The sequence below is a fragment of the Ptychodera flava genome, chromosome 19 (assembly GCF_041260155.1).
Source record: "Ptychodera flava strain L36383 chromosome 19, AS_Pfla_20210202, whole genome shotgun sequence".
NCBI classification, from domain to species: Eukaryota; Metazoa; Hemichordata; class Enteropneusta; family Ptychoderidae; genus Ptychodera; species Ptychodera flava.
The window spans coordinates 38,939,536-39,083,714 of NC_091946.1; the positions used below are offsets into that span (position 1 = coordinate 38,939,536).

A 144,179-nucleotide genomic window follows, 5' to 3' on the forward strand; every position below is an offset into this window, starting at 1 on the left:
TGGCCTCGATCGGCCTGACCCATTGACAATGGGTCAGGCCGATTAAGTGGGGAAGGGGCCAATCGGTGATAAGCCAGTTGTCCAATGACAGCTGCCGCTTGAATTTGATTGACGTACAGAGCACTTAAAGTACGCATATAAAGAAAATTTAACGCAGGTTTTAATTGGAAAATTAATACTTAAGCTGTATTAAAAATAAATACGACAGAAAATACGTTACTAAACTGAGGAGAAGTGACCACAACTTGATGATTGAAAAAGGCAGGCAGAATCTGACAAACTCAGTTGAGTATGAGTTTTACTATATCATGTGTTGTTCGAAATATATGGAATCACCACAAAAGTTGTTAAATTCAATAGTAGTCCGATATGAAAATTTCACCAGCTTGAGCGATGATGGCAAATTTTGCTACATTATGAGCAATATTGATAGCATGAGATACCTCATCACATTTATACATACTATGTATGTATGTTGGCCGGAGGCGGAGAAAATAACCTCCACTTCAAGGTTTGGACCAGACGTTTGGAGAGCTATTCAGCGCTGGGACTATTCGCCCCATAGACGAGTGTGCAGAAGCGAGAAGGGGGTATTTCTCGCTTCTGCACACTCGTCTATGGGGCGAATAGACCCAGCGCTGAATAGCTCTCCAAACGACTGTGGTTTGGACCAGACCTGGAAGAGTTTGGGTACTCTGGGACATAGTATGTTAGTATGCCACAAAATGAAATTTGCATATCTATTGTTTATGATTTTAGTACGAGCTGTGATGAACACATAAAAGCCAAGAACCTCAACTATGCTACTATGTCAGTATGTTTATGATTTTATTGTGGGCTATGAAGGTAAGTGAGAAAGAATAAGGAACCTCAAGGACCTTATGTTTTTCCGATCGGCGTAACCGGGAGTCTGGTATGCCTGTATGTCGAACGCCGAAGCCGGAGTTTGGCATACCCGTAGGTGTGAGCACAGGGGGCAGATGAAAGTCTCCTGGGGTGGGGAGGAGGTTTTCTTTGTGCAACGGTTTACCTTTAATATTTGATTTTATTAATTTTGACTGTGATATTTCAAATAAAGCTTTCGACTCCAAACTGTCTGACTGTGTTTCCAATTCCTTATCTCCTCTTCAACCAGTGCACATACCACTCTGCGCAAACATTGCCAACTTGTTAATGACTGAGCGTATCAGCAACACCACAGCCGTGAAGCGTGTGGGACGGCTGTGGTGTTGACTCAATCACTTAATCCGCTGATACCGACAGCGGATTAGCAAGTTGGCAATGTTTTCGGAGCAATTACAGTGGCGTATACACAAGTTGGAGAGGAGATAAGGACTTGTCGGTAATATATAAAGCAGTCAGACGGTGTGGAGTCGAAATCTGTATTTGAAATACCACAGTCAAAATTAATAAAATTACTTTTAGTAATAAAGAAAGCAGTCAGACGGTTTGGACTTGAACTTTATTTGAAATATCACAGTCAAAATTAATAAAATCAAATAAGGTAAACCGTTGCACAAAAAACTACCTCCCCACCCCAGGGGACTGATTTCTTTCCCCTATGCACCGTACAAGTCCACTCGCACCACCACTGCGCATGCACAAGCGTCCACAAATCCAACATGGTCATTTCACGATGAGCTTTCAAAGAAGAAGCATCGTCGTCTATACTCCAGCAGAAGCTGGTCAAGATGTTGACATCTTCGGCAAAGTAAACTGTATCCATTACAGTACCAATACCTATGAATTTTACTTGGTTGAAGACCGTGATGAAGGAACTGCTCCGACATCTCAGCAGCGGTTACGCCTATGTGTATACTCAATTCTGCTAAGGATAAAGCAGAGTTTCTCGTCAGCGCTCACAGTACCGGTGCCGACCTGTGTCACTATCCTAAATTCCACTAACACATCACGTGGGGTTATATAGCTAATCAACACAACAATTACAACAAACGGGAGTTTTGGACAAACTTAAAGTCGACGACTGACGAGTTGGGTCTTGGACTGTCATCTCAGAATGTCCGACATCAAACAGGAATGGCGAAATATTTCCTGAAACGAGATGTCATCGGAGTTCACGGACAACACTTGAAAGATTTGGTTCGACTGGCCGAACAACAAATGGAATCAGCCGAAGTCGATGCAAACAACGAAGAAGATGGCAACGCTTCAGTAAAGTCGGTAGACAAAGAATACGATGTTGAAGATTTCACGTTTACCACTAAAGTGGTAGGTGAACCTCCACACTTTCTACCGGAACTGATGGCACGAGGAAAAAAGTTCAAACCAACAGTAACAGATTTGATAGACTTGAAATTGAAACGGGCATTGTATTTCCAACGGAACACGGAAAGTGGTATGCGTAAAGGCATACACAACTACTGTAAGCAAAATCAGGATATCACTGGAAAGTATGATCCAAATCGTCCAACGGGTCAACTCATATGGCGGTCATACCAGTATGCCACACATTACGGTAAGAAGAAAGAAGTATTCGATGAAATTGTGCCGTTAATATGAAGATGAACGTGTTGACTGGAAAGTGGAAGATGTGTTTGAAGTCTAAATGCGTAATGTAGACGGTTGTCCGATCAGAGCTGTAGACGACAGTATGTGTATGTCCGTGGATGAAACCCACATCGCTATGAGGAAATGGTCCAAGTTTCAAAGAAGGGAATCGGACGGCGTATTTCATACTTTAATCCTGATCCTCGGCAAACATCTCTACAAGCTAAATACGTTGCTGTTACCAGGTGCACAGAGTTCCGGTAAAACCACGTTTTTAAATATGATCAAAGCCATCTTTCCGTACTACGGAGAAGTAGATAGATTTGGTAACTGATTTGCTTTTGCCAGTCTGTGCGGAAAAGATGTAGGCATCCTGGATGAAGTTCAGATTTCAGCAGACATGGCTAATGACTACTTGAAACTGATGGAAGGAGACAGATTACAAGTCCAAGTTAAATACAAGGACAGTTATTGTGAATTGAGAAGAATGCCTATCATTATGGCTTCAAATCAATTGCCATTGAAACATCTACTGCGGCCTTGTCATCAAGGACCGATGCAAGACAGATTGTTTCAATTTGCAAATTTAGATTCGATGAAACGAGACATTCATGTCCGTCAACTCAATCCTGTCTGGTTGATCAAAGCCCATGATGCGTTCAAACGCTGTGCGTTGCCTGGTTGGCAAGAAATTACAAGAGAATGTAATTTAGTGGATAACAACATCATCTTTGATAATATGGAACGAAACGGTGATGTTCACATCGAAAAAGAAGACTCGGATTCAACAGACAGTTACAACCAATATGTAGTTGACGACAGTACTGACATAGCTATAAACAACGAATCAGTAGGTCAAAAACTGCCTGGTTTTGTATCCATGTTTTAATAACTAAGTGAAGCTGATTTGAAACGTAAACGGAAACCGATTGAAAATACGGATCCGACATGTACGCAGCCCAAACAAACTTTGGAGTTATGAAACCAAGTTGGAAGCTGTAGACAACGGAACGGATGTCATCGATGATTCCAAGACACCTCTGGTTTCACCGAAAACAGTCGTCGTAGACGAAGACGCCAAAGACATCCAGTCTGGAAGTGATCGCTGGAGTTACGAACAACCGTTTCCAGAAGATTGGGCTGTATTAAAAAAATGTTTACAGTATGTTGGAGAACCTGCAATCAAAGATCGACTCATGTTTAATCGATATGAAGCTTTTAGATTATATGAGAAAAATCAACATCAGTATGATGAGTCGTACGCTGACATGAAAAGAAAATTTTTGAGATATGAATACTGGACATTAGACGATGTTCAACTTGTTTCACCAAAATTATAAATCATGTATACTACTGTGATTGTATCTTGCTTTGTATCAAAGCATTTAAACTATTGTTAACACTACGTTGAAGTGACATTCGAGTTGAGTTAATAAACAGTTGAGTTACAAGTTATATTATTCTTTTTTTCATTGCGCACGCGCAGTGGTGGTGTGAATGGACTTGTAGGGTGATGGTGTGGTGGGTTGTTTTTACACACACACACACTTTTATTTTTCAGAGAAGATCCAACTCACACCCACGGGTATGCCAGATTCCGGCTTCGTCGTTCGACATACAGGCATACCGGTGTGTGGGTGTGTGTGTATATCAAAGACATCACATTTACTTTTTCCTATACGGTATTCTGTGTATTTCTTTTTTGAAGTCCTAGTTCATGACAACGTTCACCATAAATGTTGAATACCGTGGACGAATACGACAATTCTCCGTATACTGTTTTCTGCGAGTAGACAACTTCTCCATTCTAACAAAAAAGTGAAACATTCAGAAACATAGGAACATCCATCAACGAACTCAGCTGATTTTACGCAGAAAGTAACATAATTCAATTCGGTACGAATTCAACGCACCACTGGAGAAACGGAATCGAACATGTATGCAGAAAACAAGAAAGACAAAAATAATACGAGCCCATACAGAAAACTTGAGTGAACTGGAAAAAGACGAAACACCAAAAAATCGATCTGTTCCAAAATCAACCAATAATCGCATACAAAAGAAACCGAAATATATAAGCGACACACTTATAAATGCCAAATTTCACAAAAGCTGTCTACAACAGCTCGAATTCCGATTCACATGAGCATACACAAACACAACAAGACCGAACCGCAGATTTTCTAGCTAATTCCCTCCTTGAAGAACAAACTTCACGGTAACAGGTACAATCAATCAATCATTTTACCAACTGATGAAGAAATTCGTTTTCGAAACGTAGCGTCAAAGAGTCGCAGTGTCTCATTGGTCTCTCCACCCCAGTGCGAGTTGAGAGTAGGGGACACGAACGGTGGATTACGGCCGAGGGACTAGTAAGTTTCGTCGGCCGGGGAGGGGGGAGCGGAGCGATTCGGAGGGTTCATGATGGTAATTACCCTCGTTTTGACTTCTGTGATTTGAGATCACAATGTTTTTGAAATGCTCAATGGGGTGTCAGTGTGATTTTCAATTACCAAACGGGCTTATACTTACCTAAAATTTAAATACATCGTACCAGCCACGAACTTAATCATTCAGTCGCATTTTTCGGCGCTCTAGACGCGTAACTTTAATACCAGTTCCCATTTTTAAATTATAGAATCCTCATTTATAATTCATAATATGAACGACCAAAGTTCAGTCGTGAACATTCACAGATGTAATATGTTTTCATTATCTTATGTTTACATCCAAAATTACACTGTGATATCAAATTCTAGTGGAAAGAAATAAGCTAACAAACGGAAAAAGAAGTTTAAAAAGCCAAAAGTTGCTACATGTACAGGCAACAATTATACCCTTGGGATCGAGGTATACGAGGAAGATATTAAAATCTAAATATAGCACTCCCCAAATGCATTTTGCCAAAGAACCATTGTGTACCTGACACAGTCTTCAATTTGCGCCCGAAGGGCGCCCTGAAAAAAAAATGTGTTCCAGAAAGTAACTTTTGATGGATTTTTTCTTTCATCTTTGTGAGCCATGATCTTTTTTTCCTAAGCCCCCTCTGGCTGATTTTTTTTCATTGACATTCGCTTGGAATATTTTTTTGAAATCTTCCAGCCCCCCTCCCCAGGATATCATATGGTCTATCCCTAACCTCGAGACGGCGACAATCCTTGCAAATCTCTGATTTTTATAACTTACGTCATGCCAGATTCAACAGTATAACAAATATATTTTTTATTACTGACAAAAATCTATAACAATGCCAATTCCTGCCACAATACACTTACTGGACAGATATACAACAAATCAATCGATAACAAGTTCTGTAGAAAGGTAACATCACTGAACGCCGCACCGGGCAAGAACAATATAAATAGTGCGACAAATGTCGCACCACAACTGTCATACTCCACCTGACTACAGTGCCAGTCCATGCGAACTTGTTTTTTTAACCTCGTTCGCTAGCTGTATTTACTACTGTTGCAATTGTCAAATTTATGAATGTATATTTATACAGTGTTCCATAATTTATGCTACTTGTATATAGAAATAAGATTCAATAGTCATTATTAAGATAGTTTCGTTGAATTTGAAAAGAAATGCACATCGCACACACATGGAAAATAAATTACTCGAGCGAGGTTGGCCGGCCAGGTGACCCCTGAGAAAAATACAATCATGGCGGACACCAAGCAGCATATACAACTCAGAAGTGATTACCAAGAAAATGGTAGCATATGCCCTGTCCTTGGGTGTGTTGCCATGTATGTTGGCGCTATTATAGCATTTTCACTCGGTTTTTTCATCAGTGGAATACACGATCTTGAAATCCCTTTCCTTGGGACTCCATTTATTGAGAATTACCGCGACTCGTACATACCGGGAGATAGAGGACTTGGATTTGCACTCCTTTCGGTGTTGTTCTGTGGACACTTTGCAAAGAGGGTCATTGAAGTTATCTTTGTCCATATATACCAGCGACAGATGTCCCTTTTCGAAACTATTGGCGGTATTGTCTACTACTTCACGTTTTCTGCCTTCATCGGAATGTCTCTCCGTCCGTATGTAAGCGACAAGACCACGGATTTCCGTAACATGACAATCGGAGCATTGATTTTGATCGTTGGCGAAATCGGCAACGGACTGGCACACTACCGCCTGCGCATGCTGCGAGAAAATTCTATGTACAAGAAGGACGAGTTAGACGTCCGCCAGCGAGCCATACCTAAGGGTGGAATATTCGACTTGATCGACTGCCCACACTACTTCTTTGAAATAATTTCATGGACTGGATTCTATATCGCTTCGAAAAGTTTACCAGCGTTGATTTTCCTTATAGTTACTGTCATCGTTGTAACGCTGAGAGCACTAAAATACCATAACCAGTATAAGACTTATTTTGACGGAAAGAAGGGAAGAAAACTGTATCCAGCAGATAGAAAGGCTATCATTCCGTTTTTATTGTAATCGCCAGTGATGTTTTCCAAGACTGTCAATGGATTAACCAATAACAGTGTGATGAGTACTTAGAACCACCGCCGACCACGGACAAATTTGGAGACAAATGTCACATTTCTGTATGCTCAAATAGGTTTCCTCAAATACAGTGTCACTTATCTCAGGGTAGCTCTCTGCGTGGCAGGGCTGACCAGCTATAGGCCTCCAACCACAAGAGGAGGGGTGGCCTATAGGCTAGCCGGTAACACAGCCGTGCTACGCAGAGCTAATTTCAAGACTACATGGAAGACAACATGCACCTAACTTTATTTGCATAAGTAGGACTAATTGTAGATTCTAGTTTAATTTGTATAATCTGCCAAATTTTATAACCGTGACGTCGTCCAAGAAATGTAATGCAAGCAGTTTTTCTGTTTTAAGAGTTGGTTAACCGTCCAAGTCATTGTGAAAATATCCTGTTATTATGTAAACTGCATCTTAGTGCTTGTGTTTTTGTTTGTTCACAACAACCAACTTTATTTAGATTTTGTGATACTTGCAATATAGGAAAAATTTATCTGGTACTGTAAATGACATAAATCTGAATTCTTTACAGTATTCTAATCAAGCCTTAACAGTGTCAGTTGCCATGGCTACAGACTGCAGTAACTGACGTCATTTCCTGATGTCACTGTCAGTGTTGCATTTATTTCTGTCAGTACCAAAACTTGTACTACTGTGCTACATGCGTGTGCTATTCACAGATACAAATCATATCAGCATTTAGTCAATCTAACAGTTCTCGTCCTGTATCCTTTTGGATGGCAAGAGATTTATTTTTTAATCTGAAAAAAAAAGATGCCTGGTGTTTTTTGTGAGGATTGTCCTTGCCCTGTGTACAGATTCAATACAAACACTTTAATGGTATGATTAAGCAATAAAATACACCCAGCGATGGTATATTGCGAGATTTAGACCAGTTTATGTCATATATGCATGAGCGATAGTGAGGGCATATATGAAGTGAACTGGTAAAAACAGAGTGGTATACAATCGCTGGGTGTGATTTATTGCCATTATATCATAACAGTATATTGAAATTCTGGCATGGAACGTCAAAAACGGGATTTTCGCTCTTGCCGAGAGTTCGCGCGTGAGCCAGCCACGGTATATCGTGAATATACCACAGTTCTTCTCGAGTCTCAATCAATCAGATCGCTGTATTTGCACCATCAATATACTGGTATGATATAATTTCTTATACTTGTAAGTTATTACGGTACATCACTAAAGCCACTCATTTGACACAACTCTGACAAACCATATATTAAGTTTAGCATAAGTATATACGAAACTTTAGTAAACAATTATCATAGATGTTTACTACTTTCTTGTTTTGATGAAACTCTGATTTTTCATGATTATTAGTAGTATTGGTGCACAGTCCGTCCACCACAATGGCTGGCAAATACAAGTTGCTACCCTGGGACTTATCACTGTCATCAAAATTGATACACCAAGAATAAGGTAACAAAAAATAGTGGTGAACAGTTCCATGACACAGTAGAGTAAACATATGTAAAAATCCACAATTTGCTCTGTGTATGCTGTATACAAAATGCCCTGTATCTTTGTAAAACTGTCTCCACATCTGGTCTTTTCAAGGATCACACCCCACTACAGTGAGAAAACACTTTGAAATATCTCATTAAGGCCAAATGTAATTGTTTTTAGTGTATGTTAGCCTTACCAAACCGCATTAAACTTCAAAAATATGACATGCATGTGAGTTGGTTTTCGTATTATACAGCAGTCAGTTGTCTGATTTGACATGATTGACAAAGGTGATTGATATTTCATTACAGCGGTTTTTGTAAGGGTTGATGCCTTGGTCTTGTAAGGAATGTGATAATCAAACAAAGAAAGCAATTGTAATTTTATTGTGGATCATAGCTCAGTGCAGTGGTAATGATGTCACATTGGTTTCCAAAGTTCAAGCATTATTTAGAAAGTAATTCTCTTCAGCTGAATTCTGTTACCAGATGGACCTGTTTTCACCAAAACTCTGCCGGGTATTCTTCCACACTTTTCCGGAAACAGCCTGAGAATCTCACAAATCAAACATCAGTCAGTTGAATAAATGTATCAATCTTGTAAAAGGTAATGAAAGTCAAAACCGCTGATCAAATGTTTTCTGACCCTTCTGGTGTGATTGAAACTTGAGTCTTGTTTGATATTAAAAAAATACCGCAATTATACGGTGTCGCTCAAATTTGATCAGAATTGGTATATACCAGTATGGGTTACCAATGATCAACAATAAATGTTGTTTCTATCTGTTCAGTGCAGGAAAATTCTACGTTGATGTTATGACAATGATTTCTGCACAGTACAACCAGAAAAACAACAAGAAATATTTAAACCAGAAAAACAAGAATGACAAAAGTAATTAAGGTCTGAAACTTTAGGTACTGGAGGTCAACTTTAGCAACATGCATAGCAGAAAGGCAGCTAGCCCCCCTTAGTTTGACCATAGACGGTCTTCCTCCCCTCTACTGACGGTCTTCCTCCCCTCTACTGTCTATGGTTTGAGCAGGTCTGTTAATATGTAACAGTTCATAAACAATGACAGGAAATGACTCAAGTCAGAGGAGTAAGCCTGTTTCAAGCCTGTTTCAGAATTTCGCTTTTTCTTACCTCATTTGCACATTTTTGACACTGATGTGTTCATTTGAACAAATTCACATCTCAACCCCTACATCTACCTGTATACCAAATACTGAGACGGTAGCTTTGGCGGTATGGGAGCCTTTGTGTGTGACGGACATACATCCGCACATACCCACAAATATACAGACATTTAATAGACTCATCATATAAGCTCTTTTTGGTATTTATATAAAAACCAAATATGAGCTAAAAATCAATGTCTAGAGGACTCTGTATCCATGAAACTCTCAGTAATGAATATCAAAGTCTACAATAAATCATAGAAGCCTTAATAGTCTGAAAGGAGCCTATAAATTTGCATAAAAGTTCGTGTGTGTAGAGCCTCGTTTTCGTTACGCTGACCGCCACTGCAGTGAGGGATAAAATACGGCGAAAGGGCGGGCTTTAAATATCGACGTGCAGCAAAACGTACAATAACTAGAACTATAATTTTTGCTTTCAGTTGTAGCATACATACTAATGATCTGTATTCCTCGGGTAAACACACAAAAGTTGAGAAGATTTTATTTAAATCGCTACAAAGTGGGTGGCGAGGTCGACCCGCCAAATGCGGAAGTAAACTTCACCTTTTTCGTAAACAGCTCGATAATGACCTTAGAGGTCTTAAGCCAAGCCGAAAATTTCAGAAAAAATTCATTTAACTATTATCAACATTTGGTGAAATTTTCATGACCATGCGACCATGGACATGTATTTGCGGCAGTGTTGAATGTTGGCATGCAGTTACCGTATCGCTGTATACGTAGATCTCGAGGGTCTATGAGTATACGAACGCCCGTTACGCTACGTACACTCCACGCTGTTTATTTACTTGTGGTTCTCACGGCGCGGGCGTTACACGATTAATCTTTCATTTTTTTTAAAGTTTACTCCTATAATCGGGTCACTGATGTTATATATAAATAAAGTATTTAATTAATGTCACATTATGACCATCAATACTTTAAAAAAAACCAAAATTTTTGCTAGTTAGGGCCTACATTAGTTATAAAATGTGCCATCTAATTCAAGCACGCACGGCAATGCTAGCAGGGACGGTCGCAGCGCGCAGCTGTTTACCAGCTATCATTCTAGCCGCATCTATATTCACGTACTCGTGTGCGGGATACATGGTAGCCGTATTTATCCACGGAGATTTTTGCGGTCGATGTTATTTCCTACAGTTTTTGTATGCTTGCTAGCTACTAGAATGCGAAAACGGAAAAAATCACTCATAAACGAAACAGCACTGCTAGCGACGGGTGTCTACCACTAAGTGTACGGCCGCAGACAGTGATAAACGTAGCCCTTCTGTCACCGTAGTGTTTTTTTCCATTTGCGCTGTCCACAACTTTACCGAGAAGCCAGCCAGGCAGATTGTGTTGGCCAGTGAGGTAACACAAGCTTGCAGTTTGGCTTCCTCGTCACAATCATTGAAAACATAAATAGAACCGAAAAAAATCTACCAAGTTAGCCGGTGAGGACCGAGAAAGAGCTGAAGAGTCTACGTGTACACTCACGCTGCGGCATGCGCTGTACGCTGGTCGCTATGTTAGATTTAACACATGAACGGCGCTGCATAGTCAACTTCAACGAGACGTGTTTCAAAAACGGAGGCTTAAGCCACTGAGATTTTTTCAGATCGTATGGACCTACTCACGGTACGTCCCCTATCTACTTCTCATGGAAATTAGACTTTGGATTAGCCCTGCGTACGATGCTGTGTGTTCCGCTACAGCTAATAGCCCCGCTCAATGTTCCGCTACAGCTAATAGCCCCGCTCAATAGCGGGGCTATTAGCTGTAGCGGAACACACAGCATCGTACGCAGGGCTAACTTTGGATATGCTTTTGCGGCAGTGTTCAGTGAACGGCATTTTCGGTCGCTCGAAAACTATGAAAATAAGGCTAACGCAAAAACGAATCGATAAAACCCCACAAAAAATCATCGGCGAACACTAACTAAGAGTACAATTCAGCCGCTAACTGGAAACAGGACGGATGCTAAACGAAGGTTGAGATATCTGCGGATAAAATTCTGGCGAAAAATGCCATAACCGTCACTCACTGGCTAGAGGGCGCTGTTCGAATTTGAACTAAATCCCTAATTATGCATGCAAATGAAGTACCCTCCTTTCAGACTGTTAATTTCAAGAAAACTGCGATTGTGCATTTATCACTATAAATAGTACAGATCTGAAAGCAATGCCAGGTTGAAGGGCAGTTTTCATCATCAGATTTTAGAAAGATGGTAGTGCGAGACTGACATGTATTGGTGCATAACAGCAGGTCAAAGGTCAAAAATGGAAAACAATAAAGTATTTGTATTGGTCACGTGACACATCTACATAAATGACTCTCAGCTGGGACAAAATGCTCTTATCCAGAGAGACAATTTATCATTAGGAATAGGATGTAGTATTAATGGTAACATCATCCAACAGGCATTAGCCCAATTACAGGATGAGGTAATAACCCACTTTGGCGGAGTCCAGTTACTTTTGTATCCGCTAAGTGCCAACCACTCCAAGAAATAACCACCCTCAGTTGCTTTAGTTTAGGATAGGTTTATTCAAGAAGCGGTGAAAACTGGGTAAATAAAGAGATTAAAATACAAGGTCATTCATTGTCTACATCGAAGAGTCGAGGTAAATCGAGTTCAAAGTAAACGGAATAAAAGAACTAAATTCTATTAAAATATCTAAGCACTGCATTCAAAAAGGTCCTCTAAATAATTGGAAAGTCATAAAAGGAAATCAACTTACATCGTTGCGCCTACAGTCCTACTTTTGGCTGGAGTGTTTGTGAGATCCACGTGGCATGTCTACTTGCTTTAAGACAGTGGAGGAAAAAACGTGTCTGCCTGGGTGTAATTTAATCTTTAACCTTTTAATTGTTTTACCAAGAAGTTTCTTGACCTTTGTGTCAGAGGGCCTTAAGAAAGATAGAGGGCGATCTTCTGAAAATCTAGAAAGGGTCATGAAGGGTCAATTCAACACACTCCCCGTCTAAAAATGCGCGGTAAGCTGAATTTTTACTAATCATAAATTTCAAATAGAATAAATGCCTAATAATATTTTAGGTCTAAATAAATTCTAAAAGCTAAGAGTATATACGAAAGGGTTCATACTAAGAGAGTCCGTATATAGTGTTCATTGAATTCAATCACAGAGTTCAATTTGTACTTTCAATCAAAACTAATTCACTAATAGGTCTGAGGTAGGTTCGATGTTCGCCATCTTTGTAGATCATGACGTCTACTTTTCGTACTTTGTTGTCATCGCTGGGGTAGACCTTCACTATGCGAGCGAGGGGCCAGCTGTTTCTTGCGTATTCTTTCTCTCTCAAAAGAACCACGTCTCCTTCTTTGACGTTGATTGTAGATTTGTTCCATTTTGGTCGTGGCTGACGGCTTTGTAGATATTCTTTTCTCCATCGTACCCAGAATTGATCAGCTAGATACTGTACGCGTCGTCAACGTTTTCTACTGTAGATGTCTTGTTGGACAAATGAGCCTGGTGGTGGGGTCGGTGATTGAGTCTTCATTGTGAGTAGCATATTTGGGGTGAGAGCTTGAGGATCGTTTGCATCTGATGGTACAGTTGTTATAGGTCTGGAGTTGACGATGGCGCTGGCTTCTGCCATGAGAGTTGTCAGCAAGTCATGTGTGTATTGTTGCTTGCCTAGTTGATAGTGCATGGAGTCAAGAACGCGTCTGATGGTACCAATTTGTCGTTCCCATATACCGCCGAAGTGGGATGCGTGAGGTGGGTTGAAAATCCACTCACAGTCTCTTGTTGTAAGGAATTTCTTGATGCGGTCTTGATCCAGCTCTTTGGCTGCTGCCTGAAGTTCATTCTTTGCGCCGATGAAGTTGGTGCCCTGGTCACATCTGAGTTTCTTGATGTTGCCGCGTATAGCTATGAAGCGACGTAGGGCGTTGATGAAGGATGAAGTGTCCATGGAGTCTATTACTTCTATGTGTACTGCTGTAGTGTAGAGACAGACAAAGATAACTGCCCATCTCTTTGCTTCAGACGTACCGGCTCTGGTTTTGCGGGAAGCTATAGTCCATTCCGACGTTGGTGAATGGTGGGGTTTTCTCTGTTCTGTCCGACGGTAGGTCGGCCATGAGTTGAGTGAGTGGTTTTGCTCTCAGTCTTCTACATATCGCACATTTGTGTAGTATACTTCTTACCATGTCATGTACACCCATAATCCAATAGCCGTTAGCTCTGACGTTTGACAGGGTGAGTTGTCTGCCTTGATGTTGTACTTGTCGATGTACATGATCGATGATAAGTCGTGAAATGTGGTTGTCCTGTGGGAGGATGATGGGGTGTCGGCCGCAGAGGTCGATGTCGGATTGACGAAGTCTTCCTCCAACACGGATGAGTCCTTTTTCATCGATGAATGGGTTCATCCGGCTGATGGGGTTCCGTTTCTGTAGTCTGTTGTTGTCCGTGCCTGCTGACTTTGTTGCAGATAGTATCTCATATTCTTTATGAAACACGCTTTTCTGTACTGAGCGTAGGATGATGGTTTCTGCTTGTGCCATCATCTCAATTTTCAGTTCTTCTGGAGACTTCTCTTCTTCTTTTTTGTCTGTCTTTTCTGGTAATTTTCTTTGTCTGATTTTGCCTATTAAGTTGGCAATACTTCTCTTCAAGGATCTCCATGATGAGAATCGTTGAAATCGGTGAGCACCTAAGTCGTCTTGTTCTACTTCCTTCGTTGATGTGTTGAGGACAGCAAGTTGTTTGCGGACCTCAGGGTCTTCGTCACTTACTGTGTATTTGTGTTCTGTTTCTTCATGGTTGTCTTGCTCGTCTCGCTGCCAAAGGAATGCTGGTCCTGATAGCCAGATAGTTGAGTTGAGTTTTTGGGCTGGTACACTGCGTGATGCGATGTCAGCTGGATTTTCGTGTGTAGACACATGTCGCCACTGGTGTGGTGATGAGATGTTGTGTATCTTTTCTACTCTGTTCGCTACGTATACGTGGAAACGTTTCGAGCTGTTGTTTATATATCCAAGGACGATTTCGCTGTCCGTGTGATATATGACGTTGTCGATGTTCAGGCCGATTTCTGATATGATCTTCTGTGCGAGTTCTGTCGCTAGGACGGCTGCACACAGTTCTAGGCGAGGTATGGAGACTGCATGAGTCGGGTTTACCTTTGCTTTGCCAAGTATGAATGATACGTTGACGTTGTCTTCATGGTTAATTAACCGCATGTACGCTACAGCACCTATGGCTTCATTGCTGGCGTCAGCGAAAATGTGACACTCAGTTTTCTTTATGGGTCCGAAGGTGGGTGGAGTGTAGCATCGCTGTAGCTGTATCTTTGTGATGTAGTTGAGGTTGTTGCACCAGCGGGTCCATCTGGGCAAATATTTCTCTGGTAATGTTTCATCCCATCCAAGGTTTGATGAGTTGCGTCCGTTAGTTTCTGTCATGAGGCCTCGTAGTATTAGTTTTCCTTCTATGGAAACTGGTGCGAGTATACCGAGTGGATCGTATATTGAGTTGACGATCGCCAGTACTCCCCGCCGTGAGAATGGCTTCTCCTTCAAGTCTACTTCGAATGTGAATGCGTCCGCCTCTAGAGACCACTTGACCCCTAATGATCTCTGTGTCGGTAAGGTGTCTTGGTTGAAATCCAAACTCTGTAGATCTTTGGCTCGTACTTCGTTTGGAAGTGCTGTCATGACTTCTTCATCATTAGAAACGATCTTGTGGAAGTTAACGTTTCTGGTCGCTAGTAAGTCTCTTGTTCTATTGATGAGACTAATAGCTTTCTGTGCATCTGGTGCTGAGGTTAGTCCGTCGTCGACGTAAAGTTCTTGTCGATGAACTCTTTCACGTCTTCTCCGTATGTAGATACGCCGTCTTCAGCGATCTTTCTCAGTCCGAAGGTAGCAATGGCTGGTGAGGAGACATTGCGAACAGGTGTACGTTCATTCTGTACTGAATTACTGGTTTCGTGGGGTCGTTGTCTCTGAACCAAAAGAGGCGCAGATAGTCTCTGTGTTCTTTGTTGACGTGGAAGCTATGAAACATTTGTTCTACGTCGCCCATTACTGCTGTCTGCTCGCGTCGGAATCGTAGCAGGATACCGAGGAGGCTGTTCATTTGGTCAGGTCCCTGAAGCAATGCGTCGTTCAAGGAGACTCCGTTGTACTTTGCACTGGAGTCGAATACTACTCTGATCTGCTGTTTCTTGGGATGGTAGACACCGAAGTGTGGTAGGTACCATGCGTTGTCGGCATCTATTTCGTTTTCTGGAACGGGACTTGCGTGGTCACGTTCCATTATTTTCTTCATAAACTGAAAGTATTCTTCCATCATTTGTGGTTTACGCTGAAGCTGATTCTGTAGATTGTAGAATCGGTTCAGAGCTGATTGTCGGTTGTTCGGTAATTTCTTCGGGTCTTGCCTGAAGGGGAGAGGAAGTTCTAGATTTCCTTCCTCATTTACATGGACTTCTCGTTGCATGATGTCCAGGAATTGCTTGTCTTCAATGGAGGGTGCCTTTTGTTCGTCGTAAGGTGTCCGCTTGAAGACGGTGGTGCCGAAGTTGACGGGTTTCGGGCTTATTATGTCTTTGATGTGGATGTGATGATTACATTCGAGCGCTGATTCATCGTAGCTGTTGAGGGTTGCAGTCGTACGGTGTACTGAAGTGCGGATTACACCTCTTGCTGTCTCTAGGCACAGTTCGCCTGAAATTGTCCACCCTAGGTCGGTGCGTTGAGCCCAAGGCGAATTTACAGGTCCGTTTCTTGTTTCTCTGACTTTCAGTGGTTCTGGGCAGTTTCTGCCGATGAGGAGATGAATTCCAACGTTCTTTTTTGGTTCTGGAATGTAATCGATGATGGGCTTCAGATGTTTGAAGGCCTTGCAAATGTCTGGTGTGGGTATTTCGTTCTTGTCGCTCGGTATGTTGTCATTTTCTAGCAGGACGGGAAGAGAGAATTTTTTCTTTCCGTCATGTGATTCTATGATGACGCGGTTGCTACGTCGTCCCTTTCTGAGTTCTCCTTTGCCGCTGCATGTTGACAGTTCGTATTCAAGGTCTGGGCCGTGTATCTTCAGTGCGTCGAAGAGGTGGCTGTCACCCATACAGGCGTTGGACTGGTCGTCTAGGACTACGTAAGTTTCTATGTAGTCTGTTGGTCGGTCTTGTGTGTACACCTTTGCGAGGACTATCTTCCCACACGAACGTCCGGCTGGGCATTTCGTGAGTCTGGTACATTTTGTTGTAGCTTCTTGGGTTTCCTTTTCTTTATCTTCTGGTTTGGCTTCGGTTGCTTTCTGCTTAGACCTGTCACCGGGTGTAGCGTGGAGACAGGTGATGTGTTTCTTGCTCTTGCATATGGCGCATTCAATCGTTGATGTGCAGTCTTTGGCGAGATGTTTCTCGGTGCATTTAAAGCACAAGCCTTTCTTCTTACACAGTTCGATTCTGTCAGCAACTGGTTGCTTTGCAAATGCTTTGCAATCTTTCAGGTCATGTCCTGTAGCCTCGTGGAAGAGACATTGTTTTTCTTCATTTGATGATTTCGTTGCGTGTACACGCGCTCTAGTCTTCGTTTGTTGACTGGATTTTGACTTACTTGTTCCAGGGTGTGTGTCGTCTGGTCTTGGAATATCAGGATCGCATGCTGCTTTTGCTGTGTCTTTCAGGAAGTCTTTGAAGAACTTGAATGGAGGAAATGTTTTGTGGCGTCGTTTGTATGATGCCACGTTATCTCTCCACTTGTTGAGGACGAATCTTGGTAACTTCTCCATGACGGGCTTGAGTCCCTGTGGTGTATTGAGGGACGAAAGGTCAGGGAGTTTTCTCATGTGTGCCTCTGTGTTAGAGCAGAAGTCTTATAGTTCGAGTAGCCTTTTGCATTCGTCTGGTTCAACTTTCGGGAAGGACTTCAGTCTTTCCAGGATTACTGCAGTGATGACTGCAGGGTTGCCGAATCTGTCTTCTAGATCTACCCAAGCCTCTCTGTATGACTCGTCTGGGTCGTCTACGTAACGTTGTAGATGGTCTTCGACGATTTTCTGCGGATCTCCCTGCGTGTATTAATGCAGGAAGTCTAGTTTCTCAGGTGTCTGTATGCAGGCCGTTGTTACCGTGGCCTCGAATGATCTTTTCCATGACATGTACATGGTTGGGTCGCCTCCAAATGTTATTGGTTGTTGTAGTGGTAAACGTTGACGGGCCATCATTTGGGCTATCTCCGTCAGAGGTTGCATGTTGTTGTTGTTCTGGCTTGTTGAAGGTGTCTGTTGATTTGAAGTAGGTGTGACTGTCTCACCTGATTCTGTTGGTGTTCCCTGTCCTGGTTGTATCAGTAGAGGGGATGATTCTAAGTCTTTGTTTTGTGCTTTGGGTACGAACTCGGTAAAGTTCAGTGTTGGTAATGGTTCATGCTTCATTTCTCTTTTCATTGCAATGTATCGTGATACATGGTCGTTCGATGACTGGTCTGGTGTAGTAAGTGTCTGTACTGGTAAGGAATTTTCTTCCGCTACTTGTTGGAGGGTTTCTGCATCTATCCTTGCCTTTTCTGCTTTCATTTCAGCTTCGATAACTTTGATTTTTGCTTGATGGTGAGCAATTGTCTTCATATACTCTGCCTCTCTTGCTGCAGAGCGTGCCTTGCCTTGTGCCTTTAATGCGTTTGTTCTGGATGATGTTGATGATCTGGTTCTGTGTGAACTACGCAAGCTGCCTTGTGTAGATCCTCGTTCGGATGGTGATTTGAAGTTGAGGGCGCTATTTTCAGCTTTCCTTGTCTTTGCATCGTCACTGTATTCATTTGCCTGTTCAATGTTCCTATTGAAGCTTATTTCCGTTAATTCTGCCTGCTCCTTACCTTCTGGAGTCTTGTCTTGTTGATAAAGTCTCTGAAGTTTGTTCCAAGTTTGTTCGTATTCCTTGGAAAGTGTCTCTGCTGTATCAATTTTGCGTTCTGTTGGGTCCTGCATCCCCCTGAGGTCGATGAGAACTCCCCTTGTTTGGTTCCAAATGCTTGACAGGGCCTTTTCAGTGTTCAAGGTAGCATAGAGCAGTCCTCCTTCGTTTTTTCTACTGTCCTGTAGAGGGCGCCCTTCAGTTCGGGCAGCAGATCCACCTTCAGCAGTCCCACTGGGAACCGCCCCTTCCTTTGTTTGTTCTGTGGTATTTTCTGCCTTAGAAATATCTTCTTGATCTTCATTTTGAGATTCTGTGTGAGCTGGTTGTTCAGCTCCTTCGACTTTATTTTCTTCCATTATAGTTTCTTTGAGTCAGTTGTAGTTGGCTGTATATGTGTATACAGTTGGCCTACCTTGTAGCCTATATGCCAGTGTCCCCTGTGCACTCGAGCCAGTGTCTTGTCCAATGGTTCACTGGTTTTCACTTCCAACGATGTTTCACTTGCGACGATTTTTCACTGTGGCGGAGTCCAGTTACTTTTGTATCCGCTAAGTGCCAACCACTCCAAGAAATAACCACCCTCAGTTGCTTTAGTTTAGGATAGGTTTATTCAAGAAGCGGTGAAAACTGGTAAATAAGAGATTAAAATACAAGGTCATTCATTGTCTACATCGAAGAGTCGAGGTAAATCGAGTTCAAAGTAAACGGAATAAAAGAACTAAATTCTATAAATATCTAAGCACTGCATTCAAAAAGGTCCTCTAAATAATTGGAAAGTCATAAAAGAAATCAACTTACATCGTTGCGCCTACAGTCCTACTTTTGGCTGGAGTGTTTGTGAGATCCACGTGGCATGTCTACTTGCTTTAGACAGTGGAGGAAAAACGTGTCTGCCTGGGTGTAATTTAATCTTTAACCTTTTAATTGTTTTACCAAGAAGTTTCTTGACCTTTGTGTCAGAGGGCCTTAAGAAAGATAGAGGGCGATCTTCTGAAAATCTAGAAAGGGTCATGAAGGGTCAATTCAACACACCACTAACCCCCAATGGAGCACTGAGGAGTAAAGTGCCTTGCTCAAGGGCACAACACCGTGCTGGGGTCTCGAACTCACCATCCTCCGACAGTGAGTCTGTTACTCTGGACCTACCGGGCCTTGAACCGGGTCTCGAACTCACCACCCTCTGACAGTGAATTCGTTACCCTAACCACTGGGCCACGGTGCCTCCTTACGAACTCGGTGTCTAGTAAACTTTTGAAAACTGCTGTATACTACTATTCTACTAATCTGTTCTTAAGTTATTTTAAACGTAATAATGTAAAGCAAAGTCATAAACTGTTCACAGAAATTTTTATTTTTGGTTCCACTACACATTGCTCAATGTCCAACATAAGTGCTTATCCGTATCTAATGATGACCATGTAATGATTTCTGACATACAGTTTACGTCTCAACTTGTTCATTACAAGATGAAATTCTATCCATCCTGACACATTACAGTTGAATGACGTCATGTACCGATATGTCCATTTTCCCTGAAAAGTTGCAGATTTGATTGTGGTGAAAGGTGTGCAGACAACTCTTTGATTCTGACACTGAGGGCGCTATATGACCAACAGTTTTGTTGAAGAAACCATTTGAATGTGGTGTCCTGAATGCATTTTTATGATGATATGGCTTTCTTATTTGATATTCTCTTTCTCTTCTTTTAAGTGAAATGATGATTTTTGTCTGACAAGTTGCATTGCAAGTTTGTTCATTTGCTAGACACATTCACAGTTTTGTAGATTGTTTTATTCACCACTTTGTTGGAATAAATTTATCTTTTCCCAAAAAAATAAGAAACTAAGTGCCAAAAATCCATATGGATGAAATTTCCAAAACACCACGCTTCATTATAGTGAGAGCATACTTCATGATTAAATGTCCCTGATTTCAAAAAGTGAAATATTTCAGTAAATCATAGACCTTTTTTATGGTCTATGACAAATCAACTGAGAAAATAGACTAAATCAACTGAGAAAATAGACTATCTATTCATTTTTTACAGCCAGCCTGAAATACATAGACTCTAAAATAAGATGTGAACACAAAATAATAGTAAAGAAAAATTAAGACAAAAATATAAATATTGTCAAATCTTGCCAAGTTTCAAGGGAAATATGTTGGGAATGGAAGTTTTAATAGTCATTATGGAGTAAAGTTAATGTTGGTGCTATGTTGTTTTTGACATTGATTGTAATACGGATAGCATATTGAATTGTCATGTCATTGTTCTGAGGAGTGATACAATTGGAGGAATTGGAAACTGAAGTACATAAGGCTAGGAAACCACTCTGTAGAACAGCTGGAGTTGTGTTGACACTGATCACAGGATCATCAAATGCTGAATTCACTTGCTTAAAGTGGCTCATTATTTTGAAAAGAGGATCTATTTCAAAATCTGGTGTAAAATCCTTAATTTTCACACCTAATTCCATTACATGATACATTCATCTGATGACCATAAACAATCTATGACAAAAGATCAGCATAAATCAGTTTCTTTTCCATAATTCATCAGGAATCTATTGCCATGATGAAAATGAAATTTAAGAAGCTTTTTGTTTTCATATTTCATGGAAATAAGAGAATGGATCAGTGAAAAAACACCCACTTCTAGGGCCAATTGGAAAGAAAAGCACAGTGAAAATAATTTGGCATAAAAATAGACCAAGATTGCTGCTGTGACAGTAACTGGCATAAAATAAGACCAAACTAGCTAGCTTGTATATCCAGATGAAAGTTTTTCCAGAAACTCTTAGCCCATGGTTGCTGCTCACATTTTACATGTGAAAGTACAAATTTTAAACACTCAAATTTTGTTACATGAGTCTTCCTTCATTTTAATTCAGTTATTCTATTTAAAAAAGTTGTCATTGAAAATCATTCATATTGGCAAGTATAAGCGACTGATGACACTTTTGATAAAAATTTCATTTTTTTACCAATTTCCCCCACACTGAGTATCACAGATTAAATAAAAAGAACTGTAGTATTTTTTAAAGACCTTTGATGTTCTGTAAGCTGACAAAATATCAACATAATCCTGGCCACAAATTCACATCTTCCTCTTCAGATCAATGCATACATGCTCCCCTGATATAATCAATAATTTAGCTTGTCAATCAATCAACCTAGTTGACAAATTTCAAAGCACTTACACACATATAACAAAAATCTGTACTCAAAATTGACATGCTTGGTGGATCAAAAATGATTTGTAAGTTTCACAGAATTGTTAAAGCAGCCAGACAGTGCAGAGAGTCCATCGTTAAAGCAGCCAGACAGTGCAGAGAGTCCATCATTAGCTTTCCTTTGGTGAGCCTCGGAGTTTATGCCAAAATCTCATCAATGGTTCTCGATTTCCCCAGATCTGTTTGTGTCCATAGTTGGCATAGTACCTTGATGGGATAGGAAGAAGGGAAAAATATTAAGTATGAACATCAGTCTGGTGAAAAATTTAATAAAAGTACAGTCTGTATTCTATCAATGAAAATGGCAGGTATGATCACCATGATTTGTCAGTGTCTGTAGGGACACTCAGCATCTGTCATTCAGTGTATGTGTGTGTTTATCTTAGCTTGTTTGACAGAGGGCGTTTGTTTGCGCATTGTTGGTTTATATTTGTGGTATGCTGTGGTGTAGCATGTATGTATGTATGTATATACATGTACATGTATGTATGTATGTATGTATGTATGTATGTATGTATGTATGTATGTACCATATGAGTGTAAGCGCCTACCGAATATTTGGCAATACAAAACTGTTGTTATTTGGGAATTATAATTCAGCAACCTAACATTCTTCTGACACATATGTTTAATTTATGCTAATTTATGTATGATTACTGAACATCATTCAGATTTTCAATGACATTCAAAAATAATTGATGTAAAATTTGATAGACTATTTTCAACATTTCATGAACTTGCATAACACAAGTACACTGATTGACAACAATACCAAGAGACAGTGGAACTCAATGATGATTTCTTAGAAAAACTGAGTATTTTTCATCACTGTTCCAAATCCATCTTATTACACAACCCCTTGATGCAGCTTGAATTCATTCTTGGAATAAAGGAAGAAATTTTTGACAAAGTCCTCGTGTATTCAGCCAATCCGTATCATTGGACATAGTATGGGCTTATATGCTGATGTACAACATTTTCAAAAACCCTCTGAAAGAATGGGAGGGGCTTATACACGTACACTGAAGTGCAACATTTTTAAATACCCTCTGACAGTAGAAGAGGGGCTTACACAGTAGCATGGGTAAGACTCAGCTGTATAGTGTATGTTAGTAAATGTTGTATATAATAATTGCTCTCTATGCATATCCATAGCAGTCCAAGGTCCATTGGATGCAGTCTGATCATATATAATTTAAAGTTGAACGCGCCTCTGGGACAGAAATTTGGGCTTTCCAGTTTATCAATTCTCTTCTGACCTACCACTTGTGGGGGCTTATTTTAATATTAAAGCTCATAATAAAAGAAAAGTTTTCACCATCTAAATTTTTCGAAAATCGAAAATTTTATTTGTTCCCATAGAGTTAACACAGGAAGGATGGCCATTTTGAATTTCAAATATCAGGAAATCTTCAGTAATATGTCTCTCTAGTATCAAATTTTGCACAGTGACCCCTGATTTTCATTCTTGCTTAAGTAAGAGAATGTTCGAAAGTTTCTTGAGAAAAGTTTGAGCAAAATTTTAAGTCTTTCATTTTCAAGGCGCATACTACCTTAAGCATAGCTTCCTACAAGTGATGAAATGAGTAGCAATGTTCAAGTGTGTTGAATTTCAACAATTTCAATACTAGATAAATCAAAGGATCTCACCATCCCAACAAAATTCCTGCCAGATGTCCAGCATGATCAAAAAAGGTCCACCTCAATAAAACACCAGCAGTTTCTATTCCCACAATTGCCATCATACCCTGAAAGAAAAGAAATACTAGTAGTTTCACAAATGGTAAAAATACCACAATGATACGGTGTCGCTCACATTTGATCAGAATTGGTACATACCAGTATGGGTACCAAAGATCAACAATAAATGTTGTTTCTATCTGTTCAGTGCAAGAAATTCTACGTTGATGTTATGACAATGATTTCTGCACAGTACAACCAGAAATATTTAAACCAGAAAAACAAGAATGACAAAAGTAAATAAGGTCTGAAACTTTAGGTACTGGAGGTCAACTTTAGATACATGCATAGCAGAAACAGCTAGTCCCTCTTAGTTTGCGCAGGTCTGTTAATATCTAACAGTTCATAAACAATGACAGGAAATGACTCAAGGTCAGTGGAGTAGCCTGTTTCAGTCATTGGCATGCCACTGCTCCTGCACACATTTGCAGGATTTCCCTTTTTCTTACCTCATTTGCACATTTTTGACACTGACATGTTCATTTGAACATCGTCACATCTCATCCCCTGCATCTACCTGTACACCAAATACTGAGATGGTAGCTTTGGCGGTATGGGAGCTTTTGCGTGTGACGGACATACATCCGCATTTAAATACCCACATACATACATATAGACATACAGACGCCACCGACTCTCACCATATAAGCTCTTTTTCGTATTTATATAGTATAACCAAATACGAGCTAAAAAATCATATTTCATACCTGCTTAATTCGCCCAATGTGACAAGAAAGTCTAGAATTGCTACAAGCTACCAAAGCCATAAATTTGAAAAGGTATTTTGGAGTTGTTGACAGTTACAACACAAGCAAAACAATTAGAACTGGGTGTGTGTAGGGAAGCGACTCTTATTTTTCAAGTTTGACTAAATTATCAACTTGGTTGAGTGGGGCTGAAAAACCTGTATCCATGGAACATAGAGGAATTGGTCCCTGGAGGAGGCAGATTCACCACTATTCTATGTAGTATGAGTGATACGGTACATTTGTGTCTGATCTAGTTTCCTGATCATTTTCTCATGCCCATGCTAATTTCAGATCATACCAAGATAACAACACCACTATAATAAGATTGGTTCTTGTGATAAGCCAATTGCATCATAAGATCATAAGCCTGAGGTCTTTTGCTACGTTCAGACAGGTAAAAATTGAAACGCTTCTGCAACACTATTTGTGATTTGTAAACACAGGGGATTAATAGTTTGAGTCCGCTTGCGTCCATACTCACAAAATTAAGCCATTGTTTTGGTGTTTAAGACGTCTTAATGCGCCCTCTCGAGTTCAAAAGGTGTGTATGACCAAGCATACGGCATGGTAATAAGATGGCTGAAATGAACGACGTCGTACTGCTTGTCTTCTGTTTTTTTACCTGCTGCATATGCGGTCCAAACCGAGTCATCGTCGCTTTAATGATCTGAATGCAGACCAACCGATTTATCCTTGCGTTTGATGCGTTCAGAACTGTAATAAAGGGAAAACGGCTCCATGTTTCACCTACACTATTTTTCGTTCTCTGTGTTCATGTTTTATTTTGTGCGTTTGGCTATTGGTGTAGATATAAGCCATGGCGAGGCGTAGCCGTAATCTAGATGTCGAATGACAGTGTGATCCTTTGACGCTACGTTTCAAAACCAGTGTGTGGTCTCTTCCTCAGTCGCTTTTTGATATTTTCTCCCCTTGGATTTTTGTTTCACTGTTTGTGGCTTAATCATTGTCAGTGTTTTGTTCGTCCAGTAAGGAGGCTAGAATATTTATATTCGAGTCAGTTGATTGTGTTTCATTTTGTTCGGTCTTTTCTGTAAGATTATGTACTTGTACATTTATGAGCTTGTCGCCAATGTTTGGATTTCTTTTGTATGCGATGATCAGTTTCATCGTGAATAAATTATTTAGCGTTTGATCTTTTTCTATTTCTTCCTAGTTCTTCAGGAGTGCTTGTTTGATGTCTTTTGTTTTGATATGTGGACTATGTGTGGTAGAAAATATCACTTTATTAGTGTTGTTGCATGTGTTTTTTTGTGATTTAAATGTGTTCTTCGTGTTGCGTAATTTGTTTCCGCATTGATGTTCGATATTTCTTGTTGTGAATATCCTCGTTGTAGCAATTTTTCATTAAATGTTTTGACTTTGTTGTTAAAGTCCTCTCGTTGTTACATGTCCTCATGTACCTTAATATTTCGCCTTTGATTAGGCCCTTGAAGGTTGATTTTGGATGACATGATTTTCTGTGTAAGAACTGGAATGTATCTGCTGGTTTTGTGTGCGTTCTAGTGTCTAGTATCATGTTTTCGTTGTTGTATCGTTGACCTTTGTAAATGCCTAGGTTAAGATATGTTATTTCGTGTGAAGAACTTTCATATGAAAATTTGAAAGAAGGATGCATCTTTTAAATTACTGTTATAAATTTGTGGAGTTGTGATCCATTCCAATGAAGAAGATTAGGAAAATATCGTCTCTGAATCTACACCATAGTGATATTTTTGTTGTGTGTTCACATATGATTTCCTGTTCTAATTCGTGAAACGTGATGTCGATTGGCAATCTCGGGTGACGGTGACGATCCCATTGGCAGTGCGCACCAACATGTTTGTTGTAGAATTCGTTGTTAAATTTGAATGTGTTGTTTTTCAGAATAACGTTTAGCATAGCTAACAGGTATTCTGTTGGCGTTTCTACTGGGATTGACAGATGGCCGATTACCAAGGATCTGAGACAGTTATTCGAAGAAAGGCATCGGTATTCTGTCTTTGCCGCTCCGTTTGTTGGGGGGACACCGCGACATTGCACTTTATATGATATCCGATATTTACGGCTACTAGACTATACAGTATCGAAGTTAGATTGGCTTAGCTAGATCTATAAAGGGCTGAAATCTCCGATAAATATCGGATATTTAGCGCGATTTGACAGAATCTAGTATTGTCTAGTATAAAAGCAAGAGTCAGTCCTTGGAAGTCGGGTTTGACCAGAACTTTTAAGGTGGTGAAATCTCTGATGTATGTATATCGGATATTTACGCGCGATTTGACAGAATCTAGTATCGCAGGGTTTTCAGTAGAAATTTGCCCAGGCGGAGAAATGTAAATTATAGGTGAAGAAGGAAGCCGAGGTTGGAGTGGGGACGTCGTATCGCGGCGGCGGCAGCATAACATTGGCAAGGTATCTTGAACAGCACTTTATCCAGTTTTGTTGAATGTCAGTGTAAAATAAGTTTGTATTTTAAAAACAAAAACTGATTGCAGCGTGTTCATTTTCAAATTGACCGGCTACTTTCGTATTTTGGCTGGCTACTTTTCAGCACTGTTTCGCTCTCTGGCCCGGAAATTTTGGTTTCGATAATAATATTTTGATTTTTTTGATGGCCTTGCAAGCCGGAGATAATATGTCAGAAGTGCCGATGTGGCTACATCATGTAGTCTAGCAATTTACGCGGTGAACTTGTTCCTATCACTGTAGTACCGCAATCGGGAACGTGTTGTACTGGGAATCGCTCTCGAGGTCAACCTTACTTGCCCGATCACAGGCCGAATTATTCGAAATTCCGACGTTCACATCGGGTAAAGCCGAAAATTGGACTAACGTACAATTACGTTATGCCCGCGAATAGCCGACCATTTCCGAATGAAGCCGACTTTTGTTTCGCTCAAACGCGGAAGAGAAAGTCGACGCTTGAGAGCTTTGTTTTCTGCGTAAGAGTAGGGCCTTGTCTGATGGGTTTGGTAGGTTTTTGATCAAATCTAAAGCGTCCAAAGTTACTGAGTCTCATTTTTCATACTTTGAAACGCCATGTTAATCAATCCATGGTCAATCACGATGTCAATATTCAAGTCGATCGACATCGCGTTTTGTGGAGGGGCCATGGTTGTGTGCATCGCGGAAGAGAAAGTCGACGCTTGAAAACTTTGATTTTCTGCGTAAGAGTATAGGACTTTGTCTGTTGGTTTTGGGAGGTTTTAGATCAAATCTAAAATTACTTGGTCTCACTTTTCGTACTTTTGAAACGCTACGTCGATCACAGTGTCAAATTTCAGGTCGACCGATGTGTACTGTGTTACAATTGACTGCCGGTGCTTTGTACACACACGGTGTTGTACAGGCTGGCGTTCGGTGTCGTTAGTTTCAGGTTTTATCAAACATGAACACTGAAATTTAGCTCTCTTTTTCAATAATATTCAACATCACCAAAAAATCCATATCAGCTCGTTGATTCGTTTTATTGTGAAATTAGTACAGTGAATTAAAATCACTGAAAATTATGTTCCTATAATTCATTGAATTGATTAAACTGTTTGATTTTACTGTATCTATACTATCGTCTAGTATCGTAGCTGGAGTCAGTCCTTGGAAGTCGGGTTTGACCAGAACTGAAAGGTGGTGAAATCTCCGATATATCGGATATTTACGCACGATTAGAATGAATCCAGTATCGTCCAGTATCGCAGCCAGAGTCAGTCCTTGGTAGTCGGGTTCCACAAGAACTGTAAGGTGGTGAAATCTCCGACATACCGTAGGCCTATATCGGATATTTACTTGCGATTTGAATGAATCTAGTATCGTCTAGTATCGAAGCTAGAGTCAGTCCTTGGAAGTCGGGTTTGGCCAGAACTGTGAGGTGGTGAAATCTCCGATATATATCGGATATTTACCTGCGATTTGAATGAATCTAGTACCGTCTAGTATCGAAGCTAGAGTCAGTCCTTGGAAGTCGGGTTTGTCCAGAACTGTAAGGTGTTGAAATCTCCGATATATATCGGATATTTACGCGCGATTTGAATGAATCTAGTATCGTCCATGGGGTTCTGTCATAGTATCGATATTAGAGTCCCCAAATCGCCGGTAAATATCGGCAATTTCATAGACGCGGCTTCCCATGGAACAACCACAGTTCATTCTAGTATCGTCTAGTATAGATATTAGTCCCGAAATCGTCGATATGTCAAACTGCGATACTAGATTGTAAATATCCGATATTTAAAAATTGTGCAAAGTCGCGCCTTCATGGCCTGTTGCTGTCGACAACTTCTTTGTATTTTAGCTTCAGTGCCTTGAGCTTGCGGTGGCACTGATCTGCTGTCCGGTTTAAACCTCTCTGCAATTTTTTTGTACACGAGGCTGTCGCGACACGTTCTCTTTAGCATTCTTTGAATGCTTTGGTCTGTCGAGACTCAGATCAGCAAACCTATTCGGTCGTCTGACCAGTTATTTCCACGAGATGTATAGAGCTGTGTTCGGCAGCCATGACCAACGTGAATATTGTATGTTGGTTGTTGTTTGTTTATGTTACAAATACCTGTCGCGTGAGGGCGTTTGAAACGCCTCTGAAGCGGCTCGGTCCGTCCACACAGCGATTTGCGGATAGAGTTAATCCCTACAACGGCTCAGGTCGGGCCGACTAAACCGTCTCAAATCTGAAACGCTTCAGAACCACTTCGGAGTGTCCACACATAACTTTCTGTGCCACTATTGGCCAGAACCGTTTCAGAGCCGTTTCAATGGCCTGTGTATGAACGGCATATTTGTCAGTCATTCACTCATGGCATGATGTAGTATGTTTATGTCAATAAACAGCTAGTTACACTGGAGGGACTCTGCAACTGGGACAAGTTGCTTGGTGAGCTAGTATCTATTGCAAACACCTGAGTAAAGTTGTAGGCAAATGCCATGTGACAATAGTCTATGCTTGCCCTTAGTAAACTTACCGTGCCAGCAGAAAATGAAAAAAATGGAAGGAAAATAATTTGTAGCTGAGAGTCTGGAAACTTTGTACACACTGTTCCTAGTACAGCCATGATTGCTGCTGACTGAAATAAAACAGAACACACAGCAAAAGTATTTCAGAAAATATTGTATAACGTTGTGATTTCACAAGGTAGCCTCATTATCCTGTTACATGGTATGGTATTACTTAATGTATAAGTCTTCTGTAAATATACTTATTAATTTTGCTAAGATTAAAAAAACACATCTTCATACTTACAGCGCCAAGAGATGGGTTGTACCTTCCTATTGCTATCTTATTAACATAACTAGCCAGAGATGCCCAAACCCCTGAAAAAGGATTCAAAATTACAAAACGAGTAGTCGATATTGTCAATTACTGGGGTTTTCTTGGATACAACTGTTATCAAATCTTCTTATATTTAGAGTAAAATAAATTTCTTTCTTGATTTTTCATAGACTGTGGAACATTTCAGCTGTTCATCCCAATTCCACAATCACCATTGATAATAATGGATTAGAGACAAACCATGTTGGTGAAAGGCTTAAAGGCTGACACTCAATGAAGAGATTTTACGCTGTCAGTATTGGCAGTACAATACCATGACAACTGCTGATGACATTATCTTTCTTCTATCATGTTAAGAATTAATGGTAAAAATGCTGAACAACATGTTGAATTGACAATGTGAGATGTAGATATAAGTATCATGCTTGTCAAATTCATTCTTTGAAAGTAAACAGTCGTTGATATAATTGATGTCAGAAATATACAAACATCTTACCTGTTGATAAATACATTGCTAAAAATTGCTCCTTTCCAAACAGTTTACCAGCAGTATCAGCAAAGCTCCATAAAACATACATATTTATAAGTATATGCCATAGAGAGTAGTGGCTGAACGTTGAGAACAACATCGGCCAACATATAGCTTCTGTAAATACAAGAATAACATAAGTGTAAATATGAGAATCAGAGAAATCAATGATATTAAATATGAGGTGAATCAAAACACAACATTCACTGTGAACAATGTTACAAATGTGGAGATATCAATATTTAAATATTTGAATATGCTTTGTATGTAAATAATACTATCTTTGTACTCATTGCTGTCAATCCTAAACTCAGCTGGCAAGTCATATTACTTTGTGACATCATAACTACCTTAAAAGTATCAAGATAAAAGAATTAGACATTTTTAATTGTACCCATTTTGTGTTAGTGAGTGTGTGTATGTTTGTGTACATAAGATGGAAGACTTACTTGATGCAGGATTTGAAGTGAACCATTTCAACATGGTATTCTGGAATGCTGGTACTCGCCATGCCAAAAACACCATGACATTGGCCGCTGTGATGGCCAATGCCACTTTCCTGCCATCAGATAGCTGATTCCACCATTTATTGACCTGTCAAAGTCATCAGAGGTCAGAGGTCATTAGGTTATCTGGTGTCATTTTAGTGCAGTTTGTGAAACTGTATGACACCTGTATCATTTATAACAGAAAAGCAGAACTCTACAGGATATTTGGTCATTGAAAATTTGCATATATTTATGCACAGTAACCATAAGTGAGTCAGCCATGTTGACATATCAATGTCTGCACAAAACAGTTTTGGTAGCTCTGTTTTGCCTTTGCAAAAAGTGAAAATATTTAACTGTTGTACACTGGTGACAGAATTCCTAAACTGAAAGGTTATAAGCGGTGTTGTTATGATCATAAGTCACTACAAGAGTCTGACTGACTGCCATCGGTTTACTGAGGTTAACTATCAGTACATTGATGTAATCATAATGGGAGATATTGAAAGTATATGTGTTATCTCAATTCCTAGGTTACTTAATACTTATGTTCTGAACTATTATTAAAAACTATTATTAAAAACATTAACTATGCAGACTGTGCAGTACAAGTTCATGTTGTATAATGACATAGATAACTTCACGTCGCAATCAAAACTGTCGGGAAACAAATTGACAGTGTTTCTGTTCCTGAAAACATGACCTGCACGCTGCAACCTGACAAAGAATGTGTAATGAAACAGGAAATGAGAATGTTCAAAAGTTCTCCATTTTACATGTTGAATCACGGTCACGGTTGAATCAAACGAGAAATGAAAACATCGAAAGGTTCTCTGTTTTGAAGTAATATTTCTGACTTAGCACATCAAATAGCACTTAATTACAATTTTAAAATCTTCAATTTTTCCAAGTTCAGAAGGTTCTTCACTTTTCAATGATGTAAAAAGTGTGACAACTTCTGACACCAAACTGTATCAAGCCCTGTCCATGCAGTAGTTCATACCTTACACAATGGGCCTTTCTGGACTGGTTGTGGAAAGACTGCATATGGTTCATGACAGGATTAGGTTATAGGGCTGTAATTTTAATCCCAAATAAAATTTGAGAGAAACCATCTATTGCATCAACAACAGAATGTCTGTCCATCAGTTCAAATAAATGGACTTTATAAGCTTCTGTTGTTGATAAGCTGAGATGACCATGTAAACAATACAGATGATGCTGAAAAAACCTACTTTTTGTCTGAAACTACCAAACTTTGGTACTGTGAATAAGTCACTGCTTGAAGAGCCAAAGACACGATTGAAAAGGGAACGTCTCATCTCCTCATACTGCCAGATAGTTGCTGCACCAAATGTACAACCTGTGAACTGAGAGTTAACAAAATCTTCATGACTTTCCTTGGATACAACCTTCAAGCTGTTGACATTACTTTAAACAAAAATTTGTATCAAACAATTAATAAAGAAATTGTAAGACCAAGATTTGTGTGTTAAAGCTTTAAAAACATTTGTGTGACATCTCCCTTTATCTAATTAAGAGACTGTATATTAAGAAATGCAGAAGTGAACAGTGAAATGTTTGCATCATGGAAAAGACACTTTTTAAAAATGTTCTTTTCTTCAGAGGCATCTTTCATTATTACTATTGACATGCAAGCAAAAACAAATTCTTGCCACTGAAAAAAGTATAAAAACCTTACCCCGACTGCAAAGAAGAATGGTCGTATAAGTCTCCTGAAGGGCACCGTGACTTGTTCTGCATATTCAACTTCAATATGTTCTAAACTGTCTTTTTTGTTAAATTTCGCTTTGACTATTTCAGCTTGTTTCTTCCTGTCTGTCATTTCACCCATTCCAACTTTGTCTCTTGGTGTAAATCCCTTTCCCCTTCCTGTATCATCTCGCTTCCGCTGAAATGCCCTGAACGGTTGAAGCCTGGATATTATGATATACAATGTAGTAATGTTTGCTTTAATTAATAAATCAATGTGATAAATATTTATCCATCTACTTGTATCTCTCTCTGTGTGTGTCTCTGTGTGTGTCTCTCTGTGTGTCTCTCTCTGTCTGTCTCTGTCTGTCTGTCTGTCTGTCTCTCTCTCTCTCTCTCTCTCTCTCTCTCTATATATATATATATATATAACACAAATTACATCTTTTTAATTTTTGAAATTACACAAAGTACAAAGTAATGACATATGTTACTTAAGTTTCATGCATCCTGCAATCATCAGACAGAACTGATCATGGTGATTGCTGGATGCATGAAACTTAATTTAAGTAACAGATATCAGATATTAAATTACTTTGTACTTGACATAATTTGTGTTATTATTTATAACACCCTGCTTTTAGCATAGAGCACTATAATTTCCCAAGAGGACATGTATACTTATATATATATATATATATATATATATATATATATATATATATATATATATATATATATATATATATATATATATATATATATATATATATGTCGAAGTATACAGATGTTCTCATGGGAAATTACAGTGCTCGATGCTAAAGCAGAGCATTATAAATAATAACACAAAATTACTTCAAGTACAAAGTAATGGTATCTGTTACTTAAATTTCATACATCCTACAATCATCAGACAGATGAAGTGAAAGTAATACTAGCTCAACACTCTTATAAATGTATGATCGGGACATACCATCCTACTTATAGGTGGTGTTAAAATTTGATAGATAATATTTGTTTTGGTGGCGACATTTTGAAACCAACTCTGAGAGCTAATCTACGCTCTTAAACAAATGCTCATGGTTGGTTTCAAAATGTCCCCACCAAAACAAATATTGTCTATCAAATTTTAACGCCACCTATAAATAGAATGGTACATCCAGATCATATATATATATATATATATATATATATATATATATATATATATATATATATATATATATATACAGAATACAGTTTAATTTGACACCATCAATGTCAATGGGGTAATCAGAAACTTCTCCAAAAATATCAGGCAATCATTTACAAAAATATCAAACAATGTTGGTGATAGATTACATCCCTGCCTAACACCACAGGAAGTTGTAAAGCTTTGAGAAAGACTCGAAGGCAATTTTATTTTATATGTGACATTTTCATACATAGTCTTAATGATGTTGTAAAAATTACCAGTGACAGTAACTGTAAAAGCAGCCCTTTTCTCCAAACACTATCAAATGCCTCTCTGAAGTCAATAAAAGCTGCATATAAGAAATTTCCCGATTTTTTCTTCCTACTTGCATTACATACACAGTTTTGGTAACAGCTGTTTTCAGCAGAAACATTCAGTCTGAAGTTCTCCTGTTCTTTCTAAAACCAAACTGACATGGTGAGATGAGCTTGTTAATTTCAAGATAACTAATTAGTCGTTTATATAAGTAAATAATTTTGAAATACAACTTGATATAGCAATAGCTCTGTAATTGTTGTTGTAATTGTAATTGTTTCAAAAACTGCAGGAGGTCTTCAAAATTGCCTAAATAAGCTTGATTCATACTGTCAACAGTGGGGTCTCAGTGTAAATATCTCCAAAACTAGTACAATGATTTTCAACAAAAGTAACTGCTTGATCAAGAATAAAGCTTTCAAATTGCATGATCAAAACATAAAACAAGTCAAAGAATTCACTTATTTAGGTACAGTTTTTACTCCAAATGGCAAGTTTAAAAATAACCAATTAAATTTAAGGAAAAAAGCAGTGAAGGCTTTATTCAGTATTAGAAAATCCATTTTAGAAGAAAAAATGGTTACTCCTGCTCTCTGCATAAATTATTTGACACACTGATTGTCCCTATACTCTCATATGGATCAGAGATTTGGGCAAGTGAAATTTCAAGTGATGATAATTTTCTTGAAAAATTGTGTACTTCATATTACAGATTTGTTTTGGGAGTTAGCAAACGCACTCCTCTTGCTGCAATTAGAGGAGAGATTGGAAGGTTTCCATTACGTATCCTTTCACCATTTCAGTATTGAAATATTGGTTCAGACTTACATGCCTTTCAGAAAACCACATTCTTAAGAAAGCTTTTAATGAAAATATCAAATGTGATTCAAGTTGGATTAACTTCATTACTAGAATTACAGGTAGTTGTTATCAGAGAAATGTCTTCAAATCTTTTTCTGTAAAATCAAAGTTTCAGCTTTTCAAATGTGTACGTAAGAAATTGGAGAAAGATTACATTGACTCCTGGATGAGTCAACTTTATAATGATGAAAGAAAGACTGGTAATGGTAATAAATTACGTACTTACAGAGTGTTTAATCAAACTTTACCATGGAAAATTATTTGCATAACATTTCTGACTTCAGCCTGAGGCGTTGTCTTACAAAGTTTCGTGTTAGTGACCACAATTTAGAAATTGAGCTAGGTAGGAAAAAATCTCCTAAAATTCCCTTACATGAGAGAATTTGTCGTAGATGTAATATGAATGAGTTAGATGATGAATGGCATCTAGTTTTTTCTTGTACTAATTTTACCAAGGAAAGAAAACATTTATACAATAGTTGTGAAATTACAGATGACGGACTCACTGATGTTTACAAGAGAAAAGCTGTCATCATCAATATCATGAGTTACAATACATTACCATTAGCAGTTTTCCTGAAAATACAATTGCTTCCTCCAGTGACTCTGCCCAAGTTGGTAATTAGATACTTTGCAAAGTTGTTTACTCATGTACCGGTATGTTCATTGTTGCATTTATTGCATTCACGATGCAATTCAGTAATGTAATTATGTAATTTTTTCCACTTTGTACTAAGAGTACTGTACCTTACAACACTCTCTGATAGTGTATGTTGAGTACTAATAAAATGTTAAAATGTTAAATGTTATATATATAAGAGTGTTGAGCTAGTATTACTTTCACTTCATCTGTCTGATGATTGTAGGATGCATGAAACTTAAGTAACAAATTCACTTTGTACTTGAAGTAATTTTGTGTTATTATATATATATATATATATATATATATATATATATATATATATATATATATATATATATATATATATATATATATATATATATATATATGAATAACTTTTGTTTCAGTTAACGCATGTAAATCCTTATGCCCATAATGCCCTACCTGACTATACATTCAAACCATGTTTCCATCAAATGTAATCAAATCCATATATTGCACATGCAGTGATACTGATAGTACAACTCTATGTGCCCCAGAACAGTGTGTACCTACCGGTTACGTTTCCACGTGCCTGACGTCACATTGATATTTGACGGCTTCAGCAAGACTCTCGATAAAATTCCAGGCATCTTATAAAAATATTAAATACAAACAACTGTACTTTAAATATTAAGGTCTGAAATCGTCGCTAAAAACATGATTGACTGGAGACTGAACTGACCCGACACGGTAAACCTCTATCATCTGACACCTTTGACCTTTCAGGAGATAGGTCACACAAAGTAAGAATAACTTCCGGGTAGGCTGAAGAATTGTGGGTGTTAATGGTGGACGTAGCAAAGATGGCCAACCCGAAATTACTGCGGGAAAAACTTGGTGCATGGGAGCTCAAGGTTGACCCAAGGGCTCCATTGAGCGATAAGCAGAAAGATAGCTTTATGGACCTGACAGCAATCTCGTCCAATAGACCTTTACCGATCGAGGTGAGTGTGTGTCAAATTTTACAAGTGTTGGTGCATACGTGGAACTTTGGGATTTAAGTCGGTCCGGATTTCATAGCAAAATTAATTTCATTCTTGATATAAGCTATGTTCGTCAAATGTCATTGAATGAATCGTAAAAAGGATGCAGGCGACACATAAACCATTTGCTTCCAGGAAACAAGCACAGAAATGCCTTATTTCACGAATGAGACTAGGTTTAACATGTGCATCGACGTCAGTCGTGAAGGGCTGCACTGGAACTGAGTGTATGGCCGGGCAATAAAACATTGACTGGATCATGATCCGAGGGTTCGCGTAGATCGCTTTCAAGGCATCAGACGTCGTGTACTCGAACGAAAGCTTGACAATATGCCTCGTTTAGTCTGTTTCATGTAGCCGTTTCTCAAATTCCGATATCACAGTACGAATAATCAATTTACACAAGTTTGCATTATTTTTTTCAGAGAATATCCATGTCACTATATAGCATAACTGTAAACACTAACAAACATGCACATCCAGACTGCAGGAAATATCTATTTAGTCTCAGACAATATTATTTGATGGGCCCACCCACATACCAAATATCTGTGCCTTTGTAATCGGAAATTTGGAAGTTTGGGAGGTCTTCAGACAATATTATTTGATGGGCCCACCCACATACTAATTGTCATCAAAAATTTGGAAGTTTAGGAGGTCTTGTTGTCCCATGGTAATGCTGCAATTGTCATTTTAAAGGTCTGGTGAAATGCCCATGTTGCAAAATCACAAAAATACAGTTGATGGTCTATAAAACAGTTACATTCATTTCTTTTTTCGTTTAGCGCGCGTGATTATGAAATATGGCAAAAGAAAAATGCAATGTGGGCGTGTCCCCGAGCCTCTCCAGTCGACTTTTTTCGGCTTTCCGAAGTTTGCCCGACGTCGTATCTCATAACGGGAAGTGAAGTATTTCACACCTCCATAAGGTCCCCACGGGGGGTAACTTCTAGGGTTTCCGCTTACATGATCAGGACAGTGTCCTCCTTCACTTTGGGAAGACGTTGTTCTTTTGGTGGCTGTGACAGCGGCAAGAACATGAACGGTTCAACTGTAAACTTTTTCAAGTTCCCGTCAAGTGTGGAGTGTTTGAACCATAATGTGCTTGTCTCGGCTGGTTCGTACGATCGGCCACGGTCCCTCGGCTGAGCTGCCTCGCTACTCGCTACACAGAAGGTTGGGACCGCAATGCAAGTCAACTGCATGAACACCAACACTGAACGTTGTGACTGCCATTAAAATGCACTAGTCTACAACACGGAACGTCGTGACCGCAATGCAAATCGACAGTAAAAAACGTAAATGGGACCGTGATTAAAATGCACTACAACACGGAAGGTTGGAACCACGATGCAAATCAGCTGCATGAACAGCAACACTGAACGTTGAGACTACCATTAAAAACGAACAACAACACGGAACGTAGAGATCATGATACAAATCATGGAGGTAGAGTCCTCCATGATACAAATCGACAGCAACACGGAACGCGTCGTTGGGACGGCAATTACTGAGGCTAAATTGAAGAACAACGGGGAATACCGGACCACGAGGAACGCGATGCAACTCGACCACAACATGGAATGTTTAAGACCGTGATTAAAATGCACAACACAGAACATCTAGACCGCAATCAGTGTAAATCAACTATAACACCGAACCTTGTTGCCTCGATTAAAATGCGTATGTCTGCTATGTATAGCAAAAGTTTCAATTCTCGCGAGCGAGCGTTCCTATACCCGCTGTACACTGGACAAAATGACGTCAAATTTATCACAAGGGCTCGATTGCGTGTGCGTAAGTTTCAATTCTCGCGAGAGCCATTTATGCATGCTGTACACTAGACTAGATGACGTCAAATCTCTCGCGAGACTTGGCTCGATTGCAAATACGTACGACGCGACGGAAAGAACGCAATAATACGGAAGTAGACACAGTTTTTGCGAATCGCCGAGAGAGAAGCGCAGATTAAACAAAAGACTAAAAAACCCACGTTTTTTTCTTTATTTTACCATATTTTTTAAACAAAAATCAGTTTCGCCACTGTGGCGAATTAGGATCGATTTTTTTTCGCCACTTCGGATTTCGATTCGCATTGGCGAACGTGGCGAATGGGCAGCGCGAAGCCTGTTTTGTTAGCGGATACCGGGCAGAGATAAGGCGGCGTTGGACCGCTATTCGATGTAAATGAACACACCTGTGACGTCACAGACGGCCAACCTTGACTCCCGCTGAGGGCGTGACCTGAGTGTCGCAAAATGACCCATGAAAGCCGCGCATAGAAATATCAAAAAAATTAACACTTGCGCGTACTTTTAGGTTGCAATTTTGTTGCGAGTGTAATAGTATTGACCTCCTGGAAGATATTCTGTCACACGACCGGGACCATTTCACCAGACCTTTAAGTGTTCATTATGATATATTATACCGTCCTTCCTTTTGAACTTGAACCATATCTATGGAACAAGTTGATCTTCTCGCCAGCATGCATCTTATGAAAATTGAAGTTCCATACTCCCATCAATTTTTTTTGTTGATGACCATGTTTGTTTGTTTTAACAGAACTTCAAACTTATAAATGATAATGCAGCAGTCAGTGTCAACCCCACCCCACCCCAACCTTGGGGCATAGTGGGGGATTTTGAAATTAGTCTTATTGGGCAAGACAATCTGGAAAACCCCCACCCAAACAAGTAAACCCCCACATTTCCTCCACCTGTATGGGTGGGGCATTCATAAAATCTGCGTTTGCCCGTGAAAGGGACTAGGGGATCAATATGAGGCAATTGCCCCCATCCCGGCATAATTTCTTGACAAACATGGTCTGATCCCCCACTTTTATCCCGCATCACCTGAGGATTCCTTGGGGATTGCACTGACTGCTGCATCAACTAGATTGTTGAGCATCTTTACAAAGAAGGATGTCAGCACCGTAAAATGAAGTGTAAAGTATTGTATCCTTAATGCAAATTTTCTTTGATATTGCGTAATTTAAATACACCACCATGTGACACAATATAGACAAATTATAGAACATGCTTTTCAAACTTTCAAAGTAGTAACACACTGTAAGGTCATGGTACCAATAATATCAGATTAGCTATTGATAAAAATAAATTTCAGTTCTTTAAGACAGGAATAGAAAAAAAAGTAATTCTTGAAACGCAATAGATTCCAGTTCTTTATAATGTTATGAGGGCAACACTATTGAAGTGGTTATTGCAGAGAACCAGCTTCCTGTAAAGCTAAATTTAAAAAAAAACCATTCAAGTTCATTCAGCTCGTATAATATGATGATTTCAGACTCGTTTTCAGTGAATGTCAAACATAGATAAATAGACATATTGACCACACAGAAAACAACCAAGACTACAAGTTCAATGAGAGTTTCTTTCAGGATGTCTATACACCTAACAGGCATACCAGTAAGCCTGTGAGGTCAAGATTATGACTTATTAGAGTATGATATATGAATATTTCCAATGTAATTCGGTAAATTTTCAATCCGACTCAAACCTTCAACATGCAGTACCTGTTCAGCAAGTGAAGATACCAGCAGTGAAAATAGCTCAGCTAAATCCCCACCACTGAAAAAAGTGACAATAAGTCGTTGAAAGCATGAATCCTGGAAACATTTATTGGCCTGATGCAGAGACTGCTATTTCATGACAATATCAGAATCAGAATGGGATTCAATATTGAATATCTGCCAAACTTCAAAAGGTTCTAAATCTGATTCTGTTTTGTTGTTGGCATATTTTACATACTGTCACACTTTCAAAATATGAATAAGAATTGTGTCATAATTTTTCAAAGTTAATTCAAAAGGGAGAATTACAGAAGTACATCATTCAGTTCCAAATATTTTTCATCATGAAAACTCATCTTGTTTTGAACATATTTGAACACATCGCATGATCATTTTAGATTTGCCCAGAGCAACCTTAAAAACTAAATTTATTCTGGTCTTGCAGAGGGAAAATTGCTGTTCATATAAAATCTTGTGTGAGAAATATGGAAACAATATTGAATAATTTCATCAGAAAAACCAATGTGATTTTCAAGAATAAAATTGAGAATCAGGATAAAACAGGTTATTTAAAACAGTAGAATGAGAGCAATAAAGACACAGATGTTTGTGATCTACTCTTCATCAGTGAGTGCCAATCTACTTGTTAACACTATAAATGGAATTAGTTATAGCGGACAAGGTCAGAAGATAGCTCTGAACTCATACCAATGTTTCATCAAGGATGGCATCAATGGGGGATTTACCCTTTACTAGAAAATTTAGGGAGGATTTCACCAGTTTATGTGCTCTACTTGTATGTCTAGTAAGGTGTGACTGGCACCATTTCTTTGGGGGGACTGTCTCCCCTTGACAAATTACTAGGGGTGCCAACATGTCAGCGGAGGGGGAATCTCCCCATCTCCCTGTCCAGATGAAACACTGCATTCTTGCTTAGAAAGATAGCTCTGGACTCATACTGGCTTTAGAAAAGATGCAGAAACTCCACAGAGGTGTTTAGCCATGAATACAGTATGGAAAGACTCATACTACAATAGGGGAGAAGCTCATAGTATGGGGGGGGGGGGGGGGGAGGAAGGGAAGACCCCCTCTATTGTCTGTATGTTTGCTTTGTCCTTCAGAACGAGCAAATATATTATGGATTACCATTTACATTTCTGATAGGTATTCATAGAGATTTGATGTCCTAGAACATATTCCCTGACTGCTCTCCAAATCTCATCATTCTTTGATAAAATATGTACATTTGATTTACATGCGATTCAGGGAATCAGATGGCCATGAAAGAGTCTTTTAACTATTTTGTTTTCATCTTGTTTTCATAAGAATAAACTTATGATTTTTTTCTGTAATGGAGCTAATGCAGTTTCACAAACTCCAACAGTGTATTGTGATGGATACATTTTTGGATAATTTTCCTACAGGTAGGATACTAATCACACACCAGTGTGCTTCCTCATTTCTCAGTAACAGTATCCATCAACAGTTTGACAAGTTGGATGAAAAAATCCAGATAACAGATACATTGATTTGAACTTAGCCAATCTACACCAAAATCTGCTTGTCAAAAACTGCCTGAGATAATCCTGTGTTTTTTTGAGGTTTATGTGTGCACAGTTGTGAGGATACTTAGAGGTTACCATACTCTACATAGTACCATGATAGATTTGCTGAAACCCTTACACATTTTTGTCAAATTAGAGAAGACTGCATAAGTGTGTCAGGTTTGGCAATTGTTACAGTGAATTATTACAATGTTCACACTATGCAGAAACATATATTTCAGTCCATCCTAGACTGCACTTGATTACTTGTCAAAAATTTCCGTTTTTGCAATCTGTTTTGTACAATACCTTACTGAAATTAGAGTCATGTTTACTTTGCCAGTGGGTTTAGAATATGTGAATGGAAACAGGTGGTCAAAGCATAGACAGTGGAGTCGTTACTGTCTATGGTCTAAGCAGGCATTGTTTTATTGATTGAACTCACCAATTAGCACAATTATAATTTTCTAAATCATCCTTGGAGTGTCAGTCTAGCTCTTGCTTGTTAATGACATGTTGACAGACATGTTAAAGCTGAAACATATATTTTGTAGCCGGATAATCATCATTGATTCAAGCAACTTAAGTTCCTGATGCCTCATTGTTCACAGCAATTTAAGAAGCCTGATACCATGGCTAAAGTGCTATTGTGTCACTGACAGTGACTGACTGTTTAGAAATGATTCAATAATCAGTTGGCTAAAAGCTGTTTAGAAGCTACACTAAGCTTAAAAAATTATTTTGTACTGGATTAGAATTGTATGTATGTTACAACTTATACACCTATAGTGTGCTTGTCCTATGAAAATATTTGTTTTAATCATGACCTGAGGTTTTTTAATGATTTTAGTGATATCAGTTGTTCTTCTTCTTTGTGAGCATTGCTGCAATAGATTAATGCATTTTACTGTCTGACAAGCACTTTTCTTGGTTTTTTTTTAAGAACAACTTAAAGGTGTGTCTTTATTCTTGTTAATTACGGTAGGTCTTATTTCTGGAAATGATCATGACCGTGCCATGCGAACAGTCAAATGTTTTCTAGAGCCTTTCCCAAAATTACAAGAACTTTAATAGAATAACCACGTGATGATATTCCAAGATTCAACTTATTATTTCCGTATTTAGCTACCTGAATATCCTTGTTCCTCAAAGCCCTTCAAATTTTTATGTGGGCAACATTGCATTGTAGGCATAGTGCGGCAGCCATTTTGTTTGTTTACGCTGTTAATTATCATTATCAATTTGCAAATGTAGTTTGAGAACACTCCAAAACTGATGACGTCTATTGTGTACAACATGTATCTCGACATTTACCGTAAAATATCATGGCTGATATTTTGCTATGAACGTCACCAGAATGGAGCAATATGGGCATGGGTTTGTGATGCATTCATGATATAGCACTGCTGGAACATGCTTGAACAGTTAGAAAAGAATTCCTTTTAAACAAATCATACCAGAATTTCAATATTCTGTTAATATAAAGTAGCTCAGCAACAGGTATATGTGTAGCTTTTGACCAGTTCACCCGATACACTTGCTATATCACATTTATGTCATTAACTGGTCAAAATCTTGTGGTATACATGTCGCTTGGTGTAATTAATCCCTTAATCAGCAATTTTGAACTAATTATTCAAGACTGTTAAATATCTTTTACCAGATACATGTAAAGAAGTAAAGAAGGAAATCACAGGCCAGTCATGGCATTTGTACTGTGTTTGTATTATTCAGTGTTGATCTTGAATATAAGCCGTCATTGTCAGATACATGATATTTTAAAATGGTAATAAGGGCTGTTACATTGTAATTAACGATTATATCGTATTTACAGACAACCTGAACCAACAAATAGGACTAGTGAAACATCAAATATGACTGTTATAAAATATATTTCCATATCTTGTTTCCATAGTTACCACTGGATGATGTCAGCACATTCCCTTCAACGCTGTCGTCAAGTTTGACATTGGCTGGAACAGAAGAAGATATTCTGAAAGAAGGCTTTGCTGCTCTAGATATGAAAGAAGAAAAAATTGATAATGCTCAACAGGTACATGTAGGAAAAGTCAAATGTTGATCTCTTCAGAATGTGTTAGTGTATTCATGTACTGTACATGTATATCAGAGTTTTGATGTGTACAACATTAATCAAGTTAATTGCAAAACTTGTAAATCATATGAAATCATAATGTCACTGTATTTTCACTGGCCTGACCTTTCTCATTTGTATTTTAGTGGCGATAACCTGGTAAACACATATGTAATTTAGGTTATATAAAGTTAAAGTTTAATTTCCATTTGTGAAATATTTCTCTCATAATCTTGAATTATTCAAATATCAAACAAAGCTGCCATGCATCAGTGGTTGTACTTTCAAGTCATGTTTATTTAAGATTATATGTCTGTATATCATTTTTAGCTCATATTTGGTATGTATATAAATACCAAAAAGAGCTTATATGGTGAGCATGTGGCATCTGTATGTATGTAATAAATGATTATGTATGTATGTATGTGCGGATGTATGTGCGGATGTATGTTCGTCACATGCAAAAGCTCGCAAACCGCCACACCTACCATCACAGTATTTGGTGTACAGGTAGACCCAGGGGATGAGATGTGACGTTCAAATGAACATGTCAGTGTCAAAAATATGCAAATGAGGTAAGAAAAAGGGGAAATCCTGCAAATGTGCAGGAGTGGTAGCATGCCAGTGACTGAAACAGGCTACTCCACTGACCTTGAGTCATTTCCTGTCATTGTTTATGAACTGATACATATTGGCAGACCTGCTGAAACCATGAAGGACTGTTGAAACATTCCTCTGCTAAGCCTGTTCCTAAAGTTGACCTACAGTACCTAAAGTTTCAGACCTTATTTACTTTTGTTATTCTTGTTTTTCTGGTTTAAATATTTCTTGATGGACCAATTCAAACCAAATATGAGCACACTGTCCTTGACGGTATTTTTACTTTTACTGAAACCACAACACTGGTTCACCATAAGCAATTACGATCATCATTACATATTTTATTGTTACTGTTGTACTTGCATTACAACATAAATTATTGTCCATTTGCAGTCACTGTAAATTAAATTATTAATTTATGTCAGGAGCAGTAAGTAAAAAGTGCCAATAATTTTTTTCTTTCTCTTTTTGTCTTTCTTTTCATACATTTTCTCCCCACCCAGTTTTTTGCGTGGTTTTCCAAAGTAGAAAATGACATGGAGAATGCTGAAGAATTTTCATACAAGTAAGTTTGGAGAACTCCCTTTTAATTCACTCTCTTCAAAGATAATATTGAATATTTCAAAGTTGATATGCTGCCATCAAAATAATTTTTATCTGTCATTCTCTTGTCAGTGCAGATTCAAGTAACGGTCCAGGAGCTGTAACTTTTAATGATTTCTTCACTGTTTTACTTTTGTATGTCAATTGCAAGTTTCGCTCTACTCCCCAAATCTTGTTAAAACACACCAACTTAAGCTTGTCAATGCAGCGTCTATATGTGTAAAATGCACTGTACTTGTTTATATTTGAATGCTAGTCCGGACCAAAATCCAGTCGTCAGCAGTGACAGTGCAGTCTACACATGCACAGGCTGAGTTGACAAGCTGAATGCTGTGTATCTCAGCTTGCTTTTGGCAGTTAAACAAAAAACTATAGTTGATGTTAAGAAAAAAATCGGCAAAAAATTAAGAAAAGTTACAGCTATGTAAGGTTCCTCTATCTTCATGTGAAACAACTCATACAGGTCATACAATTGCTTTACGTGACTGTTGTGTGATTCTAATTACAGGGCACATGTTGACCAGCTTAGGGAGTACAGAGAGCAGTGTGATCAAGTATTGGAAGAAGTGTCCAATGCGTTGAAGCACTTAGAGGATCTTCAAAAACAGTACACATTCGTATCCACCAAAACTAATGCTCTACATGAAGCTTGTGAACAGTCTGTTGAGGAACAGGTCAGTAGATCTAACTTTTCAGACACTCCAAGCTACTGTGTTGATTTTACTTACCGTGTAAACGCCCACACCATAACATTCAGATGCTTTTTTGAAGTTTTTTGGGTTCATTGCAAAACAAAACCTACATTTAATTGCCTTTTACAGAATTTAATAATACATGCTTGCAAACATTTTCCATTGCAAAATTAAACTTCTCACTTTAATACTGGAAAGTGAAGAGTGACTGAGAAAGCACAATGTTCTGTAAGCAGTAATGGGTTTGTAATGATTCAGCTCTAGAATATATAAAATGCGTAATGTTATACAGACTCAGTGCACACTCAAAAGATCATGTGATGGCAGTATAAACAAACCAACGTGTACAAATGTGTATTCAAATACATGTTCTTGCATTTGTGCCTGTGGTTTTGCTTGTATCATGGTTCAGTTGAATTCTGATTTTAACTCCCCGCAGAAGCAGAAAAGTTGACAAACACAATAGATTCACATGTACCAGATCAATATGAACTGTCAGTGATATCAGTAAAGAATATTTTCTAAGTGAACACTTCCATTTGATGTAGTAGGTCTAGTTTTCTGAATGATTGAAATCAAATGATTTTACAGTGGAATAGTTCTTGAGTCTTTGTTTCAAGCTTTTAACTTCAATGAAAACATGAATGAGTATGTTTCTGTACTTTTTTTTCTCCACATAGACGAGGCTTGTGAACACAGCAGAGAGTATAAGTAATAAATTATCCTATTTTAATGAACTGGAAAGAATGTCACATGTGAGTATAAATCTCTTGATAATACCAGCAGCTTACTCCATATCACATTTTTTATCATGCACTTTATCTAAATCACTTCAAATCTGTTCCAAAATTTTTTTGATGAATGTATTGAACTTATTATCAATATTTCCAATGGGATGTTAGTACAAAAGAAGTCTTAATTTTACTAAATCAATTTTTAAATTGTAAAAACCAGGCTTTGATATTTTACACAAATGAGTATATATCACTGGAAATGGTTGTTTATTGAAACGTTATGAAGTACATGTTGTTGCCAGGAACTTTTCAACTGCTAAAAGTCTGGTAGTGTTTGCTTATTACTTTTTATTCTAGCAGATGGAAGAAAACAGTACAAAAGCCACAAAAAACAAAATAAACAGCGTTTACTTTCACCAAGCTTTTAGATCAGATATAATTCTATAATATTTACCTAGAGTGATAGAACAAGACCATATTTTGTACCAAGGTAGTATAAGATCATATTTGCCTAGTATGACATAATTCTATAATATTTACCTAGAGTGATAGAACTAGACCATATTTTGTACCAAGATAGAATAAGATCATATTTGCCTAGTGTGACATAATTCTATAATATTTACCTAGAGTGATAGAACTAGACCATATTTTCTACCAAGATAGAATAAGATCATTTTTGCCTAGTATGACATAATTCTATAATATTTACCTAGAGTGATAGAACTAGACCATATTTTGTACCAAGATAGAATAAGATCATATTTGCCTAGTATGACATAATTCTATAATATTTACCAAGAGTGATAGAACTAGACCATATTTTGTACCAAGATAGAATAAGATCATATTTGCCTAGTATGACATAATTCTATAATATTTACCAAGAGTGATAGAACTAGACCATATTTTGTACCAAGATAGAATAAGATCATATTTGCCTAGTATGACATAATTCTATAATATTTACCTAGAATGATAGAACTAGACCATATTTTGTACTAAGATAGAATTAGATCATATTTGCCTAGTATGACATAATTCTATAATATTTACCAAGAGTGATAGAACTAGACCATATTTTGTACCAAGATAGAATAAGATCATATTTGCCTAGTATGATATAATTCTATAATATTTACCTAGAGTGATAGAACAAGACCATATTTTGTACCAAGGTAGTATAAGATCATATTTACCAAGTAAATAAATCATATTTACTGATTGTGATTAGATCATATTTGCCTGACATTTTGATATTTTTTATTTCAGAAATTAAGTTCACTTACAATATCAGTGACAAGCGAATCCTTTGTTCCAATGTTAACAAGGTTAGATGAATGTATAGCATATATCAATTCCAATGTAAGTATTGCCCATGTAACTTGTGAAGTTACCATCTGGTAGATTCAGTGTTTCCCATGTAACTTGTGAAGTTATCATCTGGTAGATTCAGTGTTTCCCATGTAACTTGTGAAGTTATCATCTGGTAGATTCAGTGTTGCCCATGTAACTTGTGAAGTTATCATCTGGTAGATTCAGTGTTTCCCATGTAACTTGTGAAGTTACCATCTGGTAGATTCAGTGTTTCCCATGTAACTTGTGAAGTTACCATCTGGTAGATTCAGTGTTTCCCATGTAACTTGTGAAGTTATCATCTGGTAGATTCAGTGTTTCCCATGTAACTTGTGAAGTTATCATCTGGTAGATTCAGTGTTTCCAATGTATCTTGTGAAGTTACCATCTGGTAGATTCAGTGTTCCCATGTAACTTGTGAAGTTATCATCTGGTAGATTCAGTGTTTCCCATGTAACTTGTGAAGTTACCATCTGGTAGATTCAGTGTTGCCCATGTAACTTGTGAAGTTATCATCTGGTAGATTCAGTGTTTCCCATGTAACTTGTGAAGTTATCATCTGGTAGATTCAGTGTTTCCCATGTAACTTGTGAAGTTATCATCTGGTAGATTCAGTGTTTCCCATGTAACTTGTGAAGTTACCATCTGGTAGATTCAGTGTTGCCTATGTAACTTGTGAAGTTATCATCTGGTAGATTCAGTGTTGCCTATGTAACTTGTGAAGTTATCATCTGGTAGATTCAGTGTTGCCCATGTAACTTGTGAACTTACCATCTGGTAGATTCAGTGTTTCCCATGTAACTTGTGAAGTTATCATCTGGTAGATTCAGTGTTGCCCGTGTAAACTTGTGAAGTTATCATCTGGTAGATTCAGTGTTGCCCATGTAACTTGTGAACTTACCATCTGGTAGATTCAGTGTTTCCCATGTAACTTGTGAAGTTATCATCTGGTAGATTCAGTGTTTCCAATGTAACTTGTGAAGTTACCATCTGGTAGATTCAGTGTTTCCCATGTAACTTGTGAAGTTATCATCTGGTAGATTCAGTGTTGCCCATGTAACTTGTGAAGTTATCATCTGGTAGATTCAGTGTTTCCAATGTTACTTGTGAAGTTATCATCTGGTAGATTCAGTGTTTCCAATGTAACTTGTGAAGTTATCATCTGGTAGATTCAGTGTTGCCGATGTAACTTGTGAAGTTATCATCTGGTAGATTCAGTGTTTCCCATGTAACTTGTGAAGTTATCATCTGGTAGATTCAGTGTTTCCCATGTAACTTGTGAAGTTATCATCTGGTAGATTCAGTGTTTCCAATGTAACTTGAGAAGTTTCCATCTGGTAGATTCAGTGTTTCCCATGTAATTGTGAAGTTATCATCTGGTAGATTCAGCGTTTCCAATGTAACTTGTGAAGTCACCATCTGGTAGATTCAGTGTTTCCCATGTAACTTGTGAAGTTATCATCTGGTAGATTCAGCGTTTCCAATGTGACTTGTGAAGTTACCATCTGGTAGATTCAGTGTTTCCCATGTAACTTGTGAAGTTATCATCTGGTAGATTCAGTGTTTCCCATGTAACTTGTGAAGTTATCATCTGGTAGATTCAGTGTTTCCCACGTAACTTGTGAAATCCTCATATTTCATAAATAGTGTACAAAGCTGAAATACATCGGTTAAATATAAATATCTTTGTGTTTTTAGAGTTAAAATGATATGAGGAAATTTTATTCCATCTCAAGAAATGTAACATCTTTTGATTATGTACAAAGGGAGCACACAGTGTTGTTGCTCTATTTGTCTTTCCGATGTAAGATAAAAATTCATTCATCGGCCATGTTGCTTTATATGCGTCTTTATGGATTTTTCTGATTTCTGATATATTTTTTCTGCTATTGATTTCAGATAATTTCCTCTGTACATTATGGAATTTCTTATAATATTCTCTTAACATTGTTTTGATTTCTGATCATTTTTTCTCTACAGCCGAATTATAATGAATCTCAGGTGTATCTAGCTCGGTTTAAACATTGCCTGTCCAAAGCATTAAATTTAGTCAGAGTTCATGTTGTAAATATATTACAAAACGCAACACAGCAAGTACTACCCAAAAAGGTGAGTTCATTTAAACTGTTTTCCATCGTTGTTGATTATTGTTTGTGAATTATAACAATAGGATTGTTGTAGTATGGACACATGGTCTGTTGACTGCTTGAAACGCCTTTTAATTTATAAGCTTCTGGGAAAGTACATAAAAATAAAGTTTGAACATTAATAAACCTGGAAAATTGATAAACCACACATGATCTTCAAAAATTACAAAATGATACCACAAAAATAATATGTAAGATGATATATAAAAAAGATATTGTCAAAATGATACCTGAATAATGGTATTTTGGACCATAAAAAGTCCTCGAAAATTGATGAAAAAAGTTCTTGAATTTAAGTGAGTTTGGATGTATGGACCCTTTCTATCACATAATAAATGAAAAAGTGTGATCGCTGTGGTTTTGTTGTATATACTGGAATACATTAGTTATACTATATATTTGGAAAAAACGAAGAAGAATCCATTGGTCAGAGTTAGTTTGTATTTACGCACATTGAGTAGGAATGTAGTTTTTATTTACACATATAGTGTAGGAATGCACTCCAATTGCAGCTAAGTCATGTCACGGTTGCTTGAACTGGCAACAGTGGTCATGTTATGTGAACAGGGTGAAAGAAGAACTTTGCTTCATTATTTCTTACCCTTAGGTGGCGCTGTTTCCTTTAGTTCTTTATCTGCTTCTCTCCTCTTAGTTTCCTCACAATGCAACAACTTGCGGCTGATTTGCAGTGTGTTTGCAAGGTTATATCTGATTGGTTGATTGTCACTATTCACAGCAACTTAGGGAGTTTATGTGTATTATTTAATTATAATGGTAAGATCGTGACAACCAATCGGATAACAGCTTCCAAATCACTACAAGTCAGCCCACAACTTGTGATTCTTAGTAAACAATGTAATGAAACTCTGAGGCTTTAAGCATAGAGTCTGTTTTATATAATATCAGTGACAAATCCAAGCATTGCTATGGTGATCTCTTGACAGGATGCAATCAAACCGTCTGACAATGCCTTTACGTTATTCTATGGCAAATTCCGAACCAATGCACCACGTGTAAAATCCTTGATGGAACAAATTGAAGAAAGAGTCACAAAGAGTCCAGAGTGAGTAAAAGCTGACAGAATTTCAATCATTACATGTACCCTCATTTTCAATTTTACTTATCAGAAATAGAACACTTTAAACTGGTGAAACCCTGAGATATCTAGATCACCTATGACACTCAAAACCTGATGGCTGAAATGATTGATCTCAATTGTTGTAAGACATAAGTTAGCATTTCAGCCTGCGACTAGGAATCTGAAATCCAAACAAACAAACATAACTGCACATCTATAATGAATAATCATCTCTATGAACCGATACGGTCGTTGGCAAGTGACATCATTGTTTTTATTATTTATTTCCAAAAGTACATATTTGTCAAAAACTTTAATTACATTTTTGAAATAACATGTACAAGTATGACAAAATACAACTTCACATAGTATGCGCCTCAGAAGTGAAAGACTTAATCTTTTGCTCAGACTTTCCTTAATGAAACTTCCAACCAATCTCTCACCAAATCAAAACTCTAAATTGAGGGTCACAGAGCAAATTTGGTATTAAACAGGAACTTCCCCTGTAAAAGCAGGATTATAGTAAGTCTATGCAAATGTAAAAAAGCCATGCTACTGATCAGATGTGCTGTGTTTGGTCCCAGAATCCCTTAATTTTGACATGTTTCAGGCGTTCATTGTCATTGAATACATAGCGACTACCCTTGAGTTGGAAATAAGCTGAAAAAATGTTATGTTTTTTGTCTAAGAATGCATATGTTTCAAAATGTGTTCCCTGTACAACCATTTGACCCCTCTTTGCATATGTCCTGAAAGTGCTCATCATGATTATTCAAATTTATCGTACAGTCGAAGCTATGAACTCCCGCTCAGTGTATGCAAATGGCTGAGTCATCAGTAATCCCCTATTGTGCGCCCATAGTCTTGTAATTTCACATTTAAGGAAAGAAATGACCTGACATTTACCAATATTTGAAATGCAAAATGGCAACCGTCCCTGTGTTACTTCAATGACGAAAAATAAAATTTCCAATTTTCAAAAAAACTGAGGCGGCAAAAATGTTTCTTACTCAAATAGCTTTAAAAAGAGCCCCCACAAGTGGTAGATCAGAAGAGAATTGTAAAAGTTTGAGTGTCTAAATATCTGTCTGCAAGGCGCATTCTACTTTTAATGGGCAGCATCAAATGTAACAACATTTGACACTAGACAGGACATTAATGGCTCAGACTAAAAGCAACAAAATCAGTCAGGCATGTACATGTATTACTGGCAAAATTATTTCAAATTTCTAGAAGCAGTGTCCAAAACTGCACCACGCACGCAGCTATATTCCTAAAAAAACAGCCGTATTGATAAAGGGAAAGACCTGACCTTGACTTTGCAGAAAGTATACAGTGTAAACAATACAAAGATACTGCAGCTCAAAACTTTAAAATACTATAAAGTTGTAAAATGTTTCAGCAGAAAGCACAACACCAGATATTTACAGATATGGGAAATTTGGAAGTGTTTTAGGATGAGAAATATTTTAAAAGGATTGGTTGTCATTTCGATAATCTAAAATCAGTGCACACATTTAAAAAGTTTTATTGATGCCACTAATATCAGACAAATGTGTATGCAATAACAGATCAACTGTCAGTCTCCAGTCATTGTCTTTGAGATAAAAGTCATTTTGCACTTACTACAAAATTGCGTGTCATAATGTATATTTGCAAGTAATAACTCATTTTTTGGTGATCAATTTTCAGGTATGAAACATTATTGCATGATTGCCACCAGTGTTATTTTAATCAGAGGGAAATTCTGCTTGGTCCAAGTATAACGACGGCTATCAATGAACTAGCAAGTCAGCATGTCAGAGATCATTGTGCTTTAGTAAGTCAATGTTACTTATATTCAATATTATGAGTATAATTAGCACTATTTGCAGAGTAAGTGGTAAGTAATGTGGAACAGATCGTGTTATAACACACCTCATCTGCAGTCTGTGTTCTAATTCGCCAATTGATACTCATGTGGGATGCGTCCTTTTTGTGCTGATCCACGTAAACGACGTCAGGCATCATTTGTCAGAACTGTTGCCTGCCAGGCATCAGTTCAGAAAAATGATGCCCTGTGACGTCAAAAAAACATTGGCGCATGCACGAAATGGAATGTAAATAAAGATGTCGTCTACGGCCAAGCAAAACGATAGTCGAGAAATTTCTCAGTTTATCCTACTTTCTGAAGAAGAACTGAATGCTCTGGTTTCCAACAAGGACTCAAAATGAACGAAAACGAAAATCAAAGGTGCATTGAACATTTTTCAGAAGTATTGCAACCCTGTTGGGAAAAACTTTTTCTTGCCCAACCAGTCCAACATATTACATCATACATGTGACAAGTTTTGTGTATAGTACGTTCTTATGCATTGCCACGGATTAGGTGTGTTATAAAACACATATTGACTGGCCATGAGGGCAACAGCATACGTCTGTACCCCGAGGAACTGTGAGCCACCCCTAAAAACAGGCTGTATCCAGAGGCCGAAGGCCGAGGGAAACAGTCTGTTTTTGGGGGTGACTCACAGGCCCAAGGGGTTAAAGACGTATGCTGTTGCCCTCATGGCCAGTCAATATGTGTATACTGTAACAAGTCAATAAATTTCTGTGAGGACTGATATCAATGAGTTAACCCTCCAACATGTCAGAGATTATTTAAGTTTTGGGCCAATATTGAAATTATGAAACCAGTGCCAGTTGTCATTGTTGTACTCTGCAATTATTTCCTTACAAGTTCACAAAGTACCAATAACCACTTTCCTCTCAAAGGTAGATTATCATGTATTTGTAGGTGAATATTCAGTCTTGAGGACCACGACACTAGTGGCAATAAAAGGTAGTTATGAACTTGTCACAGATCATGCTCTAACAAGCATACAACTTCGTCTTGTGTCAGACGCAGCACAAATGACACTCATGCTGATATGACACAGGAACAGTCTATATTGGGCAATAGCCTCTAAATATTGACCTTTCTCAGTGCTCACTGTACTTCAGGAGGTCAATCATGAATACTATTGCCTGCTGTGTATAAACAAATCAATCAGCACTTGTTTTGTATCTCTTGTCAATGCAGCAAAGTGATGAATTTCTAACTTTGTGTGTTTGATGTCATCAGGTTCGGAGTGGATGTGCCTTCATGGTGAGGATATGCCAAGATGAATATCATTTGTTCTTCCATTTTTTCTCAAAATCAACAGAAAAATTAGAGTGAGTACCAAATTAGAGTGATGGTAGTTTTCACTTTTGATAATATTTGTATCATTCTGTTTTATAAAATAGATGAGTGTCTTTTTATTCCTTTTGAAATATGTTGAATTAAAAATACATTTAGCTTTACAAACACTCTACAAAGTGTGTAGTGTGCAGTGATATCATTGACAAGTGACTCTAGCACAGATTAAAATGAAGTCATCAACAGTAACATAGAATATTATACTCTGACATTGACAGACTGTTTAGATTGTTGAACACAAGTAGTGGTGACATGATTTGGAGTAGGTCATATTTTACAATTTAAAGGTTAGAGCGTAAAGCTTTAGTGATTCAAAACCTTAAAGTCAGTATGATGTCATTGATTGTTTGTGCAATTATGAGAAAACCTTTGAATTCATGATGAAGTCATTGTTATGATTTAATAACCAAAAATAATGTTATAATAACCAATAATAATGTTATAATAGCCAATAATAATGTTATAATAGCCAATAATAATGTTATAATTGCCAATAATAATGTTATAATACCAGCAATAATGCACCCCCTCCCGGCTCATAATGGACGAAAGCAACTTGCACGACATAATGTACGAGGCGAAGCCGAGTACATTATGGAGTGCAAAGTTTGCTTGAGTCCATTATGGGCCGGGAGGGGTGCATTATTGCTATTATTTTATAGTTTTGGCAATGCCAGTGAATTTGTAGTTGTAGAAAACGAATAAAAAAGGAAATTTTAACTGAGTTTGAAGCCAGCGCAGTGAGCGTCGTCCAGCATGATCGGCCCTGACTCTGTACATATTACATGCACTCCACACTGCACCGTGCACTGCACTGAACACGCGTTCAGCACAAAAAATGACCAGCACTTTCACGGTTCATTTGAATTGAAAAACGATGTATTTTCGAAGGAAATGAAAAGTAACTGCATCCCTACCGTCTATATCAAACTTGAAACATCACCTTTAAATATCATGCCATCCAAAAAATCGACACGGTGAAATGCCAGAGATGAAGAAAACGGAATGTTCATGCATCGACATCAGCATGATCAGCGAGCTGCATGCCATGGTATCAGCTGATCAATACGATCATTATTATGTCACTAGTAGTACAGCATTCATTGCAAACGATATCAACAAAGTTCAACATTGTTATTCAAATGTTATATTTCAATAATAACTGTGTCTATAAATTTAATTTTCGATGGCTCCTTGAGAAGAGCTATTTTATTTCGGCGAACAACAGAACTTGACGTAAACGGGTGCTTGAAAGGTACAGTTGACAAACATACTAGAGGGTTTCGGTACCGTCGTGATATCGAGAACAAGGCAAGGTAAAATCACAGACATGGAGAAAAAAACGATGAATGAAAGTTGTCTCCGATTACAGTCAGTGCATCAGAATTAGGTGGCCGAGATGTTAGATCAACGGAGAGTCCACGGTCGTCATGATTGTTGGTAGTAGCTGACCTTGGACCGAGACTTTGAATGGCTCCGTAGTAATTTCCGTAGACACTTCCGGTCAAGGTTGATGACAGCAAGCTGCCATTGTTGGCCCGTTTACGGCTGGTTCGAGTAGCCTTTCACGCTTGCATCATTTACATGGCCACTGACATACATAATATGCCATGTGTCAAATCCAGTATCGTCTAGGAGTTTGCAAACGTACTGTTCTGTTTCACCTATATCAAGCGAACCATGTTGTAAACAAACGTAGTAGTACAACCAGCGTATCGGACGGCGACTGCATGCGAGCGCCAGCCAGACAGACAGCAAGTGCGTGCGTGAGGACTCAAAAAATGTAATAAATCGTACAGTAAGACATTATTATCAATATTGTGAACCATTGTCAAGATTTATAGTTTTGTGTATTACATGGTTTATCCGATATTGCCCCTCCTTTTAAATGCGCAGTCCTATTTTCGTTTTCAAAAAAAAAACTTGCTCGCTGTGGGGCCGCAATGCTGAATAATGGAATACATTATCAGTAATAATGTATGGATATGACGTCACAAAATTCACTGGTATTGACAAAGCTATAATATAATAGCCAATAATAATGTTATAATAACCAATAATAATGTTATAATAGCCAATAATAATGTTATAATAGCTAAACAATAATAATGTTATAATAACCAATAATGATGTTACATTGCCAATAATAATGTTATAATTGCAAATAATATTTTCAGATAAAGGATTTGGTTTCCAAATTTTCTAACCCAGAAATTACCATTTTTTTTCAGTGTTTTGCTGGAAAAACTGTGCAATAATTTATATGATGTGCTGAGACCTCTTATTATACATATTAATCATCTTGAAACTCTTGCTGAGTTGTGTACCATTCTGAAAACTGAAATGTTAGAAGATCACGTGCAGAACAGCCGTAAGTACCTGATATGCTACAATTGAATCTAACCACATTTTAGTAATGAATTTATAAAATCATCAGATTTTTAGCTCAGCTGTTAGCAACGCAGAGCTTATCAAATAGGTTGATTTTCCGTCGTCGTCCGTCGTCGTTGTCTGTCGTCCGTCGACAATTGCCGCCTCCTCTGAAACTGCTTGTCGGTTGCCTTGAAATTTTATGTGCAGTTCACTTAGGGCGACCTAACTTAAGTTTGTTCAAATCGTGGTGAAATTTGCATATTTGTATATTTGGGACATTTTTTGGTGTTTTTGGTAAAAAAATCTTCTTCTCTGAAACCGCTTGTCCGATTGCTTTGAAATTTGATATGCAGTTTACTTAGGGTGACTTCGGTCAGATGTGTTCAAATCGTGGTGAAATTTGTATGTTTAAGGCAATTTTTGTCATTTTTGGTAAAAAAATCTTTAAAAATCTTCTTCAAAACTCTACCTGTCAGATAGCTTTGATATTTGGTACATATTTCCCTAGGGATGATCTTTTTCAGATTTGCTCAAATTGTGCAGAAATATGCAAATTTGCATTTTTAAGGCAATTTTGGCCTTTTTTGGTCAAAAAATGTATTTCTCAAAAAGAACTGGTCTGATAGCTTTGAAATTTGGTATACAGGTTTCTATAGATGAACTAAGTAATATATATTGAATTTCTGATGAAATCTGTAATTTTGTATTTTTGGGGCAATTTTTGCCATTTTTGGTCAAAAAATGTGTATTTCCACAACTACTCATCTGATAGCTTTACAATTTGGTATACAGGTTCCTACAGATCACCTTAATGATATTTATTGAAATTATGATCAAATCTGCAATTTTTTAATTTTGGGGCAATTTTTGCCATTTTTGGTCAAAAAATGTGTTTCTCAAAAAGTACTGGTCTGATAGCTTTGAAATTCGGTATGCAGGTTTCTACAGATGAGCTAAGTAATATGTATTGAATTTCTGATGAAATCTGTAATTTTGTATTTTTGGGGCAATTTTTTGCCATTTTTGGTCAAAAAATGTGTATTTCCAAAACTACTCATCTGATAGCTTTGAAATTTGGTATACAGGTTTCTATAGATGAACTAAATGATATTTATTGAAATTATGATGAAATCTGCAATTTTGAATTTTTGGGGCAATTTTTTCCATTTTTGGTCAAAAAATGTGTTTCTCAAAAATTACTGGTCGAACAGCTTTGAAATTTGGTATACAGGTTTCTATAGATGAGCTTAATTTGATCTTTTGAAAGTATGATGAAATCTGCAATTTTTTATTATAGGGCAATTGTTACCATTTTTGGTCAGAAATTTTATTCTCAAAAAAGTACTCATCAGATAGCTTTGGTTGACATGTTCTTTAGGGATGATCCGATGTGATATATTCAAAGTATGATGAAATCTTCAATTGTTTATTTTCTGGCAACAGCTATTTTAGCCACTTTTTCTGGCAACAGCATTGAGCTATCAAAGACTTCCACCTTCTTCATCAACATGTGTCAAAAATAGTTATTCTCTACCTAAACACAGCGGAGCTATATCGGCCGCTAGGTTGCTTGTTTATCCCTTGATCTGCCTGTAAAATATCAACAAGACCTCATGATGTTTTGTTTTATCATCATCATCATCATCATCATCATTGTCACTATTAAAACAATCATTACCATTATTCTTCTATCATTCTCATTTGTATCAGAAGTGACACAATGCTTTCATTGTGAAGGTTGTTATGTTAATTACATTTGATATCAGTATCAATCAAAGAATTGCATCATCATCTTCCTATCAATGTATCCACTGTTAGTTTTCATTCAGCCATCTTTAGACCGTCAAAGTTAGAATTTGCGATACCTGAATAGAACACTTTGATTTGATATTTGTCATGATGATTTGTATCTGTGTTATGATTGCCTTGATGTGATCCACCCACAGCTCATGAACTGGTTGCATTTGAAACCGTGGCAAAGCAGATGTTAGAAGACGTCCAAGAGAGATTGGTTTACAGAACACATATCTACATCCAGACTGACATCTTGAACTACAAACCAGCACCTGGTGATCTGGCATACCCAGAAAAACTTGAAATGATGGAGGTGAGGATACTTCTCTGTCTGTCGTCACAGTTCTGAAAAGCGAGGAATGAGATGCCCTTAAATCTAGTCCTAGGCTTTGAAGCCATTTATGCTGACATACCCCCTCACACATGAACACATACACCAAGTCATAAATGTTCAAAAGATTCCAAACTGGCTTTGCATCCAGAAAATAAAACATTCTGAAGTATTATGTTGCACACATTCTCCAACACTACTTGTTTTCATTTCCATAGAGCATAGCTGAGAGTTTAAAGAAGGAGTCCGTATCTAGACAGAGTTCAGTGTCATCTGTTACAAGCGAACAAAACACTGAACACTCACAAGTCAAAGAAAATGGCGACATTCCGACCAGTAATATGGGTAAGTTTTTCTCTTGAATAGTGTGATTGACATTTTGTGAGTTTCAGAACAAGAAGTTTAGAAGAAAGTGAGTTATCTAGAAGTATGCCTTGTGAGTCCTGGTTCAGAGAAACCCAACAGGCAAATTCCTGAAACTGGTAGATACACTGACCAGTAAACACTCCAAGCCACGAGTGAGCCCTCCCTGCCACTAGTAAAAACCTCTTGGCCACAGCAAAGCCCTCCTAGCTACTAGTAAGCCCACCTAGTGACCATTAAGCCCTCTTTAGCTGATAAGGTCTGCTATTGACTCAAGAGCACTCTCTTTACTGAAGAATATTTCCAAAGAACACTTACTAGTGGGAACTGATTCATGTCAATTTCAGAAAGTCTTATTGACATGAAGAATTCAGAAATCTTCAAAGCCAGAAGACGTAATGATAATGGCAAGAAATTGAATTCCCTTCATCACAGTGCCACTTGTCATGCTGTGGTTATATTTGCCTGAATAGTTTATTTCATTAGTGCCAAAGTTTTCAAAAGGAATTGGTTATAAAGAATGTCATCACTATTTCACTAACCAAAACACCAACAAAGAAACAAACAAAATAATTTTACACATATCAGCTATTCTGTTTCTTACATCCCTATGGCAGATTTATAGATTCAACCATTGCTTTGAAACAGATGAACCATGCAAAAGCTTGATATGGATGAATTATTTCCACCATAAAACTTACTTTCAGTGTTTTAACAATTATTTTGTTTAATCACCAGCCTCCCTAGCTTTCACCAATGCACCAATGTCACCAGCTGATCTGCATGGAATGTGGTACCCTACCGTTAGAAGAACACTTGTATGTCTGTCTAAGCTTTACAGATGCATTGATGTAAGTACATCCACCAGAATTAGCATTTGCCAGACTACCTCTGCTGTGACATTTTATGATATTTGATATCTTATGTTTTTAGCTCATATTTGGTTTTATATATAAATACCAAAAAGAGCTTATATGATGAGTCGGTGGCGTCTGTATGTCTGTATATTTGTGGGTATGTATGTGCGGATGTATGTCCGTCACACACAAAGGCTCCCATACTGCCAAAGCTACCGTCTCAGTATTTGGTGTACAGGTAGATGTAGGGGTTGAGATGTGAATTTGTTCAAATGAACACGTCAGTGTCAAAAATGTGCAAATGAGGTAAGAAAAAGGGAAATCCTGCAAATGTGCAGGAGTGGTGGCAGTGAACTGAATCAGCCCACACAACTGAATAAGAGGATTTTGACCTTTAACCTATTTGTATGCAGGGTACCTATTATGTTTGGGAGTGGTAGCAGTAACTGAAACAGCTAATTGGTCATTTCCTGTCATTGTTTATGAACTGTGACATATTAACAGAGCTGCTGAAACCATGGATGTCTATTTTTGTACATCCATGGTTGTGAGATTCTCTGCTATGCATGTTGCTATAGTTGACCATCAGTACCTAAAGTTTCAGATCTTATTTACTTTTGCCATTCTTAATTTTCTGGTTTAAATATTTCTTGTTGTTTTTCTGGTTGTACTGTGCAGAAATTGTCATAACATCAACGTATAATTTTCCTGCACTGAACAGATAGAAATAACACTTATTGTTGATCTTTGGTATGTACCAATTCTGATCAAATTTGAGCGACACCGTATAATTGCGGTATTTTTTATGATATTGGGTATTAATGCAACTTTGCTATGATCTAATCATGAAAAGATGATAATACCAATAATTATTTGTATTAAAGTACAGTGAAACCTGTCTAAACTGGAAACCTGTCTAAACTGAACCCTTTTCCAAGTCCCATTCCAATAGAACTCTATGTTAAAAGGACCTCTATAAACCAAACACCTCTCCAAACCGAACAATTTTCTCAGTCCCTGAATGGTTCAGTTTAGACAGGTTGTACTGTATTGCATAATGATCATGCTCATAATATCAACTGATGTGAATAAGATATTCATTTTTGATTATGTAACTCATCCTTTTCATCTTTTCCAAAAATTTTCAGAGAGTATTCTATGATTTATCAAATACAAATTAACTCTTGTCCTGCCAAGTTCATATGTCACCATCTGGTCAAGCTGGTTAAAACTGCGCCATAACATATGCCTCATGTTGTATTTTAACAATCTGAACACTTCAAGGCCCCTGGAAACAAACATACTTTAAAAGCAATTTATACTGACTTATCTGAAATAATATAGCATACCAAGTAGGTAAAGTATGAGTACATTTTGGTGCAATACTGCTTTTCATTGACCCAGCAGATTGGGAAGTGATAGGCCTGTCAAGGTATTGTGAAAAATACAAATAATAGTAACTTCCTGTTTGTGGCTAAAGATCATAGATTGAATTTTTAGAATTTCATGAGTACGATAACGTTTGTAATGTTTTATGTTAAGATGACTACTTATGCATGCAGTGGTCTAGACTAATTACTCCAATCTTAATGTGCTTTTGTTTTTCAATAGAAGTCCATATTTCAAGGCTTGTCACAGGAGACTCTTTACCTCTGTATTCTTTCATTGGTGTCAGCTAGCCAAGCTATTACAAAGAGGAAGGTTTGTATATCTTTTATGGTAAATTATCTTTGTAGGTCGTATTCTCAATGACAACTTCCCTGTTCATACTGCATATAGCTCATAACAACAGTTCTGTGTTGATGGTACCGGAGGTGTGTGAGGTACAGCGCCCTCATGAGACTTGTTTTGTCAAATTCACAATATGCAAACGTGTACAAGAGGATGTCAGTCAGTTCACGAAAGTAAAGCAAAAGCCAATTTTAGAATCAAATGATCATCTTTTCTCTTTAACTGAAATATTTTCTAATTTTGTACAATACAAAGAATAAAAATAAAATACTTCATCTACTGCTAACACACCTTTTTTAATGTTTTGATACCAGGGTCCTGTTGATGGCACTTTATTCTTGGTCAAACATCTTCTTATCCTGAGAGAACAGATAGCACCATTTCATGTGGAATTTGCTATCAGAGAAACAGCCCTGGACTTCAGTAAAATGAGAGGTAATGATACTCTATCTTTATTCCAGTACATTGGCTGTTTTTGCACATATTCTATGTGTTTGTACCGGTAGTAATACATGTACATTAAAATGTAAACAATGACATATTGAAATTAATTTGACTTTTAATCCCTTAATTGCAACACTACCAAGGTGAAAACCTCTGGAAATTGAATATTAGAGTATTGGAGGAAGTATCATTTTGTTTTTCTACCATGATATTGGTAAAGATGACTTTGCAAAATAATTTTTTCAGTGATATAATCTGTAATTGATTGTCTGTCTTTCTGTTTGTGTGTTTGTTTATAGTCGCAGCAAGACATCTGATTTTCAAAACCAACAAACTGTTTCTGCTAAACAGCAATAATGCTTTGATAGAGTTCTTGGTTGAGGTAAGTGTAATATGAATACATAATTGTACACCTTGTCCTTCAGGTAGAGTGCCAGTGTTACACTGCTGTATGTGGAAAGATATGTAACAGTTATAAATACAATAAATACATATAGATTCGGAATTTTCAGTTTGATGTGATCAAATCACAAGATGTGTATAGAACTGAAATAGACGAGTGAACAGAGAGATCCAGGCTCTTGTATAACAAATTTTCCACACTGATTTACATTTGTTTTTATACAGTCTCCAAAGAAATGTTAAAATATGATAAATGTGTAGAAAAAAACAACGAACATGGCTAAATGTTTAACAAACATGCAGTGCAGATTGATAAATTACAGGACTTCATCATAAAGTGTAAAATAAAAACTACAGTATGTGGCATAAGCATTTTATGACTTTATATTCTTAAGTGTCATTTCTGTATTAAAAACAAATGAAATATAGGGCAAGTTTTTGGCAGTTTTGTAGTATTAAGAACAAGATGTATCGATATAATAGAACCACAATATTCATTGAGCACTCTATCTGAGATTTTTACAAACAAGTAAGAGAATCATATTGTGGATGATGTCAGATATAGATGTTTACCTATTACCAATAATGAATTGAAGTGTAATTTAGAAGCTTGTACTGCACCATAAAGAAATTTTCTTACATAAACTATATGGTATGCCTTGTCTGTGTTTAGGGTGTTCCCTGTTACTGTGCAATCAACAAACATTGTGAAATAATTCATTTTGAAATACACTTCTTGTCAGCAGTGTACCCTGTAAGGTAAATCAATGCATAACTCATTGAAGAAATTTGTCTGCCGCACAAGCAGGTTGTACTTGCCAAGACTGCAGCCTACAGGTACATGTGGCTGTTAGAAAGTAGATTTTTACTTACCATACCTAGTGGTATAGGGCTGTCAGAAAGAGGTTTCCTGAAATTCCTAAATTGACACAAAGTTCCTGAATTAGAGAGTGCACTGATTTGCGTTACTTACCAATTTGATCAACTATCTCTTTATTATTGTTTTTCAGGGGACACCCCAAGTGATGGAGAATTACAAAGATTCCAAAAGAGATGTTGATAATCAGTTGAAACGGACGTGTGAAGAGTTCATCAAACATGTTACAGACTCATTTATTTCAGAACTAAATGCATTCCTTCAGAAGGTATATGTGGATTTCATTTTATTGTCACTGACAGCCCATAACAATAGGAAGTTTTAGCTGCCAGATTTTGTATTGATTATCTCTTAAAGTAAGTGATCCAATCCATGATAGGGATGGATGAGAGGTTAGTTTCTTCTGGCAGTGTGTATTTAGGATGGGGGAGAAGGAGAGATTGGACAACAAGTGAAGGACTAAGTAAAATGTCACTCTTAACTGAGTCGGAGGTTGACATGACCAAAACGATATCCTATTAAAGGTATACAGTCACCTTTGTTAAATACAGTCACCTGTAATCTAAATATGCCCATATATGGTCAAAGGGGCGTTCCTTGGTATTCAAAATGCCCATGTGAGGGCGCTGTTTTTAAAAAGCGGCCACCCGCTTAAAATCTGTGATTGGTTAGATTTTCTCTTTCCATGGTAAATGTGGCAAAGTTGGAACAGGTGACAGTATACCTTTAATCAACATTTGGTATGATTAACTAGATTTAAAAGTTACATCACCCGTAATTTATCAATCATTCCACAGGTTTATTTTGATGTTATCCCTTTCTAACTCATTTCAGTGTCAATGTCAACCGAGAAACACATTGAGGATATCTCAGTCATCTGGTGATTCAGTTCATTTCACTTTTTTGTTTCTTTCCATCAGGCCAGTGTTATTGTCAATTTAGCAAAATCAGGAGATGCAGCTAAGGTGTCTCTTCGGCAGCAACCCTTTGCTAGTCCTGGTAAGTACATATCTCAACCCTTTGCTAATCCTTGTAAGTCCAACCCTTTGCTAATCCTGGTAAGTCCAACCCTTAGTTAGTCCTGGTGAGCGCAACCCTTTGCTAGTCCTGGTAAGTACATACTTGTGAATTGTCCCATTGTTTTTGAACAAAAGCTTTATTTTGAGTTGAAATATCCTGCATGATATCATGCCAGATTGCACTCAGTGATGTTGTGGAAGTAATGATAAAATGTGATAATATGATTTGTTGAAGTGAAAAGAGATGAAATGTATACAATGAATCAAGCATGATTAAATCATAGACAGTCGAGAAAGGGGATAGGAAACTACTGCAAAGAACAAAAGAAATATGAAGAGGCGACGAGCGATCTCATTTGGAATAATTAGAACGTGTGAATCGATTTTTGCATAATTATCAGCTGGACGATAGCCACTTCTCGACATCCTCGTGGTTTGGGACACACTGAATGTAAACATGCAAGCATTTTTTGCGAGATTGTACAACAGTTGGATGGTAATTGCATTGTTTTTATCAATGGGTATGCAAATCCAATGTAATTTTTTCCAGCACAGTGCGTTCAAAGTAAATACCGCAGTTTCCCATCCTGTTTCTCGACTGTCTATGATTAAATTGAGCTTTGGAAAAAACAAGTGGTCTCAGATTGAAGATAAGTTGACACAAGCCGTTGGATGATAACTTGAGAGGAGTCTGTAGCTGTGTACACTGTCCTTAAACTTTAAGCATTAACACCTCTGTAGAACACCAGTAATTCATTTATGCTGTCTCTATCATCTGATTGCCACCCCTGTCTTTACTGCCTCACATTCTGAACTTTATCTATGCCATCTTGAACAGGTCATTGCTAACAGTTGTTACGTACATTGATTTGACGGCATATTAGAGTTCACAAAGCATTCAGAGTGTACTTGATCATGTCATGAAGTTCATTTTGAAAAGTATCAGAATGATAACATGATTCTTTTTCTTGTCTCTACAGATAAAATTCACAGTGTGGTTACAGTGTCTGTCAAACAAGTCAAATCTAAACTGCCATCCATTCTTAAAAGTATGTCTTTGTATCTTGCAAATAAAGACACAGAATACATCCTCTTCAAACCAATCAAGGTGAGTTGACCTTTGACCCACTCACTTCCATTCCCTGTAAATAGGTTCACAAACTAGCCACAGTTGTACCCTAGATAGCTCGAAGTATAAACTCTACATTTTTGTCCAAATACTGACATCAAAACTTTTTTCTACAAGAGGATGGGTCAAAAGTGCTTATTTAGGATCAGAAGTTGTGCTTAAAGGTATGGAAATCGATCCCAGGGCCTAGGAGTGGCACATGTAAAACAGTGTGTATCTTTGCGTCAGAGGCGGAATAAACTATGAGTGTATCTATTTATCCAGGAAATCTTAATCCCGACTGCTATGTTTGTACCCATATAGAGCCAGCCAACGTTAGGGACACAAAAAACAACACAGGGAACAAACAGGCAGTGGTTTTGAACAAAATCAATGTATCCGGTACTTCACCGATATTCGTAGCTTGACGCACTTTGAACATAGCTCGTAACAAGGGACAGAGGAAAGCCCATGGAACTATGTGTACAACTATAACAGCCAACTCATGTAGTTGGTGCACAGTGGAGATTTTTTGGCTCAACAACTTTGACGGATGATAGACTGACCTTTCCCACTGCAAGCAAATTACTATCTTACTCGATTCAGCACAAAATTTTCGTATTGACTGTTGACGCGGTGTTTACAGTTGTTACATGGTGGCAAATCCTTGTCGAATCGACGACTGCTGCGTAAACAGTCACTGAATAAACTTTGCACGCATTTACGACCACTGGATATTTTTACCGTTTTTAATCAAAAACCGTCCGTATATGCGTATGACGGTGACAAAAACAACACAAGGAATCTGGCATACATTGTTACTGAATTACTTTGACCAAAAAATTCACCTAAATTCCGAACGATGATCATACAGAACTCTGCAGGTTTCCGGACTAAACGACCCCAAACCGACCGGATCTCAGTCAACCGTACCGGGCTCGACGTCTACTCTGTCAGCGTTAACTCAAACTTTCATTCCAGACAACTTTACCCAACAAACTGGCAATATACTAAATTTACATTGAAAAAAATTCAAACTGTGTATCGTATTGAAAAAAATCTTACCGGGGCCACGGAGCAAATTAAAAAGCCAACAAACCCCAACAGAAACATTGGAATGATCATTAGTGTGCAAGGTCGCTGATGCAACAAGTATTCACAAAACGTAATATGTTGGAACAGTGCTTTAATTTACACCATGGTTGTTGAAAGCTCCAGATTTTCGGGAGCATTCGTTGACGCTGTTACCATACGCCACTCATATTGGATTATGAATGCCCAGCGAGATAGGGGGTATTTATAGGCTCCCCCTGCCTTTAAGGCAGAAACAGATATCAAAGTCAATTTTTAGCTCATATTTGGTTTTATATATAAATACCAAAAAGAGCTTATATGATGAGTCTGAGTGGCGTCTGTATGTCTGTGTATTTGTGGGTATGTGCGGATGTATGTCCGTCACACACAAAGGCTCCCATACCGCCAAAGCTACCGTCTCAGTATTTGGTGTACAGGTAGATGTAGGGGTTGAGATGTGAATTTGTTCAAATGAACACATCAGTGTCAAAATTGTGCAAATGAGGTAAGAAAAAGGGAAATACTGCAAGTGTGCAGGAGTGGTGGCAGTGAACTGAATCAGCCCATACATCTGAATAAGAGGATTTTGACCTTTAACCTATTTGTATGCAGGGTACCTATTATGTTTGGGAGTGGTAGCAGTAACTGAAACAGCTAATTGGTCATTTCCTGTCATTGTTTATGAACTGTGACATATTAACAGATCTGCTGAAACCATATGGATGTCTATTTTTGTACATCCATGGTAGAAAGATTCTCTGCTATGCATGTTGCTAAAGTTGACCTTCAGTATCTAAAGTTTCAGACCTTATTTACTTTTGTCATTCTTAATTTTCTGGTTTAAATATTTCTTGTTGTTTTTCTGGTTGTACTGTACAGAAATTGTCATAACATCAACGTATAATTTTCCTGCACTGAACAGATAGAAATAACACTTATTGTTGATCTTTGGTATGTACCCATTCTGATCAAATTTGAGCGACACCGTATAATTGCGGTATTTTTTATCAACATTTTCTGGTCAAAAGTCTGCATGTGGCAAAAAAGGTTCAACACTGCAGTTCACTGAAAACTGAGATCCAAATTAAAGAGTACAGGGTTTTCATCAGAATTTCTTTCAAGCAGAGAAATATACAATACAAGAGGAGAAAATGCAGGACAAAAGCCTGGCAGGGGAGTGTATATTAATGTTATTTATTTATTTATTTATTTATTTATTTTTATTTATTAAATCTTGTTTAATGAGGGTAGCCTGGTAAGCTTCAGTAAAGATGCTTATCTTCCCCAGGGCCCTCAAATGAACATACAAACTGATACAAAGCAGAACAACATGAAACATGACAAACAAAGCTAGAACAATACAATGCGCAGAAAAAAGTGGCCAGGAGTGAACCTGCACACAGGAGAAAAAAAATGCACAATCACACTAGATAACAAAAACAAATTTGACAAGAAAACTAAAACTCACAAACATAAAAATTATACCCAATAAGCTTTCAGGTAAGCAGTTTTAAAACTGCTCAATGAGTTACTAGATCTTATACTTAAATCGACATTATTCCACTGATTGGCACTATTTACAGTAAACCCTTTTCAATAAAAATCCTTATTTGTTGCAGGAACCACTAACAATTTTTGCATCTCAGATCTTATAAGTCTTTTATGATCAATTTCGGTAAAAAGACTTGTCATATATTGCGGTGCAAGATTATTTAAACATTTAGAATCCATACAAACATTCTTATAAACTATTCTATCTGGTAATGGCATTATATGCATTGTTTTAAATAAATGCTCAGTCGAAGCATTATACCTTGCATCACACATCACTCTAATAGCACGTTTCTGAATCTTATGCAACCCTTGATTGGGTTGATTGGGTGTTGATGCACCCTTACACTCTGTGAAAGAGGGTTGGTGAAATATGTTGTCTTGAAAAAGTCAAAAACTGTTTAGTACTCACTGAGGAAAAATGAGAGCTTAACCCCCTCTTATATGGTAATTTTGAAATACCGTACAGTAAGATTAACCAATTTAATGCCCTTAGCTGTGATCTGAGAAGGCCGATTGCTGTAATATGTTGTTTTATAACAAAAAACAAGAAAACTTACAAGGGTAAAGCTTGAGAGGGGGATCCTCTACTGGTAAATTTTTAATGTCAACGATTTGGTAGACATAGCTTGCTTCTTGACATTTTGACAATGTCACATGATACACTGTCTTGACTTTGTTACATCAAGTGTTTTATGTTTTATTTTCCTCTCAGCACTCTCCTGTATCTGAAGTGATTACTATCAAGTCCCTACAGCTTGTATAACATTTTGATTGTACTCAGTCTAGCGTTATTAATTTCAAGGTTTCCTTTTTGTTGTAAAGTTCAAGTTTTTGGAGTACATTGACTTTGCATGTACTCTATTCAACCAAAGCCAAATTGACTTCTTTCATTCTGTTGATATTAAATTATCCTCAAAAATTGGGGGTTTTTTTGTAGTCTGATCGGTTTTATTTCTTGGACCATACTGTGAGAGTCAGAGTAGAATATCTCAGTCAACCAAGGAATAACATCAATCTGGTTTGGTACACAAGGATACAAAGAGATATGAGCATTAACTGTTCATATGAAAAGTGATTTTTTAGATTAGGAAGTTATAAAATAACAAGAATAACAATTTTGTCATAACAGTGATGTACTTGAAACAGTGCACAGTAGAATAACACTAGCAGCTTTTCTCTGTGGAGGAATGAACTCTTTATGAAGATTATGTTATTAACATTGAAGTATTTATATTGGAAGAAGGTACATATTATCCTGTGTTCTCATTGTCTGTCATTCTGTCTGTATTTTTTATGAATTCATTCATCGCCTTGATTTGTTTGTTATATTGTGTTTATTGCAATGATTTGATTGTTTACAGGCCAATATACAGCAAGCATTTTCACAATTAAACACACTTAGCATGGAAAATTATACAGAAGAGGACCAACAAATTATCGGATGCCCTTCAGCAGAAGAGGTATGTCTCTTGATGTTTGTTTCTCTTCATAGTCTGTGTTCCATAATTGTGTATTTATCAAAATTATCATCAACTAGGTGTTTATTTCAGTCTCAAACTAAATAAATACAGTAGTTGGTTGGTGTAGAAATCAGCATTTTGTACCAGAAATGGTCAAATGTGATTATCTCGTATAGGCTCAAAGAATCATATCATGAAAAGAGAAAATTTTTGAATCTGTTTCATAGAAGATCTATCGTATTAGGTAGTTTTTATCATATCACTGCATTGGAAGGCTAGGAGTGATATGTGTAAGTTTGACATGTGTTTGAACATTGCATGGGAAACGCTGTGATCTCATATTGTGTGTGTGGAAAGACAAAAAAACATTAAAAATTTGTTTCTCACCCTAGTTCATTTACGATGTATATAATTTTTGTTTTGGTGGAGGAGAGTTGGACTCACACTCTTCAGTTTCTGAAAGTAACAACAACAAGAATGTTTATACACACTGGTAATTCTGACACTGTATGATAAAAACAAGTCCAATATCACTGTATCTGGCAATATTACTCTATCCAGCAGTATCATTGTAGCTGGCAGTATTACTGTAACTTGCAGTATTACTGTATCTGGCAGTATCACTGTATCTGGCAATATTACTCTATCCAGCAGTATCATTGTAGCTGGCAGTATTACTGTAGCTGGCAGTATTACTGTAGCTGGCAGTATCACTGTAGCTGGCAGTATTACTGTAGCTGGCAGTATCACTGTAGCTGGCAGTATTACTGTAGCTGGCAGTATTACTGTAGCTGGCAGTATCACTGTAGCTGGCAGTATTACTGTAGCTGGCAGTATTACTGTTCCTGGCAGTATCACTGCAGCTGGCAGTATCACTGTAGCTGGCAGTATTACTGTATCTGGCAGTATCACTGTAGCTGGCAGTATTACTGTATCTGGCAGTATTACTGTAGCTGGCAGTATCACTGTATCTGGCAGTATCACTGTAGCTGGCAGTATCACTGTAGCTGGCAGTATCACTGTAGCTGGCAGTATCACTGTATCTGGCAGTATCACTGTAGCTGGCAGTATTACTGTAGCTGGCAGTATCACTGTAGCTGGCAGTATTACTGTAGCTGGCAGTATTACTGTAGCTGGCAGTATCACTCTAGCTGGCAGTATCACTCTAGCTGGCAGTATTACTAGATAGGAAGGGATAACATCGCAATATCCTGTACCTAGGATGTTACATGAAGTGTCATCTTCAGTGACAGACTAATGACGGTTGCTAGGCTGCACAATGCATTTTCTGTTTCATTGATATCACCATGACAACTCAGAATATGTTCAGGGATCAGTGTAAACAACGGAAGTATGAAGGCCATCCATGGAATAGTCAACTAATCACTAACATCAATTCCATCGGTAAGATTAGTTAATATAGTGAAATGTGATGTTTTATATATCTATGTATTATATCTGTTTGCTTGGAAGAAGTAAAACAAAGCATATTCCAACTGAGAGAAGGAGAGTATTTGAAAAAGAGAGGTAGTGTGACAGATAGACTTACACAGACAGACTTATAGAGAGACTGAGAGACAATTAGATGAAATGTACTTACTGAAAGACTTTTTGAAATGAAAATTTGTCTCTTGGTGAATTTATGATGTCAGTTTCACTGATAAGCAGATGGCTTCACAGACAACTGACAGTAAACAGGTATACACCACACAGACAACCGCCACATTGTTGAAATTGGAAAAACATAGAGAAAAAAGGCAAATAGACAGCTAGATATATGGATATGAAGGAGAGACAGGCCATAATTTAAATGTTGGTTTGTCTTTGGATTTATGTGAATATTGATGGAACCAAAAATGACCTGTCAGCTGTATTTGTGTAGAGTAGTGATCCTGGACACAGAAGAAGAGCAAGCAATTAACTTATCAAATCAAAACTAGTTGATCAAGATAATATTTTATTATTTTAAACTGTCAACACTCAAACAAGTAACAAAACCTTTCACCTGAAATCGGCTGAATTTATTTTTTATCTTAAAGCTTTGTTTTTGAACTTTGATATTTTCATGTGTCAAGTATATGTGAAATAGAATCGTTTACACATACACCATTATGGTTAGTGTTGAAGGTGTTGTCAGTTTTGAAAAGCTGTTTGAAAGAGGAGAATGTGAGAAAGCATTGCATTGGTCTATTGAACCTCAATCAACCTCTTCAGCTTTGTAAAAACGGCAACACAAAATTTGTGAGCTAAGGATAAAAATAGGATAAGAAGAGTCGAGTATTAGAGGTGTTGTGGTCATTAGCCGGAAGCTGAAGGTTGTAAAAATGTCAAGTGATGTTAGCATATTGATTTGGTTGACCCTTACAAGACTTGATTGATTTGTCTGCCGTCTCTGTGAGGACTGACAGAAAATATTTTGTAAAAGAGTTGCTGATGTGTTCATTCCAGTTCAATATCTCTAATTAGTGTTGTCCTGGATATGTCTGATGAGTTTATTCACAATGTTGCGTACCTGTGTTTTATGTTTCACAGAACTGATGTGGAATGAAAACTGACGTGTTTATAGAGTAGTTGATTTAGCTTGAAGGTTAATAATCTAATCTGATGGAATCTGCTTGCTTGGTTCTTGTAATTCACAAAGTCAGAGATCTGTTCAATCAAGCAGAAAATGAAACGCTTGCCATCTGTCATTTAATGTAAGCATTACTGTATAATCATCTTGTTAAACACATTGTGTATGACCTATGCTTTCATTCCTTTCAATATGTAATTAATCCACATTTACATCAGAACAGCATAGCAAATTTTATATTCTGTTCTTTTCTCATTTGATATATCAACTGAATAGGAAAAAAGTTTTGATCAAACATCCATACAAATACACAGCTTTACAGCATTACTGGGATTAACATTTCTTTTGACCGTTTTCCCTGGTAAGCAGTCTACAATAGCCAGGATCCACTAATTCTTTAATCACATGTACCAGTGGACATGTTATTTCCAATGAGTTGTTTCTTATCAAAGTTCATAAATACAGATTTTTAACTCTGCAGTTTGATGACTTATCTTTAATCACGACTTTCCAAGATCACAGTACAGCCAGGCAGTGGAATTATGCTTGCAGGCAATGGATGCAATGTCTGCACTTTGTTTCATGCTGGATTAGTCACAGACAAGAATATCATTTTCCTTATCAGCAGAATTCAAAACTTGCCAGAGGAGAAAAAACAACGTTCTATCAAAATTTTAGAATAAAAATGAAGACTTGTGTGTTTCTAAGAATACAATTGTCAGCAAACAGCAACTAAATGTCTTTCAAATATTTTGATAATAAAGAGAGTAATTTTCAGAATAAAACAGCTAATCCTATATCTTTTCTCTGTGATTGGCAACAGTTGACACAGTGTCATTCCAGCACTTCAATTGGCACAGAGTTATTCCAGCACAATGTCTGTCTTGCTTTGTTCTTGAATAAACCAATGAACACTGTTACAGTGAAAACAGAGTCGGCGTGGACTCTCTGTTGTGCGGCGCAACAAAATAAATGCAGCCACAGACATTTTTTCAGACAGAACACCCAAACTAAACATCATCAAAGGCACACCGCCTATTCAATCAATCCCACAAATCAAATAAATGATTCAATTTGTACTCTTTTTGTACAAAAAGTTCCTCATGAGGAGTTGAGAATAAAACCAAAATATAGTAAATTATAAATAGAGAGAGCTTGAACGGCGCAGTATCATGTTTCCTGCGTCTACATACACAAATTTCCTTGGTCAATCGAGGTTGTAGCTTCAGTGAAACTGGGACAGCATCACCCTAACAAACACCACATTGAGCAGCTCAATATAGATTGCTGCCATCTAAAATGCCAGTATTATACACTTTAGATATATTATTTGATTCCACCTTCATCATCGTACGCCAGTTATAAACAACCAGATGAAATTCCGATGACAGCGAGCACACCGTCGACTGTTTGACCGACACCTCTACCTGTCCCCCCCTCCCCGCAACTCTCTGCACTACTAGAGTCCGTAGTGTGTTTTTCCAGTTGTTCTTCCTAAAGACGGAAAATCCTTGCTTCAGTTTTTGAGTTGAATAAAATAATCGATAATATTGAAATTTAGATTTTTTTCATTTCAATATTTTTGTTCAAGACATGGATATATTTGTCTTACTCATCCATGACAAAATCAACACGTTCAAATAAGTAAGTCCCAGTAACGCCAGAACGCCTTTTCAATAGAAAAAGATTTCATAACATTTGCTACATTGTCTGTGTGTTTTGTCTGTAAAAAATGTCAGTGGCTGCGTTTATTTTGTCGCGCAACACAAGAGAAAGTCCATGCTGACTCCGTTTTTGCTGTAATGTAAGTCATTAACAACATACATACATGAGGTCAGTGCAGAGAAGTTATACAGAAAAATGCTGTATTTATAAATTAATTGAAGCTAGTATGCGCCTCAAAAGTGAGACTTGAAACTTTTGCTCAAAGTTTCCTTAAGGAATATGTCAACCATTCTCTTTCAAAATCAAGAGTAAAAATCAAGGATCACCGTGCAAATTTTGGTACTAGAAAGACAAATTACCCAAGATTTATGGGTATCTGAAATTCAAAATGGCCGCCATCCCTGTGATGGAAAAAATTGAAATTTTCAATTTTTGAAAAACTAAAACGGTAAAACATTTTCTTACTCCAAGAGCTTTAAAAAGAACTCCAAAAATGGTAGACCAGAAAAGAATTTTGACAGTTTTAGAGTCAGAAAATCTGTTACCGAGGTGCATTCTACCCTAAAAGAGAGAGCATAGTACAGGGATGATAGTATATCATGTAATTAGCTACAAAGAGAGCATAGTACAGGGATGATAATATATCATGTAATTAGCTACAAAGAGAGCATAGTACAGGGATGATAGTATATCATGTAATTAGCTACAAACTCATCTATAAATAGCCATTTAAGAGTGGACAAAATTTATATCAATATTCATATCAGAATGGACAAAATTCTTGTTACTCTCCATAAAATGCCTCAGGTTTCTTCAATGTATCGGTCTTCTCTTTTAAGAGGTCCTGAGACCTAGAGAAGCTGTGTGGGGATATTCCTTAATCCATCAAATGTCTTACAAAAACAATCTGAGGATATTTCTAAATCCATATAATGTCTTACAAAATATGATCTAAAGATATTTCTAAATCCATCAAGTGTCGCACAAAAATGATCTAAGGATATTTCTAAATCCATCAAGTGTCGTACAAAAATGATCTAAGGATATTTCTAAATCCATCAAGTGTTGAACAAAAAGGATCTAAGGATATTTCTAAATCCATGAAGTGTCGTACAAAAACGATCTATTCCAAAACCTGGTGAAGGAAAGGAAGAGTGGCTTAACATCTTGTTTAATTATGAATGGCTTGGCTTGAATTGAAATTAGACTGTTTTGATCAAAACAGATTATAATCTGATAGCTTTGTTGTTTAATCCTTGGTGGATTTGTTGAATTTACATCAATGGCAAAGATGAGATGACAGATCAAATAACTGTATCATCAAATACACTTCATCAGATTTTCCTCCCAGCACAATATCCAGTGATAGTTGCTGCATCAGTGTATGCTGGTTGGCGTTGAAATCATTTGAACATGCAAAACAGCTGTGAGCGAGTGTAAGTTTGTTGCCAGTTGGTTTGTTGTACTTACAGTTGTATTTACAGTGTGGCCGGCTGATTTGCTCCAGTTTTAAACTAATAACTATTATTAGAACATAATGTAGTTTGACAATTCTGTAATTTCTGTGACATGAAATTCTTCATTACAACTTTTTGTTTGTACCTTGTTAAAAGAATAAAGTATAACATATATCATGGTTATTGGCAGGAATACAAGACTGTTTAGAGTTGACAGGGTTTAAAATTTCTGTTTGATTGAAAGTTGTGAACATGAAACACAAGGAATACATGAAGTAAAAATAGACTTGTCCTGCATTCATGATCCGCATTAAGTAAGATGTTATGCCATTCCAATTACTGTTTTCATTTAAAGTGATTTGAAATTTGCAAAGTACTGTAAGTTTTCTAAATATTTCATCATTGACAACATACAGAATCTACTGCAGGCAATAGTTTCACCAATTTAGATGGCTTTATAAACGAATTTTGATATGTATGATAATGGCATGTTCCTAAATTTTCCTCATTTTTACTTTTCAATTGTGTTTGTCAAGTATGCCTGGCTGTATCAAGCCAATTTAAATGTCTTTTACTGTATGGTCATTTAGAAATGCTTTTTACAGTTTAGATGTTTAGAACCTCAGCAAATGTCTTCCTGATATTGAAAAGATGTCTATTTTGACATGTACTGGGTATGCCAGCAAACTTGTAATGTTACACGGTCAATGGAAAAAACCTGGATCAATTTGCCTGGTAATGTGCATGACACGTCACTCTCAGCTATAAATAGCTGTCAATTGTCTGTCAACAATCTATTCAACTCATGCCCAGAAACCATGTGTGGCCAAGGGAATCACATTGCCCAGTCGTGATTAATTTTTGATACACCACACTTGATGAGTACTAATCATCATACCAGCCAATCAGGTCACTCCTTACAGGGAGTGGGAGGGTGCCAGCCAATCAGATCACTCCTGGCAAGGAGTAGGAGGGTACCAGCCAATTAGATCACCCCTTACAGGGAGTTGTCTAATGCCAATTCCATATTACTTCAATTGAAGTGTACTTCAGAGTTGATTTGGAATTGTCGGATATTACATATCAGAAGCTTGTTTGATATTTGTTATTAGAATGAAATTGATGTCGGGGACCGCACAGAGGCTTTCTTGCTCTTGTTTGATCAATTCAGTGGTCTGAAATTGATTAGAAGATATTGCATATGTCTCCATGGTTCTGAAATCCAGCAACATATCAGTGATAGTTATCATTATAGCCGTTTTGACTCATTCAGTCAGTTTATAATGCTGTCAGTATTGCAAGACATTTAAAGTGACTCTTCATGTTATGAAGGTATGATAGTGTCATCAGTATACCTTGATATTCATATGACAGTGGATGAAGATTTGGACACTCCAGAAACACTGCTTTTGATTCTCTGTCCTGCCATTGTGTTCCGTGAAACATTTGATGTGAAATTTTTGCAAGATACACTACCCTGCAGGATGACCAACGGTTCATTTGTGATGAAAGCCATGCGTCATTGAACACACCAAGACACAGTAATGCGATGCCGTAGTGTAACCATCAAGCTGTAGACTACTATATCACCTGATAAACCAATCCTGCTTTGGAATATAAAAATGGACCAGTAAGGCACAGCTGTACTTACTTAGAAGTATTTTCATTTCTTTGAAAGCTGCTGAGCTTCTATATCTCTCATTCTAAAGCTTTCTATGGATCTGTGAATTGAGATTCAGATTGGCATTGGAAACCAGTAACATGGGAGTCAGCGTACCAGCATTATGTCTTTGATGTGGACGTATGGACAAGACTAGAAGTGTCACAGTACAGTGCGTACTTTACTGTAGCACTTAACAGCCAACAAAAGCATTCTGTACAGTGATTTATGTCACAATTTCAGTGAGCAGACTCATCTTATATACAGTTAACCCAGTGTTACAACTTACAAAACTCTGATGGAAAGATGGGAAATTTCTTTGATTTGCCCATCTTTGAAAGAAACATGACAAATTTGACAAATGCCACCCTGGAGTTACCTCTTGATGAAGAATCATGGACAGTTCATCATACTATCATGTTTGTCATCCTCATACTAGAATCTGTCTTGATATTCTCTGGTAACATTCTCATCTTGGTTTCAATATGCATCAACAAGGCATACCTCAGACCATCCTACATCTTTGTCATCAGCCTAGCCGTGGCAGATCTATTTGTTGGACTTGTCTGTGTATTTTCACTGTTATTGATTGGAATAGACACCGACTCCCAAGCTGGATGTCTGATTCAAATAAACTTGATCATCACATCCTGTTCAGCCAGTATCTACAGTATCCTTGTCATTGCCTATGATCGGTACCTGGCAATCACAAAGCCACTCAAGTATATTCAAAGGATGTCACGAACTCGGGAAATTGTACTGGTCATTGGTATATGGACAGCAGCATTTCTGCTTGGCTTTATTCCAACCATTGGCAGCAGAAATAATATTTATGAGGGTTACTGTTCATTCCTAACAGTTCTTCATCCAAGATTCCCAATTCTACTCATATGTCTGGGTTTTCTGCCTCCACTCATTGTCATGATTTATTTCTATGCACATATTTATTCAGTTTCTCACAAACACTCGCGTCAGATCGCTGATCTTGAACGAGCAATGCAAGACGTCAATCAGATGAAACTTGCCCGTGAACTGAAAGCCGCCAAGACTGTTGCAGTGGTGATTGGTTGTTTCATTCTGACCTGGCTGCCATTTTTTATAGCGCTGACTGTTACGCTGATTTGTGCTGAAGATTGCCAGATGATGTATGTCCTTCATTATTTACTGCTGTTAGGATTCAGCAATTCAGCTTTTAATCCCTGGGTCTACGTCTACTGGAATAAAGAAGCTAGGGAAAGACTATGCTTCAAATGTCGGAAGAAACTTGCACGGATACGAGGACGTCCCAGTGTTGCATCAGAATGCAGTATCTCATCAGTTTCTCAGATGCACCGCCGTAGTGCAATTTCAACAGAGAATTCTTACATCAATGATGAACATTGCTGATTGGGTTTTTAATACCAGTTTAATATTTAAAGGGACAAAGTCGGTCATTTTTCATGAATTTTGTTTGATGCGAGATACTACTTATATTGTTTTACATGTTGAAAGATACTGAATAAATGGGTGGCCATGCATATATTTGACCCCAGTTTTAGAGACTATAAACAAAACCATCACGAAAATGAATTAATGGTCATGACCATTAATTCATTTTCGGGATGGTTTCATATATCTTGTCTAAAACCGTGATCGAATATATGCATGGCTACCCATTTATTCAGTATTTTTCAACATGTCAAACAATATAATTAGTATCTCGTATCAAACAAAATTCATTAAAAGTGGCCAACTTTGTCCCTGTAAATGCAATGTGTAGAAACACTAGCACCCAAAATTAAGTGTGTTCTCATCATCACATTTTAGCGTATTAGTATTATTTTAGTATTGGTATTTTTATACACATTTAACTCCAAACTTTGCCTTTATTTCTGGGCAACAGTTTCTTCAGCAAAAAGTTGTGATGAATGTGAAATTGTATGCATTGTTTGCAAAACATTTGGAAGATGTGTCAATGTGATAAAATTATCATGAAAACCTTGTGAACAGTATGTATCCCCTTGTTCTAGTATGGGAAAAATAGTATTTGATTCAAATTGCACAAAGGTGCCAAGTTCAAAGTTGCTGCAGGGATAGAACATCACCAAAAAATTCAATTCTGCTAGTTCTCTCAAGTTTTGATAAACCACAGTCCCTCCACTCACCACAATCCCTCCATGTAGCCACCCTCCACTAAAGTAATGTGTGAAATTAAGTTTCTGGTATGGTATTTTAAGAACATAGTAATTTTGAATCGTGTTTTGGTATGCCGTCTCAAGTCATCTTGCATTTCTTAGAAGTCACTGCATCAGTAAAATTCATTTGTCATCAGACAAGTGCATCAAATTTTCTGATGAAAAAATGAAAATACTTTAAGTTGATAGGTTGATATTTGCTCTGTATTCTTAAATCTTGAATAATCAAAGCCCTTCAGTCTGGTAGTATGGAGATACAGTTGTTTCCATGGTAACATTTAGAATATAAATACACCACAAGTTTAAAAATCATCTCATGGCATTGGCCAAATAAAGCCATTGGTCAAAGTAAAGCCATTGGTCAAAATAAAGCCATTGGTCAAATAATGCCATGGGTCGTACAAAGCCATTGGTCAAAATAAAGCCATTGGTCAAAATAAAGCCATTGATCAAATAATACTATGGGTAGTATAAATCCATTGATATCAATCAGTCTGTTTTGTCTCTACTTATTATGAATATTCTTACAATGATGGAAAAGTTGTACAGCTCAAATTCAAAACGTGAAAGGAAAAGAGAACTGAATAGAAACCTGTATTTTATGATGAAGGCAGTTTTGTGACAGCTAATGTATACATGAATATATCAATAAAATTCAATTTTATGAAGGAATTGAATTTTTTCAATTTCTTATAATCTGTGTTCATCGTGTGAGAGTCAATGTCACAACTATTGTCATGTCAACATGGATGATGAAAGTACTTGTATAATTTTAGAACTATGAATTCTTAAAAGTATTGATAATAGTCTTCAGGCACCAGTAGAAATGATAAAAGCAAAGTTATATGAGTCGATCTCATAATATCTATCATTGCATCTTAAAAAACTCTACAGTAAATGATTAAACAAAGCTTGGCTTTTAAAAGTGTATTGTGTGGTCAGATTTTTTGAAGAAGCCAAAAGAAAACAAAACTGGTAAAAATATTAATCAAATCCAATGTCGCTGATTAAATGTTTCTTGGTTAATATTAGTGGTTGAACAAATGAAGTGGCTAATATTTTCCAGATTACCTTTTTTCAAGTGGTAGATGTATTCCGTATGCTTTCAAATGATAGATACAATTTTTTCCATATGTTTTCAATTGATAGATGTATTCTCTATGTTGTCAAGTGATGGATATGTTCCGTACGGTTTCTCAAAGAATGACAGTCTTTGTACTCATTATCCTTTTCAAGTTTTTTTCCCCCTTTACAAAGTTAATCAGAATGTGGACAGCAGCTTGTGTCATATTCACCGTATTACTTTGCTTACCTAGCAGTGCAAAAATCCAGTGAGTGCTGACCCTATCCAATGCTTTGAGTACCAGGCTATAGGAGAATCCATCACATAATGTAGCGTTGTATTGTACAGTCTGAGTGTAGATTAAAACCAGTGTAAAATCATCTATGGTAGTAATCTGTACAAATAAAAATGAATATTGTCAACACTTTAAAAGTTAAATTCTGTTGAATTTATAAATGTGCTGTAAAATTCTAATGGTACTGCTATGACTTTATTAATTTATTCTTAGACCAGAGACTCTACCAGATAAACTATATTAGCACAGATGAATTGATTTAATGATGAGAAAATAATAACCAGCTTTTTATGAAATTACAGCATTTTAACCTCCAGGTTTAAAATCAATGTTTTGTGTCAGAAATGTAATCACGATTAGTTTTTTTGTAAGAAACAAAAACCTTGGCAGGTCACATACAGGTATTGCAAGTTAAGTGTTTTGTAAAAGTAGCATCTTGAAAAATTCATCATATATTCAGATATTTGCAGTGTTGCCATGGTGATATTGGTAGATATCGGTGAAGTACTTATCATTGGAATGATTGGCATGTTGGAAAGGTTTGTCATCAAAGTTTAAAAAATAAATGCAGGTACACAATTGTAAAGTCTGTGCTTGTGTGAATTCATCCTGCATTGTAATTCAGTTCATTGGGTGTGCAGTAAAACTCTCTCTCTGCCTATTTTCATAAACATGCCAGAGAAATTACAGGGTAGTCTAGTCAGAACTGCATTGTCACAAACAGATTGACATTTCCATATTGGAAAAGGGATGTCACCGTCTTTCATTTATGAGTTGACCTTATGTCAATCTGTCTGTGTACATATGTTAGTCTATCTGTGTACATATGTTACTCTATCTGTGTACGTATGTCAGTCTATGTACGTAGTCATATGTACGTATGTCAGTCTGTCTGTATACGTATGTCAGTCTGTCTGTGTACGTATGTCAGTCTGTCTGTGTACATATGTCAATCTGTCTACGTATGTCTGTCTATGTACGTATGTCAGTGTCTGTATATGTATGTCAGTCTGTGTACATATGTCAGTCTGTGTACATATGTCAGTCTGTATACGTATGTCTGTCTATGTACGTATGTCAGTGTCTGTATATGTATGTCAGTCTGTATACGTATGTCAGTTTGTCTGAGTACATATGTCAGTCTAGTCTGTCTGTGTACGTTGTTATGGTCCTATGTCTAAACTTCTTTTTACATCAATGAAAAGAGAGACAGGTTAATTTCTTTTTGTTCTCATAAATTTTCAGTCGATGGACTTTATCAATTGACCGACAGATGGCCTTCAAAACTGTTACATAACAGACGATTGTGATACAACACTTGAATATTTGTCTTTGATTCAAGATTTCAGAGTTATTTCAGTGTACATAATTACTGGTTGTCACCGTGCCATATCACCATCAGTCTATCATGGCATTGGTTGTCACCATGCCATATTACCATCAGTCTGTCATGGCTTTGGTTGTCACCGTGCCATATTACCATCAGTCTGTCATGGCATTGGTTGTCACAGTGCCATATTACCATCAGTCTGTCATGGCATTGGTTGTCACCGTGCCATATCACCATCAGTCTGTCATGGCATTGGTTGTCACAGTGCCATATCACCATCAGTCTGTCATGGCATTGGTTGTCACCGTGCCATATTACCATCAGTCTGTCATGGCATTGGTTGTCACCGTGCCATCACCAGCAGTCTGTCATGGCATTGGTTGTCACCGTGCCATCACCAGCAGTCTGTCATGGCATTGGTTGTCACAGTGCCATATTACCATCAGTCTGTCATGGCATTTGTTGTCACCGTGCCATATTACCATCAGTCTGTCATGGCATTTGTTGTCACCGTGCCATATCACCAGCAGTCTGTCATGGCATTGGTTGTCACCGTGCCATATCACCAGCAGTCTGTCTTGGCATTGGTTGATATATTCTATTTTGTTCATCAGATCATGCCACTGTCTTCACACTTCATACACAATTACATTGAGTATTTTAACATTTAGCATGTTGTAGTAGTGACAACACTTGTAGTGTATTTACAAATGTTACTGTCTCGGTACTCTTCTGACAATCTCCTCATCAATGGCTCAGCATGTTTTAGTTACTTAAATAACTCTGTATCTCACACAAAACAAAGTTGGTGTCTCACTCAGAACCAAAACCTACAAAATAATGTGGAAAAGTGCTTCCTTGCGTCCATGAAATTATATCAACTGAATCAAACAACTTTACCTCTTGACCTTTTACAAGTTGTCAGACATCTGATGGTCAAATCACAACTTGATATAAATTATTTCACTTTTGGTTTCCTTGGTAACATGTATGAGTTGATATGCTAAGTTTTCCCTCTCATGTCTCTCTTAACTCCAATTTAATGAGTTTGAAACTCTGAAAGCAAGTCTGAACTTATCAATAATTCAGGCTAGCTAGTACTCTAAGGAGGTAAATATTCCTTGTTAAGTAAATGCAATGTTACTTATTTTTTGCCTTGCTTGTTTGACTTTCCTTGGATTTATTGGCGTGAAAGCTTGCCTCTAAGCTTGTCCAGAGCTCTACATTTCTCAGCTTAGCCAACAATACTGATGTATACTGTGGTAAATGCTTTGACTTGTACTGAAGGAAATAGAAAGGATTTAACCCTTTGCACCCTGACCCCCAGGTACTCTATGACGTCATCGGACATTTATGTCCCAGCCAGGTTCAAAGGGTTAACAGCTAAAATACCCAGATCATGAACAGAGACAGACAGTCCTGAATGTGAATGCTCAAAAACTGGTTTTTGAACAAAGTAGTTCAGGACATATAACCTGGTATGTTAAATACTGTACAGTGCAGTAATTTGTCAAGTGTAATTTGCTACATTGCTTTGAGCTTTGCTCGTGAAATAGATTTAACCAGTAACCTTTTTAGACTACATGGTTTAGTGAGTAGGGTCAGAGCTTCATCATTAGCAGGGGTGAGGTGGAATACCAGTTATGGCTAGTTACTGGGAGGGTGAGGTGGAATACAAGTCATTACTAGTTACTGGACGGGTGAAGTGGAATACAAGTCATTACTAGTTACTGGGAGGGTGAAGGTGGAATACAAGTCATTACTAGTTACTGGGAGGGTAAAGTGGAATACAAGTCATTACTAGTTACTGGGAGGGTGAGGTGGGTGAAGTGGAATACAAGTCATTACTAGTTACTGGGAGGGTGAAGTGGAATACAAGTCATTACTAGTTACTGGGAGGGTAAAGTGGAATACAAGTCATTACTAGTTACTGGGAGGGTGAAGTGGAATACAAGTCATTACTAGTTACTGGGAGGGTGAAGTGGAATACAAGTCATTACTAGTTACTGAACTCATGATGGGAAGATTACTAGTTCTAAACCTTGTTATGACTAAGGTAGCACATTGACAAAGTGAAAGATGTATACTAAGGTTTGACTAAGGTTTACATATCGAAAGACAGTTAGGCTGAGACTCTAGTATGGCTATGGTATTAGGTGCTTTATCAAGCTGATATACGTATCGTAACTTTAACCTTTAATGCACATTAGTTAAGATACCTCAACTTGCAATTAAGCCACTGTCTCTCAGATTATCGGTAGAATAAATTCATAAAGTTAGGACTAGAAGCAATGATTATTGCCATTGGTATTTTCAGTTTGTGCAGTCAACATAATCAATGTCACTTCATTTCTGCCTCACTGATTTTTTCAAGGGGCAATGTTTTATCCAGAGTGTACAATTTTCATGAATCCTCACCTATACAAACAAAGTTTCCCTAAAAATAAATACAAACATGTGATATGCCCCACCCCCTCCACAATGAAATCTCTAGATATTGATAAACACAGAGTATATAGCAGTCCACACTTTGATTGCTGCCCTATGATGTAAAACATCACATTGTTGAAATAACACACTATCTGCCTAGCCACATTAAAATGATGCTAGCATCCAATCTGCAGAAAGATTTGCTGGAAATGAAAGACTATCAACTAGTTTTAATTGCCTCAACAGTACAACACTGTATTTAAAAATGATGCGAATGAAGTGTGAACGATTTGAATAGGCTTCTGGTATATTCAACATTTTCTATGTTAGAAGGACAAGAGCAAAAACCTGAAACACTTGGTACATGTTAATAACAGCAAAATGAGTTGAAATATTAGTCAAATCAGGGCATCAATGAAATGAAATGTAATGAATTCAGATGTTATGAAATTGTTGTGACCAAAAATTGAACGGAAAATGAAAGATGTTATGGCACATAAACATTGAAAGATGTATAAAAAAAGGTGTGCCTGAAGGACATGCAGAAAATTGAAGATGTTATAAAATGGGACGCCTTGAGAGCATTGCCAACAATTGTAATTAAAGACAAAGTAACTGTCCATACATTATTTTTAACTGCACATCTGATGGCAATCTTTTTTATTTTTTTCTGCCATCTTTTGCTTAATTTTTTTTTCAAACACAACCCCTCGGATTGTTTTTTCCCCCAAAATTTTCCAAGCCCTAATTTGCTGATACCTTAAAAACCTTAATTTGCAAAACTTGAATTTGCATAATTTGTTAAAGTCTCCAGTCTCCCCCTCTCCCCCCCCCCCCCCCCTCAGTATTTAAGCCACAGGGAACATTCCCCCTTTGTGTGAGAAACCTGAAGAAAACACTGGAGGGGTTGTAATATTTTTATCAACAATAAGCCCATTAAGTCTTAGTAGACAATCATTGTGTCAATTAGCCAATGGTATTTTTTTAATGCATGTACTGAACAATTTGATGGTACCCTTCATAAAATTTTACAATAAAAATAGAATGTTTCTTGTCATTGAAACTGAATGTATCATTGTCATTGAGACTGACTTATTTTCAGAAACAAATTTCCATTTCAATACTGTGTTATACCAGTAAGTTATTACGCTACTTTAGAAAATAATTATCAGCAGATATTGTTGATGGCTTCTCGTTATCAACATATAATTCAGAGAAAGTACCTGAAACAGTTGTCAAGGAATTTGACAGAACCATTAACAATAGTATGAATGTGTTTGCTTAGAGATTTAGGTATATTTAATAATAATGACTTATTTAGTGATAATTTTCCCAGATTCCTTATATCCATCTTTGTCTAGCTGATCTGGTCATTTTGAAAGCCAGCCTCTGTTAGTTCTTGTTTAAATACATCTTCGGTCTCATTGAACAGATTACATACAATATCATCCGTCTTTCAAATTTGAAGAGCATTTTTTACAGCTGTGACAACTGGTAATGATTTTATGGATTGTAATCTTGCTAGCAATGTTGGATTGTGGGAGCCAATACATCATCAGTCACCTGTAGTCGACATCTACCACGGTACTTGTTGAAAAATTCATGATTTTTATCCTCCATTCCATACATTGGTTGTTCAAATATTCAGTTTTATTGCTTTCAATTCACTTGTTTCTATGCATAGCCTACTAGACGAAAATTGTATCGCTTTATTTCAGTAACTGGTAAGCTTTTCTATATTAAAGAGTTAAAACATGCACAAATTATCAATGTATGTTTTCACATGCTGGGTGCATTGAGGTATGTCTATATGATATTGCTGGTGTTTGAATGTTTAGTGTGTACTATGCAGAACTGTCTGACTATGGCCATATCAGACTGTTCATCTCTGTTTGTGTCTCCATCTTTGAACTTGTCAAACAAGTCAATCACTGTGTTTGTATTTCTGTTTTTCAAGTTCTATGATTTGTTTACTGACATTACCAATACTGATCATGTGTGGAGACTTTACCATGATTGTAGTTTACAAATAAACTGTGTGAGCTGGCTTTGATCTTCCCTAGTCATCAAAATAGTCTACCCTTTTCATATTTGAAGTACTGCATATACTAATGATATCTTAAGATTTGGAAAATTTGATGTCAGTGAAAATAAAAAACCTATTTCGTCTGCAGTGTGTCACATACAGTCACCAATTTTAGATGACAATGTACATATTGTGGAGTCTGTGTGATTCTGTAACTGTGAAGTTGTTGTGCACTGTGAAGTGCCTCTATCACATCAGAGTTGGTGTGCAGTGTGAGGTGCCTCTATCACATCAGAGTTGGTGTGTACTGTGAGGTGCCTCTATCACATCAGAGTTGGTGTGCACTGTGAGGTGCCTCTATCACATCAGAGTTGGTGTGCACTGTGAGGTGCCTCTATCACATCAGAGTTGGTGTGTATTGTGAGGTGCCTCTATCACATCAGAGTTGGTGTGCACTGTGAGGTGCCTCTATCACATCAGAGTTGGTGTGCACTGTGAGGTGCCTCTATCACATCAGAGTTGGTGTGCACTGTGAGGTGCCTCTATCACATCAGAGTTGGTGTGCACTGTGAGGTGCCTCTATCACATCAGAGTTGGTGTGCACTGTGAGGTGCCTCTATCACATCAGAGTTGGTGTGCACTGTGAGGTGCCTCTATCACATCAGAGTTGGTGTGCACTGTGAGGTGCCTCTATCACATCAGAGTTGGTGTGCACTGTGAGGTGCCTCTATCACATCAGAGTTGGTGTGCACTGTGAGGTGCCTCTATCACATCAGAGTTGGTGTGCACTGTGAGGTGCCTCTATCACATCAGAGAGTATCCAAACCACAGGGAATCTCTAGATCTGTTAATATCTATAAGCATACCATAGTGTTCAGTGAATTTTGATGTGTTGTTAGTTTAATACAAGTGCTGCAAGGACATCCTGTGTTCAAGGCAGCTGTAGTGATGTCATCAGCTGACATTAAGACCTTGTTACAATGTATCAGATTTATCGGTTTCCAAGGTAGAGTTTAGTGTTAATCTGGGATAATTACTCTCAGATGAGTTTTCTGATTTGTTTAAATAGATAATAGTATAGATAGTAGCTGATTGTTTCAGTAGGTGTGTTATTTGCACTGACATCATCTGTTACTGTTTTGATGGTAGACTGTCGACAGCTGCTTGTACCAAGATGGCCCAATGACATCACTAGATGACCTGTAACATTCACATTAACATTAAGATTTAGCAATCACTGGCGTTCATCCTACAATCTATGCGGCAATTTGCTGAAGTATACTGCTTATGTCAATTTCGCAATCACCTCAACAACAGTCTGCTAAAGTTTTCCTTCATTTTATTCTGTTTTAATGATTACATGCCCACAGACTTTTGGCAAATCTACATGAAGGTACAAACGAGGCGAAAACAATACCTCTGTACTCAAGACTCTGAGTACTGTCCTCCACTCTGAGACTGTTGCTGTTTGTAGGGGCGTGAAATGTCCATAACAAAAATGTGCCATTTTGTAGTAAAGAATGGGATATCAAAGAACTTGATTTGTTGTCACGGTCTGCTGACAATCAAAATACAAATGGAACAAACAACATCAGTAATGGAAACCAAACTCCAGGCCCAAACTGGAAAGCTGTGTTCTTGATCTCTAGGCATGTAATTATATGAATGATGTTTCAGTTTTTGTTTACACATGCTCATGCTGCCAGCACTGAGAATTCTTGGCCTCGCTTGATTTAATGGTACAGACCGTTTATTCTTTATGCTGATGATTTTATTTATATTGTATAAAACCATGACGGTAGTTATGCATGGTCAACCCATTCATTCACTAATTTCTTTTAACATGTCAAACAACATAAAACAGCGTCTCATATCAAACAAAATTCATGAAAATATTGTAGAAAAAATGATTGACTTTATCCCTTTGATAAATCAGCTCATAGAGGAATAAAGTTTGTCTCCTAGTCCGTGTTGCAATTCACTATTGCCCTAATCTTTAGTCTGTAAGACAGTTTCAATAATAACACATAAAGCGTATCCTGGCACTGTTGTTCACAGTGTGAGCCAAGTTCAGTTAAACCATTGAAGGCAATCAGTGTCCAGTGGTTTGGATCAATGGGGCTGTCTATTTGTAAAACAACCATGGATCTCAACTGTTGGAACTTATATTCCTTGGAGTTAATGATGTTGTGAAGTCAGAAATTATTGATGTCTGCAATAGTAACAGAATACTATCATACTGATCACCCATAGCAATACTCTAGTCTATGTAAACACCCAAACAATTTGACTTGCAGTACATGTAATTAATTTCAGATTTTCTGAGCATTGATTTTTTTATTGTGAATAAGTTTAGAAGGAAAGTCCCAAGTTAAATAATCTTTAAACCTGGATCACAAATAATTAATAACTTTATTAAAGTGCGTTGTAAGTAATTCATTGAATTGTATATCCAGATCTGAATTATTAAATGTGTTCATCATGAATGGTGCTGTATCATAGCAACCATGGAAATTGGAATAAGCTTAAACAAATTCACTATTTATGAAAATTTGATCAGCGGTATTGAATAATTTGCCAAGACTTTGATCAGAGGTATTATAGTTTACCAAGACTTTGTGGAGAGTCCATGGGAAACAAGTCATCGTAGATGACACAGTCCCCACTTGTTAATGAGTACTTTGATTACAAGTCCTCAGAGAGGATAGAGTCCTCTTCATGAATTTGGTCTGTGATGTCCTTTTACTAAGTTTGAATAAAATCGGTGAATACAATCAGTTGAGACGTGCCTACTTTTGGCTAAGGACATGAAAAAATTGTAACAAAATGGCTGCCATGCAGCCATATTGGATCATATCATGAAACAAATTGACTTGTGTTAATGACATGTGTTAATGTCCTTGTACCAACTTTGAATAAAATCGTTGAGATATGCCTGAGTTATGGCTCTGTACATGAAAAAATCATAACAAAATGGCCACACGGCAGCCATATTGGATTGTATCACAAAACAAATTGACGTGCATATGTATGACATAAGTCAATCTCCTTGAACCAACTGTGAATAAATTCGCTTGATACATGTCTGAGTTATGGTTCTGTACATGAAAAAACGTAACAAAATGGCCACACAGCAACCATATTGGATCGTTTCACAAAACAAATCAATGTGCATATATATTACATAGGTCGATGTCCTTGTACCAAATTTGAATAAAATCGGTTGAGATATGCCTGAGTTATGGCTCTGTACATGAAAAAATCGTAACAAAATGGCCGCCTGGCGGCCATATTGGATCGTATCACAAACCAAATTGACGTGCATGTCTATGACATTGGTCAATGTCCTTGTACCAACTTTGAATAAAATCGGTTGAAACATGTCTGAGTTATGGCTCTGTACATGAAAAAATCATAACAAAATGGCCGCCTGGCGGCCATATTGGATCGTATCACAAAACAGATCCACGTGCATATGTATTACATAGGTCAATGTCCTTGTACCAACTTTGAATAAAATCAGTTGAGATATGCCTGAGTTATGGCTCTGTACATGAAAAAATCGTAATAAAATGGCCGCCTGGCGGCCATATTGGATCGTATCACAAAACAAATTGACGTGCATATGTATGACATAGGTCAATGTCCTTGTACCAAATTTGAATAAAATCGGTTTAGATATGCCTGAGTTATGGCTCTGTACATGAAAAAATCGTAACAAAATGGCCGCCTGGTGGCCATATTGGATCACACTACAAAACAAATTTACGTGCTTGTCTATGACATTGGTCAATGTCCTTGTACCTACTTTGAATAATATCGGTTGAAACATGTCTGAGTTATGGCTCTGTACATGAAAAAATCGTAATAAAATGGCCGCCTGGCGGCCATATTGGATCATATCACAAAACAAATCGACGTGCATATGTATGACATAGGTCAATGTCCTTGTACCAACTTTGAATAAAATCGGTTGAGATATGCCTGAGTTATGGCTCTGTACATGAAAAAATCGTAATAAAATGGCCGCCTGGCGGCCATATTGGATCGTATCACAAAACAAATTGATGTGCATATGTATGACATAGGTCAATGTCCTTGTACCAAATTTGAATAAAATCGGTTTACATATGCCTGAGTTATGGCTCTGTACATGAAAAAATCGTAATAAAATGGCCGCCTGGCGGCCATATTGGATCGTATCAAAAAACAAATCAACGTGCATATGTATGACATATGAAGTAATCTATGTACCAAGTTTGAATGAAATCGCTCCAGGCGTATCTGAGATATCTGCGTGAACGGACGGACGCACAGACGGACGCACGCACGGACGGACATGACCAAACCTATAAGTCCCCCCGGACGGTGTCCGTGGGGACTAACAAGCATTGAGTAAAACAGAGTAACCTTTGTGTCAATGAATGGAGACTTGGAGTGCAACATGTGTGAATTATTTCACAGTGAAGTATTGACAAATGTGGAATGTTTGATAAGTTTCATGTTGTCTGTTTCAGTGTTTTGATTTCTACGTTGTAAGCTTACACTGTGTACATTGTGTTTTGATTTCTACACTGTTAGCTTAATACACTGTACCTATTGAGGGATTTTTATTTCCAAGAGGGGAATATTGATTGTCTATCTGAGACTCATGGAGTTGACAGCAAAGTAGACAAAAATACTTATGATATGTTTGATTTTTTACAGGTAAACCTGTTATTGTCTGTTGGTAATTGAAGACTTCATCCTGTGAATGTACTCTGATTTCAACTACCAGTGTTAGAACGGTCAAAATATTTATGAAGACCAGATTTGGGAATAACAGTAGCCATCTCCAACTGTAGCTTTGACGTCCCCAAGATCCACAACATTCCATGTGCCCCATTGGTTCATTCACAGAAAATGTGATTGCTAAAGATATTGCTGCAGTACCCTATTAGCATATCATGTGATCATCACCTGATACAAAATAACCAATAAAGATTTTTGCATGTTTTGGTGGCGTGGACTGAACAAAATAGGGTTGGTTTTCCTGTTTTTTGTTACTGAGTAATTTTGACAAAATTTGGACATTTTGTACAACTAGAAGGAGAAATTTATTTAAAAAATAGGACAAAAACAAAGGCAAGGGTGTTTTAAGTTGGTGATTAAGTATGTCAATTTAGCATGACATTCAAGATATGTAAATTTCTTTAGACATCAACTTCGTGCTTATTTTCACAGATCATATCTGCCTATCTGCAAGTTTTAGTTTTTATTTCAAAGCAATATCCTTTCACGATTTTGTTAAAAATCTGTCTCTGTATCTTCTAACACCATATTTTGTCAGCAGGCTTGTCAACTTAACAAGACATGTTACAGATTTGAAATGCTGGTCCTTTTCAATTCATTTACTCAGCATTCTTTATAAACCATGAAAAAACAGAGTATTGGAACAGGGAGTTCACTTTTCGTAAATGGCTCAGTGGCTAAGAGAACACCAAGTGTTTGCTACTAAGCTAATGTGGTATTGTAATGCCCATTGTACTCTCCATTATAGCATATTGTATCGGTACAACCAATAGATGATGCACTCAATATAAGGGTCTCTTTAGAGGCCTTGTCAAATTGCAGTATTTTGTGCTGAGTATATGATATAATTGTCAACTCACTTGGACCTGGTGCATCAGGCTAGAATTTACGGATGAGTGGTGTTCATGGCACCATCGATAGCGCCCTCAAGTGGTAATTTTAGCTATTTTCAAATGCATACTTTCATTCAAGTTGGGCCAGTGTGTGCAGTGGGATCTGTTCAACCCTATTTCCCATTACAAAGGTCTTACTTCACCAAAGAAAATAATCGGGTTAGACCAAACTATCTTGGTGAAAAGGTTTAGATCCAGTGAATAGTAATGGACATGAAAGTTTGTTCTGTACCAGAGATACACATTACAGTGGATACTTCCATAACAAGTCTTTTTTTATTGTTATAATTTGAGTGACAAAGTCGGCATACATTATTTTAAAGTGTCTTATAAAGCCTTTTAACTGCCTACATGATATCTCACTATTAATTCCCTAATTTGATAACTAGACAGTCACATTGAGAAGAGTAAAGCTTTCACAACTGTCCTTCTCAAAGAAGATTTTTGAGTTCTCATGATTCTTTCAAGTTTTCAGCTGTTTCGTCATAGTGACGAGAGTTCTGTGAGAGGAAACAGTCCAATACTCGCCACCGTTGTTTTTTCAGTGATGAGGATCCTTTTCAAATAAGAATTCCACAACCTCTAATCAGTAAGTTGATATTGCTGGTTCAATGAGTCCTTTCATAGGCTGTTTCTATTTTAATGAGTCCCTTTGATTGGCTGTTTCTATTTTAATGAGTCCCTTTGATTGGCTGTTTCACATTTTTTATCATAATTTGCAGATAATGTTGGGCGCTTCTCTTCATGGAAAGTGAGAATCTCACTCAAATGTGACTGACATTTGTAAATTTTCAGTGAAATGTTTGCACATCAAAGCCAAGGCAAAGTCATCACCCAGAACCACCCTGTAATACCAGAGTTATGGTATGGTCCTATTGTTTTCAAGCCTAGGGTTGAACCAAATGTAATAAAAGTGGGGTGAAGGATCAAAGGTGAATTGATTCGACAGGTTTGCAAAGCTGTTGACATTAAAAAAATTGCTTTGAGTGCAAAAAGCAAACTGAAATCTGTAACTCCAGGCAGTTCCTTGATCTAAAAGTGGAAATGAATTGGGGCTTGGTCTCATGTGACGCAGGTTGCTGTCATTGTCAAAGAAAGCAAGTTAATATAACAAGCATATGTAACACCCTTGAAGGAGATTTAATATTTACAGTTTCACTTCAATATTGTCATATGTATTAAAAATGGTGAAAGCTATGCTACATGTTTGTGTTTGTTCATGAAATGTAATTTATGCAAATGTATACACATCATTGATATAAAATATGCAGATTGGTCCAGGGTGCTATTTCATCCACATCATACTTCAGTGACTGTCCAGTTACCAAAGAAAGGAAAAAACCTGATCTTTTATGCACAGATGTAAGATTCTGATATCTAATGTTGCTGTCATCAATATAATTATAGCTGAACATAGCTGATTGGCAAAAGAATTGAGTGTCATATACATTGCATAAATTAGCATATTTGTAAACAAAGGTTTAAATTCAGATTTGTCAATGACTGTGAAATTTACTTCTTGTAGGCACATACTTATTGGATAATGGGGACAGTACTATGAGGAGCAAGTGGCCTTTTTGTTGTTATTTTTGTAATGTCTTTAACTTTCAAGGCAATGGAAGTTTTGTAGATAAATGTGGTTCAGAGACTCTTGGAGCATGTAAATATAAATTTCTTTATTTCTGAGGTAGAAGTAAGTGATGGAATTTGGGGATATGAATTCTGTAAAATATTGCTGTACCAAGGGAAATGATTAGTAAATAAAAACTATACAACAAGGAAGTTGCCGAGTTTATTTCCATTTTTGTAAAGTAATGGGCGTTCAATTGTAATGGAAGAAGTTCACACAATTTAAAGTTTTGCATTCTATTCTCAGTAAGGCCAAGAAAAATAAAGTTTGTTTCTCACCCAAGACATATTGCAAAAATGATGTGGTGACACAGGTTTTTCCTTCTCAATTTTTTGTATTCTTCAGCCAACAAGAACGTGCAAAAAGACATTTGTATAGTAACAGTTCTGTGGTTTGACTTTTAGTGCAGCAATGCAGTTTTGTCAGCGTAATATAACAGTTACATATGAGTACAGTTCTGAATGGAATGCCAGTGTCAATTATTTTGTTTACAGTTCTGTTTTATACAGCACTGTGTTATGCACTATCGTCGCATATTTTTGCGATGTTTCATTTTTTTGTTTCATTGTTTTCATTTCCCTATGAGCAGAAAAAAAGGTTTACGTGGCGGGTCTAAATTAATGCACGCGAGGATGACAAACTTTTTATTTTTCTTGGACTGAATTTACATTATTTGTTTTGCTAGCTGCCATTGTTACCAATCAGCTGAAGAAGCAGCTACCACAGAGAAAAATCAATTGTTTTGCATTAAAAGTACAGCAAGTCACAGAATTATAATTTGTATTCGTTACATGTTTTGCATAAAATTTGCATATACAGGACAGCACACCTGTAGTATTGACAATTTTTACAAACTTTATTCAGCACCAGCGACTGAAGAATTCACTATCGATGGCGCAATAGAAACAAAATGCTAAGAGCAATGTACAACTTGCGTGAAGTATGAACCGTCATGATCAGAAAAAAACGCGATAATTTATTAGAAATGTAATGCGACAAAGGAAATGAACAGCTTATTTCATTGCTTCATCAATTTATTTGAAGTCAATTTGGTTTTCAGGAGAACTTTTATCCGTTAATATACAACTGTATATTGACGGGAACTGATCCTCGAGTAGCCCTGTGTACATTGAGTGCTTTCGCCTTGAGAATAGGTTTGACAAACGAAGGCGTTTTGCGGTTAGTTTTGCTACTAAAATAAGTGAACTAGAGAAGAGGTTAAGTTTAAAGGCAGCATTATATCAGAAAAGTAAACTAAATTCAATGCTACAAACTTAAAGCGAGATAATAAATGGGGTGATAATAAAGGGTCACAAATTTTTGTCTCTTACTGATACCGATCATAGTTTTTTTTTATTTGGCAGTGGTTCACACATTTCAACAGTCTGAACAGAGGCATACCGGCAGGTCATGATAACTACACACTGCCTCAGTGCCTTTCTGTTATCGGTGAGGTCCAACAGACATAAATGACTAATCATCCTATTGTAGCTGCTGATTTACAATTTGAAAAATTAGCTTTTGTAAAAAGATACTGTCAGATGCAAACATGGAAACGTTTTTGATTTGGTATGTAGAGATTTGGAAATACAACATAGGACAATCAAGATCCATCAATTTGAAACAAATTGAGAAACACACAGACACGAACTATCGTCATGTAAATCTCATCTAAACGACATATGTGTTCACTCGTGTATCTAATATGCAGTTCTCGCAAATGCAATTGTACACGTTTACAGTAAATCAGAAGAGAAACTTTTGATGTAATTGTTGCTTTATTTAAATCTCTGCAAGTTACAATACACACAATATTTGAATACTGATGGTCTTAGAATAACTAATTAATGAATTTTTGCATATCGTGTGTGGTTACTAACCTGTAAGTAAATTTCCCTAGGAACTACGATTGTAGAGATGAGCTAATTACCTTTCCTTTAAGAATATTGGACGGCTAAAATCTTACCCTGACACGTCAAAGAGAGTGATGTTACCCACAATTTTCCTTGATTCGTACACACTAAAATTGCTTATTGAAATAAAACAATTTCCTTCTGTACACAGAACAGTTAGGGCCATATTTCCAAATTCTGACAACATCGTTTTGATGGCCATTCATGACTTTTTCATTTTTCTTTTTTTTGTATTTAACATTTTATTGGGTTACTTGAGGTTTACAAAAGGTCATTTTCCAATTGTTACAGGAATGTATTTTACATATGGTTTTCATGTAGTAATACAGGTTATAATAAAGGTCTTTTACTTGTAAATAAAAGGAATATCAAGTTGACACACACAAGAGAAAGAGAGAAAGAGAAAAAGAAAACAACTTCTAATCTTAAAAACTGTCCCCATTTCTTAAGATGAGAGTTCAACTTATTTATTTATTTATTTATTTATTTATTCGGAAATCCTACGGGATCAAGTCCCATTTACAGGTTCCTCAAAAGCTCAAAAGAAAACGGTTAAAAAACACTGAACAAGACAGCACCAAACAGAAAGTATTTACAAAACTAAAATGAAGTGTAGGACACACACAGACAAAAAACAAAGCAAACAACTCAACAAGAACAGCCATTAAAAATAACTTGTCTAATGTCAGACTTAAATGAGTCATTAAAAATATCAATATTATGATTATTACGAAACAATTCATTAAAATTACTCATACATCTGTTAAGAGGAGAAAATTTAAAACATTGATACGGCTAGGAGGTGGTCTGAATGTGGGACAGGTGCGCAAAAGTTTGCCAGGTGCATTAAAGCATAGCTTTGATAAAACATCTGGTAAATTATAAACTCCAGTTGCACACTTGTGTAAAAACATCATATCAAGATAACAGCGACGTTTCTCCAAAGTTGGTAAGTTGAACAAGGTACAGAGAGCTTCATACTGGTCAGCATGATATGAAATATGTTTTTTGAAACACAAATATTTTATGAATTTACGTTGAACATTTTCAAGTAATTCCATATCTGACTTTTGCCAAGGTTCCAGACAACAGAACCATACTCGAGACAGCTCCTTACAAGAGAAGTATAAAGAGATTTAAAAGTTTGAACCTGAGTAAAATTTTGAGAGTTTCGTTTTATAAAACCCAGCATTCTAAAAGATTTATTTACAGTGAAAGAAATATGATCTGAAAAACTTAAGTTTGAGGTTAAAATAACTCCCAAATCTTTAACTTTTTGCTGCCTATTAAGAATGATATTTAAAATACAATAGTCAAAATGAATTAAAGTCCTCTTGTTGGTAAAGAGATCACAGAACACTTTTTGACATTTAAATCGAGTTTCCAAGATCGACACCAGAAGGCTACGCTATCAACATCTTCTTGAAGTTTTAAACAATCTGAAATAGTTTTAATAGGTCTAAAGATTTTAGCATCGTCTGCATATAAGAGACATTGTGAATCTATACAAACACCTGGTAAATCATTGACATAAATACTGAATAACAGTGGACCAAGTAGTGACCCCTGGGGTACACCCGATGATACTGGGCACCACTCAGAAAAACTTATTCTTTTTGTTAGCAATATGAAATTCCAAGTTTTAAATATTTCGCGGATACTTTTTGAAAGCACCGAAAATTGGTTTTTGATATTTTGATCTATAAATGTAGTATTTAGCAGCAAGGATTACAAAGTTTAAAAACAAAGAAATTCTTCCATGTCCAAGAATAATTCGTCTAACAGTTGGGCGACTCTGAAATCCAATTCTAATTCCCCATACCCTATAAATCCCCTCCCAAAATTCCACTACAAATACACATTCATGAAACAAATGAACCAGTGTTTCACTCTGTTTCTTACAAAAGGTACATTTCCCAGATTCAACTCTTGGTGGCGTCATTTTTGATAAGGTTACATTGGTTGGAAGTATATCGTTATGACGTCGTTTTCTTCCGATTGAATTTCTTCAACACTTTCATCGCTCATTTCTTCTTGCGTATGTAGACTTGGCGGTGACGTGACTCCACGCGCTCGAGACAACCTTGGTTCAACTGACTTGCCTGTTTTCTCTTTTTTCCCTTTTTCTTATCCACTCTCGGAGGCATTACTGTTTCTGTTGGTTCTATATATGTTCTTAGTTGTAAATTCAACCTCTGCTAAACTCTTTTCGGGTCGGATTCTGCAAATTTGCCATACAGCCGGAGGAACATTCGAAAAAGACGTCTGGGTCGATCAAATGTCCAGCCTCGTTCCGGCCATTCATGTCTTTCTGATTTCCCAATTTGCATTATGAGATCAAACACTTGCCCAAGGAGGACACTAAGGGAATATGCTGCATCTGTGTTGGTAAAAAAGCGGGATATTGATATTTTTTCATTGTCAGTGATAAAGGCAATTTGCATATTTAACAGGTGGTATGATGAGACCATCTCAGGTGCTGATAACTGTACCTTGAAAATTGTATAATTTGTAGCACTTTCAAACACTGGCAGATTTATTTCAAGCATATGGTCCTATAGCTGTGGAAACGCAGCTATCTGTTGGCGGGGTAGCGGGGATCGCTATGCGGGTCAAAGGTCAACCCCGCCATTTTTGACCTTTGACCCGCATAGCGATCCCCCGCTACCCCGCCAACAGATAGCTGCGTTTCCACAGCTAATGGTCCTACAAGTGCACAGTAAGTGAAGTTAACCATAATGTTTCTCAGACAATTGATTGCTTCAGGCTCATTCAATATTTTTCATCTTTGAACAATTTCAAAGGTAAAACTTAATTTCAAGTATATTTGCAAAGTATGCTCCTAAATAATCAATTACGTCACACATTCAAGAATAAATTGAATGAAAAACCAATGTTAGTAGTGCTACAAATTATACACTTTTCAAGGTAAAGAAAGAACGATGGACGCTGATGAGCAAAACACGAAAATTGCGCCCTCAGCATGTTGTTGAAATCACGTGACGGTTGGATTTTTGAGGGGGCGCTGACTAGCGGAGAATTCTCTAGACTAAGAAAACTATGTAAAACCAGGTCACTTTCTTGGAAATTAGGGACTGGTCAGTTTCTTCGGCCTGGGGGGGGGCGGATTCATGGGGGTCACCCTGTTTTTGACTTTGGTGATTGGGGGGGGGGGGTGTCACCATGTTTTTGGGGTCAGTGTTTTCGACACAGGCTCATCATTGCCTAAAATGCATTGTGTCAGCCTCAAATTTCATCATTCTGTTGCATTTTTCGGCGCGCCCTTGGGGCGCGTAACTTTAATAATCAGACATATTTTTCAGCACGCCCAACTTTAACATATCTGGCATACATATATCAGAGATATCTGTATGTTCAATATTTTTCAGCGTGCTCTCTGAGCACATTACTTTAATATATCAGACACTTTTCAGCATGCCCTTCCTGTGCATGACTTTAATATATCAGAGATATCAGGATGTTTCATATTTTTCTCCGCCCCCTTCGGGCGCCATACTTTAATAAATCAGAGATATATGCCAGAGATATCTTGATGTTTGCTAAGTGAAAGTGTACCGTTATGAAATCTGCATTTCATATGATAAGCAAGACAAATTCCTGATACTTTTCTGTTCTATGAGAATTCAGTATGAGAAAGCAACGTGCAGAAATATTTCACAATATATATTTGATACAGTGCCTTATTTTAGAGATAGAAAAATGACAAGATATCTTTCGTTCTCCTTTTTGTCTCAGGTTTTCTGTAGAATGATGCTTTTTTATGACCAAAATAACAGTTAAAAAAGGTAGTTTTTGTCATTATTAGCTGTGCTTTTATGGTTTCAATGTGACAAGAAAAGGTCATCTCAGACACTGCACACATCAGATTTGGCTAAAATGCCTCTCTATGGCTCCTCAGGAGATTTAATTGGACGGCTGGCAAGTCTTAACACCCATCAACATTTTTGATTTACTGCTTTTTCCTCTTTGATATTAATGATTGACATCCATTTCTGTAAAGCAGTTCAGGACATCTGGTTAGGCATAGAAAGTGTGAAATACATTCACAGCTCATTCAAAATGTACTGTATTCAAACTTTAAGATTGACACTTTGAAATTCCTATCTTACAGCTGACATGTCAACAGTTTCTTTCAAACACAGAATGACAGTTAAAATATGTATATGTATATATATATATATATATATATATATATATATATATATATATATATATATATACATATATATATATATATATATATATATATATATATATATATATATATATATATATATATATATATATATATATATATATATATATATATATTATATATATATATATAATTTGTGTCCACCTTTTGTTTTACAGTTGTCGCGTGGGGGGTCACCCTGTTTTCAAAATTTGGAATGGGGGGTCAGCCACTTTTTGACGTCGGCAAAAAATAATCCAGCGCCCCCCCCCCCCCAAAGGCCGGAGAAACTGACCAGTCCCTTAGTTGATAAGAAATGGCATGAAGTCAAACTGGTCAAAAATTGGCTAAGAATGTTACTCTCACCAACAATCATAAAGCTCCTCTATTCGGTCGTCAGGAATTCGGCAGGAATTGTTAGCATTTTCAGTAAATGGTTTAAATTGGAAGATATTACACATAGGCCTAATCACGGGAAACTTGGCCTAAAGTTTTCATTTAAGTGATTGGAAATGCCGTTTTTGTGACCAGGAAGAAACCCTTGAACACATCTTAATTTAGTGTAAATATGTAAAGAAATCTGGCAGAAATGCATTAATTTTTCTTTGTCAGAAAACACAATATTGATAATGATACCAACATTAAAAGATAATCAATAGCAGGATTTGAAATGATATTGATGCATCATCAACATGATTAGAACTAATTTGGGAGAATTGGATCTCTTAATTTTTTCAAATTTATAAAAAGCGTTAGGTGCCCTTTAGCTGAAAGTTGCAATGTTACACATTACCAAGTGTGTTGCAAAAAAAAAAAGAAAAAGAAAAGCAGATGAGCTTACATTTGCAGATTAAACCAACATTCCTGCACTATCCAATTATCCAAAATTAGTTCCAATCGTGTTCATCAGATATTATATACTGTATTACTTCCTTTGTAAGATACACAGTTTGGAATAAACACGATCGGAACTAATTTGGGATAATTTGATCTTCATATTGTTCAAATTTCTCAAAAGTGTTGGGTGCCCTATAGCTGAATGTTGCAATATTACAAATTACTCATAAAAACAAGTGTATCACTTAAGGTAGCAACATACCCTATAGACATTTTCAGATTTTTTTCTCAATTATAGAAGTCCTAAGCCCCCAAAAAAGTATATTTTCTGAAAGCCCTGATATTGGGAAATCCGACTGTGCACAGAAGACAGTTATCATTTGCACAATAGTCACGTGACAATTGTTTTGCTGAACCTTCCAAAAATCTGTTTTTCCACGCTATAGCGAATACGCTGCAAGCTTTTCGATTGAAATTTATGCATTGACAAGCCTTTGCAATACCCTTTAAATCCGTGTCCGCGATTTTTTCTCCGAGTCTCCATTCAAATTATATGGCGCGACAAATACAATTCCTTGAAAAGCACCTTAGTCTCACACCTTCACTGGTGCATAACAAAAAACAACGGTAAAGGAAATCCAAGACACGGATTTGAAGGATGTTATCAAGGCTTGTCAATGCACAAACTTCAACCGGAAATCGTGCAGTGTGTTCACTTAAGTGCGGAAAACCCGATTTTGAAAGGTTCAGCAAAACATTTGTCACGTGACTATTATGCAAATAAAGACTGTGTGCTATACACGGTCGGATTTTCAAATATCAGGAATTTCAGATATTGTATACTTTATCGGGAGTTGGGACTTCTATAACTGAGAAAAAAATAAAAATCTGAAAGTGTCTATAAGGTATGTCGCTACCTTGAAAAGAAAAGCAGATTAACTTACATTTGCAGATTAAACAGACATTACTTCACCATCCAATTATCCCAAATTAGTTCCAAAAGTGTTAATATAAGAAATTCAGCGATATTTGAGTGGATTAAAGTTACGCTCCAATCCTGTGTTATGCAATTGAATTGTTACCTTTCTGTCTGTCTTTCTGGATGAATACACTGTAATAAGATACGAACAAAGCTAATGATTTTATCACGAACCTTTCAAACTTGTAAGACTTGAAGGAGAAGGATGAGTCTTGAACGCATTCTTATGATGATATGATTTTATTGATATCTTTTCTCTTCTTTCTAGTTAAATGACTAATTTTTTCCAGACAAGTTGCTCTATAATTTTGTTCGTTCGCTCTACACATTCGCAGCTATTTAAATGTGTTTTATTCACCATTTTTCTGGAATACATTGATTTTTAACACGATTGGAACTAATTTGGGATAATTGGATGGTGAAGTAAGGTCGTTTTCACCTGCAAATGTAAGTTACACACTTGTTTTTATGAGTAATTTGTTATATTGCAACATTCAGTTATAGAGCACCTAACACTTTTGAGAAATTTGAAAAATATGACGATCCAATTAGCCACAAATTAGTTCCAATTGTGCCTTTTTAAAAAAAATACCGTCAAGGACAATGTGCTCACATTCGGTTTGAACTTGTCCATTCAAGAAATATTTAAACCAGAAAAACAAGAATGACAAAAGCAAATAAGGTCTGCAACTTAGGTACTGGAGGTCATCTTTAGGAACATGCATATCAACTTCTATAGCAATAGGACAAGCAGATCCTGCATACATAAGCAAATGTCAACCAAAAAAATAGCCAGAGAAGGCTTGACAAAAAGAAAAGGTTGGAAGAGTGGGGAAAAATAAAGAGTGGGAAAAAAATATACAAGGGATCTGGTAAAAAGTAATGCTACCTCATCAATCTTCTAGACCCTACCCCCTCCTGAATATAAAATGTTCCATCCCTTTGTTGATCATGCTTACATAAGGCCAGATGGCAGAAAATATATTTACAACCTTGGGAATTTTTACTTAATGCTATGAGTGCTATCATTCGAATGTAAACAGCATTTAAATTAGTTACAGATAGTGAAATGCCTTCCACTGTGGGGGTGATTACGACATCTGGCATTATCCTGGATCCAAATTTCTCATCAGTTCTTTTGTGTCTTACATGGAAATGTTGCAAAAATTGATCCGCAATGAAAATATTTACCTCAGCTTTGTTTTCTGGATCAAATTTTACTACAAATCGATACCAAATATGACAAAATTATATTCACAGCCTTCGAAACTGTCTCACAACATATCCTTGGTTGGTGTAGGTCATTTAAGGTCACAAACTGAGAAAATTACCTTAAATATAAAATTTGGGGGCTTCTCAACACTTTGAGCAGAAAACATCCCTCGGGACCTTTGTACCAAATTCCCATTACATTACAGCGGGCGTGCGCAGAATTCTTTGCAGCAGTCTCTTACCTCAGACCACGCACACACACACACTTGTTTATGATATACATGATATAGGGCAGATATTATCAATCAGTTTATAACTTGTTGAATCGTTGATTGTGTGTCATGTAATTAGCATCGCAATGACATGGCGTGACAGTAACACGTCAATAACTTAATGACTCTGAGGACAGGTGGCTAATGAGTGTTTCTGTCAGGAGCACTCACTCACTCACTCACCACCTCACACACACACACACACACACACACACACACACACACACTCTCTCTCTCTCTCGCTCCCTACCTTACGCCCTCTCTCTCTCTCTCTCTCTCTCTCTCTCTCTCTCTCTCTCTCTCTCTCTCTCTCTCTCTCTCTCTCTCTCTCTCTCTCTCTCTCTCTCATTCATTCATTCATATCCGGGTCAAGTATACCCTAAATTTAAATCATGATGTACGCATTATCTGTTGCATCCAATCAAGGCCTAGTTTTAACCGACCAGTAAATTCGTAAGACACGGTACCGTTGGTTACAGGAGTTACGCGCTGTTGAACAGCTTCAGAGAATGGTCAAAAAATGAAATAACATGTTAAGAAATGAATAAAAACACAGTCGACCGATCGTGGACAAGTCCTGCGGTATTTTGCACACTTCCCTGTGATCCTAACTTACTGATTTGAAAATAACCATCCACAGATGTACGATGGGAATGCTGCAATCCTGAATGAGACCTTCGTTGAAACGACAAGAAACATTAACAAAGTTACTCATCATCTATACGCGCACATACGTTGATAAGCATCTGTACGTTCTCTGAAGTGAATGGGAGTATTATACATCCGGATCAGCCTGTCTTATCGCGATAACAATGATACAGCCAAAGGTCAAGGGTCAACTACAGACACCTACATACAGACTGAGACAGAACGAGTCAACCCGAAACAATAAGTATCCCAAAACTGTTTATTTACAGTGATATCCCCTCTTGGAATGTCTTTTCGACGAACAGAAAATAATAATGACAAAAAATTACATCAATCTGTAATACTTTTGCCCTAGTCATTTCCAGTCCGTTAACCAATTACAACTAAACCATTTTTCTTTACAAAATATTAAAACTTAACTCTGCCAATGACGTTAGTTTAGTCTCTAAAAGAAAATATTCAAGAAAAAACAAAAAAATATACTACAAGTAAACAACACTGTCCCAAGGAAAGGTGGGCTTAGAAACCAACGGTTAACGTGGAAAGTCGGTTGAAAACAAAACTAACTAAGGTTTTTATCAGTTTTGATCAAAGTTTGAAATCATCGGAATCTTTGATTGGACAAACGTTCCGATTAAGGCAGTGCTATTCGTAGTAATAGAACTAAAAAAACTTTTAAATCTTGTCGGGTGATTTTTATAATTTGTAGTACAGAATAATTTTATGGAAAGCAGAAACTCAACCTGTATGGAAAAATAGAAATGAGAGTTTATATTCCTTGTTGAGGTTGGGAAAATGTTTAGAGTTCAAGAACCATGCGATACAAACAGAAAGACTTGGTTTTATTTTTCAAGAACGTTCATTCTTAGACGTCTCTGTCCATGTGATGTTCGTCCGGTCTGTCGGCTGTATTCATCGTTTCAAAATTACAAGCGGACGCATATGCGTAATGTATTCCAGCTTTGGCATTGTCGATAGCGACTTGCATCACACGTAGTAGTAAAATGGCCTTCATTATCGCTGAAAGATACCATTTTGACTTCCAATAAAACCTGAATAAACATATGATAGAGCAGAGTCTGTGTAATACCAGACGTACACACGTATAAATTCTCGCTGTAGCACCATAAACACATCCTCGCCGTCATAACACACAAACAAAAAAGTTGGTAGTTTTCCAAATTCGACGAAACGAAACAACTCAGTAATACTCCCCATGTCCGGTCCGAAACTCCAGAATTATGGCATCTGCCGGTCATCATTGCTAACACTGTGCGTATAACTTTCACTGAATGTTTGGGCGGTAAAGCATTATGAAATACGTCCACACTATCCTACACTTCTGTTAGCGTGTCTATTTTGGTCATTTCGCTTTTCGAAATCCGTTAGTACTGTCTTTGTATGGTGTTGGCTCTTGTTCACGCAGTTACATTGTCATGTAGTTATGTACAAGTATCCAGACGAGAGGCCTGCTCCACATTCCCGCACGACTTGTGTGTTGTAAATATTAAGACGGTTTAAATGTGACATTTGTCCGAGTCTTCAACTCCTGTTATCAACAAATGCAATGACAGTCTACGTAAGCTGCCCTTATGGACAACAATTAACACAACCATCTCCCATCCAAGTCGATCACACTTTGAACGACACATGTTGAATTCGACAATATCATTGATACATTTCCAAATACATTATATATACAAGTCTCTACAAGACTCTGCTATGCGTTACTCTCATCCTCGCATCGTTTCCTTGGCGACCGTCTTCGACCCGTGATTTCATTGTTATTCTCTTCTTTAATGCGTACCACCTCGATTCCAAGTAATTCCCTGATCTGGTCATCAAGTTCCACCAGCTCCAAGGCATCATCCTTTGGTCTCTTAGTTAGATTAGCCGGCGGCTGTGTAATTTGACTGGTCGCTATGTATTCCAGTAACTCTTCCACTGTCACTGACCTAATGGGTACGTTTCTGTGCTTCATTAAGAATTCTCGGTGAGTTAGGGCTGCCCTTTGCAAGACATCACTCAGAACTAACCAGTTGCTGGCTCTGTTAAGAATGACACGGTTACGAAGAATGTCACTAACTGACTTCAATAACGGACATTAATAATCTACACAGTAGTTTGAAAAACTCATAATTCCAGTATCTCCAAGGTTCAAGTGATAAGGGGCGGGCAGGCACCCACAGTGACAAGGTGGCATGGTGACAGTACAACGGATATAAGTAGGGTGGAAAATTCAGTAACCGCATATAATGCCACGACAGCACTCTTCTGTCTACCATGTTAAATTTTAGTCTTTCAAAAATACAATCACGATGTCATTTTTGGACAAGAACCCTACTAACTGCTGAAGATATAGTGATTGCTGATTGCTGACGTCACCCTTTAATTCCAAAGGGCTGGTTACAGTCAAACTAGCAACATTAACTATTAATACAAACCTCTGTGAATCAGGTAATTGGAAATGGTAGGTTGTGGGATGTGGTCTGTCACAGAGTTCTAATAACGGTTCCTCGGCCTCTGAGGACTCGTCATCAGGCACATCACTGAACAAGGCAAAACCAGATTCTTCCAAATCATCTTAGTAAAAAGAATAAACAGAACATTAATAATGCACAAAATTTTGAATTTATGAAAGAAAATGTCGACGTCTTGTATAAGCTTGCTCTTTAAGGACAGAACAGCGCACGGTTAGGACTGCTTATCTGAAGTAATGCCCATGTTTTTAGTTGAAAACACGGAAATAAGAAATCCAATAGTGACACAAACACGATTGGAACTAATTTGGGATAATCGGATAGTGAAGTAATGTCGGTTTAATTAGCAAATATAAACTCATCTGCTTTTAAGTTATGTACTTGTTTTTAAGACTAATTTATTATATTGCAACATTCAGCTATAGGGCACCTAACACTTTTGAAAAATATGAACAATATGAAGATCCAATTCTCCAAAATTAGTTCCAAAGGCGTTGACATTCAATACTAAGGAGTTGCCAACGATTGTCATTGACACGGAGATGCTGTGATGTTTGCCATGACAAGTCCCTAGCACAAGATCTAAGACATTGCTTACCGAAAATGTTACATGAACCGTTGAAATGCCAATCAAGGTCAAGGTTTTCCTCAGGAAGATCCTCGTCTTCTTTGGTTTCTATGGATTCGCCATTGAGATCCATCAGGTGACCTGTCCGTTTAGAATTTTACATAATTTAGTGTATATTTGATTATTAATGGTGAACTATTCTCAATATATGGAAGGTCAGGGCCAGGCTTTTTATAAGCGATGAGAGCTTACTACAAAACCCTACACAATGGAACTTTCATTTCCTTTTTCCCGCCATGCCTTTTGACGATGGTTGGTAACGTACATATTGTTTATAATACAAAAAATAATACCTAAGACACGTATCCCTGTAAACAATCGTATCTTATATTGTGATTTTGAAGTCTTATCACATTGTCCTATACATAAACCCGACTTCAACATTTGAATAGGACAATGTTCTATGTGACTAAGTGAACCGTTTTGGCCATTGGCGATACCCTAAGAACTGTGGGTAAGATAGTTTTTGGACTCATTGTGTTGGGATGACTGGTTAGGTTGGATTTGGATGGCCAAGAAAGATTTGCATTGGGTGGCGATGGCCTAGAACCGGATGTGTTGGGATGGCTTAGATTGGGTTTGACTGAGGCTTAGAACGGATTGGGATGGCTTAGAAAGAGTTTAGCTTAGGTGGCGTAGAACGGGTTGGGTTGGGATGAGCATTGCTGACCTTTGATTAGAGTTTTCATCTTCTCGCTGCGTGCAATTTTTATCGGTGTCCGCCCAGAGTAGGTCGCCAGTAAAGGATCTGCACCATAGGATAGTAATAGACGTACAATTTCCAAGTGATCATTTTCTACAGCGTCGTGGATTGGTCTGAAAAATATGACGTCACGTTCAAAATTACAACTTAAGGAAAAGTATGTGTTGCCGGGGTTCATGCCGTATCTCTTCTATAATTGAATTGCTATTGCTTACGGTGTGCAGTTAATACGAGGCAAATAGTGGCAGTAAAATCTCGCTAATCCACATGTCGCCAAAATTTAAAACCATCTATTTTACCATCGGTAATTTGTATAAGTGAAAACGATTGACTATCAGATGCAAAGCTTTGTTTGGCGTCGCACTTGACGATTGGATCGATCACCGCATTGGTAGTTTTACCATGAATAATTTTCTTTGCACCGTCCCCGAGTAAAAATTAAAGACGTCAAGATTTGCTGATACGTTTCATAGTTGTTGCAGGGAAACATTATCTGCGGTGTCTTCTCAGTCATTACAATATTGAAATACTGTATGTACATGTATACGCTGGGACGCTTCTCATATTTTAAACAGTTAAAACACGAAAACATGCCCCTATGGAAAACGACTATATAATCGTGTCTAGTTCTTTCAGAATTCACGAGATCACAGTTTTTATTGGATGTTTACCTGGTTCCGTCAGCCGAACTACAGTTGACATTGGCTCCGAATCGAAGCAGATGCTTTGCAATGGCAAGACGTCCCCGAACACAGCATTCATGAAGAGCAGTGTATCCGGCGTTATCCTTGACGTTAACCTGCACAACGCCGTTCTCGATGCAATACAGTGCGACCTCCTGCGACGAAAAAGAGAAAACGCAAATTTTTAATCCACCATGTTTGCAACCGTGTCACGAGCAAATTTTTTCCCATAAAATAGCGATTTGATTGACCGTGAAAATATAATAAGTACGGTTATACAGGTCAGGCTTGATAAACTGAAGGTGTTCATAGTAGGAGATTGTCAGTCATGTACTCCATACAGGCAACTATTTGTACAAAGTCTACGAGTGATTCAATCATTCCAATGTGTAGAATATGCTACAAGTATTTAGTAACATTTTCTCAAAATATTACATTATTACAAAGTCAATGGAAGAGAAACGGCTATCACACCTCCATAATCCTCTTACAGACTAGAACAAAGGCGATCCCAGGGATCGCCAAAAAGGCCTTTAAACCTTTCACGGTGAACCTGTCACTAGATATATGGATACGATCTAACAGACTATAATCTACATAAGATGTCTTAAGTCATTTCTTTTGGAACATTTGAAAATGATAATCCAATTTTTATCGAGGTCGTCAACTGGAAATCCGTCGATGGAAATCGATACCGCACTGACGTGATGGTACCGGCTGACCTGCATCAAATAGGTCACATAAATTAGTGTCTTGCCGGCGGCTAAGATTACAGGCGGCTTTGTCCCGATGATTTATCAAAAACGTCAGAGCAGCTTGTTTTATTACAAACCACGACAGGTTTACAATCCTACCAGTCTTACAGCGATAACAGAAAATGGTCCAATCTTCCAAATCCTCTCTTTGCCGAAGATTTCGCACTTTCCAAGAAACGTGGAGTTCATAATTTAACAGCTTGTCATAAAAGGAACCGAATATGTACAGACAACTTAAAAATAATCAAATAAAACACTGACTGATATCATGTGTTTGCGTGTGTCAAAGCATGCACGTATGTATGTATGCGTTTACACAGTGTGTGGACCTGGTGGATCACCAACTCCACTCTCTGTAGAAAGAGAAGTGATGTACGGATAATGTCACGTGAACACCATTTTCACTAGGTTAGCCGCCGTAACTAAAACGGCTTCGAAATTTTAAACACTTAATCTCAAAGGAAATAATGTGATATGAAACTCCGGCTAGCTCGCATTTCATGGAAATTCCTTGATCGCTGTATCTGTACGCATGCTTACCTCGTAAGCTAGTCTGGCAGCTCGGTGCAGAAGTGTTTCCCCTGAATTCTTATTAACCATGATACGTTTCATTTCTTAGAGAGAACAAAATAATAGTATGTTATTACATATTCAGTATTAAACCAGATATAATTACTTGTTAGTAAGTATGGACAAGGTGGACTTGTAACACAAATATTTTGATTGTTGTCCTTGGTACAAGGTCACACAGTTCGTAGCCGTATTTGACGCCAGGAAGACTGTAAGCGATGTAGATGAGTTGAAACAAAAACTATTTCGAAAATAAGTTGGTTTGACTGCTAGGCATCGATCTAAGATGATGATATGTTTCGTCTCAGTGTTGTGTATATTTCCTCTTCGTGATTTGCCGACGTTCAAGGTGAGCGGAAGTAAGAGAGATTATTTAAGATTATAGTTTTACTTGTATTCGCCAGTTGTAAACAAAGGTCTTACATTAACTGTTGGTGACTTTTTACGGACTGAAAAGAGTGTCGCTAGGTATGTTGGAGGTATGGCGGTTGAAAATGTTTATGTCGAATTATGGATGCATGCTTTCGGACAAACAAATTAAATTGGCACACTTTAGTTTTGATAGCAAGCGGCAAGTCAAAGCAAGCGTTCAACCCTTGGCTCCATATAACCAGGTTATCGACCATGACCTAATTGGGAAATCGTGTGACCTCGCTCTCAAACGACGCATTCAAAAGAGACATGAATTTATAGACGACGTTGTGGGAGCTTTGAATGCCTTTTTCAGTCGCTATAACCTTCGGCTGAACACGGACTGCAATTAAGATGCATTCGTTTTCTTGCTTTCAAATATGTATGTATGTATGTATGTATGTATGTACGTAGTATGTATGTATGTATATGTATGTATGTATGTATGTATGTATGTACGTAGTATGTATGTATGTATATGTATGTATGTACGTGCGTATGCATGTATGTAAAGAACTAATCGTAATTATATATATATATATATATATATATATATATATATATATATATATATATATATATATATATATATATATATATATTAGGAAAATAGTTGATGCTGGACCGGATATTTTGAAATAGGGCCTAAATGTATGAAAAATGTATTGGCTTGAAAACTATCACTCCCTGTAGATTCTTACAAGGATGTGTCGGCTGGTAGGGAAATCTGATTGTCAACAAAGATCATGGAAATACAGTAGTTAGATATTAACAATGTAGAAACTACATTTTGAGAATTCTAACCCAACAAATCGCCATTACAGTAAAACGCACCTAGGCGACAGATATTCGGACACTCGAAATTTTTACAATTCCTTTATGATCTACCCTTTGTTGGGCAAAAGGTTAAGTCTATCACTTTCGAGGCGCTTGTTATAGTGTGAGGTTACTTACGGACGATGCTCGATCGAAAGTATCATGTGTTCTAGACTGATTAAAAATTCATATCATAAATTAAAACGACAGCGGGCTTTCATGACACAAAGAATGTCCGAATAAACTGCAAGCTAAATGTAAACACTATATTCGCTTAGAAAATGCGACTGTAAAATACTAAATATAGAAATAATTAAACCAACCTGGTGGCATAGGTCGTGAGGGACTGGCGCCGTCTAGCAAGTACTCATCGTCGCTGTCATTTATACTGGCATTTTCCTTGTTACATTCACGGACATCAGGCTACATAAAGATGAATAACCGTATGCAAGGTCAGGGACACGTCTACACCAACTCGCTACAAATTACTACCTTATTATCGTACTTAGCACCATTGAACAGTTTTCAAAATGTAGTACTCTGAACTTTGAGATTGTGAAAATTCACACAATCAGTGACAGACTGACACAGGTCATATCTTTCATTCTGTTTGCATTTGACTATATTGACTGGCTGATTGATTGATTGATTGATCAGATAATTAATTACTTTTGGGATCACAGAATTAACTGTTGCGTGTTTTGTTATGCACTGCGATATTCAAAGGGCAGTAGCCGACCTGTTACTTAAAATGAGGCAATGCAAAATGCTTATAAAATTTGCGGCACAAATCTATGTCATTAAAATTTTGCAGATAATTGTATCAATTTAAGTAGCATTTCTATTGCTTTTTGCACCGATCGAGCAACTCATCACAGAAAGGAAGCAGTGTTATAGCTGGACAGAACAAACTAAAGATGAGCTGTGTCTCTTTGTTCTACATAATTGTAATTGAAAGTTTCCCTTCAGAACTTGCCTGCTACTGTTGTATGTCGCAATAGAGCAGTTCTGAATTCTATATGATTCACGTAATCTGAAAGTTATCTTTTTAAGCGTCGAATTTTACAGAAGTAATAAAACGGTCTCAAAGCAAGGGTGATTTGCCTAATAGGCATGACAGCGACAGTTGTAAAGGACAACAGTACCTCAATATCCTGACATGTGTCATCATCGTCCACATCTCTGGCATTGTTTGTCTTCCGTGTTCTCTTGCCGCTAGGTTTAGCTAGAAGTCTCTTCCTTCTCTCTCTGACGCCTTCATCAATGTTAATCACCACTTCACCCTGTTCATCGATGGGGGCGCCGTTACCGGAGACGAGGGTAATCTTGTTGTAATTGGAGGGGTCCAAAATGCACCTCATGGGTTTGCTGTCGTCATCCACAGCCTGGACATTACCCACTGACTGCTCTGTGTCACTGACAACTTCTTGCTTAATCATGATTTCCCCACTCATCGCTAAACGCCTTGCAATCGATCCCCTACCCCTGCCTCTCCCTCTGCCCCTACCCCTGCCCCTGCCCCTACCCCTTCCTCGCCCTCTTCCCCTGTAGAAATCTCCATCCAACTGATTCAGGTGAACTCTGAGCCGACCCTTTCCTCTCCCAAAACGCCCTCTACCAAGTCCTTTGAAGTCGTATTTCTGTTTGACCTTTTCCCCAGCTAAGGTGGTGTTCTTGTTGGTACGGGTGCTCGCGAAGTTGCTGGCCACACGCTCATACGGTTTGCGCTTCCTAGGCGGCGACGCCTCGTCACCACTGACGCTGGCAATGCTCTGTGATCGTTTACGAAATAGCTTTTTCTGTTCCTCCTTCTCGATTTCCTGTTCATATTTGGCATTTTTGTTGTAAAATGGCTTCCGTTCCCGAAGAACCTTTGAACCTAGAGGTTGGAAATGATAAAAATAATGTAGACGCTGTACGGTTTAACAAGTCAACCTTGAAAACGGTAGTGAATCAACACGAATAAGCAAATATTATTGGAACATGAAAGAGAAGCAACACCTTGAATAATAAAACCATATTGAGGAATAAAGAATGAAAAGAGAAAAGGAAAATGCGACTGTTTGTTATTTCAACGATAGATAGGAAAATACATTTTAGAAGATAGGTTTGTTAGTTTGTTAACAGCACAAAACAAAAGATAAAACTTTGATGTAGTTTGCGGCCTAGAGTGCGGAGTACCAATGGGGCGGGCCTATAGAGGGCTGCAATAACGGGGTCCAGGGTGGTGTTCTGACGGGAAACTAGGAAGGATGCACTACTCTGGAAGCACGACTAGAGAAATTGAAATTGCTTAAATGTGAGTAGACGGTCACGCTGACCAGTAAAAGAAATTTCGAGTAAAATAAAAAGTATAGTCTATGGTTAAACGCATTATCTCCTGGGATACATAATGCCTTGTAAATTTCAAAACTGGCAGTATGTGATTTCAGGGAAAATGAATGTTGATAATTTATGGTACGAAAAAGAAGGCGGTGAGAAATATTTATGTTATTAATATAGGACACAATTTACTAATAGTGAAATAGTCACAAAGTCATGAAGGTTGTGTTCAAATGTTTCAATAAAAATCAGAGTTCAATTCCACTAAAAGCAAATCATATATTTGAAAAATGGTTGTTATGGGTCTATAATGGCCACGCCTTCCAACGGGAAACTGGCTGACCTTTGGCCTTGGGTTGGCCATTACCTGACAAGCCACTTCGAGTCCGTTTCTCTAGAATAACTGGGACGAAGTCTTGGAACTCGGTGACACCTGTACAAGAAGAACAGCACTTGATGTACTGTACACGTCGTGGGATTGGAGCATGGGCGTGTCAAGGATGGTGGAGGGAGTATGGGTGTAAGATGAACGTGGAAAGGGCCCTGTAAGGATGGTTGGTTTATGGGAAAAAGTACTAAACTCGAGGTTTCCTTTGCCTAGGGTAAGCAGTTTGCTCTGGCTATCGACCAAAGATTTGGAATTTGGATTTATATTGTAGAAAAAATGTATGAGAAAAGAAACAACATTCAGTCGAAGGTCCTTGATTTCATCAGACGAGTAATGGCCAAGACCATGGGTATTAGTTAAAAAAGATTTTACAAAGCATCAATGTTCAACCTTAATCGGCAAAAGCGAAATATTTTTTTTTTCAAGCGGAAGCCACATTCTATCTCTCATCATTGAATTGATTTAAGTAAATTTGCATCCTAGGTAACCAGCTCTAAAAAATTGGCGGCATGTCTTGCAGAAAAGGATGACACAGATTCTCAACTTAAATGGAGGTTAGGCGTTTGCGTGTTTGGAAGTTGATTGGATGGTGTTTATCAGCTAGAAAGATTCTAAACAATGTCGGTCCTCGTGACGTGGCGGCGAGCAGACTTAATCTCCGTTGCCTAACTTAAGTATTATGCAGAGGACACAACATGGAGTACTACACCGACAACCACGCTTAACCTTGGAGTAAGCGATGGGGAAAACCGTAGTGTCACGAAATTCCACTGAAAATCACTTCCACTGCCTTGTTAATCGGCGATCGTGTTTGCGGATGAAAACTTGCTTTTACATTGTATTCCAGACAGAAATTTGCATTTTTCTGCCCTAACTAGATCTGTGCATGTGCTCAAACGATAAAGTATGGGCCAATGTCCTGACTTTAATGTACAGGCTTTAAAACATCATTGTTGTAATCTTGTTTTCGTAAATACCAAGTTATATCAAAAAGCGAGTATTTCGTACAATCGTAAGCTCTGATGTCGATTTTTGTGGCAGACTGCTTTATTTTCATTCAAAATTAAAAGTGGTCGGTGACAGGCTAACCGCGATACTCAATTTTTCGTAAATGTCTTTAACAAATACAGTAACTGACTATTCCTCTTTGGTGCTCTCGAAAACAAAGGCCTTGTGAATAAAAACAGAATCCGGTGAAACTTTTCGCGACAGTACGGCTTTAACAAATGACAAGTGACTAGGTTGACACGTGATCATATTTAGAAAGAGCCAAATCCTACCCTTCTTAACCCCGCCGTCATCCTCAGATGAAGTGGCAGTGGTTACTATGGTAACAGTAGTGGGTGAGGATATCGGGGAGGTAGAAGCGGTGGAAACTGGCGTGGTGGAAAAGACGCCCTCAACCATCCTATCCTCGAAAGAACTCTTCCAATTCATTATAGTATTGTAATCTGGAAAATGAGTAACATTACTTTGCATTATTGCCCTGGAATACTTACCCCAAATACTGATCTACAATTTCTGCATGCACAAATATATTCTTTCATTTCATTTTCTTTTTGTTTTTCTTTTAAGTGTATTCAACCACAAAACAAGTTCAAGAGATTTCAGAGACACAACACATTTTGGGGCCTGCAGCTATAATTTTTTTTTAGTTTTGTGAATTTAACTTCAGGTTTTTTTCTACCGTCAACTCTGTCTTGGATGTATAAGGTATGTTTCAGCTTTTGAAGGGGAACATTGTACCCCACACAAAGAAGTAAATTGGACAACACTCTGATAGGAGCGATAAACCTGGTTCAAACACCGTAATTTGGAAAGCCGACAAAAGATGAAAGGTCAGCTAAATTTATGTAGTAGGTTTCCCTTAAAGGATAATGAAAAAATTACAGCTAACTGCCCTTTAACATATCTATAAAACATAAGAAAGCAAAAAAAAATACATTTCCTCTGTCATAGAATTTGTAGAAGCCCACATAAACTGATGTATAGACTATGAGTCTTCAAGAACATGGAGAAAAACATACCTGAAGAATCATAGTTTCTGGAAAAGTGTTTGCCAACTTTGTATTTATATCTGCGATGCAAGTTGGCCTCTTTTGGATCTCTGCTTTCAGCAGTATCCATGGAGATGTTTATGTCCTCTTCTCCTTCGATCCCAGTACTGTTATTTTCATATTCGTCCTTGCTCCTTTCACCATCCTCATCTATAGACCTGGCTTTACGATAGTCCTCATCGTCCATAGGTCTGGCTTTGCGATCATCATCCTCATCTATAGACCTCGTTTTACGAGCGGCAAATGGTATTCCACGTCTCTGTAACTCCATCTCAGTGAACCTCATCATTGCACGCTGTTCGATGCAAAAAAAGGGAAATCATGATTTGCGCTGTATTGTGTGATTTTTGGGTCCAAAATTCCAGTTGGTTGCACTGTCAATAATTTGATTGGCACTACACCTTTGACAGTACTGTACTATCCATTGAACATAAACAAGGTTACCAGTCAGATTAAAAGAACAGCTACAATCGTTGTAATGTGTTCTTCTTCTAGTTAACTCAGCATTACTTCATCATTTACCATTTACAAATACATCCAGAGAAAATTAAAAACGTCTTATTGTTAGACAGATATTATAATGATAAATTACACATTATGAGAATGTCTTTGCTAGGGATCTTTATTTTGTGGATAAGTTTTGTGGAACTTTGCAATAAATGATTGTACCCTATTTAACTGTGACTGCAAAATTAGGTGTTTCACTCATGGTTCCTTTCAAATATCTGATGTAATATTTGCTTCAAACCCTGAGGTTATGTGCTTGTCTTTAATTGATTTTAAAAAGCATCAAGTTAATGGACTATAACCATCAGCACTTTGTCATGTCAGCGCCAGAAGGTTGTTACTGACATTTTGGCAAAAATTGCTCTTATTCTGAAAATGATCTGAAATGATCGTTACGTGGACTTAAATTCAAATAAAGTAAATTCTTTGTATTGAACTATTATTTGGTTTTTATAAGAACATGTTTGCATTCAAATTTTGGATTCCAGTATAAACAGATTTACTTATTTTGGTGCACCTGTTAAATTCTGAAATTTGCAGTTATGACCTTTAATGCACAGACGCAACAATCTCTTCTTAGGAGGTTAAATTATGATTATGATCATGAGCCTTGAGTATGATTGATGTTAACATTTGAAGATAAGTTTGCTTGATATCTACAAACTGACTGAATGTAGTCTATGTGTGTAAGACTTCACATAGAATAACAACTTACCTGTAAGTGCCTCTCTTCTCGATTTAATAGAGATGAATCAACATACAGAAAATCATTCTTTGGTTTTTTTGGTTTGTCTCCAACATACCCCTCAGAGTTTTTTATTCTGGCTATTTCAAGGGACCGTTTGGCCTGTCTTCGCTGCTCCGCTGTACATGGTATGGGTGAGCCGCAGTAACTTCCTTGAGTGTCCATCTCATTGTCCGAAGAAGTTGAAGATAGAGTTGACAGAGACATTAAAGGTGTTGAGCTCTGTGATACTTCACTCTTGGAAAGTTGAACGACACAACTTGTCGTTAATTTTGCATTTGTTATAACCCCAGAACAGCGAGAAGTCTTTAAGTCAATTGCCGATGTTGACTGTAGCCTTGAAGATAACTTTGGCATTCCCTCAGTACCCTCAGTGTTGATTTTACTTCTTCTGTGGTTGTCCAGCATATGACATTGCCTCCCAGAAACACCATGTATGTCTTCCACTGACCCCTTGCTCTCTTCTATGTCTCCCTCTGTGCCATCTTTATCAGCTGCCGGATAAGGAGACGCTGGAGAACCAACCGGAGTCGTGAGATCTATCACCTCACTTATGACTGGTTTAGCAGTCATCTCTTTGGCAACACCATCACTACTATCTGCACCAAAAGCATTGATTTCTTTAAAGATATTCCTCTCAGTGGGTCTACTTTGCATAGACATGGCAGAAACTGGAGAGCTTCTCCGTTTTTCTCGGACAATCTTCTGTCTTTGGAAATTCCCATCCACAGTTGCAGGCAATGGTGAAGACGATGATGAATTAGGTGCAAAGTTTCTATTCTGCATCAACTGATTCATGTTCTGGCTGTGTGGCCACTGTCTTTGTGAATGTTCTCGTCTGAACTGCTGCTGCTGAAGAATGAGCTGCTCTCTTGCAAAAGGTCTGGGATCACGTGGAGAGACTCTATTTAACGAAAAGGCTCTAGCATCTGGCACTTGCTCTTTCCCGACAGTTTGTAAAGCATGTCTCAGTCTTTCTTCCAGGTTATAGGGAACAGGTTGCTTATGGGCATGAGAGTAGACCTGTGTGTTATGGTTTGATTGAATATGATGGTCTGTTGTAAGGATGGGTGGTCTGTTGGTCATAAAAGTCTTGTTCTGACTCTGGCTCTTCGTGCTGACTCTTGCATGCACATCAGAAGATTTTGAGATAGGGTTTGTGCTTGCAAGGCTGGTGCGCTGATACTTTGGCAGTGTAAGTGCATTATACAAGACATTGTTTGATGAATGGTCAAGAGTTGGTGGCTCTCTTGGAAGAGGCACTGTTGGTTTAGGCTGACTGGGAGACAAAGTCACAGGAGCCTGGGTAGAGTGGGGTGTCAAAACTGGCATTGGTGGTGATTTGGGTTCAACAGGACTGAGTGAGTTACCGTTGACCGGCACATATGTGCAAGTACACTTTGTTGATTCTGAGGAACACTGACTATAACCTGGAGACAGAAGTCTGGTTTGCGAGGCATCAGCCAACCTTGGAGGAGTAGGAGGTTGGTATCCTTGCTGTTGTTGGTGGTTAATAGGGGACTGTCCTTTTGGAATTTGTATATGTAAAGGTGAAAGACTAGAACATGATGTTCTTGGAGAAGAATACCTCTTTTCACTGTTGAGTCTTTCTTGCTTCATCCTCCTTTGCTGCATCATGGCTTCTTCCTTGTTCTTTTCATGTTCATCAAGAGGTTTTAACAGTTTTCCCAGTGTAGCACCAGCAGCTAAAGAATTCTGTATCATACCAAGAGGAGATGAAGATGTATGTGGCGAGCGCGATCTGCACCTAACTGTTGCATGAACAGGCGATCTGTCTGGTCCTTGTATGTGCATAGGAGAAGACCTTTGCGGAGAGTTGGAGGCAGACACCGATGGAGATCTCTCCCTTTCTTTTCTCGCGTAATACAACTTTGAATTGTATGCATGACTCCTTGGAGAATCTGATATTGTAGAAGCAGCATGATAAGGAACTGTACTGACTTGAACATGGCTGGAATGTCCATGGCGTGATACAGATGGATTTGGAAAGGCGTTGACTGTTGGCAAAGACCTTTCAGGTGGTTTAGTGGCAGTGGGATTCACACGGGCCACTCTGACAGGTGAATGCCCATGCTGTGGAGATTTAGATGACATCATATTTAGATGGGCAGGTGTTGATATTTTTCGCCCCTCTGTGTAATGTCCACTTTGTTGTTGTTTTGCACTTCCATTGACAGTACTCTCTTGCAACCCAACAGTAAAGGCTGATCTTCCAATCCCTATAGACGATGGAATAAGAGTTGGATCCACATTATAAGGTGATGATGTTGGTGTGTTCTTCTGTAGTGTCACTGTACCTGATATCCTGCTCATGTCAGAAGATGATCCTGGGTAATACGAAGAATGCATCGATGAAGGCCGACTCACATCTGGAGATATCACCTGACGATATGGAGAATGTGCTGGAGAACGTCCTGGAGAAGATCCTCGACTTATTTCCTGAGGTCTATTCAGATATTGCCTCTGCATTGCAATGCTTCTTGGTGTGGATTCAGTGACAATAGCATGGGACAAGCCATTTTGGTATCTACTAGGAGATGCCACTGAATGCTGTGAAAAGTTTATCATTGTTTCTTGCTCTCTCTGTAGGCCACTGCTGCTATCTGACGATCGGCTTTGTTTCTTCACTGATAAGTCTAATGGCTTGCTCAGGTCTAAGGCACCCTCATACCCTAGATCAGCTGCTCTGGATGTCTTTGTGATGTTCTGTTTGAGCAAAGGTGGAGGATGTGTCACACTTGGTATCTGTCTTGATGCTGAAGAACACATAGAATCCATAGTTGCTAAGTATCTCATCTCAACTGATTTCTTTGGTTTCTTTTCAACAGCTGGAGTCAATTTTGGTGGCTGATCATCACAGAGCATTGGAAAGCCATTGGACAAACTGTTTGAGGCTAGGTTTGGCGTCACCGACGACACATTTGCTCTTCTTGCATTTGTTTCAATCTCCACTTGTGGAATATATTGAGGTGCGGCAGAATATCTCTTCTGAAGTGAAAAAATAACACGCATGAAAAAACTGTAGAGTAATTACAGTAGATGGTAGAATGTGATGTCACCACGGTAACCTTTTAACTTGAAGTATGATGATAAATCTCAACTATAAACTTGTTGTACTCTGCTGAGAGGTGTTTTGCTAGTTTTTAAGTGTGAATATCAGCTCATTACAATATACCACATAGATATGAAAAAATTTAGGACCATTTTCCTGATGTTTGTCTTTACAAGCAACTAAAAATAGCTTTTAAAAATATCTTTGTCCACCATGATTTCAATATGTTTAGGATTCTCAAAACATGAACAAATTCTCAACTAATACAAAGTCGACAAATTAATAATCAAGAAAACAAGTATATTAAGACAGTGTGAGTGCTGACAAATGAAGCGTCAGGTTATAGATTTTTCAAGTACACCAGGTGGGGGGGGGCAGCGAGCAAAAAAGACCGCAAATTATGTTGTCACAAAACAGATGAACAGTCTCTATGTACACAGATAATTAGAGACTTACTGTGAATACAGTTTCTGACCAAAGCTACTTCTACATATCTTGCCTTTGCTTAATATGTGGAAAAAGTGTATTCCTTCACTCAATCACATAATCCCTAAATTACAAAATAATGCCCCAAGGGATGACTAAATCTTCACCTTTTTATAATGCTCCTTTGATGTTGAATACAGTGAGGTACTGTTAACATTTGGGATGACATCTCTTGTTGGACCACGGCCTGGGAAGCAGTGCCTGAGAAAATGAGAAGAAAATCTTAGAAATCATTGGTAATAGATGAGTAACTTATACTATGATAAAATATTAACAGTTAGTACGGAAATTTACATCTTTAAAGGTGTATATGCTCTGTTAAGGTGATATGTGTGGCAGAACTGAAGGCTTTTTATTGTGGCTTTGTTTAAACAAATTGAAATTGGGAAGTTTTTCGATTGAAACTGTTGCGCATGTCATGTTTTGTCGGCAAGCTGTGTGTAGCAGTTGGCAATTATGTTGTAAAGTGTGACTGCATACTAGAAATAATTTTCCTTCAAGATATCGAGACATCTGGTGCCCCCACTTTACTAAATATCCATTAATATTCATGAATTCTTCTCAATTGAACCTGTAGTATTTATCATTTATCAAATGCATTCATCAAATGCCTGTTAATGATGAGACACAGCTCATGAATCTTTCAGAAAAAAACATCTTATACTTAAAATAGACTGTACTATTGAAAAATTAAAAAAAGGGGTGCATTTTGTTTGCTTAATAAGACTCTGAGAAACTTTCATTATAAACTATACTTCATAAGGGAGGATAAAAACTATGAACGGAGGAACTCTATAATGTTTTAAGCTTGTAGCAGGGAATTCACACACTCTTATTTAAAAGAGTAGACTTTCAAAGAGGCTTGATTTGGATTATGGTTAAATACATTTTAACGACTTTTATTTCTATCAACAACAACAATAACAACAACAGCAACAACAACAATAACAACAAAACAAACTGATCATGACACCTACCTATCCTTAACATCATTGGTAAAATTGGCGGGAATATGTGCTTTGAGTAACGATTCTATCATACTTGTATTACCAGACACTCCTAGTCTTCCATTTTGACTGTCTCCTGACGAGAGATCAGCTGTTTTATTATCAACACCATTCACAACCGTCGTTGATAACTTATCCACTCCCTGCAGGTAGAAATGCATTTGTGATTAGATTTCACGGTTCCCAATAGCTGAATGGCTGTTGGATGTGTGATATAACACTATGGTGGAATGGTTATTTTATTATTCCGGTCGTTGGTGACAATGAATGTCTCAAGTATACTCTGCAAACGTGTGAACAACAATCTGCAGCAATGTCCAGGAATTACGTAGTTACCTCTGCACAACTTTGTTTCAGATAACCAAATATTGGCTCATAAGGAGGCAATCATAATGTCTCCTCGACTACCTTACTTTTCGGGATTGGCTAGAATGTATATGATCGCCTCATAAGTTTCCATAGGTATATAAATGCTGAAGAAGTACACAAAATTAATTTTTATGCACGCCTAGGGGATGGTATTTATGTAAGTCAACTCACAGTTGAAATGGAATCGAAATGTTACAACTAAAATACAAGTATCGTTACCATGACAACATACCAATTTGACACGGCGACTTGGATCTTTCGCATAATGAAAAATGGTGCCTTCGACAATTGTCTTCAATTTGAAATATTCTTAAAGGGGATTGGCAAAACTCTCAATTTACACATATTCTATCATTGCGTGGTATGCAATATTCACAGGGTTGATCACGATGATCAAATGGACAAAAGAAAAAAAAAACATTTGCTCTGTTTCTGGTTACGCAAAATGTCCAGCCACTCCTCATGTACAAGGCTGAGAGAATTCACAACAGGTGGGACTCGAAACATCGATCTTTTCCCCAGTCCTCGACGTTATTGCATAAAGGAATTGTAGGGTAATTTGACGTTATAGCCCGACGTTTTTGCCTAAGGGAATTAGGGGTGAATTGGTGACAAAACAGCCTTTTACTCAAACATTGTGAGCAAGAGTACATTGATCAGGTGACAAAATGGCAAGAAAGTCAGTCATCCTATGGTGAGGGAAGTTTACCAGATGACGCAACTATCATGATAAACACACAATCAATTATCGCAATACTGTACAAACGGTCATGTTGAATGATATTTTCCGATAGTTATCGTGGTATGCGTGGTAGTATACCTGCGCTATTCTGGACATATTTGAGACCTACTATCACCTCTGAACCCATAACATCGTCAACACTAAAAATACGATGGTGAAAACTGTTGCGGATACAACTGATATCTCACTATTACTGTCAAATATTCAGGGCATGTATGACAAGCACGAGTATGAATTTTACAGCGATCCTTCTTCTCTCGATTGTGACAATAGTTTCATTCCTCCTGTCTTAACTTTATTGATGGCACGATTGTAGATATTGTGCAATATCGAATGTTGCAAAGAATAAAACGTCAGTATGCACGCAGACTGGAATAATCGTGCTCTAGCTCGTAAATTCAAACAATCTTTTTCCGCATTCACCATGCCAACGTAGACAACCTGATGACGTCATGGCGTCCTTTCTTTCAAATTTGCATTTACAAAGCCGTCAGAAGTAGCACTGTCGGCGTTATCTAAGTCCTACGTTTTTACTTCCGTTACGTTTTAACGAAGTCGTATAGGTCAGAAAAAGTAAAATGTGACGACATCATACGCACGTTAACATTCAAAACTTAATTTTAACACTTCGCTTCTTGCATTTTTGTACAAGTTAGCTCTCTTTCAGATGCTGAGAACATACGGTGGCCCAAAACTACCTGTTCTCCGCATTCAAAGTCTGCGTCGCAATCAAATGTTTTCTCTCACATATGTCTCTGCATTCAAAGTCTGCGTCGCAATCAAATGTTTTTCTCTCACATATGTCTCTGCATTCAAAGTCTGCGTCGCAATCAATTGTTTTTCTCTCACATATGTCTCCGCATTCAAAGTCTGCGTCGCAATCAAATGTTTTTCTCTCACATAAGCTTATGTCTCCGCATTCAAAGTCTGCGTCGCAATCAATTGTTTTTCTCTCACATATGTCTCCGCATTCAAAGTCTGCGTCGCAATCAAATGTTTTTCTCTCACATATGTCTCCGCATTCAAAGTCTGCGTCGCATTCAATTGTTTTTCTCTCACATATGTCTCCGCATTCAAAGTCTGCGTCGCAATCAAATGTTTTTCTCTCACATAAGCTTATGTCTCCGCATTCAAAGTCTGCGTCGCAATCAAATGTTTTTTCTCTCACATATGTCTCCGCATTCAAAGTCTGCGTCGCAATCAAAGTTTTTCTCTCACATATGTCTCCGCATTCCAAGTCTGCGTCGCATTCAATTGTTTTTCTCTCACATATGTCTCCGAGGTATGCCTCAGTGTACGTTATTCCGCGAAGCATAATTTCTATCGAACAGCGCTATTGACAACGACGAACATTGTATCAAGTTATTTTCAATAGATTATCGATCGAAAATTTGTTTGGACGGGCCGGGCGCTCGTGTGTTGAGGTCACGTCATAAACATTTCCACAATAACCCATATATTGACTTATACACTTAAATATCAACATTGAAGGTATCCGTTGGTTTCCTGTACTGAAATTAAATCGACGACAATTTTTTTAGTTTTGGTGATACTTTTACGTACGTTCGGCACATTTTGGCGCACCTCGGCGTAGTTTGGCGCCATTGCGAACGGGGGGGGGGAGGACTACACGCGAGTGAGCGAGACAACAATGTATCAATTTCGGACAAAAGGATATCGATCGATAACGTTCACTGCACGATTACAGTGGAGACTCTACGCCCGTTCGCCTCTGTTCTGTGTTATTCTTGCAGTTTACTGGGATTTTCATAGTTAATATTCGCCAAAATTTGGTATAAATTACAACAACCTGACTGGTATTTGGTCTGTATAATTTAAGAGACGTTAACCGATTAAAATGGGTCAATATTAGACCCTGATTCTGCATATGCAAACGCTGTAAGATCGCCATTTTATTGAGGGCAAGAGCAAAAATTCAGCGATCGGAAAAATAAAATGCAACTAAAACAAGTTTCGTCGAGAAATTCAAAAAACTAAAACGACAGCAATTTGTATATATATCAAGGAAACACCGTGCCACTTTTCACTATAATTGGTTCAGAATTGAGAAATTTGAACGAGCGATAGTTGTACGGTCTGTTCTGTACATTAAACGCAATTGTTTTCTATGGGAAATCGAGCAGAGTAGACACATCGTAAAATGAAAAATACATCTGAAAAAAACCGTTGGTTTAACTTTTTCATTTCGCTGTTATTTTTTATAATATTTGGTATGACACATATCATGAAGGGTAACTAAAACTCTATGGTTTTATTTTTTTTAGTTTCCCTCTTTTTTATGAAATGACGAGTTGAAGATCGTTTTGCTGTTGACTGTGTTTTTACTTGATTTTGCATATGTCTCTTATCGCTTACGTATTTTTGGAATTTCCTTGTGAAATTCTTCCCAAAATATTATAATTGTAAGGGCAGCATATACGGGAAATAGGACCTGTTGCTCTTTCATTAATATTTAGATGTGCAGCAAGGAAATACGGCGAAATTTTCAACATGACGCGGGAGGTGAAATTGACTCTCCGAACGCGCACTCCACGTATAGTGGTGCGGCATAACCAAAACTTTCATAACAATTGTGCATTTTGTGATAAAAGCATGAAATTTGGTACGAATGTAGATTATCATGATATGAATCAATTTGGATACCGAGCCACCACGGGTTAAGCCTCGTTCTGGTGAGGCGGCCATTTTTAAATATGGCGACCATCAGTCACTATAAAATCCCATAGTTGCTGCTCTACAGATGATTCTGTGGTGAATAAAGGACGTATTTCCATCATAAATGCCTTTTAAGATTACCACTTGCATATTTTTTGTTTTAAAATCAATTTTGATACAGATCCCTCACAGGTAGAGCCTCGTTCTGGTATGGCGGCCATTTTTAAATATGACGACCATCAATTACTGTAAAATCCCGTAGTTGCTACTCTTACGGATGATTCTGCAGTGAATAGTGGATGTATTACCATCATAAATGCATATTAAGATTACTATTTGCATTTTTATTGTTTTATAATTTCATTCTACCAGAAAAACGGTTCTCTTAATAAAATTATTGACAATATGGTTGCAACAAGGCAAAAGTGGAAGATTCAAAATTGTCAAATTGAATGTTTTATACGATGATCAGCTGTCAGCTGTTCTGTCTAGTTAGACTATCAGAAGGTCTATTCAGAGTTTTTTTATTTATTCTTATTTGTAATAGTTGATGCACCAGTTTTAAGCATTTTTAGACTTGTAGCTGGTACGTGCGACACTCACCAGGTTTTGCAAATAGGCCTAGATCGGCCCATGCCTGTGGTGGGCAGAGTATGATGCGTCCGAGTGTAAAAACAGCGTGTTCCATGTTCTTCCAATGGATGGAGTGTTCTTGAGTAGAAATATTGAATATGTGCAATATTTTGACATTGACTAATTATCTTTTCTAATTTTTTATTAGTCAGCCATTGACAAGTTTTGCAGGGTGTTAAATCACAAGGCCTGACATGGAAAATTGTGGGGAAATTTAACCCAATCTCTTACTCTTGTTCATCTACATTCACGTGTAGGCCTACATACCAAAAAGCACAATGATATTTACTGTATAACAAACCTTCTAGTTTTAACTTTAAAAACAATAACATTTTGGGCGGAAATCTCTTATATATCCCCATAATTGTCAATGTTAGAGATTTATCATGTAACTACAATTAGTACATAAGTGCAGCCGTTTAAATTTTGACCACGTGGAGAACACGATCATATTTTTATATATTATTTTTTTGGCTATATGTACCATATTTTATACATCACTTTTCATTATCTATTTCAAATGAAACTGATCTTGTGTAATTTGATATCTATTTGATAATTTAAATATTGGTTTTAGAGTTATTTCAATGGTCTATTGCATAAATATATATATGGATTCATGCCTATAATATTTTGAACATGGTATATTTTGGTACTAATTTCTTGGTCGTACATAATTTGTTGTTGAAATGCAAAAACGTGGCACCATAAATTAAATTGTATTACTCCACTTTCCTTTTAACAAACATGAAAGGTAGGGAAAGCAAAGCTAAAGCACAATGCTGCACTTTTGTCCGCCATGTCCGTGCTTGGCACTCCCCGGATCTCTGCTTGCTTTTACATGGCTATTCAGCTGGCGAGTATTTTATTCCTTTCCATGGTGTTTACATAGCCTAGACAACAAGTTTAAACGACAATCCTAAATATTTGCCAATCATTTTCTTGTTATCCACTTGACACATACACCCAAGACCTAAGCACGGTAGTGTTGGCTGGCCAATTATCTGATCAAATGGGAACCTTCCTATACAAACAGTGACACTCCAGTCAAAATTGAAACATAAACCTTAGAGATTTTACGCAGTTCAGTATTCACAATAAATCATTTGCACATTCAGTAACACACAATTACAGAAAAGCTATTACCAAATTTTGAACGTTTTCAACATGCCAGCCCAGCTAAATCTGAACTACTTTATAAAGTATACTGAGTGTAGAAGCAATAATTAGATCGATCAAGTATCAGATACATGCTTTTAAACTATAGAACATCCTTCGATTTAATTCGTAAAGATTAGAAATGATAATTAGATTGGTTCAATATCGGATATATCCTGAAAATATTTTACTGGTGAATGCCATAAAGTACTGAAGAATGGCTAGCTATATTTCTGCTTATTTATGAAGTTAAGAAATTATCATTAGAGCAGCTAAATATTGGACATATCCCTATTTTTGTTAATGAAGAAAGTCCAAGCTATATGACATATCTTTAGACACTTATGCTAATTTATGAAGTTTAGAAACGATAACTAGAGCAGCTAAATATCAGGTATATCTATTCCATAATATTTTGTCAATGAAGAAAGTCCAGCTTTCTGATATATCTATACAAGTTTTTCTTCAGGAACGCCCTGGTAATTTTGATGTAATGTATAATGTTTAGAAACGATTATTGGATCAGCTAAAGTGTTGAATTAGCTGTGCTCATTGATACAGTTTAGAAAACAAAACTTTAAAGGCTCAATTCCGCACCTTGCTTGTCATCAGTTGGTTGTATAATTCAGTATAGTGCCTTTCTTTTTTCATCTCCATTACAGCGAGTAGAACACATACCATAATTAGTTTTCAAAAATTGTTCTGCCAAATTAAATTACAGTTCCACATAAGAACTTTTCAGGTCAAATCTTACAAAACAAACTTGAAACAAAATAATTTAATATGCGATGCTGATAATATTTTGAGATCACCCGTGACCATGATTTTGGCTTACTTCTTTCATAAAGACGTGTTTGATAAAAATTTATATGTTTTAGGAAATTTGCCGTATTTGTGTACCCCTTGAAATATGATCCCAGTGGCGACTAAATCTTATTAAGTTCACTTCATATTTTGACATACGTATTATACAAACAAAACCGATCTCATATAAGCATGATATTGCATTCTGTATTGTGTGGAGCAAAAAAAAATGGTAGAACGTAAGATAAACCGTAATTTGAAATGTAATCTTTTGGGGTATTCGGTAAGTTTTGGTCCCATTTCATGAAAACTGTAACGGATATTTGTATGTTACAAAAGGTCAACTTAGAGAAAAATAAATCGCTTTAATAATGAAACCCACAACCAGGTTATGTATAAGTTAGGCTCGGCATATGACTTAAACAAAGACAGGTTTAACAAAAATGTTCGTGGGTCTCAAAATCGTGATTTTGCGGCACCCTTCAACATATTACTGTGACAGCTGTTGCATCCCAATATTTTTTCAGTTAAAAGTCTATTTCATATTTGTGACATGGCCTCGTAGCAAATAAAACAGATTTTACACAAGGCATTGCCCAAAAGTCTATTTCGTATTTGTGATAGGTTCTTATAGCAAATAAAACATTTCATACAAGGCATTACCCTTTATTATATGTCTAGGTTAAAAAATGTTAGAATTTGACGTTTAACAAAAAAGATGCGATTCGCAATACTTTGACTTAACAGTTCCCTTTTCCAATGCTTTTTCTGTGAAAAGTCTCTTTCATATTTTGATATGTCTCCGTAGCAAATAAAACAGATGGCATATAGAGAATTGCCCTTTTTAATATGTTTAGGTAAAAATTGGTAGAATTTGAGATAGGCAGTGACAGTAATTTGCAATATAAAGTTTGGGGTATAGGGTAAGTTTTGGTCATATTTTAAGAAAGCTATGGAAGATATTGCATATTAAAATATGATTTCTAAAAAAAGAATAAAGTCCCTTTCCAATGTTAGCCCACAAGCTAGGTTGTGTAAAAAAATTAGCTCAGCAGATGACTTACAACAAGATAGGTTAAACGAAAATGCATGCGAGTTGGCAATACTGTAATTTTGCGGTACCCTTCAAAGTATGACCGGTAGACCTATAGCATCCCAATATTTTTCCTATCAAAAGTCTATGTCACATTTTGACATGTCCTTGTAGCAAATAAACAGGTGTCATACAAAGCATTGCCTTTTGTGTTATGCCAAGGTAAAAAATTGGTAGAATTTCAGATTTTTGGGGTATTGGGTAAGTTTTGGTCCCATTTCATAAAAAAATCTATCAAAGATATTGCATATTACATATGTCATTTTAAAGAGGAATAAATTTCCATTCTAATGATATCCTACAAGTCAGATTACGTTAAAAAAAACTTAGTAGATGACTTACATGTACTACAAGAAAAAAGCACATGGATAGCAAAATGGTTATTTTGCGGTACCGTTCAAAAGTCGACCATAACAGTTATTGCATCCCTATATTTTTTCTGTCAAAATTCTATTTCGTATTCTAGGGATCCCAAGTCTTCTAAAACGATAGGTTTGTTATCCTGGGAGTGCAAGTAGACTCCTCTGGCCCACGGTGTAACATATCTTGACTGCTTACATAGCGTCATACTTTTATAGGATCTAATACCGTGCATTTTATGCATAAGAATTGTGTTTTTTGCCGTATTTACCCGTTTAACAAGTCAGGTGGTGAAGGAAATTTAAAATAATTTTCAAATAACACTTTTACAGTTTCTTATTGAAATTATTCAACCTAAAGTTACCCAACGACTTATGTGGTTGACATTTACTAGGTGAGAAATACCTGTCTGGTAGCCATTTTGGGAAAATGTTTGCCATGGCAACGCTTTGGTAGATTTTCAGTGGCTCGGTATCTGAATTTGTTCAGCACATATTAAGACACATCTGAGCCAAGTTTGGTGCTTTTATCAAAAAACGCACAATGGGTTTGCCATGCCGCACCACTAGTATGTGTGGCAAAAATTCGGGACGCTATATACCGTACAAAATGGGGCGCCTTTGGGCCGTAGTGCACTACGTATATGCTGCCCTTACAATTATAATATTTGGGAAGAATTTCACAAGGAAATTCCAAAAATACGTAAGCGATAAGAGACATATGCAAAATCAAGTAAAAACACAGTCAACAGCAAAACGATCTTCAACTCGTCATTTCATAAAAAAAGAGGGAAACTAAAAAAAATAAAACCATAGAGTTTTAGTTACCCTTCATGATATGTGTCATACCAAATATTATAAAAAATAACAGCGAAATGAAAAAGTTAAACCAACGGTTTTTTTCAGATGTATTTTTCATTTTACGATGTGTCTACTCTGCTCGATTTCCCATAGAAAACAATTGCGTTTAATGTACAGAACAGACCGTACAACTATCGCTCGTTCAAATTTCTCAATTCTGAACCAATTATAGTGAAAAGTGGCACGGTGTTTCCTTGATATATATACAAAATTGCTGTCGTTTTAGTTTTTTGAATTTCTCGACGAAACTTGTTTTAGTTGCATTTTATTTTTCCGATCGCTGAATTTTTGCTCTTGCCCTCAATAAAATGGCGATCTTACAGCGTTTGCATATGCAGAATCAGGGTCTAATATTGACCCATTTTAATCGGTTAACGTCTCTTAAATTATACAGACCAAATACCAGTCAGGTTGTTGTAATTTATACCAAATTTTGGCGAATATTAACTATGAAAATCCCAGTAAACTGCAAGAATAACACAGAACAGAGGCGAACGGGCGTAGAGTCTCCACTGTAATCGTGCAGTGAACGTTATCGATCGATATCCTTTTGTCCGAAATTGATACATTGTTGTCTCGCTCACTCGCGTGTAGTCTCCCCCCCCCCCCCCCCCGCCCCCCCCTCCCCCCCCCCCGTTCGCAATGGCGCCAAACTACGCCGAGGTGCGCCAAAATGTGCCGAAACGTACGTAAAAGTATCACCAAAACTAAAAAAATTGTCGTCGATTTAATTTCAGTACAGGAAACCAACGGATACCTTCAATGTTGATATTTAAGTGTATAAGTCAATATATGGGTTATTGTGGAAATGTTTATGACGTGACCTCAACACACGAGCGCCCGGCCCGTCCAAACAAATTTTCGATCGATAATCTATTGAAAATAACTTGATACAATGTTCGTCGTTGTCAATAGCGCTGTTCGATAGAAATTATGCTTCGCGGAATAACGTACACTGAGGCATACCTCGGAGACATATGTGAGAGAAAAACAATTGAATGCGACGCAGACTTGGAATGCGGAGACATATGTGAGAGAAAAACATTTGATTGCCACGCAGACTTTGAATGCGGAGACATATGTGAGAGAAAAACATTTGATTGCGACGCAGACTTTGAATGCGGAGACATAAGCTTATGTGAGAGAAAAACATTTGATTGCGACGCAGACTTTGAATGCGGAGACATATGTGAGAGAAAAACAATTGAATGCGACGCAGACTTGAATGCGGAGACATATGTGAGAGAAAAACATTTGATTGCGACGCAGACTTTGAATGCGGAGACATATGTGAGAGAAAAACATTTGATTGCGACGCAGACTTTGAATGCGGAGACATATGTGAGAGAAAAACAATTGATTGCGACGCAGACTTTGAATGCGGAGACATAAGCTTATGTGAGAGAAAAACATTTGATTGCGACGCAGACTTTGAATGCGGAGACATATGTGAGAGAAAAACAATTGATTGCGACGCAGACTTTGAATGCAGAGACATATGTGAGAGAAAAACATTTGATTGCGACGCAGACTTTGAATGCAGAGACATATGTGAGAGAAAAACATTTGATTGCGACGCAGACTTTGAATGCGGAGAACAGGTAGTTTTGGGCCACCGTAAGAACACATTCAATGGGACTCTCTGATCGAGTTGCACGAGGCCAGTCCGGAGCTAATGCGAAATATTAAGAACAGAATGATAACAAGCTTTTCCAGTATCACGTTTTGAACTCAATAAATTGAAGTGAGAGGTCAGTGATGTTGGGTTTAAACAAATCAGTGTCAGCTGTGGAATACACTATACTGACGATATGCTCTGATGAACAAATCTTTCGTGATGCAGAAGGGCGAGAGAGTGGTAGCTATGACGATTCACATCCACTCTACAAACCTTAATCGTTCTTTCACATTATTTATTCTTACAGCTCATGTTTGTGCTTTTGGTACTACTTGGTAGCAACACGGGGGCGCTTCACGTTTGTCATGGTAATTGTCATATTTTAGTTGAGTCATTTCAATGTTTCTGGATAGCTGACATACCAACATTTTCCTCTGTCAGTAGCTACGTATGTGTGTGTGTCTGTCTGTCTGTCTGCCTGTCTGTCTGTCTGTGTCAGGCCCCTGTGAACCTTCCGAAAGTCGGCAGATTTCTTTCACTCAGTTTGTAGGCAGCAAGTGGAACAGAAGATCTCATCCACATGTCTGATACTTCACAGGAAGCGTCGGATTGATATCACGTGAAAACGAAAGAACCTGCCTTTTACATCCTCTTTTTGAAGAGAACAAGTAACGATACTTTATTATTGATATAAAAGGTAGGTTGATGGAAAACCCATAGCGCTGTTGTGAATATCGATAACAAAGAAGAACAGAGACGTTTTTTAAATACTGCTCACGATTCTATCATTCATTTGATTATTCTATCAACGAACCATTTGGTTTGAATTGCATATGATGTTAATTATCACTAATATGTTAACATGATAGACCATTACCGAATAATATCCGTCGAAAGTTGCGCCACCATGAAATCGTCCATTTTATACGCGTTTTATCACTCACAAGGAGAATAGGTTTCTCCTTGTCTGTGGTTATATGAACACACCATTATTGATCACAGACTTTGTAAACACCTAAGTTAGTTGGAACTTTAGTAAGACGTCATAGGGGTAGGAACGAGGCAAAGCACGACATAAATAAAGTTCCTTATTTTAGCCATCGTCAACCATAAAAAGGGCACTTGGAAAATTGCCAAAAGAGACAAACATAAATAACGTTGACACCGCGGTTTCTCTCTGAGCTGTTTATTTTGGACACCATTACAGTAGGAAGTGTTCAAAGACCGTACCGCGCTACACTTACAATGCGTGTTGTGTTGAGTTTGAAACTACGGTCACGTTAGTATGCTTACGTACACAAAGGTGCGTCGCCATGATTTGGGTGCTGAACTGATCCGATATAAATGTATTAATCATTCGACTGGTACTGCACTGACCATTACAAATGTATTGGTTATTAGATTGGTACTGCACTGACCAACACAAACGTATTGCTTGTTCGATTGAAGGTGGTGATGACGCTTAGAAAAGGATTCTTTCGAAATGCCATGCACCTTGAACCGTGCCACAATATCGGCACGGTAAACTTCAACGAATTCCGTTACTTCATTGGCAATAGCCTTTCTTCATCACGATTTGTGAAATATAGGTCTTCATCGGAAACGATTTTTCATCAATTTCAATAAACCTTTTTGCTGACAGCATTCTTGTAGATGTGCCAAAATATTCAATTTAACCAAATGCCAGATTGTTTTCTCTGAAGATCATGGTTCATCGTCCACACAATATACACCTAGTATCTGCAGCCAATATCTAGGGTGCGGACCTGAAACGGTTTCTCGACAATGGCACAAATTACAGAGCGTATTGCTGGCGGTATGGAAACGCAAATGTGGTTGTCTGTGGTTTTACTACACACCATGAGTTGATGGAAATGATGCCGTGGAAAGGCGTGCTGGTCACATAAATCCAGTTCAATCACGGAATTTTCTCGGTAACTATCTTCTAAGTCGTCGACGATCCACTCACTCTCACAAAACAAACTCCATGTCTCCATTTCACACAACTCACTGCCAACACAAAGTAATGTGCGTCGCATTGTTTCTGGCGGATGGCGCAAAAAACATTCATGGAGATTTATAATGACCACAGCATGTGAAGCTTAAGGCCGATCGATAAAGAGTCACGAACTGCTTTTTTACAATCGATTATTCGGTTTTCACATGGCGGCATTCGAATTGCGAACCTCAACATTACAACTTGGCTCAATTTTCGTACAGTAGATGACAACATTTGTCCCTTAGGATGTATGTGGATGAGACAACTTAAAGGGACCATGCCGCTGATTTGATATGTTATTTTCAGGTTACATACCGTCTGAAAAATAGCAACCGTGAACTCAGATAATGTTAATATTATATTTATGGGGGTCAAGGATAATCTTGGCGTACTTATCCTCGCACTGAGTCGGAGTCGTTGACATCAACCGTTACATATTAGCAGGGATGGTCAGTTGAGTCGTTGACTAATTAGCATCAACCATTACTGGCAGGGGTGGTCAGAATTAGGACACGCATTTTTCTCCGCCTTGATACATGTGAAGGCTTGACGAATTTCTTCTGGCGTTGGCACTCACAACAATAACACAGTCGCTAAGCCGCTTAACCGTGTGGTAGTCCAAGAGACGACTTAATAATAAAATCGAGATTAATCTTACACCAAGCGACTAAAGTGTCTTTGTAAGCACTCGGTACGTCACGGCAATGCACAACTCAATACATAACATCACGTTCCGTAGAGATAGTGTACAATGGCATGCACTTAATCGACATACGGGCATTTAGTAGACATACGGGCATTAAGTACACATATGAGCCAAATGCACAATAAAAATCGGACTATCCTCAAGAAGGAAATAAATAATAATTCCAGGCTAGCATTTCTATCACTTTATTTTCTCAATTCTTACCTCATCCTACCCAACGCTGCGCTTTACTGACAACAATGCTGTCATGTTCACATCAATTAAACAGATAAAATTTTGATCGCTGACAATTCACAACACATTAAAATTTCAGGCTTTCATCGAAAAGACAAAACCAACCGACCTAATACACATCGATATTGCATCGTTTAGCTCGCTCCCACCCCGTAGTAAAGCAAGTACACGATCATTTGAATTCAAATCAGCGTGGCTCCTTGCAAGTCTGGTCGTATTGCCGACATTTGCCTTGAAGTATCGTCTGTAACGTAGAGGTAACCATGAATACATTAGAGTTCTACTGATAATTTGGAATATGATTACAGCTCTTGCTGGTATAGAATAGCGGCTACAATTGCGTGAAAAGCAAGGCGCTGAATTCACATCGAACCTCAAACACCAGAGATCACATGTGTCGCTTATCAGATCACATGGACCTGTTATCAGCTTGTACCATCTGTTCTGTCATGCATGAGTGCAAATGACATTTACTGTCTTCGGCAATAAATGGTTGTCAGTTTGCGAGAAATCTGAAAGGATTGTGTACAACCGCATAATCGTTCGGTCTATCTTTCCCAATCGCAATCGACATTGAAATGGTCAAATAAATACAAAATCACACAGTGAATTCAACCCTACAGAGACTAAAACTCACCCTGCCATCGTCCATATTCATACACACGACGTGGATATTAATCGAAATCTATCAATTACGATAAATGTTGGTCAGTTCCTATTCTGAACTCGACACAAGACATCAAGTGTTCATAAGCGTCAACATGCTATGTGCAGCGTTAGACAAGTCGCAGTATGTAGGTTTACAATATTATACGCAATTGAAATATAATTTGCGTTTGGGGAAGTGCCTACAAACCAACCATCCAATGTTGCTATGGAAATTTGCTGCCGCTGTCGTCATATGTGATTCGTTAAAAAGTAAATCTTTGAGGGGATGAAGGGGTCTGTGGCAACGATGGAGCAGTAAAACCAAATATCGGCATTGTTTTAAACCGTATATCGGCATGATTTAAACCGAATATTGGCATGGTTTTAAACCGTATATCGGCTTGGGGAACTTCAACTCTTTTCAAAAATTTGATCACAGAAAAGGTATTTATAAATGTGCATGGCATGTGCAAGATTCATTACGTTTTAATATATCGGGGTTTTTTTTCGAGTAAATGATCATCATACATGCATACATCCTCACAGACGGGAAATTTAACGAACTGTCGAAACTGATGGTTGTCACTTAAAATGTCGACAGTTTCAATGTTCCAGACAAAACCCATGGTGAATGTGCAGTTATACGCGACCCTGGAATACGACACAACTAACAGTGAATAGATGGTTGTACGTGATCGTGAAATACAATATTTTTATAGTGCTGTTTGTTGCGTTCTATGAAAAGCGTTCGCATGAATTTAAATAATGTAATTCGTGTCCTTTGACGGATATCTTGCCCTTTACGCGTTCAATATTCTTTGGATGTTTCCAATGGGTTCGGGTGATGGTTACGTGGTTAAATCATAACCTATTTTTGTAACTAAAATCTAGTATCCGGAAGACCGACGATGAATATCCGGTAATCTTAATCGCCTTTTCGCTGACTTCAAAAGTGTAACCACAGAAAAAAGTAGGAGCTCTTGACACTCTTTTGATGTGATATTTCCAATAACAACGTGTATTTTCTATCACAGTGTGCCAATGAGTATCTATCGACGGCGTCCCCTCTCTTTACATGACATTTTACTTGTACCCCTGACCACTTAACCACAAACCGCTGCCAGTCTATAACATTGCATAGACGCCTGCGGTGTTGACCTTATCAGGAGATCAGTCGGTCAAAATCTCGTGATATATGACGTGAAAGAAGGGCGACAAGACCGTTGATAAAAACACAAGGGGGACGGTAATAGAAAATACATATCTTGTATCGGAAATATCGTAGATCTAAAAAGGATGTAAGAATTTCGTATATTTTCCTTTGGATTTACTGAAGGTTGGAACTTGCTGCATCATCAAAGCTTAAAAGTGACAGCGATCTTGTTTGCGAAACGCATAAAGGCTTTTGCAGACACTTTGGCAATATTTGAAATTCTGTGTCAGATACGATTTAAGAAAAAACTGGTAGGCCTACCGAGGCTCTAGTTAAAACACTCTCAAAATAGAGGAAAGCGCACATTCTATACGTGTAAAACATGAGGGTTTTATCGATAAATAATTTAAAGACGTAGAGCAACATTTGAACGCCTGGCAGACTTTGGTGTGAAGTCTAAAGTATCACAGACATCTCATCATGGAGGTACCTCCGTGCTATCTTGGAGGTACCGCCGTGCTATCTTGGAGGTACCTCCGTGCTATCTTGGAGGCACCTCCGTGCTTCCTTGGAGGCACCTCCGTGCTATCTTGGAGGTACCTCCGTGCTATCATGTAGGTACCTCCGTGATATCGTGGAGGTATACCTCCGTGCTATCTTGGAGGCACCTCCGTGCTATCTTGGAGGCACCTCCGTGCTATCTTGGAGGTACCTCCGTGCTATCATGTAGGTACCTCCGTGATATCGTGGGGGTATACCTCCGTGCTGTTCATGGAGGCACCTCCGTGATATCATGGAGGCACATATATGATAGCATGGAATGTGATTACTGCTACAGATTTATCAACGGCTACCGCCTGCATTGGATTTGCTGCGCAACTGTTATCCCACATCTTTTTCCCACAGTCCCTCCACCAACAAGGGAATGTGGATTTCCTTTTACCGCTCTAAAGCGTATCACTCTTGTTTGTTTAAAAACAGACTGTGACCCGGCCAAGAAGGTTGTCAAGTAACTAACAATTCCGACTATCAACATTTCTCTGACGTCATTCACTGCTCGCTTTAAATACCCAACAAGTCTACAATATACAAACGGGTGATGGGATTAGTACCTTAGTAGTGTGGTAGCGAAGACCACGCCAGGTCCGTTCGGAAATGTCAGTTCATCAAACGCGTAACCGGAGACAAAAGAAACATGGGCGGATTGACGTCATCGCTTGGAGGGGTCGGTAAATTCACAATGAGCGTCATTCATTTACCTTGCGAGCCGCCAATACAACATAGCACTAACCAAGACACATGACCATAGCGAAAGATCGATCGACTCCCCAGTCTGGGCGTAGTCGTCTGTATTATGCGTGATGAGTACGTTTGCTAATTAACAGGGGTGACATTGGGGTTCGCAAGTCTTATCTTTACACAGTTCCACTGCTGCTCGATAATGTATATCGGCTTAGCATCGAGCAAACTACATTCCAAGGAACGCTTAAAGATACTTCACAATTCGTGTCATGACTAACTGTGAACCATACAACGTCTTGATGCGGGAAACATCAATGATATGAGCTAGCCAGATATTTACATGTTTAGGAACATAAATGCATCGATATTGTAGTCTTAAGCTTTTTTTGCAATGGAGATAGCAGAATCTTTAAATAAACGACATGGAATGATGAGGAGCAAAAAATAAAAAAACAACGAGAAAAATTCGATAGCACACCTTTACGCGCATAAGTAGAAGTGTATATCTTGTCATACAATATCATTGCTGATCTGCATTATCGGTAATTAGATACTGCACACGGTTGAAATCACACATGTCCGCGCAATTCGTAATTTTTTCCTGTTTTATATCTATCAGTCGACAATGCCTCTACGGGGGACGGTCAATAGTTACAAACGCTTTACTTTTCCCTAAATATGTGACATGAAAATACCATTTGATTGCGATGTTTCCGGCTTGATCATATTATTGGAATTTGCAGTCGAACACGACTGATGCCATAGTTTGGATTAGAAAGCAATCGATCCGACCTTTCTTCATAGCCCGACCACATCTTAAAACGACACAGGCCAACCCACTGGCCCGATATAAATTTTGGTGGTCTTTGACCAGGAGTGTTAAATGCCCTTACATACAAAAATTACAACCGTGATGAAAGCTAAGGTAGAGAGTTCAGCAAAGATCTCATACAAAATCGCTAACGTTAATATGACGATATTAAAGCACATAACTCTTGCTGTTGCGAACCATTTACTCTTAGTTGATTAACAAATAATAGCCCGGCCATTGTTCTAAAAACGGTTCGTGCACGCGTAAAGCCTACAACAATATGGCGGACGCTTCTATCTACGTGTCGCGTCCGACTTGGCCTGAAAACGTAAAGCTAGCCGATAAATGTCACGAGACGAAAGCGAGTTAGTTTGATAAACATGTCGATATCTATGAGGTAGGATTTTATCGTCTTTATTTACAGTGCGTTTTGGCAAGGCTACCGCTCACACTGCACACCGCAAATTTTGCAAAACGCCGAAAGACGACTGTTTTTTAATAGAACCAATTAAAGCTGAAATGTGTTATGTTTCTTCCTACCGGTTTAGTGTGTCCGAATTCTGGTCGATAGGGTTTCCACGGCGTTGCAGCTATGTGCCGATTTTGAGACTCGTGTTTTCCGTTCTCGTAACAGTGAGACTCAGACAGTTGAAATCGATGCGCGTGACCCGTGATTTTGAGCACAATGCCTATCCCCAAAACAAACACGCCAAGACGTGAATCTCGTTCTGGCAATGCAAATTTTTTGCGGGCGAGTCCCGTCCAGTCGAGTGGCAGCTGCAAGCCGATCTGACGAGGCGTTTCAACCTTGACAGTGTGGGAGGGGCTCGGCGCGTTGCCATAGCGACCGAGTCGCCTTATCAGAAATGAGTACGTGTGCATGATAAGGTTGCAGGCCTTCAGCATCTTGTAGGAAATTATCGAACAATAACCATCGCATAGATTACTACCATATCAATATTACGGATATTTGGTATATTCAATAATGTCATTTTCGGAGAAAAAAACCTCTACGATTTTCAAGAGGTATGATGTATTTCTCTGACCATCCAGGTAATACCACAATTTATCAAGTGCATAACTGATCAAAAGATAGGGTAGTCACATTGAAAATGGTTTGAAATTTGTGAGAACATCAAAGGTTCTAAATCTGTCAAGACAATGACGCGTTTGTGAGGAAGAGTGAGAAACTACTCGGTTAGCCTTAGCGGCAAGATAAATCAAGAGTGTATGATCTCTCTGAAGTAACGGTTTAGGAATTCCGCTACCATAGGCGCTAACGGTTGCTTGCCTTCCCATTGATTTCCAGGCGTAAGAAAACCTTCCGTAAAAGAAATACAATGTTTTGAATCGGTGGTTGGACGGAAAATGTTTTGGGTGTGGCGACTTGAAGCGGCGTCACAGAAATAATCTTCTCTTTGGTCAAAGACTTATTAACAATGTTTACCGTTAGATGCAAACATCCAAGTGCTGTCTGGGATTCACCGTTCAACTACTTTTCAAAATATCTCCTAATCGATGAAGCATGCGCCTTTTACACATAACGTATTAAACATTGTGGAAGTATTTTTGTTTTACATTTTTCAGACAAAGCGGCTTTGTTACCCTTGCTTGAATGGCTACTGCGATTGCAGTACTAGCACCCTACCCGGCATGGTCGGTGTTTTTGTGTCATGACAAAGAATGAATTGGAAAAATGTATCAACAACGTTGGGGAGTCTTTATAAATCATTAGCTCTATCTCTAAACAAAACGATTAACTTGACATGACTTTAAAATGTGAATAAAATACAAACATTACGCAATTAGTCTATGTCAGAAAGAATTGGTGAGAGAACCATGGATTGACGACTGCAGCTTTAACTGAGCTGGACTGTAATGATTCATTGGAAACACAAGGGCATTGTCATCGCATCGTTCACAGCAACAGTGCTGTGATCCTTGCTGTGATCTAGGCCACCTGTCTTTATACAGAACATTATATATTTTCAATGGTAAAGCAATGAAAAACGCATTAATGTATGTTCTATCTATGGATGTGCATACATACATACATACATACATACATACATACATACATACATACATACATACATACATAGCTATGTTTGACGGGGACGAGACTTCGACATGCTGGAACAACACACCTTACGACTGAAATTCTCCTAGCTCATTTTCAATAACTTTGACTAATTAATTGTTCACGGATGGCAAGCTGCGAGCCGTGCAGAGGACAAATGACATGCGCAGGGCAAAGGCACGGCGACAACAAGGCGGAAAGTAAGATGTGATCTCTTCGAGGGTCATTGGAACGCTGAACCTGAGCAGTTGAGATATCCATCACAACAGCACAGTTTTACAGTGGTAATCGATAAGATCGATGTTGTCTGCCAACAGATTCGGCATATGATGCTGAACGACTGAGGCGTCCACTGTGCGGATTAGAAATGTGCAACCGAGGAGACTGAACTGAACGATTACGAGGTGAGAGGTTGGAGGTCATAGATGGTCCACAAAGTACTTCCAATGTACACAGAACGCAGGACTAAAATTGATTACCATGGGGCAGAAATGCATGATGGGATGCTTTTTCATCTTTGAATCATGAGAAGTAAGACTGTTTGAAGTGGAAGGGTCGTGAATCGAAGGCCTGACACCACTGCCATCGGAACAAAGCAACTAATCCCTGTCAACGGTGTCGCACTGGTGACAATGCGACCCATTACAAACTGACTGTCCACTTACTGCCGTGTTTCTCTCGGAGTTAAAGTCTCTACATCTATCAACAATTTCCGCCAATTGGCAGATATTCTTGCTCGTTCTAATCTTATATCTTTTGCAGATGACATCCGGAAAATGTCGTGGTATGTACACTTCCACATCACGGAGTACGTTATTTATAATTGGTGAATAGATAAAACGCCGCAATAGTGAATGTTATTCTTCGAAAATTTACTGACAACTCTTGAAATTGAAGACACGAACGAAATAAAACAGAGCTAACAAATCACAGCTACTGTCGTTGTGCACATCCGGGTCTCAATAACGATGATCACCATCTCTTGGCAATATGCCAATCTTTCTCCGATTCTCTCTGAATTCAGTGGAATGTTATCTCATCTCCATGGCGCGAGCACTAAAGGTCAGTCGATGGCACCCCAAGTGGCTGGGTCACTCTTGCAAATCTAGATCACCACTGAATATTTTGTTTGGGGGAGGGGGTTGCTATTAATGGGGAGTGGCCAATTCTGTTATATTTCCATCACAATTCCGTAGAACGCTGGCGCGCAGATTTTGTAATGTTGTTCCGTGTTACTAGTATATCGCAAGGAAAACCCGAAGAGATATTAAAAAGGCTGCGCTTGATAGCGTGTGTGTACAATCGCATCACAGAGTGTAGATTCGCATCATAGCATGTAGATTCGCATCATAGCATGTAAATTCGCATCATAGCGTGTACAATCGCATCAGAGCGTGCACAATCGCATCATAGCATGCACAATCGCATCAGAGCGTGTAGATTCGCATCATAGCGTGCACAATCGCATTAAAGCGTGTACAATCGCATCATAGCGTGCACAATCGCATCAAAGCGTGCACAATCGCATCATAGCGTGTACAATCGCATCATAGCGTGCACAATCGTAGCATATCGGTGTGTATTCTTTCGTCTTGATAAAGTTGAAGTGTACGCTCTGCACACAACACGAACAAAATATTAACAATGTCCCATTTGAGCTGCGTATCCAGTAACAAGTGCCCGATCTGCCCACGTGACACGCCAGTTGGCTCTTTTTACCATGCGTGACCACGCTCGTTTTTCTAATTATACCCTGGTCATGAAACCAACCCTGTCTACGTCCGTATTTCCGCGCTAACGGATACTACTAGACTCCCCAAACACGTGCATCGCATATCTAAACTATCGACTCGAGTATGAGTATAACTTAATATAGATGAATTTTTTCCTAACAAAATTACCAGATGGGTCATTTCTGGCCAGGACAAAGAGTGTCGCACAGCGGTAAAGGCGAATATGTTCAATGTTTATGACGAACAGGTACGTGCTGCTCAGCATCTGAAATGAAAATGTTATTGAAATCAAAGCAATGAAAATCAGAATAGCGCAGTGACTCCGATCATGGTTACCCATGTGACTCTTTCCTATCCCTTACCTCACCTTAAAACTGTCCAATTTTGCTAGAATTATTGCCCTGCAGACTTGAAAATTTTAGCACTGACCCCCCCCCCCACTTTGTAAGACTAAACTAATCGATAATAATGAGATATTTAAAATCCAAGAAACAGTTTGTCATGCTATGTCCAATGCTATGTCCAATGCTATGTCCAATGCTATGTCCAATGCTCGACATTTACTTCGTTGAAAACAATACTAGAGATTCTTTCTTATTCTGAACAGAAAACCGAGGACGTGTAGTTGACCGTGTATGAACGTACTTGAACAGCATTGAGAGAATGTCCATTAAAACATTGACAAAATACTGGATGTCCAAAAAAACTCCGATTAACCATCGATGGTATGACACTGTCGAGGAAGTGTAGTTCGAAGGAACGCGTGGAAGTACACGTTTTCTAATCCAATTTGGCTTTTGAGACCGTATACTCGTATCTAGGTGCATTTACGAAAGTACACAAACACGCAGACTGATACACACATGCATATTAGGTCTGGCAAGAAATTGTGGACTATATAAAGGGTGGACACAAATTACAGGGGGGGGTGGGCCGGTGTTTTTTGGGGGTGGGTCGCCATTTTTCGCGCAAGCATTTTTGAAGGGTCATAAAATTTTGTGCAAGCCTATGGGGGAGGGTCACCTTTTTTCATGCATCAAAGCTGAAATTGCATGTGCACGTTATGGAATACTGAAAAAAAAAAAACAACCTCCTGGCACTTTCATTTTCTGCCATTACCATTTTCGGCGCGCCCTTCGGGCGCAAATTTCAGGTATAATAAACAATGTATTGATGATCCAAGCAGCCACATTGATTTAAGTTGTCATGATTTCTACTTATTCAACACTATTGTGCATAACTGTCCCCTATAATAACTCTTTCAATAACAATTTGGGAGATTACTTATTTGACATCATTCTCCCATTGACAATACATTGGTATAGGTCGGTGTCAAACGTTCATGTCGCTGTATGTACATTTTTTAATTTTTTGAGGACATTGACAGAATACAAACTGTTCAGAAAAGTGCATAGTGTCATCAATAACAACTGGAAGCTTCAGGTCGAACAACTTTTGAATAACAATTTAGGATCAGATAACCTATGAGTTATTTGTAGTTTCCTCATAGCCTACAATGTATAGTGAATCAACATTTTGGTGAAATTCCAAAATCAAATTTCTTGCACAACCATTGACTTGAAACCACTCTAGTCTAATCATGAATATTAATACTAATAATTAGGTGTACATAAATGCACAGGTTACCAAGTTTTGTATTGGAAAAAAATTATTCATAGTTTCATCATAGACTGCCATGTATAGTGAATGGACATTTCAGTGAAATTCCAAAATCAAATTTCTTGCACACCATTGACTTGAAACTACTCTAGTCTAATCATGAACATTAGTACCAATAATTCAGTGTACATAAATGCACAGATTTACCTATTTTTGTATTGGAAAAAAATTATTCATAGGGTTTCACCATAGACTGCCATGTATAGTGAATCAACATTTCGGTGAAATTCCAAAATCAAATTTCTTACACACACATGGACTTGTAACCACTCTAGTCTAATCAAGAACATAAATATCAATAATCAAGCATACATAAATACACAGATTTGCCAAGTTTTGTATTTAAAAAAAATTATTCATAGTTTCTTCATAGACTACAATGTATAATGGATCCACATTTCATGCAAAATTCCAAAAACAAAGTTATTGTACACAGATGCACGTGTTACCACCCTCTTCTAATCAAGCACAATTATGTCAATTATTCAGGGTCATATATACACAAATAGTGCATATTTTTAATTCTGAAAATTTTTTTTTACAGTTTGTCATAGACTCCCATGTATAGTGGATACACATTTTATGCGAAATTCCAAAAACAAAGTTATTGTACACAGATGCACATTTTACCACCCTCTTCTAATCAAGCACAATTA

The 144,179-nt window shown here is 37.7% G+C and overlaps 6 protein-coding genes across 19 annotated transcripts in view; 3 read left to right on the forward strand and 3 right to left on the reverse strand.

Moving 5' to 3' along the window:
* Window positions 1-12,124: 12,124 nt before the first annotated feature.
* LOC139119477 (uncharacterized) lies at window positions 12,125-13,709 on the reverse strand. Its single transcript, XM_070683317.1, has 2 exons — window positions 12,407-13,709; window positions 12,125-12,230 (listed from the first exon to the last, which is right to left on the reverse strand). The coding sequence occupies exon 1, from the start codon at window positions 13,602-13,604 to the stop codon at window positions 13,116-13,118; it is 489 nt and encodes a 162-aa protein (XP_070539418.1). The 5' UTR covers window positions 13,605-13,709; the 3' UTR covers window positions 12,125-12,230; window positions 12,407-13,115.
* A 6,181-nt stretch (window positions 13,710-19,890) lies between these two features.
* Window positions 19,891-36,017, reverse strand: LOC139119496 (presenilin-associated rhomboid-like protein, mitochondrial). 2 transcript variants are annotated; one of them, XM_070683354.1, is made up of 10 exons: window positions 35,800-36,009; window positions 32,262-32,496; window positions 31,795-31,929; window positions 30,521-30,665; window positions 30,039-30,188; window positions 29,513-29,583; window positions 29,235-29,336; window positions 23,444-23,541; window positions 21,870-22,000; window positions 21,736-21,836 (listed from the first exon to the last, which is right to left on the reverse strand). In XM_070683354.1, exons 1-9 carry the CDS (start codon window positions 35,874-35,876, stop codon window positions 21,904-21,906), a joined length of 1,110 nt encoding a protein of 369 aa, XP_070539455.1. In that variant the 5' UTR covers window positions 35,877-36,009; the 3' UTR covers window positions 21,736-21,836; window positions 21,870-21,903. The 2 variants fall into 2 exon arrangements, with proteins under 2 accessions (XP_070539454.1, XP_070539455.1); XM_070683353.1 differs by having other exon boundaries at window positions 19,891-22,000; window positions 35,800-36,017.
* A 28-nt stretch (window positions 36,018-36,045) lies between these two features.
* Window positions 36,046-93,389, forward strand: LOC139119492 (conserved oligomeric Golgi complex subunit 3-like). 2 transcript variants are annotated; one of them, XM_070683343.1, is made up of 22 exons: window positions 36,046-36,230; window positions 43,258-43,395; window positions 44,538-44,599; window positions 45,146-45,311; window positions 46,010-46,084; window positions 47,336-47,428; window positions 49,400-49,528; window positions 50,511-50,629; window positions 52,337-52,463; window positions 53,748-53,839; window positions 56,096-56,235; window positions 58,184-58,344; window positions 58,581-58,707; window positions 59,464-59,576; window positions 61,194-61,283; window positions 61,628-61,748; window positions 62,057-62,139; window positions 63,170-63,304; window positions 63,957-64,035; window positions 65,036-65,163; window positions 69,153-69,251; window positions 90,631-93,389. In XM_070683343.1, exons 1-22 carry the CDS (start codon window positions 36,072-36,074, stop codon window positions 90,658-90,660), a joined length of 2,466 nt encoding a protein of 821 aa, XP_070539444.1. In that variant the 5' UTR covers window positions 36,046-36,071; the 3' UTR covers window positions 90,661-93,389. The 2 variants fall into 2 exon arrangements, with proteins under 2 accessions (XP_070539444.1, XP_070539445.1); XM_070683344.1 differs by having other exon boundaries at window positions 61,197-61,283.
* Window positions 69,264-70,440, forward strand: LOC139118746 (uncharacterized). The gene is made up of 2 exons (XM_070682171.1): window positions 69,264-69,282; window positions 69,728-70,440. Exons 1-2 carry the CDS (start codon window positions 69,264-69,266, stop codon window positions 70,438-70,440), a joined length of 732 nt encoding a protein of 243 aa, XP_070538272.1.
* On the forward strand, window positions 74,508-78,080 carry LOC139119478 (glucose-dependent insulinotropic receptor-like). Its single transcript, XM_070683318.1, has one exon. It carries the CDS (start codon window positions 76,912-76,914, stop codon window positions 77,989-77,991), a length of 1,080 nt encoding a protein of 359 aa, XP_070539419.1. The 5' UTR covers window positions 74,508-76,911; the 3' UTR covers window positions 77,992-78,080.
* A 10,145-nt stretch (window positions 93,390-103,534) lies between the features above and the next one.
* LOC139119487 (uncharacterized) overlaps window positions 103,535-144,179 on the reverse strand; it is a 100,611-nt gene continuing 59,966 nt past the window's right edge. For 4 of the 12 annotated variants that reach the window (XM_070683329.1, XM_070683336.1, XM_070683335.1 and 1 more), the window contains 14 exons: window positions 120,895-121,067; window positions 120,025-120,118; window positions 116,329-119,367; window positions 115,077-115,401; window positions 114,330-114,500; window positions 113,029-113,094; window positions 111,485-112,218; window positions 110,663-110,762; window positions 109,083-109,156; window positions 107,776-107,942; window positions 107,072-107,217; window positions 106,372-106,482; window positions 105,738-105,876; window positions 103,535-105,341 (listed from right to left, as the gene is read on the reverse strand). In XM_070683329.1, the coding sequence (XP_070539430.1) occupies window positions 105,014-105,341; window positions 105,738-105,876; window positions 106,372-106,482; window positions 107,072-107,217; window positions 107,776-107,942; window positions 109,083-109,156; window positions 110,663-110,762; window positions 111,485-112,218; window positions 113,029-113,094; window positions 114,330-114,500; window positions 115,077-115,401; window positions 116,329-119,367; window positions 120,025-120,118; window positions 120,895-121,067 (5,667 nt within the window). In that variant the 3' untranslated portion in view covers window positions 103,535-105,013. Of the gene's footprint in view, window positions 105,342-105,737; window positions 105,877-106,371; window positions 106,483-107,071; window positions 107,218-107,775; window positions 107,943-109,082; window positions 109,157-110,662; window positions 110,763-111,484; window positions 112,219-113,028; window positions 113,095-114,329; window positions 114,501-115,076; window positions 115,402-116,328; window positions 119,368-120,024; window positions 120,119-120,894; window positions 121,068-138,570; window positions 138,952-144,179 lie in introns of those variants that run through there. The other 8 variants (XM_070683331.1, XM_070683333.1, XM_070683334.1 and 5 more) reach the window with 6 other exon arrangements.

Excerpts from the sequence above, each read along its gene's own strand:
- LOC139119477 (XM_070683317.1), bottom strand. The coding sequence starts at position 13,604 with ATGGACACTTCATCCTTCATCAACGCCCTACGTCGCTTCATAGCTATA.
- LOC139119496 (XM_070683353.1), bottom strand. The coding sequence starts at position 35,876 with ATGCCTGGAATTTTATCGAGAGTCTTGCTGAAGCCGTCAAATATCAAT. Across the intron at positions 30,666-31,794 it reads TTGGTAGTTTCAGACAAAAA|GTCAATAAATGGTGGAATCA; the intron begins GTAGGTTTTTTC and ends TGACTTTGACAG. Across the intron at positions 29,337-29,512 it reads ACAACCCATCTCTTGGCGCT|TCAGCAGCAATCATGGCTGT; the intron begins GTAAGTATGAAG and ends GTTTTATTTCAG.
- LOC139119478 (XM_070683318.1), top strand. The coding sequence starts at position 76,912 with ATGGGAAATTTCTTTGATTTGCCCATCTTTGAAAGAAACATGACAAAT.
- LOC139119492 (XM_070683343.1), top strand. The coding sequence starts at position 36,072 with ATGGTGGACGTAGCAAAGATGGCCAACCCGAAATTACTGCGGGAAAAA. Across the intron at positions 47,429-49,399 it reads TAGCATATATCAATTCCAAT|CCGAATTATAATGAATCTCA; the intron begins GTAAGTATTGCC and ends TTTTCTCTACAG. Across the intron at positions 52,464-53,747 it reads TCAGAGATCATTGTGCTTTA|GTTCGGAGTGGATGTGCCTT; the intron begins GTAAGTCAATGT and ends TGATGTCATCAG.